At 36.2% G+C, this 144,179-nt stretch overlaps 1 long non-coding RNA gene across 6 annotated transcripts; it reads left to right on the top strand.

The window, feature by feature from the left end:
* Positions 1-77,532: 77,532 nt before the first annotated feature.
* On the top strand, positions 77,533-143,688 carry LOC148125438 (uncharacterized). Of its 6 annotated transcripts, XR_015744207.1 has the most exons (6): positions 77,533-77,597; positions 77,688-77,789; positions 90,682-90,849; positions 139,968-140,131; positions 141,542-141,728; positions 143,613-143,688. It is a non-coding gene; the product is annotated as an uncharacterized LOC148125438 (long non-coding RNA). The 6 variants fall into 6 exon arrangements; XR_015744205.1 differs by lacking the exon at positions 143,613-143,688 and having other exon boundaries at positions 141,542-142,922; XR_015744210.1 differs by lacking the exons at positions 139,968-140,131; positions 141,542-141,728; positions 143,613-143,688 and adding exons at positions 115,143-115,174; positions 117,309-117,879.
* The last annotated feature ends 491 nt before the right edge of the window (positions 143,689-144,179 follow it).

The raw sequence follows: 144,179 nt of genomic DNA, 5'->3' as shown, positions 1-144,179 counted from the left end.
AGGAAGGAAGGAAGGGAGGGAGGGAGGGAGGGAGGGAGGGAGGGAGAGAGGGGAAGGAAAACTCAGGCAGAATAGTAAGGAATTTTGTAAGGAGGAACTGTGTATGGATAAGAAAGTGTACCAAATATAAACACTGTCATTGCGGTATACTGAAACCTATTAATAGGTTACACTGATATTTCAACAGACAACTGAAAGTTTTTTACCACCCTCATCCTAATGTAAAACATTAGCAAGAATGTTTGATGTCTTTCAAATACAGGTAATGTAGAATCATTCATTCACAAACCATCTCCAGCTGAAGGACTGTTTGCTTTTCTATCTTGCCAAATAAACTTTATTTTGCTTATTTATAATAAATGATGCATAATTAAATGAGCAAGTTTGCACAGTTGCTTAGATCCATTTCAATATCTAAGGTTTCCAACAACATTTGTATCATTACATTGAATACATTACATTATTTATTCAGATAAGATATATGGCATACATACATTTTTAATTTTCCAGATCCAGAATGCTCAAAATTACAAGTGGAGAACAAACCAAACAAATATAGAATAATTATTAGACAACTGGTGCCCTCTGTGTCATCAGTTCATATATATTTCTTATCTAAACAGAGAAATAGACTATGGGTGAGCAAAAAAGCAGTGGGAATGGGAGCAATTTCTGTCTTTCTATTAGCTCTCCTCTCCGTTTGAGTTGTCTTGTGGGAAGCTGGTCAGGACCATCACAGTTCTCACCTGTTATTTCCTCTCTCTTTTCTCTGGTCTTTCTTCCTCCATGTTTATTCCTGCATTCATTTGTTCCTTCCTTCTGCCTTTCCCTCCCTCCCTCCCTCCCTCCCTCCCTCCTTTTTCCTCCTCTTCCTCCTCCATCCCTTTATTTCTTGTTTCTCTTCCTTCCCTCCTCCCTTTCTCCTTTGTTCCATCCGTCCATCTTCCTCCCTCCCTCCCTCGCTTTGTCCCTCCCTCATTTCCACCCCATTGTTTGCTTGCTTCCTTTCTTCCTTAGGAAACAGCTAAACTGTGGTGCTCCTACTGCTGTTATCACTAGGACATTATACTAAATGTTTGCCAAATATTACATTTGGCATTCTACCAAATACTATCCAGGTAACCACCTAACAAGCAGAAGACAAGTTTATTGAACAATTACACATAGCAGCAGAAGTCAGTGTAATGCTTTTTATTTTTTTGTAAATAGAGTGATTTGTATCCTAAGTGCAGTAGGAGCCATCATAAGTATTTGATTCATTTGAACGGCTACCCTGATATCAAACTGTGGATGGACACGACTAAAAGTGAACTGTACATGGCCTGCAGTTTTGTCATTTCCATTTAAAATAACCTCACAAACCCAAATTCCAAGAGAACAAACCAATGTCTCTGTAGTTGCCAGAGATTCTGACCCTGATAATGAGGAAAGGGAATTGATGGTAGGGAAGAGATAGAGAGTTGAAGTTATGGCTTGGGGGGGGAGGGGTCATTATATGAGTGGAGTCCCTGGTGTGTTTTTGTGTGTGTGTATTGATTATGATGGCTGTTCTTGTCCATGCTGTCAATCTATATGGTTGTTTTTAATCATCTTAAATTCATATTGTATACTGTAAACCACCCAAAATCTTTTGCAATGGAAGAACTATAACTTCCTTCCTCCCGCGATCCCTCCCTCCCTCCCTTTCTTCCTTCCTTTCTTCTTTCCTTCCTTCCTTCTTCTTTTTCCTTCAAATTTCTTGCAGCAGCCAAACAGATAATCTGGCCTAATCCTTCTAATGGACTCTTGGTAATTTTGAAAAGAACTAGTGTTATAACCAAAATATGCAAATGTAAGAAAAATAGTGAAACAGCCATTTTACCACTCTAATTATCATGGCCGGTCCCAAACATTAGCTCTTAACTTGATTTGGTTGGATTAACTCTTTGATTTTCTCCAACAAAGTTTAGTTATTTCTTAGTTTGTTTCATCTTCCAGAGCTGTTCATTATCAGGAGTATCCCTGGAGTAGCACTGGAAAAGGTTGCTCAAGCATATTCCTGTCCAAAGCCTTTCCAACCCAGCAACCAATTACAGTCAATCTGTGCCAGCATCTACCATATCGGAAAATGAGCTTAGAATATTGCTTACTTATACAACTATTTGGGCTACAGAAAAACCAACTGATTCTGTTTATAAATTTGTGAAAGGCATTTTAATTAAGACATCAAATCAAAGCATGTTTTCAAAGCTTTCTATAAATAGTTCAAAGGCTTCTGGAGCTTTATGTATGTAGAAAGAGAAGCTTGTTGGATCTATGTCTGGTCCATCAGTTCAGATGGATTTTTTAGCACCATATCTCCCACCTAGCCCAGTCCCCAGGAAATTTTTGTACTTATATATTCTGGTCTGGCAACCCTGTTCCCAGAGTTATATATATTGTTCTAATTTATATTATCTAATTGTTTATAATGTATGTTAATTACAATTAACTCCACAATTTTTATTATTCATTTTAGTTATGACAAAATGCAATGTTCGGGGGGCGGGGGGTAGAATGGTTACAAGAACTGGGCATGGCTAGTCTAGTGAAGAGAAGGACCAGTAGTGTTCCAATGTTTGAGGGGCTGCCACAGAGAGGAAGGGGTCAAGCTATTTTCTAAAGCACCTGTAGATCAAACAAGGAATAATGGATGGAAACTGAACAAGGAGAGATTTAACCTGGAAATAAGGAGAAACTTTCTGACAGTGAGAACAATCAACCAGTGGGACAGCTTGTCCTTGGAAGTTGTGGGAGCACCGTCACTTGAGACTTTCAAGAAGAAGTTGGACTGCCATTTGTCAGAAATGGTGTATGGTCTCCTGCTTGGGCAGAAGGTTGGACTAGATGACCTATAAAGTCCCTTCCAACTCTGATTATCTGTTATCTGTTATCTGACGCTATTTGTGGAATTAGATTCTACTCTACTGTGTTTAGAGATGGATCTCTGAAATTTTAGTAGCTACTAATTTCACTTTACTCATGATTGAAATATCTTAAAATGTGAGATGAAATTAGGTTCTTTAATTGCAAATTATGTAGTGTTTTTAATGTTATCCTAAACTTCATTCCTTATCTCTGTCATAATCCAATCAATTCTACTCAGTCTCACTGACACTTAGAAATCACTTTGGTTTATATGATTTTCATTAACAGTAGATTGCCCATTTGTTATTATAGGAAATGTCCACTTTGTTAACATAAATGCTGTGTTGCCATCCTAGCATAACATTTGTAAGATTAAGTGTTAAGAACTTGAGATCCTAAAATTCCTGTAAATGACATCTTCCTCTGCATGTATTTATTTAGTTAGTGAGATTAATTTTAAGATCACTCACTTGTCTGGGCTCTGAACTAAGGCTTTGTATGCCAAACCATTGCAGTTTTGTATTTCTTCAGTAATTGCCTCTTTGTAAGAAACCTTTCTAGTTAAATAGGTGATGACTTTACATAGGAAGGATTCATATTTTGCAGTAGGAGTCTTTCAGGAGATTTCTAGAAATATTGTATGCCTAGTTTTACAAACATACTGTTTGTATTTAGCAAGAATAATATGATCAAAGGGAGGCTGTAATGTCATAATATTCATAATAATCTAATTAGTTTAGGGCTGTGGAGACCAAGAATTTCAGCCAAGTCAAAATTGGAGCATGCCCAGCACATATTACTATGTATTCTTAACAGAGTTTCAGTACCCCTTTTGCATTATATAACATTATAAATAGCATCTAAGATGTTGAGGTGTTCCCCGTGAAGAGAATGAGTGCGCTCAGGTGCAACGTAGTGCAACGTAGTGAGAGTAGTGTTGAATAACACATAACCAGCATACAGATACACTGAATAGTAAAATGTAGGTTTTATTTGCAGTAAACAGGTAAACAAAGTCCAACAAACAGTCCAAATCATACACGGTTAAATCAGGTAGTATTCAATACAATCAGTCCAGGGATAATCCAAAAACGTATCATAAACAAAGTTCAGTAAATGGAGTTTGCTAATAGTTTGCAAGACTTGCAGCAATTTCAGCAGAACGACGATCAGGCAAAAGGCAATAGGGAAATGTAAGAAGAGAAGAAACCAGGTTTCTGGCTCCATCTTATGGCCATCGGAGGAACCTCAGCCAATCACAATTACAGCACTCTCTTAAAGATACAATAGTATTAAATAACTATCCTGGTTTATATATTGCCAACCCAACTGTTAGGTGACTATCATTCCTAACATAAGGCATACCTATCATGTTTGCAACTAAAAGAAAAATCTATGAATATATATATTCATTACTTTGTACTAAATAGTGGGATATAAACACTGCTCAAAAATATAAAGGGAACACTTAAACAACACAATGTAACTCCAAGTCAATCACACTTCTGTGAAATCAAACTGTCAACTTAGGTAGTAACACTGATTGACAATCAATTTCACATGCTGTTGTGCAAATGGAATAGACAAGAGGTGGAAAGCAGAGGCAGTTAGCAAGATATCCCCAATAAAGGAGTGGTTCTGCAGGTGGTGACCACAGACCACTTCTCAGTTCCTATGCTTTCTGGCTGATGGTTTGGTCACTTTTGAATGCTGGCAGTGCTTTCACTCTAGTGGTAGCATGAGATGGAGTCTACAACCCACACAAGTGGCTCAGGTAGTGCAGCTCATCCAGGATGGCACATCAATGAGACCTGTGGCAAGAAGGTTTGCTGTGTTTGTCAGAGTAGTGTCCAGAGCATGGAGGCACTACCAGGAGACAGGCCAGTACACCAGGAGCTGTGGAGGAGGCCGTAGGAGGGCAACAACCCAGCATCAGGACTGCTACCTCTGCCTTTGTGCAAGGAGGGACAGGAGGAGCACTGCCAGAATCCTACAAAATGACCTCCAGTGGGCCACAAATGTGCAAGTGGCTGCACAAACAGTCAGAAACAGACTCTATGAGGGTGGTATGAGGGCCAATGTACACAGGTGGGGGTTGTGCTTACAGCCCAATACCGTCCAGGATGTTTGGCATTTTCCAGAGAACACCAAGATTGGCAAATTCGCCACTGGTGCCATGTGCTCTTCATAGATGAAAGCAGGTTCACACTGAGCACATGTGACAGATGTGACAGAGTCTGGAGATGCTGTGGAGAACGTTCCTCTGCCTGCAACATCCTTCAGCATGACTGGTTTGGCAGTGGATCAGTAATGGTGTGAGGTGGCATTTCTTTAGGGGGCCGCACAGCCCTCTACGTGCTCGCCAGAGGTAGCCTGGCTGCCATTAGGTACTGAGATGAGATCCTCAGACCCCTTGTGAGACAATATGCTGGTGCGGTTGGCCCTGGGTTCCTCCTAATGCACGACAATACCTGATCTCATGCGGATGGAGTGTGTCAGCAGTTCCTGCAAGACAAAAGCATTGATGCTATGGACTGGCCCGCCCATTTCCCAGACCTGAATCCAATTGAGCACATCTGGGACATCATGTCTTGCTCCATTCACCAATGCCACATTGCACCACAGACTGTCCAGGAGTTTGGGGGTGCTTTAGTCCAGGTGTGGGAGGAGATCCCTCAAGAGACCATCTGCCATCTCATCAGGAGCATGCCCAGGCATTGTAGGTAGGTCATACAGGCACGTGGGGGCCACACACACACTACTGAGCCTCATTTTGACTTGTTTTAGTTGGATCAGCCTGTAGTGTTTTTTTCCACTTTAATTTTGAGTGTAACTCCAAATCCAGAATGGGGTGCTAAATTTGATTTCCATTGATAATTTTTGTGTGATTTTATTTTCTTAAGTTTTCGCGGATACTTACATGTATGGTATTCAGCTTTGTTCGGGTATTTTCCCACATCATTATAGTTGTGCTTTTAAAGTTGTAGCAACGTTTCGGCAGAATCTCATCTGCCATCATCAGGCTTCTGCATTGTGTTCATCTGTGAGTCAGGCTTTCACAGCCATTTCTGTTTTAAATTTGGAGCTAGCCTACTGCTGTGCCAGAATAGTTTTTTCTTCATCCTGATTGGTTGGGAGTCTTGGTCTGTGTTTATTGGTCTTGGAGTTTGCTGTGTCCTGCTTGATTGGTGTTTCTAATATCTTCTGTCTTTTTTGTGGCTTATTTTGTCTTGATTGGCTGGTAACATTGTGTTTCCTATATTGGAGGCTTTTAGTGCAGCTTGGCTCCGAGTAAATGGATGGCTATCATTTATTAGGAAGCTAGGTTTCATCTGGGTCCCTGGTTGGGGTGTGTTTGAGCTGGTGGTATCAGGGGGAGTCTGTTTGTGCCCAGGTGTTTGCCTGGCTTGTGGTGTGGAGATTTTTTTGTTTGTGAGTGCAGGCTTCCAAATAATTGACAGTCTGGTGGAATCAACTCTTCTATTCATGCTTTCAGGTCTTTTCATGCTTTCAGGCCATAGAGATTGAAAAAAAGAAAGTTAAAGCCAAAAGGTAAAGACACAACTTTTTTGCTTAAATCTTTTCATTCCTGGTTGATTAAGGTGGTCAAGTGCAGACTGGCTTCATTGTTAAGGGCGTTGGTCTTTCTTGAGCAAAGGCTATTTCCTTATATGGATGAAGGAGGAGGTCGAGGTTTTGTAAGATTTTAAGTATAAAGCTCTCCCAGCAGAGATGGTATTCAGTAGGTTCATACTAGTTCTGGAAAACCAGTAGCAGAATTTTTGCGTAGTTCAGAGAAACGGAAAATACCACCTCTGACTGGAGATTTTACAGTATCCTTCCCCTACCACACTCACCAAGCCATGCCCACAGAACCAGTAGTAACCACTGTCTCAATAAAGAACATGAATTTAATTGTAGGCCTGTGTACTAGAATATTCCATTCTAGATAAGATAATAAAATTTATATTTATTTATTCATTCATTCTTCTTGTATAGCAAGCCACCTTATATGTCATAATCTTGGATACTTATAAACAGTAATCCAAAGCATAAAAACAATCACAAAAGCTCCTGGCTCTTCAAAAAACACATTCTTAAATGACTTTCATGAGCTCCAGCTTCACTCTATTGCAATACATTTAGAGAAAGCCTGGTCTTTTCAGAAAATGGTGTTGTCTCAAAATTCTAGATTCTTCTGTTTAGAACTGATTTTATGATTTCCATCTGAGATACAGGATTAAGTGTATTTGTCTGCCTTGACCCTTATCAAACACTAGATGGGAAGAGAATGGCACTATTATGTCTATGGAGAGTTTTCAAGAAAAAACAAAGGAAGTCCAGTTGCCTTTTGAAAAAGCACCTTTGAGAAAAGGGCACTGTTAGTTTTCAACTTTTGATACCATCAATCTGGAACCAAACTGGCAAGAATAAGCCTAGCACTGAGTAAGTATCTAGCATTTTTAAGTGGAAAAGATTGATGAAATAAATGGATATTCTATGGAGAGCTCACAAAACCACTAATATTTAACATCTCTGTCCAACTTGGAATTGTCACTCTCTATTAGGATGAATTTTCCTTAATTCTATATTTTACCTTTATACCCATGTATCACTTACCCACTTCCTGACTAATAGCTCCTTCAACCCAACACTAATTGACCCTACAGGTTTATTTTATTTAAATTTATTTGCATCTAAAATTGTTTTTGTTTTTTTTGCTTTAAAAACTCTTTGAAGAAAATAGCTTTATCCTGACCCACATGAAATTCTCAGAGATTCTTTTTCATGAGCTGTTCCAGTGGATCAGCCATTTTGCCAATATGTCAGAGAGGGTATTAAATTAGGCACTGTAGACAGAATTTCCTTAGCAGTATCACTTTTTCTATCAAAAAGCAAAAAGTCAGAAAATATGGCATTGAAACACTGAACTGCAGAAAAAGTGTTCAGGGTAAAAGTGCTTGTTCATACTTCATAAAAAAAATACATCTAAAAAAATAAAAAAAAGAACTCTCCTCCCAGATGAATATCCAGAGTAAGATTGCACGTTCATGTAATTGTCTCAATTGAATATAAAGTAATTCATATTTTACAAAGATATACACACTAAAATTAACTAGTCTTGGTGTTATATTAAGATACTTAGCAACCCAAGTCCTAAAAGTACTGATCACAAATAATATAGTTCCTTAATAGTCAACGTAAGAATCTAACTGCCCCCTTATATGTATTAATTGTTAATGAAGATTATAAATGAAATTAAAACACCATCCTGCCCTATGTCCTCAGATTAATCTTAAATTTAAGTAAGATCTTATTATGATAATAGTCTATAACCATGATGGCAAACCTATGGCATGCGTGCCACAGGTGGCACGTAGAGCCATTTGTTCCGGCACATGAGCCGCAGGCAAACTTACCTCACTGCACATGCGCACGCCTCACTGCTGATTTTTGGGCTGGTTTTTCAGCCTCCCAGAGGCTTGAAAAAAGCCTCTGCAGGCTTTGAGGGCTGAATAATAGGCCTGTTTCATCACTTCCTGTAATACTGGGATGGGGGAGATTGCGTGTGCATGCACAGGAGATGGGAGTACACAAATTGCCTTCTGGGTACTGGCACACTGGCATGAGCACACAATTTTTGGCACAGGAGCCCAAAAAGGTTAGCCACCACTGGTCTATAAAATGTGATATAAAAAGCAAGCATCTTTTTTCATTGTATTCAAATTCCACAATAACATTATTTATTTATTTATTTACTTATCGGATTTATACTGCTGCCTATTCGCTCATGGTGACTCAAGGCTGCTTACAGAATATAAAACCACATTTAAAACAATAAAAATAACAAAAAGAATCAAATAAATTAATATAGTACAATATAACAAAATCACCTCCCCGCAACTCCCATCTCCCATCCCACCCTGGGGACAACCAATCATACAAGTCATTTAATGGGTTTCATCCAGGGGTGGATGCTACCGGTTCTGCACGGCTCTATAGAACCGGTAACTCTGAACAGCAGCAGACACAGAACTGGGTAATCACAAAACATAATCACTGAACTGGTAGGAATACCAGTTGAATCTCACCCCTGGCTTCATCCCACTCTGGGTTCCCCAGGCCCGTTGGCAGAACCAGGTCTTCAGTGCTTTCTGGTAGAATATTAGATTGAGGGCCATTCTAATCTGTGGAGGAATGATGTTCCAGAGAGAAGGAGCCACCACGGAAATATCTCCCTCAGGAATGAGACCCACAACATTCCCTACCTCCCCAATCTGATGGGTCAGGCAGATGTGATTGGCAAGAGATGGTCTCTTAGATAACCTGGTCCCAAGCCATGAAGGGCTTTAAAGATGACAACCAGCACCTTGAATTGCACCCAGAAGCAGATCGGCAACCAATGTATCTCCTGCAGGAGAGGTGATACATGTGCACATTGAGGTCTGCACAAAAGGTTGGCTATAGAGAGAAAAACTTTTGAACATTTATTTTAGAGTGCACCAATTTATAAAAAATTACAAAAAAGTTATTTCAAACTAATTAGCAATATGAAGATGATACAGAAATACTTTGAAAGGGATGACACAGAGACAAATACATATACATCAGATAGATTCAGAAGTTGAGACGAGCAACCTCTCTAAATTTGAACCTCAGCATCACTGGAGCTAAATATAGTTGGTTTTTTTTTTCTTATTCCATTTTTCATTTCTTTCTTTAAAATAAACTAGTTTTATATATTACCTTCTTTTAAAGGCTATTAATGATGTTTGTTTGTAGCAGTGAGGATGGACATTTTTGCTTGGCATGTACATTTATAATTTTGAAAGCAGGCTTCAGGCAGTTTTCAGAAACAGATGCCTTGCTGGAGGATATTGTCTATTCAAACATAAATGCTATAATATGTGTGGCATTTATAAAATAACTATTTATCAGACTGCAAACAAATGAGATTACAGTTTGCCAGCTCTCTAAATCCAGAAAATAGTCCCTAACATTCCAATTTACTATTATCATGAGTGCCAGGACAGATGTAGCCCTTGGCATTAGGATTCTAAGCGTTCCTTCGTATTTGGCAAATGTCAAGGAACCTAGCACACAGAGTTTGTTATGTTTTCTGCTCTCTACTTGTCAGAATTCTTCACTGTGGTGTTACAGTGAAACCAGAATAAGTTCTGGATCTTCTCTCTATGCTGATTTTGCCACAGTGACCTACAGTACTAGCTTGTGGTTGACTTCAAATGAAGTCAAAATGCAATCTGTGGTTTTGTATGTTATACAAACAAGTCAGTGTTATTTTTAAACCATGGTTTATAGTTCAATGTGTGGTATGAACTAAACCAAATATTCTTTATTCCATAATCATAATTAAACTAATTTTGGTCTAACAACATCGATGTTCACTTAAAGTGGGAAGTTTGAAAACATAGGCAGTTGCATAATCTTCATTGATACTTCTGAGTAATGAATTTGGAGAATACAATAAGTTTGAAAACAATCAGTGTATAGAGAGGTGGAATTGTAATGTATGTTAAAAGAATATGTTCTGTTCAGAATTTTGAGTGAATAAACTTTCCATGCTGTAGACAGCATTTTAAAATAAGTGAAAAAGAAAGTTGTTTGAATGTACTGTTCCTTATTCATCCAAGAAGACATGGATCATTTTCCTAAAAGCAAAAGGCATAGAGTAGTAGCAGTGATGAACTCTTATCATAGTTGTGGAAAACGAATTCTTAATCATTTTTGTTCAGCATTTTTAATGATGGAAGAATGTGCAATGGATAGCTAACTGGTGGTTCTAGTGAACAGAAAGACTTTTTTGTGATGAACTGAAAACAAACAAAATAACCCATATAGAGATAAATGTGTACATACATACATGTATGCATACATACATACATACATACATACATACATACATACATACATAATGATTGAGGCATTTTTGTTGTAAGTAAAAGGTAAAAATTACTTATTTTGGCTCTATTTATCTAAGAACATTTGTGTTCTCTCAACCCTTGTGAACAGTAACATTTTACATTTGTGCTAATAGAAACTTGATAAGACGGCTGCTATTTACTTTATATGAAAGGAACTATCTAGGATAGTCTTTACCATCCAATTTGATCTAGTAGATTGTGCATGCTACAAATCTCATCAACCAAAGAGTGTCAGCCAGCAAAGACCAGAAGATGGACCTTTTCTACAGTGGTCTCTGGTCTGTAGAATAGAGTCCCCTCAAGGATTAGAATGGTGTCAACCCTGCTGGCCTTTCGTAAGGCTTTAAATACTTGTCTGTGTACTCAGGTCTATAAATGTGTTGGGGGCTATATTGACATTTGCATACTCGTAATACTTCGTTCCGATTGGACAATCACTACCGCCTAGCGATTGGTGGTTAACAACATATTACGATTGGCCGCCTAAACGGCGGGAGGTTTAAAATGATGCCATTGGTTGCGAGCCGCGAGCAGCTGCTATAAAAGAGGCTGCCGTGGCTAGAGTTTAGTTGAAGTTACTGACAGTTAAATAAAGAACTGAACTCAACTCCGGTCTCGAGTCTATCTTGTTCTGGCGATAGAACATTGTGGTTTTACTGTTAATTGATTAATTATCTTGGCTGCTATATACATTTATTTTGGATTTCTAATTTTTTAAATATTTTAAATGTATACATTTTAAAATATATTTTTAGAACTGAAAGTCATCCAGAATTACTGGTTGAGATGATTGGTTATGGAAATTGAATGAATAGCAATAGCACTTAGATTTATATACTGCTTTATAGTGCTTTACAGCACTTTCTAAGCTGTTTACAGCATCAGCATATTGCCCCCAACAATCTGGGTCCTCATTTTACTGACCTTGGAAAGATGGAAGGCTGAATCAACCTTGAGATGTGATACTTGAATTGTTGAACTCATGGTTGGGATTCTACCATTTAGGACCGGTTCTATAGAAAAAGCAGCAACTCCCAGTTGCTAAAGTAAACTTTTCTGTGCTGTACAAAATGGCTTCCAAAGGCCCCGAGGGCTGTCCTCCCAGAGCACCACCGCTGCTACCACTCTGAAGCTCCCCTTTGGGATAGATCAGTAAGTTCTTGCTTTGTTCCCCAGGAAGGGCTCCGTCATGGAGGGCTGTGTCTTTGGGCCAGGCGCTTTCTGATGCATTGGGCAGTGGGAGGAGGAAGTGTGTGGTGGAGAAGGCTGTCTGCAGTTCTTGCAGCCAAAGCCTGGAATCCTGGGGTGTCTGCAAACTTGCATTTGTATGAGGTCAGAGTCCCATGGCTGCGCTGGCTGGGAGGACACTTGCCCTACATGACACTGTTCACCCGCCTGTCCAATGTGTGTCAGAAGAGAGGGAGGAAGAAAAACTTGCCAAGTCTCCTCCTCCTTCCCATTCTTCCCTTTAGGTACTTCGATGTGGGGATGGGTGGGTGAGGGGCGACCAGAAAGGGGCATCCAGGCCACAGGAGCTACTTCCGAGCAGCTCTGATGTGAAGGAAAGGGAAGAAGAAAAGTTTGGCAACTCTTCTCCTCTTCCTTGGGTCGAGAGTGCACACATGGCACTGGATCTTCTGCAAGAAGTCAGCATGTGGGTGTGTTCCACCAGCACTGTGAGATATGTGAGTGTTTGCTCTGTATGTATGAGGCCGAGAAGGAGGAAGGAAGCAACCAGCTTGAATTCTGTTAGCGTGGCTGCAGAGAAGCAGGAAGCAGTAATGGCCTCATGTGAAGATGTTGGAAGCAGGGAGGGTGGACACTTTCAGGAGCCATGAAGTGCTGTGACACCCACACAAGTCTCCTCCCAATGCACTTCTCTTCCTCCTCACTAGAAGCATTACTTTTGGGGAGACTGCGGGATTGCCCCACTCCCTGCCAGCCATCTGGTCTTCAGTATTGGTTTGTCAGATTCCCACCACCCAGCACTAGTTCAGATGTTCCTTTCCCCAGGGACAAGGAGAGGGAGAGGGAGGGAGGGAAAGAGAAAGAAAGAAGAGAAAGAGGGAGAAAGAGAGAGGGAGGGAGAGATGAGAGAGAGAAAGAGATGAGAAACAGAGAAATGAGAAAGAGGGAGAAAAAGAGAGATGAGAGAGAAAGATGAGAGGGAGGGAGAAAGAAAGACAAGGAGAGAGAGTGAGAGAGAGAGAGAGAGAGATCTGTTTAAAAGAAAATAGAAAAATGGATCTTTTGTGGTTACGGTTGCAGACCCTGGGTTAGGCAAACACCATGGTCATTAAGTGAACTTTGTGATCATTAAGTGAACACTGTTCGTTAAAAAAGTCCCTTTTCCCCAGTGGGCATTTTTAACCGGAAACCAGAAGGAATTGTTGGAAACTGGCAAAAAACATAGAAAACCTCAGTCACATTACTGTGTGGAACATTGTAACTGGTCATAAGTGTGTGTGTGTGTGTGTGTGTGTGTGTGTGTGTGTGCATGGCTGTCAAAACTCCCAAAACAAGTCAAGTAGTTCTGGGGAAGTCAGTCATAAATTAAAATACTTGCTAAGCAACTGGCCATTAAGCGAGGACCAGTTATATTTGGTTTGCCAGTCACATGACTGCCTAGCCACGCCCGGCCAGTCATGTGACCACCAAGCTACACCCACAAATTAGGCCACGCCCACATAAACGGTTGTTAAGAAATTTGAATCCCACCCCTAGCTGAACAGCTAGCAGTCAGCAAAAGTGGGCTGTAGTCATTCGGTCTAATGAACAAACGAATGAATGAATGAATGAACGAATGAATGAATGAATGAATGAATGAATGAAATTTTAGACTGTATCAAATACAAATTCCAAATCCAAAAAATCAGCACTTCCACTTCATGTGACACTTGTCAAATTCCACTTTATATAACGTGTCCTATTCAGAAAAGAGCAATGGGAATAACTAAGAGACTGCAAAATATATCCTATGAAGAAAGATTTAAATATATGACATCTTAGTCTGGACAAGAAAAATGAGTAGGATCTAACACTCTTCAAAAACTTGAAAGGATATTGCAGAAAAGAATACTGAGATCTGTTTTTTGTTATTAGACTTCTGGAAAGAGAAAACTGGGTTTAAACTACAGGAAGCCAGATATATATATATCTGGCTTCCTGTAGTTTAAACCCAGTTTCTCTTTCCAGAAGTCTAATAACAAAAACAGATCTCAGTATATATGTATATATTACATGAGTATATATATATATATATTACATGAGGGAAAATGTACAATGCAGCAAAAGCAGAGGAACTAATTATTCAGAAAAGTGCTTAAGTTTCCTGTACTGTGCATGTTATAGTAAATATTAGGCAGCAATTTCTTCAGGATTGAATTAAATGGTCCCTTAGAAACAGTATTTCTCAACCATGGAAACTTTAAGATGTGTGAACTTCAAATCAGAATGCAATTCAGAATGCTGAATGGGGAAATTTGGAAGTTGAAGGCCGCAAAACTTAAAGCTAGCAAAATTTAGAAACATTGCCTTAGAAATCTTTGAAATCAGAAGGTGTGCATCTGGCTTCTGAGCATGTTAATTTTATTTTCAGATGAAAACTGGCAATGGGCAGATTTTTAACTATGGCTATAAAAACAAGATTTTTAGGAACAAATCAATGAGTTGAGCTTTTAAGTCTATTACGTAATATTTATTAAATATCTTATTTGTTAAACTGTTTTATCTAATGTCATATTAGATAAGATTTATAACTTGATTTTGAACATATTGACCATAAATAAAATTGAAGCTTTATCTTGATACGTTTATCTTATTGCAGCTTTATCTTATTGCAGTTTTTAAAATAACATTTTAAAACTTTTGGAAAAACAAAAAGTAGCATAGATTTTACAAATTGAGCATACGCGTGTATTCTTAATTTTTAAACTGGGGTCCTCACTCAAAAAAATGTTTAATCTACACACAAATGTTAAAGCTAAACCTCTTACACCAGAATCTCTATGCTTTTTTACAACAGCTACATTCAGTGGGGCTAAAATAATTACAGGGCTCCAGGAGATTCCCAGAAGTTTTCTTCAGAGTTTTTGTTTGTTTGTCCAATGTAAGGCAGCTCTGCAAGCAACAATCAAGATCAAGCAATAGTAAAAGGCTTAGCATGAGAAGGAAATGAGCAGATTTTGTAATGAGAACAACCTGTAAGGAAAGAGATTTTTTTTTAAAAAAAAATCTTTGTCTTTACCCTCCTTCATATAAATATTTGATTGGCTTCTTGCCCTGGGTACCTAAAGGTTTTATTTTTAAGCCTAAAGTAGGAATATATGCTTCTTTAAGAAAAGGAAACTGTTCAAGCAACTGTCAGATCTGTGGATTTTCCATTTATAACTACATAGAAATTTTCATAAATCTGGATCTCATAAAGAAAATTAGCTTAGCTACCAAATGCTGAAACCACTGAATTTTTTCCCCTGCAGAATCAAGGATATATGGCAAGAACTGTAGCATAATTCAACCCGTAAGCCCAACAATTCCTAAGGAGACAAGTACAGTATATTAAAAGTTGCCATCTCCTACTACCTAGACACATGCAACCTTGTCTGGTAACTTGGAAGGCTTCCAACTAAGACTATGAAAGCACAGCATTGCACAATTGCTCTTCCTTATTTATGGAATTTTACAGAATACCAGATGACCGCTGTAAAAGGTCTTCCACCCACACCAACATACATTACTGATTTTGTGTGTTTTTCATTCTGAATCTACCTAAAGCAGATAACAGGTCATCTAGTCCAACCCCCCGCCCAAGCGGGAGACCCTACACGAGTGGTTCCCAAACTTTTTCAGTCCACCGTCCTCTTGGTGCTACAAACTCATCCTCAATGCCACCCACCCAGGGGTGGGATTCAAATTTTGGTGGGTGTGGCCTAATTTGAGGGTGGGGTTTGCTGGTAACGTGACTGGGTGGTGTGGTTTGGTGACTGGCAAACCAAATACAAGTGGTCCTCACTTAATGGCCGGTTGCTTAGCAAGTGTTTATGACTGGCCTCCCAGAACTACTTGACCTGTTTTTAGAATTTTGACAGCCATGCACACACATATACACATACTCCCTTCCAACCCTGCTGGAGCAGGTCATTGGACTAGAATCAGCAAAGCATCTCTGATTAGATTCTAGTAGTAAATAAAATCTAATCAGAGATGCTTTGCCGATTCTTGTTGATTTGTTTTATTTGCATTTATTTTATGTTGCTGAATTGCATTGATATGTGTGTCCCTTCTTGTGCACAACCCAGAAGCTTTTGTGATTCTTTGCAGCAAAAATTACTGACCTCTGGCTTTGCTCTACTTTTCAAATGTTCCAGCACTGCTGCGTTCTAGGTGCCAGCCCTGCAGGTCCACCCCTTTGAGCCCGCTGCACTGGAGGCACCTGCCCAAGCAAGTCCAAGAAGAGCGGTGCACCAAATCAATGGGGTGAGCCTGGGAGAGGGAAAGAGAAAGAGAGAAAAGAAAGAGAGAAAGAGAGAAGGAAGAAAAGAAAAAGGAAAGGGAAAAAAGCAGTAAAAAAGCTTCCTCACTAGTCCAACACATAAAAGCCACAGGCATATATGAAGTCCCCTGTGCATCATGGCCTGCCACATACATTGGACAGACCAATAGAAGAATAAGTACCTGCCTGGATGAACACAAAAATGCAGTTAAAAAAGCTGGAACACACTTTCTCACTAATCCAACACATGAAAGCAACAGGTCATAGCATCAACTTCAATGGCACCAAAACCCTAGCCACTATAGAAAACCCCAGCTACAGAATTATCAGAGAAGCCATAGAGATTGAAAAAAAGACCTGAAAGCCTGAATAGAAGAGATGACTCCACCAGACTGTCAATTATCTGGAAGCCTGCCCTCTCAAACAAAAAAATCTCCACACCACAAGCCAGGCAAACACCTGCGCACAAATAGACTCCCCCTGATACCTCCAGCTCAAATACACCCCAACCAGGCACCCAGATGAAACCTAGCTTCCTAATAAATGATAGCCATCTGTTTACTCGGAGCTAAGCCTCACTAAAAGCCTCCAATATAGGAAACACAATGTTGCCAGCCAATCAAGACAAAAAAAAGCTACAAAACAGACAGAAGATATTAGAAACACCAATCAAGCAGAACACAGCAAACTCCAAGACCAATAAACACAGACCAAGATTCCCAACCAATCAGGATGAAGAAAAAAACCATTCTGGCACAGCAGTAGGCTAGCATCAAATTTAAAACAGAAATGGCTGTGAAAGTCTGACTCACAGACGAACACTATACAGAGGCTGATGATGGCAGATGAGATTCTGCCAAAACATTGCTACAACTTTAAAAGCACAACTATAATGACGTGGGAAAATCCCTGAACAAAGCTGAATACCATACATGTAAGTACCCGCGGAAACTTAAGAAAACAAATATATATATATATATATATATATATATATATATATATATGTGTGTGTGTGTGTGTGTGTGTGTGTGTGTGTGTGTGTGTGTGTGTATGTATGTATGTATGTATGTATGTATGTATGTATATGTATATATATGTATATATATATACTTTTGCACCTCTAATCTGGTAGATACAAATTATCTAGTACAGTGGCAGTGATAAAGGAGACTTCCATGTAGAAATATATTTCATATTAAATTACTCTCAGTCAAATAAATTGCATTGTTCCAGTTTATTTGTTGTATTTCATTTCTCCAGTAGTCTCTATTACTCTATTTTATCAGACAAAAGAGGTCTTCGGGTCTTATTTATTAGGGAATGTCATCTGGTGGAATTTAGGAAGCCAATTTTCTGTATGGGTGAATTGTCTATATGAATATGATTTCATCCTTGTTTGAAATAAACTTGGTCTAAGTTGTGTTGGTTTTCTACCAAATAAACCAATTCCAGAATAAGGAAATAAAATTTACAACTGAGCCTGGTGTGAAATCTGACAGCTAGATTTGTCACTCTTCAATGCCTTACGATGCCAGTAGACCCTTTTTAAAAAGGAGCTTTTGAACCATAAAGGAAATTTTTGCACAGGTACCATTTATTAAATCTGACCAACCAAAATTGCAAATTAGAAAGAAATTGAGAACAAGTTTCAGGACAGGTGAGTATAATATTTGTTCTCTGTGAAACTTTCACATTTTTTAAATATTCCTTCATTGTAGAAAAAGCAGATCACTTTATAGGAGTTAAGACTATTTCTTGCCTATAATCCTCCTATTTTCAGCAATTGAAAATTACAGCTGTCCTACCTGTAAGCTCTTGGAACTCTCTAATTAATTGAATTAGAATTATGTTATGAATTATAAGATGATGCTTTATCTCGGCACCCCTGTGAGTAAAAAAAAAACACCCACTTTGTAAATAGATTTTAAAATCAGTTGACTGGAGTGTCTGAATGGTTATAGGAACTGGGCTTGGCTAGTCTAGTAAAAAGAAGGACCAGGGGAGACATGATAGCAGTCTTCCAATATTTGGGGGGCTGCCACAGAGGGGAAGGGGTCAAGCTATTTTCTAAAGTACCCGAAGGCCAGACAAGGAATAATGGATGGAAACTGAACAAGGAGAGATTTAACCTGGAAATAAGGAGAAACTTTCTGACAGTGAGAACAATCAACCAATGGAATACCTTGCCCTTGGAAGTTGTGGGAGCACCATCACTTGAGACTTTCAAGAAGAGATTGGACTGCCATTTGTCAGAAATGGTATAGGGTCTCCCGCTTGGGCGGGGGTTGGACTAGATGATCTACAAGCTTCCCTTCCAACTCTGATTATCTGTTATCTGTCTTATTCCACCTCCATCATCACTCCATTATACTGTTCACGTTGTTTCTAATATAGCATATTTTGTAAGCCATAATGATATGCACATGCATGAGAATAATGTACAAATATGTGAAGTAATGGCACAAGAGTTACACTTTACAGTGAAATTACAGTGATTATTATCTATAAATTTGTAACATTGATATTTCTTTGATGGTTCATATTCTGTTCTTAAACATCTGGCAACACTCCTTTTTATCTCATTGTAGGTCCCTACCTGAAAAACATTTTAGAGTGATTCTGAGATCACCAACTGATGTCAGAGAAATATAGCCATTATGGCTTTGAAAAATGGGACAGTATTGGCTTAAATACTGCCTACAATTCTTCAGCTATCACAGTTCTAAAAATATTAACTAGAAAGATTAAACAGGCTCAGTATCAAGTGATATTCCCTTGTACCTGGTTTGTTGAATCAATCACATGGGCATCTTAGTCCTTTAATCTATTTGAAGAAAGCTGTAAGCTACATTGAATTGCCCAATTCAATAATAATGCTTGTAAATGATCATTCCTCATATGCTTTACTTTACTTACAGCCTACTTTTAGGTTGCATTTCTAAAAAAGAAAATGAAATGTATTGCTTTCCAACATGCAACAATTAAAATTTATTGTGAAAAGATAAAAGTATAAAATCATATTTTACAACCGCACCTTTCCAGATGATGAGACAACGGGGTTATGGCAAGCACAGCAAGAAAGATTTCCCAATAGCATAAAACTGGACAAGGATGAGCAAAAGCTGCTTTGCAGAGTCTTCCAGATAAATTGTTTGCTCTTTAAAACAGCATGAGCATAAGAGCTTTTTCCCCCTAGTGCTTTGCTTTCTGTAAGAAATCTCCATTGTTGAATAATAATTGATCCCAGCATTCCATCTGAAGAAAGCAAAATTCCTGGGCCTTCCTTGTTTGAAATTAATTGCAGACCAAGCAGAGCTGGAAGTCCAATTGTCCAGGCTATTTTATTACAAAAACATGCTGCAATGGTTTCATATTCCAGTTTTTGACAGGCTGGCTAAGCAAATGGAAATCTATCATCGTGTTTATCTGTTTTTTAATCCTTGTTGTAAATCCCTGCAAAAATAAATGCCAGAATCTTAGCACTGATCACCAAAAACTCTATCCGTATTGTAGAAAAAGCAGGGGGGAAGAGGCGGGGAAAGTACTGTGACTGAAAACCCCAAGGGTATTTCTATAATTATTTGCTTATAACGAATTGTTTAATTGAATATCCAGGGTAAAAAACAAACATCAATTTAGGTTGAGTTGCTAAGGTTTACTTTTTGCTGCTCTTGCAGCTTGAGAAAATCTTGCAAGAGTTTATGCATGCTCTGAATTATCTGAACACATGCTTTGCCATTTCTGTCAGGAAGTGTCTAAAGGGCATCTGGAAAGCCAATGTAAATGAAGGCACCAAAAGCAAACTTTAGAAAAAAAGAGTCAGAGGAAGCATGCAAGAAAAGGACAATTCCCCTGAATATTATATCATACAGAATAAGGGGTTCTGCCCAGTGCTGGAAGCTATGATCTTGTTCCAGGAAAGCACTTAAGGACATAATCAACTTTAATCAAATGCCTAGTCCCATTTGGTACACTTTTCAAAAACCATATGGCTCTGATCTTTAAAAGCATTCTTACAGCTTCCTTTCAATAGGATCTCAACTGGAGCACTTTGAGGACACTAGTTTGTTTGTGATGTAAGAGTCCATGTGTGACTAATTTTTGGCTGGATTTAGAACTGTGTTAAAACTATGTTTTGATGGAGAGGGCAAAGCCTGATTACCCAACTTCTTTAGTCCTTATGCTTGAAAGGAATGTGCCAGTAAGAAAATAAAAATAGTACTAACAATGTCCAAATTTAAGGTCAAAGATTCTGAACTACCCAACCTTTCACAATCACAATGAAGTACAGTCTTATAGCTGAACTTAGTGCCCCTTTGCAAAAGGAAAACAGCACTAGACTTGCCAAGGTTGAAAAACACTTGTTTAGGGAACAGTGCACATATGGCATACATTTGAAAATTTCAATGCCATGACTGTTGGGAGATACTAAATATTATCACCAAATATTTTGAATCTATGCAGCCTTCAACCTTATATCTCTTGCAGCCTACAGGCATATATCTTCTCTTTATATTCCCTGCTTCTTAGCATATTATCTGTTATGCCTTTTCTTCTTAAGAAGACCTATCTCTGAATTATATATTCTTTTTGACTTTTTCTATCCTGAATATTCTATACCACTTCCTCTTTCTATGAATAATAAATATAACAATCTTGAAATCCAGAGTGGAATTTTTCCATCACTAACTTACTTCACAGTTTCAAAACCTAACAGCTTCCTGTTATATAGCTGATTGTTTTCCCTTGGTCCTGGATATTACAAGATAACACAGTTACCAGCTATTTATTCTATAGGTTATAATTCCCAGGTCAATTCACTTTGAGTGGTTTGAAGAAAAGCTTGTTTTTTCACCAACCTAGTTCTTCCTTGATTCTTATTTCTTTCAACAAGTAGTTTTTTTAGTGTTTCATATGCCATGTATCCTCTATTGTTTACATTAAAGGATGCTCAGGTATATTTGCTTAGTTTGAGGAGTTTATTAAAAACAGAGAAAGGAAAATCACAAATCATCCCCATAAGCTACAATTTAGGGGGATTTGTAGATCATGGAGACAGTGTTTTCAATTAATGTTTTATGGAAAAAATGTCACAGTAACCACATTGCTTATTCAGTTGCATACTATTCTAGCTGTAAATGTCTACTGCAAAACAGCATGTGACACCAATATCCAGATGTGAAATTTAACCACCACAGGAACTATTTCAAATAAGTGTGGTATCAACATCTTTAAAATTCCAAAGCTATATCCAAGATACTGATTGCTTCTGACACATGATATGAAAGCCATTGAAACCATTTCACAGAATGTTAGCTATTTATTATCATTATTTTTCTGGCTTTTTTTTTTAGGTGAAGACATATTATTTGCTTCTGTTTTTTAAATCCCTTGGCTGTGCTGGAGTATGTTGAAAAATATATAAAGTATTCAGTTTAAGAGAATGACACTTTTACATGATTAAACACAAGGAGATTGCCACTGGAACCTGTCCAAAAAATCATTCCTATGGTACACCTATCAATTAACTTAGAAAGTCAACAAGGAGAAATAAAATTAAGTGTCATATTATGGTGGCATTTATCATCTTAAGTAACCTTTCAGGCAGTGGTAGGATTTAAAAAAATTGCTACTGGTTCTCTGGGCATGGCTTGGTGGGTGTGGCATGGCTTGGTAGGCCTGGCAGGAGGATACTGTAAAATCTCCATTCCCACCCACTCCAGGGGAAGGATACTGTAAAATCTCCATTCCTTACCCACTCCAGGGGAAGGATACTGTAAAATTTCCATTCCCACCCACTCCATGGGAAGGATACTGTAAAATCTCCATTCCCTCCCCACTCCTGGGGGATAGTTACTGCAAAATCCCCATTCCCTCCCCACTCCTGGGGAAAGGTTACTGCAAAATGCCATTCCCTCCCAGGCCCACTAACCTGCTTTCCAGCTCTATTCTCCGCAGGACAACAAAAGAAGACCCAGCCAATCAGCTGAGACTCAGGAGGCAGATAGATGGGGGTGGGGCCAGTCAGAGGTGGTATTTGACGGTTCTCAGAACTACTCAAAATTCCCGCTACTAGTTGTCCAGAACTGGTCAGAACCTGCTGAATACTACCTCCGCTTTCAGTTCTGATGAAATCAAGTAGACTGCAAGCAGTAAAAGCAAAAGAAAAATCAAAATCAAAAATTAATTCTCATAAAGAATCAGGGGTGTAGTGTATTTAAATAAGAGACTTCTAGGGCGATGTTCCTATTGGTTGACAAAAGCAACGATACGATTGGTTAGTAACGTTAGTACCTGATTGGCTGCAAATAGCGGCAGGAAGTTTAACTAAATGTCATTGGTTGCGAGCCATGGAGCAGCCACTATAAAAAGGGCTGCTGTGACTGCAGTTGAAGTTACTGTTATTATTAAAGAGCTGAATTCAACTCTGGTCTGCGAGTCTCTTTACTGGTGACAGAACACTGGCGACGAGGATGGGATTAAAGAGACAAAAACCGTAAGCACGTGGCAATGACAGCCGGAAGACTGACAAGATGGCCGGCAACAATTCGCCACCCGCACCATTCAACCCAGCCAAAGAAGATTGGGAGTCGTACATTGACAGATTCCTGATGTTTTTAGAAAGCAACGAGCTGCAAGGAACTACCGACCTAAGGAAGATAGCCATTTTCCTAACGCATTGCAGTCCGACTCTTTTTAAAATGGCCAAAGCGTTAGCAAGACCAAATGATGTCAAACAGATGGCATGGCCAAACCTGAATCGGATGTTGAGGAACCATTACGCACCGGCTGTATCCAACCTAATTAAAAGACATGAGTTTTATAAGCGCAACCAACTAGAAAGCAAAAGTATTGAAGACTTCGTGGCAGCATTAAGAGACATTGGGTGGGGGCATGCGAATTCCTCAACATGGACGAAGCCATGAGGGATCGCATAGTCCTTGGGCTAAGAGACGAACTTTACAGACCAAACTACTAAACCGACCAAACATCACCGTCAACGAAGCCATCGCTGAAGCAACTGCCGCTGAAGCCGCAAAGAAATCTGCAGCAAAAATGAAGCAGATGAATATGGCAAGCAGCCCGAGCATAATCAAAGAGAATAAGACAGAGGGAACCCAAAAGCACGCTGCCACGTCCTCTCACCATGAGGACATCGAATCATCAACCGATTCAGATGATGAAGACGAGGAAGTGAGCAGACTCTATTCAAAAAGGAACCAGAGAGAGAGAGACAAAGCAGAAGATCCAAATTCCAGTGTGCGGGTTGTGGCGGAAACCACCCGAGATCTGAATGTCAATTCCTGGATGCCACCTGCTGGCATTGTGAGAAATGGGGACACATCGCAAGGGTATGCCAAAACAAAAAGAGCTATAATTCAAGGGGATAGGGCAGTACCCCGCCAGAAATAAAGGAAGGACAACCGGAAGCCATTGGAACCGTGACAGAAAGGGTCAACAGAAAGATGAAAAGGAAGAAACGCACCAAACTATCACAATTGGGATGGGCAGAACAACAAACACTAAGAAGGTTAAAATCAACGTCCTGATTGAAGCCAAGCTGTGCAAGATGGAAGTAGACTCCGGTTTGTATTTGTCAATGGTATCATGGAACACAATAAAAAGCTTAATTCCTGATATACAATGCAGAGAACTTGAGAAGCAAAGCTTAATCTTCAAGAACTACCAGGGTAACAGAATACCGGTAGTAGGGCTAGGACAATTCAAAGTAAGTTTTAAAAGGCACACCAAGATCCTGCCATTAACCATCGTTGACAGAGATCAGCCCAGCCTGCTCCGTTTAGAATGGTTTGAACCGCTGAGGGGTTGAGGTGACAGGAATAAATAACACTACCATGACTGACTGGGAAAAAGACCTGATGGAAGAATTCCATGACGTATTTGACAGGACTTTAGGCAAGTACCATGGGACCCCTATATCTTCTAATTTAAGCCCGAATGTAGCTCCCATTAGGCTTAAAGCCAGATGGGTACCATTTGCACTAAGACCTAAAATTGACAAACAACTAAACAAACTAATTGCTCAGGGGGTTCTAGAGCCGACTGACCAAGCCAGATGGGAGACCCCAATTGTGACCCCTATAAAACCTGACGGGTCCGTGCACATCTGTGGTGACTATAAGGCCACCCTTAACCATGCATTGCAACAGAGCACATACCCCGTTCCAGTAGTCCAACACCTATTGCATTCATTGGGAAGAGGCAAAATTTTTGCAAAACTCGACCTCACGCAGGCATATCAACAATTACCTGTTGATCCTGAAACAGCCAAGGCACAAACCATCGTAATGCACAGAGGAGCATTTAAATGCAATAGATTACAATTCGGTGTAAGCGTGGCCCCTGGTATTTTTCAGAGCCTAATGGAATGCATTCTACAAGGTCTAAAAGGGGTGGTGCCCTATTTCAATGATGTATTAATATCTGCTGAAAACAAAAAACAACTAAAAGACCGTTTAAGGGCAGTTCTGACAAAATTTAGAAAAGCAGGACTCAAGGTAAAAAAAGAAAAATGCCAACTTGCCACAAACCAGGTTGAGTTCCTGGGATACCTTATTGATGAAGCAGGAATCTACCTCACACAAAAAAAATACAAGCGATTAAGGAAGCCCCCAGACCCAAAAACAAAACGGACTTACAGGCTAATTCTAACGTTACTTGGTTGTTTGGTTATTAATTAATCTCACCGTTCCTGCAGAAGCAAACTGCAAGTGTATTCTCCTTTCTTCTATTTTTACACAAACAATCTTAAAGAGTAGATTGAGCTGAGACAATGGCTTGCCAAAGTTGTACATGTTAGAGGACGCATTATCTTTCCAATTTTAACCTAATCACTGTGCCTCACAGGTATACATGTAAACTATATCTGTCTAAAAAGAGTAGAAGTTATCCCAAATGTCAGAATGTATTTTAAACAATATGGTAATTTTTTGTTAAAATATTATGCCATTAATTCTTTATTTAATCAAATATGTCCCATCTTCTTGTCCTATTTTTCTAATTATGGACGTATGATTTTTGTGGAACAAATCAGGACTCAAGGGCAATGAAAGATTTTAATTTTTTATATATAAATTAAATATTTAATGTGCTGCAGCTCTGGAGTATGACTGGGTCATGTGTAACTTATTAGATTTGTTCTGCATATCATTTATTTAAATTCTTAAACACTTGGATGCAAGTAATTGGCAGAAGCAAAAGCATGTAGATATGGAACATTCAAAAAAATTATTTTTCTTATGTGTGCATGTATTGCATATGTGCCATATTATAAACTTTGATGGTACAATTTGTTTTATATTTCATTCGTTTGTAAAATCGGCAATTTAGACATTACATTGTCTATCTAAGCAAAATGGCTCTGATGATTTGTCTGGGACTTTGGCTATAATCAATAATTGATCACAGTCATAGACTTTAAAATTATAACAGTTTGATAAAAAATGTTACTATCATCCAGATCATGGAGTTAGAAAATGCCATATACCTTGTGTAGGGAGTAAACTTAAAGTTTTAGGCTCTAATCAATTCAATTATACAAGACGGAACTGGGAGGGCTCTGATTCAAGTCCACCTTCAGTTTGGCCAACCCAATTATCTCACATAGTAGTTGTAATGAAAGACAACTAGACAGATAATATTATGTGTCTAGGCAGAAGTAGATTTCTGCTGTTTTCACAATTCTTGTGTTGCCTGAATCCCTATAATAAAATATGTTTCAGAGCCATTGAATAAGACTTTATAGGAATATAAAAAGTTGCAGATCTAGTTTAGTCCCCACATTACAAAAAAGAGTTGAGTCTTTGGGTAAAAAAAGGCAGAGAAGAGCAACTAAAAGGCCTGGAGACTAAAATATATGAAGAATGCTTGCAGGATTTGGATTTGGCTAGTCTAGAGAAAAGAATGACTAGGGGTGACATGATAGCAGTATTCCAGTATTTGAGAGGATGCACAAAGATGAGAGAGTCAACTTATTTACCAGTATCTACCTTCTATAAAAGACATCCCAAAATAAATTATAACCTTGCTTAATCTCAGAAATTAAGCAAAGTTACCTGTAGTTGGATGAGACACAACCTGGAAATATAAAGATTATTGGCTAGATTGAAAAATCAACAACTATCTTGGAGGAGCCTATAATAAATTATTCAATTAATATAGTCACATTGAAATTACAGACCTTCATCTTTCAACAACATACAAGTCATTTATTCTCTGAGCTTGTGGGTTGTTTTCCAAATGTTTTGTTACCAGGCTAGGGGAAAACTCCACTGAAAATGTTACCTAGCTTGGTAACAAAACATTTGGAAAACAACCTACAAGCTCAGAGAACGAACCTTCATCCTATACCCGACCTACAGATATTTACCAATACATTCACCAGTACATATGTATTTATGTATTACTGTATGTGTGTGTGTGTGTGTGTGTGTGTGTGTGTGTATGCAAGTGTCTGTGTATATTCAGCTCCACAAAGTTTTTATAATATCACATTATGAATATCTGAGGATTGAGGTTTCAAGTTAAATTGAAAATAAAAGCAAGATTATAGAAAAGGGACAAAAAGGGACAGAAATGAGCAAACAAAATAATTGTACTTAATATTTACTAGATTAAATTATTGTTTCAAAAGTTGTGTTGCGTGAAGGATTGATAACACATACTGAAAATAAAAATTGTAGCCTTAGTGAGTAGCAATTCATTTTACATCATGAAAAGTTATAAAGGAGAACAGCATTTCTATTTTAGTCTACAGCAATGTATCAGCAAGCAATCAATCAACCCAGAACCTTCTATAGGAGCCAAGTAGACAGAGACCAAATTTAATATAGCTACATGCAAGGAAATTGAGAAACAATACTACAGTGGATCACTTCCAAAAATGATCAGTATCTGGGATTAGAAGACAAACATCAGTTTTAATTTCCAGACATCATTTTAATAAAAATGGCCTAAACTTTTCTGCTTTCCATGTGCCCTTTTAAACTTTGCCTCCTCCCTGCAGTGCTTTGGAAATGGCTTGCTTATAGCACAAATAAACATCAACTTTCTCTGAAGTTATTGCCATGAAAACCTCCAAATGGCTGGGATACCTTCTTTGCAGATCACAAAGCTGCATGTATCTCTCTTGGCGCTTGTTTACAAATAGCTTTGAGTGCTTTTTGTTTGTCACTTGTTCTTGAAACATGAACAAGAAATGAATACTTTAATTTATTTAGTATACTAGGAAAGAGTAGATGGCAGTGTTTTCATGTTATTGATGCCATGTGTGATAGGCTAAATGAACCCTGTATGTTTTCAGAAACTAGATATTTTCACATTTTACTACTCTGCATGACCATGTGGGTAGCCACATACATTGTTTTCAACAGGATTTCACCCAGTGTTTTGCTCTGGAACTGAAACTGGAGAAACTGGTTTAATTTTCTTTGAAGAAAAGGATGACACCTATTCCCCTTGCTAAATGTATTATTCAGTGGCACCATAGTAAAATATTAAAATTGTTTCTTAAACATCAAGATGTCATCTAACTTTTAAAAATATTTAAAAGTTATTGCTATTAATTAATTTTTAGAATGCTGCCTTTTAAATTCAATAATCATAAATCAATAATCAGTAAAAAAAATGCATGTAAAAGAAAATGGTGACTTAATCAATTGTTAGATTTCAAAATAACCAGAAATATATTCCTAATTCATGCATTTCAAAAAAAAAAAAAACCCTACAAGGCCATGCAATTTTCCTTACCTACAAAATTAAACAAATACCTATAACACATTATTTAGAATAGAATAGAATAGAATAGAATAGAATAGAATAGAATACTTTATTGGCCAAGTGTGTCTCAGTGTAAATACTCTCAGTATATATAAAAGAAAAGATACATTCGTTAAGGCTCAAGAACCATAACATACAACACTTAATGATAGTCATAGGATACAATCAGCAATCGAATCATACTAGGAAACAGTCAATATAAATCGTAAGGATACAAGCGACAAAGTTACAGTCCTACAATCATAAGTTGGAGGGGATGGGTGATAAGGAGTGATGACAAGATTAACAGTAATAGTAATGTAGACTTTGTAATAATTGGACAATGTTGAGGGAATTATTTGTTTAATAGAATGATGGTTTTCAGGAGAAAAAAACTGTTCTTGTCTAGTTGTTCTGGTGTGCGGGGCTCTATAGCTCTAGTTGTTCTGGTGTTCAGGGTTTTGAGGGAAGGAGCTGAAACAGTTTATTTCCGGGATGTGAGGGGTCTGTATTTTCAAACAAGGTATTCATAAAACCTACTAGGAATAAATTTGCTTCTAAATAGGTTTCAATTATTGAGTCACATATAACTTATGTGGAAATAATTTATAAATCATGAGGAAATAAATTATATTAATCCCTGTATTGGTCATTGAATAGAAATATTTCTGATAGAACCAAACCAGGACACATAGACTACTTGAGGTAGAACAGCCTGAGTCACTCTTCCTCATTCACTTATACATTAAGTCAAGAAGCATAATATCCACATGTAGTAATGCTCTCTCTTTCTCTCCCTCCCTCCTTCCTTCTCTCTCTCTCTCTCTCTCTCTCTCTCTCTCACACACACACACACACACACACACACACATCAGTTACATATCAGTGGACATTTTATTTGTGTATAATCCTTGATATATTAACTAGCTTTTGTCTGAAAAGAGTACATCCTGAGATGTATGCATAAAATTTAAAATGATAAAATAACTGTGCAAAAAATAGTGAAGAAAGGGTTTTTTTTAAAAGAACCTTTTCTTGCAAGAAAATTTTCAGTTCAAGATGTCTAGAAAAACTTGGCAGATTGCATTATATGCCTTCAGCTAAACTGCCCTGTAGTGCATGATGGGTATGTTACTATCAATAAATAAATATTTCCTTGCTTAGTAAAATGAACCTCATAATGTAACTGGTTTCATACATTACTCTATGCAATTATTTGGAGAAGATGAGGGGTTGCTTTAATTAGTGATGTATAAACCCAATCAAGATGCTCTTTTGCTGGTTCAAATTGATATTAGTTCTTTTTTAAAAAAAATTAGAAAACTTGTATTGTTAAGAAAGGGCTCACCTTTATGGAAATGAATATTCTCTTATAAGAAAGAATATTTAGTATTATTTAATTAGTATCTGTTCTGTCCTCACTGCACATTGGTCTGTGTGCAGCTTGACATGCAGCTAAACCCACCTATCTTCCAATAAAACAGACCGTGGGTATAGATCTGAATGCTTTTCTGGGAGAACAGGGTGTGGTGAAACTGAGGAAAATAGGGAATACATACACTGAGAATCAAATATAGATAGACAATACTGTGTTTCCCTGAAAATAAGATCGGGTCTTATATTTTGGGGGCTACCAAAAGGCACCAGGACTTATTTTCAGGGAGGTCTTATATTTCCCCCCCATTTTTTTACCATGTCAGGAATGGGGCAGGCACCAATCCCACCTAGCACCACTATAGCCTCCACAAAACAGCTGATCTTCCAGAGCCGGCATGTCTTTTCTAAAAGCAGATCCCAAGCCATATATTGATAGGGTGTCATATGGCCCAACATGAGAATCTGAGCAACTGATCCATATCTTTTGCTTGACAAGCAAAGTCAATGGGAAACTTGCCAATGGGGAGTTACCAGCTGGTTCACTTAAAACTGGGTAGAAAGGTTGTAAAATAAAGCAAAACTCACAATTGCAAATCCCAGGAACCACCCCAGGGAATTAAGGCTCCAAAAGTAAGAGGCAGTTCTGTTTAGCAAAGACATGCCAGTTCTCAAAGCAGCAGATCAGCTGTTTGGCAGTGGCAATTTAAGGCAGTTCTTTCCACCGTCCCTCGCCTCCTCACTGCATGTAACTAAATGCGGGCACCAGCTGCAGGCACTTATTTTGGTCTTATTTTGGGGGTAGGGCTTATATTTAACACAGGTGATAAATAAGGTGATAGGGCATACTTTGGGGGAGATCCTATTTTGGGAAAACATGATATTAAGTGACTGCTGAACATAACGATTAATAAATGCAAGCAGTTTGAATTTCATCAGCGATGCTCTGTGTGGGGTGTGGGTTTGTTCTTGGATGACAATGTGCCACAGATTAAAATGGCTGCATCTTTTGCTTCTGCCTTCTCCAAATACTAAAGGAAATGGAGTCTGGCTTTCCAGGGTGCACTTGGTTTGAGAATGCGGGCTGATGGGTAAATAGGTGGAGTCAGCTTCAAACAATAGAGTTGGGTTATATTTAGCTCTCCCACCACTACATGGAGCTAGATTTAAGATATTTAAATGTGAGACAATGTGTGCAAAATAAAATGATTAAACTGGAATATTGCATATCAGAAAATAACATTGCACATCATTTTACAAAAGCCCAAGGCTCTGTAAAGCATAAGGCTTGCTGTGAAGATTTTTGACTTAGAATGTAAGGTTGTATATATTGTCCTACCCAAAGGGGAGAATGTTAGGAATGTAAGTCACCTAACAGTTGGGTTGGAAATATATAAACCAGGATAGACATTTTAATACTATCTCTTTAAGGGAATGCTAAAATTGTAATTGGGTATGGTTCCTCAAAGGGGCATAAGATGGAGCCAGAAACCTGGTTTCCCAGACAGTGTTGCTAGTTGCTAGATGGTCAATGTTCTGATGTTCGCTGTTTTGGGTTCCTGCATTTCCCTATTGACTGTTGCTGATCATCATTATTCTTGATTTGATATGAGTCTATTTACTGAACTGTTTATGGTACTGGACTTTGTTATTTGGATTATCCCTGGACTGAAAACTTACTGCTTTAACTGTGAATGACTTGGACTGTTTGTTGGACTTTGCTTAACCATTTACTAGAAGTAAAACCTACATTTTACTATTCAGTGTATCTATGTGCTGGTCGTGTGTTATTCAACATCACTTTCACTACGTCTTTCTGTGTGCATTCATTCTCCTAACGGGGAATTACCTCAACACTAATGTATGCTTATCTGGGGGTTGATTGCTGGTGGGGAAGTGTTTGGATCCTTTTCTTCCCTTTTTATCTTCTTTTGTTATGAAACCAAAGAGTTTTGCCACAGAAGGATTCTTATAATTAATTCCAAATTTTTATTTCAAAACAATTACTACATTTGTAACTTTCCAAAATCAAACTTCTAATTACCATTTTGTTCTTTATTTTTTAAAAATCTTAAACTTGTCTTAAAGCTTTTTTTTTTTTTTTGCCAAAGATTGATGGGAATCAACCCAGGGCTATAACACTTGTCAGACCAAAGGCTCCTAATAGCTGAAAAGTAGTTAAAAAGGAATTTCTGAAAGTGATTATAAAGGAAGTATCTATGCTTAGGCTCCTTTAGAAGGTGTTATCTGTGGTTTGAAAAGATGCCTATTATCTCCTCTAAACCTGCCAGAGATCACTGTCTTGCAGTCCTCTAATGAGGAGCAATAATTTGGAAAAGTTGTGAGTGATCTCAAGTCTTTTCTTTGTCCAGGGATAAATTACAAAGAGCCAGTGTACTAACTGCCTATTCACTCTGCCATGATCATCAACTTTGCTTTTAGTGGAGCCATCTTTTGCTCACCATTTCTTCACTGGAAGTCAATAGAGTAGAGTAGAGTAGAGTAGAGCAGAGCAGAGCAGGACAGAACAGAACAGAACAGAACAGAACAGAACAGAACAGAACAGAATAGAATAGAATAGAATAGAATAGAATAGAATAGAATAGAATAGCAGAGTTGGAAAGGACCTTAGAGATCTTCTAGTCCAACCTCTGCTTAGGCAGGAAACTCTACACCACTATAGAAATTGTTGTCTAATCTCTTAAAAAGTTCCAGTGTTGGACAATTTACAGCTTCTGGAATTTACAACTTCCACTGACAAATTGTTCTAACTGTCAGGAAATTTCTCATTAGTTCTAGGTTGCTCGCTTCTCCCCTTGATTAGTTTCCACCATTGCTTCTTGTTCTTCCCTCGGAGCTTTGCCGAATAATTTGACTCCCTCTTCTTTGTGGATCTTGATTTAATTCACTAAAATAGTTTAGTAGAATTAGTTCGAAGATAATAAGAACTAGTGTTCTGTATAATACATCGCTGTTCTTATCATTTTAAGCATGTGCTTTTTATATTAATGTTACTGAATATATATGTTTGTGTTTTATGGCTTCTACACCACATAAATGCTGATGTTCAGTGCTTCCTATATGCAGTTATACCCCCATCAATTTCAATTCAGTTGAAGGCCATTATCTTAAAAATAATTTGTCTTGCTGAATCTTTATTTAGCAAAGTTATACTACTGTTTATTTGCATCATCTTGGTTCATCTGAAACTAGCAAAGCTATTTAAATACTGCATATATACCCACATTTAATTCAGTATCATTTTCTATATTTCCAATAATCAGTTATACCTACATTTAATTCAGTATCATTTTCTATATTTTCAATAATCTGTTATACATATATATATAATGTGTAATGATAAAGTCCTATATGAAGAATAGAAGAAAGTACTTGGGTCATAAGAAAAATCACTTGAAGAATTAATGTACACTGAATAATTATCTTAACCATGAAATGCGTAGTGGCCATGGATATCCTCTTGCTTTTTGAGAAAACCAGTCTTTATACAAAAATCCCTACCATAAATATTCTTTTATAATGTAAGTGGAATCTGAAGATGTATTTAAAAGCTACCATGTGCAATAAGCTGTGTCAGATGCTTTAGTATTAAAATAAAACTAGTATTTTCTGACAAGCCAACATTTTACTTCAAAATTATACTCCTGCTCCTGATAAATGTCTGTGGAAACAAGACAAACATAACATGCCAAGTATCATTGTTTTGCCAAATGATGTGAAATGAAAGAAGATCAAGGAACATCATCTCCCCAGTATGGTTAACCTAGATAACATCTTCCAGACATTTGCATGAAATTAAAAGGGAGTTAACCTAAACAGAGAGGAGCTGTTTCTTTCCAGCCTGCTGATGTTTCTTCTGAAATGTCATGTGTGATCTAGAGACTTTGGGAAGCACTTAACCATAAACTTTAAAGTGCAGAGGCTGTCTTTGACATATAATGAACGATGCCTTGAAACAATGCAAGGACAACTCATAGAACATAGTTTTAGTTCAAATAAATTCACATGAACAAAATAAAGAAAGGAGAGAAGGTTTGGGATTATGGGTACTTACATGTATGGTATTCAGCTTTGTTCGGGTATTTTGCCATGTCATAGTTGTGCTTTTAAAGTTGTAGCAACGTTTCGGCAGAATCTCATCTGGCATCATCAGGCTTCTGTATTGTGTCCGTCTGTGAGTCAGACTTTCATAGCCGTTTCTGTTTTAAATTTGGGGCTAGCCAACTGCTATGCCAGAATGGTTTTTTCTTCATCTTGATTGGTTGGGAGTCTTGGTCTGTGTTTATTGGTCTTGGAGTTTGCTGTGTTCTGTTTGATTGGTATTTCTAATATCTTCTGTCTGTTTTGTAGCTTGTTTTTTTTTTTTTTGTCTTGATTGGCTGGAAACATTGTGTTTCCTGTATTGGAGACTTTTAGTGCAGGTTAGCTCCAAGTAAATGGACAGCTATCATTTATTAGGAAGCTAGGTTTCATCTGGGTGCCTGGTTGGGGTGTGTTTGAGCTGGAGGTATCAGGGGGGATTTGTTTGTGCCCAGGTGTTTGCCTGGCTTGTGGTGTGGAGAATTTTTTGTTTGTGAGTGCAGGCTTCCAAATAATTGACAGTCTGGTGGAATCATCTCTTCTATTCATGCTTTCAGGTCTTCAATCTCTATGGCTTCTCTGATAATTCTGTAGCTGGGATTTTCTATAGTGGCTAGGGTTTTGGTGCCATTGAAGTCGATGCTATGACCTGTTGCTTTCATGTGTTGGATTAGTGAGAAAGTGTGTTCCAGCTTTTTTAACTGCATTTTTGTGTTCATCCAGGCAGGTACTTATTCTTCTATTGGTCTGTCCAATGTATGTGGCAGGCCATGATGCACAGGGGACTTCATATATGCCTTGATTTTCCAGGTCAATTTTATCTTTGGTGTTTCTTAGGATGGCTGCGATTTTTCTGTCTGTTTTGAAGGCAGTCTTGATGTGATGCCTGTGTAGTATCTTACTGATTTTGTCTGTAGTACCTCTTACGTAGGGCAGGATAGATGTTCCATAGGTCTGTTCATCTTCTAGGTCTCCATTATGTCTCAGAGTGTTTTTGTGGATCAAGCCAGTGATTTTGCTTTTGTGGAAGCTGTTGAGGTAATTCCCTGTTAGGAGAATGAGCGCATACAGGGAGACGTATTTGAGAGTAGTGTTTGAATAATACACATACAGCACACAGATACACTGTACAGTAAATGTAGGTTTTTACTTCCAGAAACGTTAAGCAAAGTCCAAACAATTAGTCCAAAGTCATTTACAGGTAAAATCAGTCAGTTTTCATCCAGGGATAATCCAAATATCAAATTCCAGTGTCAAAAACAGTTCAGTATCAGACTTACATTAAATCCAGAAATATCAGTCAATTAGGAAAAATGGAGGAACGGCAATACTTTCCAACAGAAGATAACAGAGACTTACTCACACTCTCTTCTGAGACTACTGCTAAACAACCCAGGTTTCTGGCTCCATCTTATGGCTGTTTGAGAAACTACACCTAATTACTGTTTTGCATTTTCTTAAAGATACAGTTTTAAAATGTTTATCCTGGTTTATATATTTCTAACCCAAATAGCTGTTAGGTGACTCATATTCCTTACAGAAGCCGTTAGCTGTCAGTACTTTAGTCAGGGTGCATAGTTCAGTCTTTATGTGTGTCTTGTCTGCCAGGTGTTTGGTTCTGGCGATTAGTGTTTTGGCCATGGAGTTTATCTGTGCTAGGTGGTGGTGGGATTGAATGTTGAGGTAGCGGTTGGTGTGTGTTTTATTCTGGTATATGGTGTGTCCTAGTGTGCCATCTGTTTTCTTGTAGATTAGTACATCTAGGAATGGTAGTTGTTTGTTTGTTTACATTTCCATGGTGAACTTGATTCTGGGGTGTGTGCTGTTTAGGTGTGTTAGGAAATTGTCTAGGTTTTCTTTTCCATGGAGCCAAATCACAAAAGTGTCATCGATGTATCTTAACCATAGTTTGGGTTGTGGGTGGCATTAGCTAGGGCTCTGGATTTGAATTCTTCCATGTATAGGTTTGCTTTGATGGGTGACAGTGGTGATCCTATAGGGGCTCCTTCAATTTACTTGTATCTTTGTCCTTTGTATATGAAATATGTGCTGGTTAAGCAGTGTTCTGCTAGTTCCATGAGGTGTTTAGCTGGAGTTTCAAGAGTTTCTTTCAAGAGTTTCTTTTATCAGGACTATATATATTTGCCTGTGTAATTACAGTAATTACACACATTATGTTCCACTGTAATCACGTAGCCATGTGATCACATGCTCAGAAACCACAGTGTTCTTCAGGTGGGCACAATTTTAATCTGTATTAAAAAGAGATGGTCATTCTTTATTGATCACATGCAGTTATTAAATTTTTAGCAATAAACTGTCCCTTTTTTATAACTGGATTACTATGCTTGTTATCATAAAGAGAAGGATATGAAATGTGACAAGGGATTTATACTGAAAATAGCCAAATTGACAAAGCTGTTTGTAAACTAAGAATTTTAATGTAGGCCTAGGTTTCCACTATTTTGAGCCACTATTCAGCAACAACACTTTTTGAAGTTTTTACCATATTCATACACAAAGACACTTTTTTAGAGGTATGGATATAAACCATCAATTTCTATGGGAAAAGTAAACTGGGTTAAATGTGACATGATTTAGTGGAGACCGATCTACTTCTGTGTTGTTTAATGAAGTCCAAACATTGATCAGAAATTTCCATCCGGTTTCAAAGACTCTAATCCAGAAATTCAACATCAGCCTTATAAAGGAAAAGGGGGAGAAAAACTTTTGTCATTTGAAAGCAAGGCCATATGGAGTAAATTGAGATTCTTGTCAAAATAACAAAACAACATTGTAATCCCACAACATAACTTTTTACCTCTTTTGTATTTTGGAGTTCAGGATTATTAGAAGACTGTGCTTATGAGTATTTCTCGTTCTCTTAGTTCTCTCCAAACATACAAGTTTGACTTTTTGCTCAGGGATTTTGCAATTACATTTTACAAGAGGGTTGGACTTCTTTCATGGGAAGATGGAAGAAATAGATATACTTCTGAAAGAATAATTGGACTACATATCTCATCAGTGCTGATCTTTTTGAATCTAAAAGAAAAGAAAAATATTGCAGATTTGTAATATAATTTCATCTGGAAAGGCTTTTGTGGATTTTCTGCTGGGTAAGGGGAAAGTAATGCAAACTAAATAACATACAATCAAGAAAACATAATATTAAAAACCCTGATTTTCAGGTAGTCAGAAAACTAAAATATGTTACTCATTTTGAGCTCTATCTCTAGGTGAAATCGTTCAATGGGAATCTGCAGAAATTGGCCACCTGATTTTTGTTCCAGAGAATTTTATAGTCATCTGAAGTCTCCTTAATAGACTGGACTTGAGCCTGGTGAGTGTGATGATAAAGTGAACAAGGGAGAATTCTGAACTGTGGTGGACTTGCAATTATAGTTTTAAGGAGATTACTGAAGCTTCCTAGAGTCTACAAGGAGACATTTTAATAGCTGTCTCATAGGAACATCCTCTGACATATCGCCTAGATTTAGCTTTCTGGTCTTAAAACATGAAGTCAAAAACCGGTCATCTATGTTGACTATAGTTACACACTCCTTAAGTTTATTGCTTTGAGTTTGGTTGATCTGCATAGTGAATAGGTTGATAAACACTCTGGAAAGAGAAAAGATTTAAAGAAAATATTGGCAACACATAGGTGTATACTTGACAATATATAATGGAGGAAAAATAGCCAATGATAGACTGCAGCACTATGATTTCTGGAATATTTGTGGTTAGCTTTCTGGCAAAAATATATTATTTTCAAATTCATATTTAAATGTTCTACCATTATTTACAAAGTCAATATATAGTCAGCTGCTAATCAGCAAGATGACAAAGTAATGTTGATTTAGGGGTCAAAAGAAAAATTCAATTATTCCCTTCCCATAATTTTTAGTTTCAAATATCACATCCTTTCAGGAAATAACAACAATCCTTCTCTATTTTCTATTCAGACAATCTGTATAGTCATATACATATTAAAATTCACATGTAACTATTGCATGGTGAAAATAATCCACAACAGTTCCTGAAACAATTTATTCAGTCTCTTAGTTTATTACAAAAAATATCCCTATTTTTAAAGAAGTATTATAACTGTGAAAACCTAAACAGTGGAATAGATTTAACATATTATTAGAATACTATCTACATATTACTTAAAATTATCCTATAAATTTATAATCCATAGATCACCATATTTTTTAGAAAGCTTTACCTTTCAAGGTTTTTCTACTAAGTCCTAGCAATTGCTTTTAGTTAAGTATATATAATACACAAATATACATACTGTAAACACACACAAATATACATGTAAACACATAGATAATAGAAGATAGTAGATAATAGAAGACATACAAAGATAGATGTAGATTAGATATAAATGAGGATTAGTTATAGATATAGACTAGGTATAGATATAGATTAGATTGTGTTGTTTCTCCATGTCATATAATACATGTGGGCATACGCATAATTTTGTATTTATTTATTTAGTCATATTTATGTAGTATATATGAGAGGTGGTGTCAGTCTGTGCTCCATTCAAAATCCAAGAAAGAAACACTCAGACTCCAATGGTTAGAGCAAAGGTCTTCTTTTACTAAATTTCAAAGTGTACAGAGAAGATTCTGAATCTAAAGATTTTGGTGCGCAGATCACATATACAAAGGGATGGAATTGTTCCCATCCCCCAGAGTTCAAAAGACTCTTCCAATTAAAAGTTCTGCATATGATCATGTGGGCATCTTCAGGTGGTGATGAGGCCTCTGTCCGTTGACCTTGACATATTTTGATAAAACTTCGCAGCTGCGCAGAGGATAGAAAAACTAGGCAAGGAAATAGAAACTTAAAAAGAGGAATTTATACTCCCCCTCCTCCTTCCCATTTACAGGAATGTAACACCTCCAGCTTTCTTCCCTTCCAATTCCCCCCTCCCCCTGTTGCTAATGACAGCCGAAAGATGGAGCAGTAAGAAAGATGCAAAGTAAGGAAAGATGCAAAGTAAGGAAGAAATAAGGCAGCACATAAGTTGCAGAAGGGATCGTCTTGAAGGCTGACAGGTGGAGACCTTTTTAGAACTGTGTGCAATGTAATTTTATTTTAATGTAAGCAGATTAGTGTACATTCAAAGTGACAATAAAGTTATTCTAAGTCTATATTGATAAGTGGGGCCACTTGCAAAGAAATAATTTATAAATTATTAAGGCTTTTGTTTTTTATTTTTATGTATTCACTTTTGATAATTTACATGATAAAAAAACAATTGAAAAAACCCAAGGTAGGTATAAAAAGCATAAATAAAATTTCAATAATGATAAAATAAACCAAATATATGTTTAATGGCCTACTATCATTAAAATGGAATAGTTCAACTTTATTTTCTTCCTGAATACAGTCAGATATTGTTCAAGTTGATGTCATTTGGAGAGTGTCCCAGAGTTGTAACTGAGAAACAAACCCTACTGATTTTGTTTTTTTACTTCCTAAAAGTGGAGTATTAAGAGAAGATTTCCCTAGATAACCTAATATGCCAGACTATTTCTATTGGAACAGATCGGCCTGTAGGAATGAGGAGGTGGGGAGGGTGTTTCAGTCTGGAAAATAGTGGGAAAGACATACAAGAACAGCTAGTTAATATATCAAAGTAGCATCATTCACAGATACTTTTAATTTGTAAGGATGTACAAAAGATATACTAAGTTCAATATTTTACTAAAATAGAAATGTCTTATTAATGTGACCTTAATTCTCATTCCAAAACACACTATTCAAACATCATTAGCACTTCTGAATTTTGCTGCAGTATATTATCTTCTACCAATTTAAAAGCTATTGATGATTTAAAAATGTAACTGGAAAGTATGATTGTCCCACAGATATAGTCCAGCAGTAACAGTTGTCAGAGATTCAATTCTCTCTCTCTCTCCTTCCCCACTTCTTTTTCTGTGTATTGTTGTTCTGAGTGTGTGTAATATAATCCAGTTACAAAACACCAATTTTACTTTTAAACATTGATAATTTTAAATGTACATTTTTAAAAATATAATGTAATTAAAAACATAAACATTAAATCATTTCAAATTTGTTCTGCTCCCTAAAATACCAACATGAATTAATCTTGTTATTTAACTTGCTTATATATTGTATTACTTGTTTTTATATACACCCAGAAAAAATGTTTTAGTATATGTTATTTTGCTTTTATTTTTTATTTAACTTTCTTTGTCTGACATGTTTTTTTTTCCTATAAAGTATCTTAATGAACCCAGCAAGATGGAATGTATCTTAAATATCTAGTGATAATTCTACTGTTATACATACATGTGTTAATGATTCCACACTTACTTTCAACTGAAGAAGAATTGTATTTGTAGGACATATACAAATTCAAAGCTAAGGAAAATTAAATACAAAAAATCCATACTTGTGTGTCAATGTTACAAACAGTAACATAAAATGTTACATTTATGTTCAAAAATGAAATATATTTAGAAGAAATTCACTAAGAGTTCAACTGAGTAAAAATTATGCTTGTCAGAATTATATTAAAACATTTCACTACTAGGATTTAATTATCTCAACATTGCACAGCTGGTTCAATCAGAAAGAAAACTGAATAGAAGAAAAATTTCATTTCACCAAAAATGATTCTCACCTGACAATAATTAATTAATAAAAATAAAATAAAAGCAACCAAATAAATGCTGATCTTAGCTTACTTAATTCATATCTTATCTTTTAACTTAATCTAGAAAATCTCTAGCAAGAATCTGTTATTCCTGTTATGAATCAGAGGAGGATCCAAAGTATATTTCTAATAAAAAATTTGATGTTCATACCTGACTCATTAGACACAGTTTCGTGTGTGGGTAAGGGTTGCAGAAGGATGAATTCATAAATAACAGAAAAAATCTGCTTCTTCACTCTCCATTGTTGTACAACAAGGAAAATCAGAAACATTACCATTTAGCATCCTGAACTTGAAATTAAAGGAATTTCCTGTGAGAAGAAATATACAGTATTTTAAAATTGTAAGTGATATTTCAATGCAATATATGTAGCAGACCAAGTAGTAATGTGTATAGCTGAAAGAAAGGCTCAATTGGTTTCTGGGTACAATTCAAGATATTGATCATCACCTTTAATGCTCTTCATGGTACAGGACCTGGAAATCTGAAGGACTGCCTTCTACCATAGATATTGGCCCTCCCAATAGTGCCTTCTCTTGGATAATGCAATCCTCAGTGATGTTCCCATTTAGATGTAGCTCTCTCTCCTGTTCAATAACTAGTTTTTAAACATGAGAATAGTCCCTACTTGCTGGTCTTCATAATTATATTAAAACATGGCTATTCCATCATGCCATACGACAAAGAATGTTTTGATGCAAGGATTTTAATTGTAATCCATTGGCTGAAGTATTCCCAGTTTTTCCTTTTCTTTCTTTTTGTTATTGATCTGAACAATGATTTGGCTAAAATTAAACATAACAATATTGTTATGCTTAATTTTATTCATTCAAATTTATGATGATGTGAAATTGTACACCACTCATGTCAGTTTTGATAGCAGCGTATTATAAGAAATGCCTACATACTTATATACAATGGACTTAGCATCGCTTCTTAACTTATCAAGATAGAAAGTCAGATTGTTACTTTCAGTTCAGGTGACCCTGGGAATTTCATGAGAGCAGAACTTCAGAATTTACCTAATTTTCCACAATTTCCTTTCATTTTGATTTTCAAATTATACTAATGAATTAAATTTGACTTTAAGACATACTTTTTCATCTAGAAGATAACTGAAGAATTAAAATATTTGGCAAAGGTTGCAAAATATGTACAAATGGATAACCAAAACCTAAATCTCTAGAATTTCTTTCAGGCCACATTTTCAATGCCAAAATTTAGATCTGGAAAAATGATAGGTAAGTTTATCTTTTCTTCCACAGCTCTCAATAAAGTCATAATAAAACTATACCTGCACAGTATTATTGACCAAGAATATCAATAATATTATTAACTAGTGTGAAGATACCTGCTATCAACACAGTGGTGGGATTCCAATTTTTTTACTACCAGTTCTGAGGGCATGGCTTAGTGGGCATGGCAGGGGAAGGATACTGTAAAATCTCCAGTCAGAGGTGGTATTTGCCGGTTCTCCAAACTACTCAAAATATTCACTACCAGTTCTCCAGAACTGGTCAGAACCTGCTGAATACCACCTCTGTATCAAGGTGACAATTAAGAAAGAGCATTGCTTATTTTACTTGTTTATTTAGCAATTAACTACTACATCAGCAGAACTCTGGATATATAAATTGTGCTTTATAATTCATTCCCACAAAACTTTTAATACTTTTTTTGAGAGATAGAATGTCCATTCTTGCAATTCTTGACATTTAATTCTGTTGTTGACACTATTATTTATCAGACTAACATGGGAATTCTTCCTAGAAATCATAATGGCATTGTTCATAATGAAAAATCTTCTTCAGAAATTATATAAAGTATTTTACTGATGTCATCTATATTAGACTTATGATTGACAAATAAGATTGTCTACAATTAGAATTGTTAGAAAACAATAAAATTGTTCTTCATATTCTAACATAACAGCTCTTGGCAAAGTAAATATGTTTTTCATTTTCTTTTCCTGCTTTAAATTAATTGCAATTGCTTTCTTTTTTTTTCATGCATGTAACAATTTCAATTCAAACAAATGTATGCTTGAAGGAATTTTTCAGGCCGGTTGCTGGCAGACAATCAAATCCTAAAATACTACATGCCAATTTGTTATTTTTTTAAAATTGGGTATATTTGGTAGACTACACATCCCTGAAAGAATGGGGAACAACATTACAGCTAGGTATGACTGCCAGAGGGAAAAAGCTGGATGGTGTAATCTTTCCAGATAAAGGAGAAATCATGACATAGTCCACTTGTACTCCTGACAGCTGCTTCTTTTAAGTTATCTGAAGGAATGAAAGTTTTTGCAGTCAGTTCATGAATTTATCAGCTGGAGTTGCAGTATTTCATCTAAACTCGCAGCCAGAAAGTAGCCTATATGGACAGTTCGTTCAGACATCTTTATTTATTAATCATAGTTTGATTTAATTAATCTACAGATAAGGATATATTTTTCTTGTTGCAATAAAAGATTCATCTTGGTGAAAATAAATGTTAGTTAAACTAAAATGGAACAGGAAGGAAACCAACCAAGTAGTTTGGTGTCAGAAGTTCTCTAAAAGCTACCTACTAAACCACAGTAAATGGGCACACAATTTTTCTCTGTCTTCTAAAAAATTAAATTACAATGTTTTGGGGTTATTACCTGATTCTAAAGCAACTAAAGTATGTGAGAATATTAAAGCCTCATGCAATAATACTTCTCACTTTGAAATATACAAATGGAAGACACAAGTTATCTATGTGAAATCACATAACTTGGACACAGTTTATAATAAGATCAGAAGAAGAGTTTTGAATTAATCCAAGAGTCAATTTGGCCTAATAGTCTATTTCTACCAGGGGTCAGCTGCATTTTCCGAAATGCTCACAGCCAGCTGTGGATTCTAGTTGCCTACCACATTCTGTAACTGTTCATGGAAAAATTAAAAATCTTTACATTAGAATTATTTATTTAGTCTTTATATTAGAATTCTAGAAGCTGGTATCACAGTCCATCCAGACATAACATCTGACAAAAAGTAATGCAATTCTATCATGCCTAACAGTTGTGAAAAAACATATCCTTAATACGTAACTTTAATTCCCTTTTTTTGTAACTAAAGACCATATTTATCGCTACATCCTCTGATAATGAATTCCATAATTTAATTATACTTTAGAAGATGAAGTAATTTTTTATTAACAGTTTAAAAAGTTTTCTATAAACTTTTGTATGAAATAGAATAGAAATTACATGGATGAAAGAGAAAAAGGTTTTCTAAAAGTTTAGAAAATAGATGGTGGATGAAAATGAATTTAGGTCAAGTTAATATTAATAGTTAAATTTCTTTAAATTTGAACACGTGAACATATATAAAATGGTTTATATACCTACATCTCTAACTTAATTAACAGCTTTAAATTAAATCAAAGATTAAAACTATTATTTCACACAGATGCTTCCTTTTCCTGTACACATATGAACAATTTATCATATACAGTGTAAGGGATAATATAGAGAAGATAACATCAGGGTGAAGATTTACTGCTGAATAATAAAATCATTTTGGACAAACATATGATAGATCTAATCCTTTGGTGAGCTCCATGCACCCCCTGGAATATAGGATGTGGTCCTGTAGTTTGTAATATGTCTCACGGGTATTTCTTTTATTACAAGAGAAGGAATGTGAATAAATGTTATTCTGATAGAACCTCAGTTTCTGAAGTATATTTTCATGTTCCTGGCTGAAGTTATTTTCCAGGTTATGAGCATAGAATTTCCACCCACAAATTGTAATAAGTCAGGGCTGGAACAGAAAGCAGGACAGATCAAGTTCCAAAAGCAATCTAGGATTGAGGTTTAACAGTGAGTATTAAGTTGCTTTTATCAATATGCATCCTACAAAGTTTACCACAATATACTTGTTGTATGCATTTTGTATTTTTCTTTCAGGCCTCAGTGCTTTTTGAGAGAAATTTTACTTTGATGATAAAACAGCTAGATTATTGCATTTGGCAAGAGGAAGCTGTTTACTCAGATTTAGCTTGGAAGACACCATAGCTGTTTTCACTTTTAGCGTCTAGCTCAGGGCATACTAGAAACTGCTGTAGCACACACTGTAGACTTTGCAGTTTCAGCATCATTTCACACCCTTCATTTTGATATACTTGCTCCAAAATATATTTGTGGTGCTTATTGTTATGCTGAACACTTATAACGTTAGTCAGCCTTGTCCAAATTGGCATACTGATGTGTTAAGACTGCAGCTCTGGGAATTTCTGGTTGGGTTTGATTTTGAGAGACTTGATTAGACATATCAGGTCATTTCACACAATGTAACATCATTAACCAAAACTCCATACTGAAACAGTAAGATTTCATACTGCACTTTCTACCTAATTATCAAACTCCATGATCAAAGCATCAATGAATCTTTATTGCAATTTTTGAGAAATAGACATATGAGCCTGATAAAACCAAATGATTGATACCTGTCTTCTCCAACCATACAAAAAAACAAGGTAGGAGAAAAACAGTTTTCTTCTTTCTCTAACAATTCCAGCCAAAATTACTTTATGAATCATGCCTAAATAAAGTTTTATTTCTTTCTTTTCTCTTGACACATGGTGTGTTTTTTGTGATACATTATGAAAATAGATTTGGTAACTTAATTAGAGAAAGTCAGCCTAGATAGTCTTTGACTTTTCTCCAAACTATGAATGATGTTCAAGATATAAAAGTTATACTTCTATAGTTACTTAGAGTACCATCCTTAGGGATGTATAACATCCCTAGGGATATATAACATTTAAACCTTAGAACCAGGGAATCCCTCCTATTATGATTTTTGTAATCAAATACTTTTTTAAATGTGCAAATCCATTATATTTTTGCCTATTTTTTGATAAAGATAATGGGATCTCCTCGATTTTGAACATATTATATACTTAACAAAAAGAGGAAGGATGAAATTTTACACTTGCATTTTTCTGAATAACAACAAACACTGTCCTTTCATTTTCATAAGTGTTCAGTGGATCAAAGAGTTTCCTGTAAATAAAGGGGAAGTATTTAGCATAATGCAGGTAATTCTCAAATTATGACAGTAATAGAGCCTGCCAATTACTATGGTAAGTCAGGATAAGCATTAAATGAATAACTTCATTACAACTTTCCCATCTCTGATTGTTAAACAAATGTGCAGGTTGTTAAGTGTGCATGGGGTGGGGATGGCCCTGGAGAGCCTATTATTAGCTTCCTGTGGCTTTCCCCATCCCCTGACATACCCCATGTTCTGCTTCCCAGTCCCACCCTTTGGAGTACCCACAGCCACTTGGGCCTCCTTGACTCCTCACAATTGCTCACTTACCTTGTGAAAATCTCCCATGATTCAAAAGATGGGGGAAGGGAAATAGATCAAGCCTCACTTGCTGAGCCATGTGGGATAATTCCACAAGCAGCATTTTTTTTTCAATCCAAACACTTGTGAAGCCTAGCAATGAACCTATTTAGCTCAGCTGCAGAAGTATACCAACAGTAAGGCAAAATGGCTGTTTTGCCCAGAGTTAGCTCAGATTTTAAAGAGCAGAGATTTCCCTCCACAGAGGGAAAAGGGTTATTTGCAGCTGAATTAAATGTTTCTTTGCAAAGGCAGGTCCTCCCCTTATCATGCTACTCAATCACTTCATTCCTAGGCTGCATGAGTGGCTGCAACAAAAAAGATGCCATTTGTCAATCATAAGAGTGAATGAGCAGGTGAGCTCTGAGAATTCATAATTTTGAAATAGAGTTGTATATAACTTTGGGGTGTCTACTGTAATAAAAAATGGTTGTTAAATGACCTTTCATACCTCAAGAACTAATTGTTCTTAAATATTATTACGGCCTATGATTTTTAAGAAATGTCATATGCAAGTATCTCAGGCTCCCTATTCTGGAATAATGAAACCCATGATACCATAAGGGTCCAGTCATTTAAATTTTCATAAATGTATTAAGATCTGTCTGTTTCAATAGCTTTTGTAGACCAAGAGCTTGTTTTGTCTCTCCGGGAAAGTACATGGCTGATCTTCAGAGTTTGAGTGATTATATTGTAATTTTGTTTATTGTTTTACTTAGTTTAATAATCTTATTACTGTTTGGGAAGTCTGCAGATTGTTCAGACGTTGGGTGCTTTCTGACTGTAACTCTGTCTCTCCACACATTTTTCAAGAATTTTCTAGTTTTTATTTTCGTCCTTGGTTAGGAATTATCTCTAAGAATGACTTGCAATATTGTTAAAAAAAATTCCTATGTACCTATGTTGCAAGTCCCAATGTAAAATCAAGGGTCCTTATTTTTTTTCTAATTACATTAGTTATAAGAAGAATACTTCTGAGCTGTTAAATTATTTTTAATTTTGTCTTTTAGCTGAATATAGTTCACTTTCACCACTATTGTAGCTGATAAAAAAAGTTTCATTGTATTTTTCTTTTCAGCAATTTTTCCTTAAAATTCAGGCACCTCTCTTCAGTTTTTATGATATAGGAAGTAGTTCTCTGGGGTTTTACATATTTTATTTATTTAGCATTGACTCATTTTGATCACTTCCACATATTTCTTTGGGGGACCAAATTACATTTTCACATTTTCAAAAGGCAAATTTAGTTACAACATATTTTTGAAAAAGTCAAGTTGTTTATGTTAGAAACAATGTTCTTTTTAAATTCTGTAGTATGTTGCGGCAAGAAGAAGTCTGATTCTATGGATCTGCTATTGTATTTGTATAAATTGTAATAAGCAAAGTCTGTATATTGCCAATGTCGTTTTATACATGAGGTTTCCATTCTGTTGCCTTCAGTGTTTTTGGGATCAAATGAAGTTGAAAGATCTTGGAAGAAAAATTCAGTTTTGTTTTTTTTTGCACTCCCTGGTTTCAATTAACTCTAAAAATGACGCACAAACTCTGTTTTTAAAGATATGTGACTGAAGCGCCATATAAGGATTTTTGCTTTTTTTGAAATACATGTGGTTGAAATCTGAGTTCAGATGACTGCCAAGTTCTAATATTTGAAATAGAATATTGGCACAAGAAAATAAGCCATTGTTCAGAATATAATTTTGAGAAGGACTATCATACTTAAGGAAGTATTTTTACTCTAGCTCATAGCTGTTGAACAATCCAATAATCCTTCATTAAAATTGTAAAACTTGAGGCAAAAATTCTAATATTATTTCTACATTAACTTTAAGGTCATCTTTTAATATAACTCCATCCATTAATCTGCCTATCTTTTGAAAAATAAAAATCTGGAAATATAACCCTTGACGAGAGACATTTCGTAAGTGCATTTATGTAACAAAACTAAAGAATATTTAAACTGAATGTTGATAAGGGGGTGGTGGAAAACCTACTAATAGTAAGAGTAGTTCAACAACACCATCAATTATTCAGAAAGATGCCAGGCAACTTTCCATTGAATATATTCAAACAGATATAATTATTATTGGGATGATTGGATATGAATTGCTGGTTGGACAACAGTGAGCATTGATTACCTAAATATACCTATCAATTTTATTTATCTATTATCTATTTATATATTATTATCTATTTATCTATTCATGAGATGGGCAGTTATAGAAATCTGATCAATAAAACCTCAAGCAAACCAGATATAAAGTGCTACAAAAAATAGAAATTGAAATATAAGTTCTGTCAAGTCAATGAAAGTTGTGAAAATGTAGGTGAATAATCAAAGGGATGGAAAAACCTGATACAAGAAGAACAAGTTATAAATATATTTATAAAATTGTTGTGATTGGAAGGATTGGTACTGTTAAGAAACTTTGAATCTGATGACTGTTAGATCGTGGATTGACGTCAGAACCAGGAAACGTTAATCTGTAGGGCAAGCCAGTTAATTAGCACATTGCCTTAATGGGTATAAAAGGACACAGCTGAGCTGGTGCCTTTTGCCAGAAACAAAATGACTATTTTGAATGAGGACGTTACTGCAAAGAGATCTCTGTTTGTTTGAATTTTGAAGGGAAGTCCTAACAGTTTTTGCCAGCCATTATCTTGTTATTTTCTACAGTTTGATTTGATTGTGAAATGGCTGCTTTGTGTTTGTTCATTTGAATCTCCAAGAGGAGACATAACATTATTGTTTCTGGCCTAAACAAACCATCTTTCAAGCAAGATGGATTTAAATCAACTGCAGCGTTTGGTAGATGTGCAGCAACAGCAAATAAATCAGCTCCTGCAAAGCAATGTGACGCTTCAGAATCAGGTAACACAATTGCTGAATTATGTTTCCAGCTTACCAAGCCCTGCTGCTGTTCCCCCTGCCCCTCCTGTGAGGAAAAGCCCAGTATCCATGCCGGAGAAATTTTCTGGGCAAACGGACATGTTTCCGGCATTTCTGGGGCAGTGTCAATTATTTATGTCCTTGAGGCCTGAAAACTTTCCAAATGATCGGGCCAAGACAGGATTCATTCTTAGCCTCTTATCTGGGCAGGCTGCTAATTGGGCTACTCCTTTGTTAGTTCAAGATAGCCCATTGTTGAATGATTTCCAGGGTTTTCTTCAACAAATGAGAGTGATGTTTGAGAACCCAATTAAGATACAAATCGGTGGACAGACGCTTATGGGACATAAATCAGGGGAAACGTTCCCTGCAGGATTACGTTGCAGAATTTCGCTTGTTATGTTTGGAATCCAACTGGAACGAACTGCTCATATGGCTGCATTCCAGGAAGGCTTGTCTGATGCCATCAAAGATGAGCTGGTCCATGCAGAGAGGGCTTTAACTTTGGATGCATTGATAGTTCAGTGCTTACGAATTGAAGCTCGTTTACAGCAACGTGGATGCAAACGGCTCGGTATGGAACCATCTTCGTTTTCTCGTGCACAACCCATGCCACCGAGAGTTTTCCAACCCATGGTTAAGACAGAGGAGCTGATGGAGTTGGGAGCACTCTGCCCTCGCTTAACAGCGTGGGAACGTTCGAGACGGTTCCAGGAAGGCTTGTGCCTTTATTGCGGGGGTCTGGGACATTTTGTTAATTACTGCAATCGGAGAGGAACCGCAGACCCGTACCTGAAACCACTCTTGGCTCGTCAGGAAAAAGGGTAGACCTGACCTCAAGGAAACCCTAGGTCGGACACATTTCACATCCCCACCTCAAATTGCTGAAGTAAAACCTGGCCCTCCTCGGCATTTACTTTTGGACACTCGAATTTTTCTACAGTCACAGAAGGAGGGAATTTCTGCTGTTGCGTTGGTGGACTCAGGGGCTACAACCAGCTTTATGGACCGAGCTTTGCTACGCACTATGGGATCCCATTGGTTGCTGTACATCCACCCATTAAGGTGGAAACCGTGGATGGGCGTGTGCTCAAGTCTGGGCCCATTCGGCTTCGCCACCCAGCCAGTGCGTATGATCATTGGGGATCATGAGGAGGCAATAAGTTTTATATCACCTCGAACCTTCATCTCCCCTTTGGTGCTCGGAATGTCCTGGTTGCGTTTGCACAATCCGTTGGTGGCTTGGTTGCAGAACGGTATTTCTTTTCCAAGTCTCCAATGTGTAGATCACCTGAGACAATTGGAACGAGCGACGCCTCCATTGGCTGTGGGAGACAGAGTGGGGTTGTCAACGAAACATCGTCAAGTTAAACATCAGACTCGGGGGAAGGGCCCTGCGGTGGGGGATAGTGTTGTGATTGGAAGGATTGGTACTGTTAAGAAACTTTGAATCTGATGACTGTTAGATCGTGGATTGACGTCAGAACCAGGAAATGTTAATCTGTAGGGCAAGCCAGTTAATTAGCACGTTGCCTTAATGGGTATAAAAGGACAGAGCTGAGCTGGTGCCTTTTGCCAGAAACAAAATGACTATTTTGAATGAGGATGTTACTGCAAAGAGATCTCTGTTTGTTTGAATTTTGAAGGGAAGTCCTAACAGTTTTTGCCAGCCATTATCTTGTTATTTTCTACAGTTTGATTTGATTGTGAAACGGCTGCTTTGTGTTTGTTCGTTTGAATCTCCAAGAGGAGACATAACATAAAATAATTTGAAACTCTTCCATGAGGTTATAATTTGTCAAATGATTAATTTTGTGGAATTATAGTAATCAAAGAAGAATTGCCAAGTAAATGGGAGTAAGAACAGAATTACATAACTTCTATAAAGGCTAATCTCAAATTAGCAAGTAATAACCTGATATCTAGTGCCACCAGAAGCTGCACTAACTCCTTACATGACCAATAGGTTTGTCATATCATAAACTAACAAATTGATAGTTTTATTCCTTTGAATTGTGTCTCTGTATCTTCCTCCTGTTAGATGAGAAACATTTTGCAAATAAAGTATATATTGCACTCATTAGATTTTGAAAACAAGTGAACTTTTAATAAATAAACTTTCAAAAGTTTTATCTAAGGTTTGATCAGTTTTGTTATTGATCTGAACAATGATTTGCTAAAATTAAATATAACAATATTGTTATGCTTAATTTTATTCATTCAAATTTATGATGATGTGAAATTGTACACCACTCATGTCAGTTTTGATAGCAGCGTATTATAAGAAATGCCTACATACTTATATACAATGGACTTAGCATCGTTTCTTGTCTTATCAAGATAGAAAGTCAGATTGTTACTTTCAGTTCAGGGTGACCCTGGGAATTTTACATGAGAGCAGAACTTCAGAATTTACCTAATTTTCCACAATTTCCTTTCATTTTGATTTTCAAATTATACTAATGAATTAAATTTGACTTTAAGACATACTTTTTCATCTAGAAGATAACTGAAGAATTAAAATATTTGGTGACTTCCGCTTGTGGTTCTTCAGTGCAGACAGAATTCCGTGGCTCTGCACGGTTTCTGCCTGTGTTCACTGCCTGAGTGCCTCGAGCCATTTGGCTTCGGGGCTAAGCCACCTTTGTAGAAGGTGGTGAAGACTGGGGGTTCTGGCAGGGATGAGAGACATCGCATCTCTCTTCCCTAGCCGGCTAATCTCCTCTCCGACGGCAACTGAACGGTTCTATCTTTTATGGCCGCCTATTTAGAAGAGCCCAGCCGGGGAAAGAAATGTGCTGGAGGGGTTTGTGAAGAAATGAAACTGATTTTGCTGACCGGGACAAAGGAACAGTGAAAGTGTTGTAGTTGAGCAATGAGAGGCTAGACCAGGGCTAGGATGCAACAAGACTCTTTATTGTAACAATAAAGGACTGAATGTGTTAGCCTGCCTGAGCAGGCTCACAGCGATCAGCGGCTGGCCGGACCCTGCAGCTGGCTTTTATAGCCGGCCGCCGAGGGAGGCTAGCCAATGAGGGGCAGCAAACGCCCCGCAGCATGAACGGACTCTGGGTGGGGACTTTGGCAAGTTCCAGGGACATAACACCCTTCCCCCAGATGCGAACACGCATAGTCACTTAAATAAGCAGGTGGTCTGTGCTGGCGCCGAGCCGCACGTAACTCCAGTGAGTTACCAAGTGTCTCAGAGTTCAAGGCACCCGTGGGGTTGGTGATGGGGTGCAGCCTTGCCCTGAGGCTGCACAGGCACCGGTGTAGTACTTCTGGTTGGTGATGTCATGGCCCGTCTACTGAGTCCTTGGCGGCGGACCCATCGGGCAGTCCCGGGTCTACCGCCTGCTCCCTGGTCCGGGCGGTGGTGGTGAAGAGATTCTGGTATGGTCTTCGATGGGAGCTTGTGTGACACTCTGGGGTTTCACCTGAGCCCAACGATCCGACACTGGCGAAGGTACCCTGTCGTGCCTCCTTAGCTGGTCCAGGTGTCTCCTCCAGATGCGGCCGCCTTCCAGCTGGACTCGGTACGAGCTGGGACCGGTGATGGCTATCATCACTCCTGGAATCCACAGTGGGTCTCCCATAGTTCCTTGCAAATACATGTTCCTGCAAGACAAAATCTCTGACCCCCATTATTGAAGCGAGAGGGGTGTCAGGGCAATAGTGAGGGTGGAGCCTCATCCAACACAGTTCTTAGGCGTCACCCATCAGAAGTTCAGCAGGGGATTTGTTGGTGACCACTGCAAGGGGTCGAGTGTTGGCTTAGCAAGAAATGGAGAGTCTGTGATGCCAATCTTCTTTGCTGAATCTGGCTAGCGCTTCTTTTTGTGGATCTAACGGCTCTTCCGCCAGTCCGCTGGCAGGATGAAAGGGGCCGTGAAGATATGTCGGATGCCAAGATTTGTGGTAAAATGGCTAAATTCTGTTGAGGCAAACTGGGGGGCCGTTATCCAAACTATGGTATCTGTAGCCCGTGGTGTTACGTAATAGGCGAAGTTAGAGCCTTGGTAATGCTAGCGTGGTGGTCGTGGATAGTTGGGCCACATCGATCCATTTAGAGTATGAGTCTACGACCACCAAGAAGGTTTGCCGTATTGGACCCGCTAAGTCAATGTGTAGCCTTGACCAAGGCGCGTTGGCGCTCTCCCACTTTGTGGGGTGGTGACTGGAGGGGATGGTCTGGATTCCTGGCAGGGTTGGCATGAGCTTACCCACTTGACGATGTCGCCGCCCGCTTTCAGGCCACCAGATCGTAGCTCCGCGCCAACGCCCTTCATCCGGACGATGCCCGGGTGGCCCTCGTAGTGCCTCTAAGACTGGTGTGCAAAGTGAGGCCGAATAACAACCCGGTGCCCCACAACAGGCAGCCCTGTATGCTAGACAGTTCCTGTTGACGGTCTTAAAAGGTGTGAATTCGGCCGCGAGAAGTTAGAGCCCTATGGCCAATTTCCTCCTCACCCAGTCCAGTACCCAAGCGATGGTTTTGTCCGCCTTGGATTTGGTGGCGATGTCGAGGGCGGTGACAGGAAGGTCGAGCTCGGTGACATCGAAGATGGCATGGACCGGTGCCGGGTCTTCCGCTGGAGCTGGTAGGGGGCAGCGGAGATTTGTGGTAAAACGGCTAAATTCTGTTGAGGCAAACTGGGGGCCGTTATCCGAAACTATGGTATCTGGTAGCCCGTGTGTTACGAACAGGCGAGTTAGAGCCTTGGTAACTGCTAGCGTGGTGGTCGTGGATAGTTGGGCCACATCGATCCATTTAGAGTATGAGTCTCACGACCACCAAGAAGGTTTTGCGCATGTATTGGACCCGCTAAGTCAATGTGTAGCCTTGACCAAGGCGCGTTGGCGCTCTCCCACTTTGTGGGGGTGGTGACTGGAGGGGATGGTCTGGATTCTGGCAGGGTTGGCATGAGCTTACCCACTTGACGATGTCGTCGTCCAAGCCAGGCCACCAGACGTAGCTCCGTGCCAACGCCTTCATCCGGACGATGCCCGGGTGGCTCCTCGTGTAGTGCCTCTAAGACTGGTGTAAGTGAGGCCGGAATAACAACCCGGTGCCCACAACAGGCAGCCCTGTATGCTAGACAGTTCCTGTTGACGGGTCTTAAAAGGCGTGTGAATTCGCTGCGAGGTTAGAGCCCGGCCACCCCCTCTTCACCCAGTCCAGTACCTGGGCAATGGTTTTGTCCGTCTTGGATTTGGTGGCGATGTCGAGGGCGGTGACAGGAAGGTCGGCCCCGGTGACATCCCGAAGATGGCATGGACCGGTGCCGGTCTTCCGCTGGGAGCTGGTAGGGGCAGCGGCTGAGGGCGTCTGCGTGGCTTAACGCTTTTCCTGGGCGGTGGATGAGCTTGTCACGAATAAGCCGCCAGGAACAAGGTCCACCTCACATCATTCTGGGGGACAACACTTGGGGAGTCTGCTTGTCTCCGGAAAGAAGACCCAGGAGAGGCTTGTGGTCCGTGATTAGCTCAAAGTTGTGGCCAAACAGGAATTCATGAAATTTCTTAACCGTGGCCACTGCGGCTAAAGCCTCCTTGTCGATCTGACTATAGTTACGCTCTGTGGCTGAGAGCGTTCTGGAAAAGAAGGCGATTGGTGCCTCGGAGCCGTTGGGTAGTCTATGGCTTAATATGGCGCCAATCCCAAAGGGGGACGCATCCGCGGCTAGTACCAGTGGAAGGTGTGGGTCAAATTGAATAAGGACCGCGTCAGATGTGAGCAGTGATTTGACTGCGCAAAGCGGTGTCTTCCTTGTGTCCCCAGTGCCAAGGTGCTTTTTATCTAAGAGCCTGTGTAAAGGCTCTGGCTACTGATGCTTTGTGAGGTAGAAATGATGCATAAAAGTTCAATAATCCCAAAAGGCTTGTGGCTCGGCTTTAGTGGTTGGCGTGGGTGCCTCATGAATTGCCTTGACCTTGGACTCTAGGGGGTGAATGCCTGAGGCGTCAATTCTATAGCCCAGAAAGTCCACCTGTTTAGTGGCAATGGCACATTTCTCCTTTTTTAACTTGAGGCCATGCTGTCTGAACCTGTCTAACACTGCTCTGACTCTCTGGAAGAGTTGGGGTCTGTCCCTGGCCGAGACCAATATGTCATCGAAGTAGGGTACTACGCCAGGGAGGCCCTGTAGTATGCGCTCCATGAGGGGATTGGAAGATGCCTGGGCAACACTTATGCCAAATTGGAGCGCTTGCACGGAAGGCACCCCCTGTGGGTCACAATGGTCTGCAGTTCGGCTGTTTGGTTGTCAACAGGGAACTGTTGATACGCTTGTGACATGTCCAATTTGGCAAAATGTTGCCAGGCTCAAAGGTATGCAATAAATGTTGAATGACCGGGACTGGGTAGTGCGCGCTAACTTGTAGAAAGCGGTTAATTGTTGTTTTGTAATCTGAACAAATTCTCAGGCTGCCATCCTTTTTAAGGGGTGTGACAATTGGCGTCTCCCATTTGGCGAAGTCTGTCGGCTCAATGACCCCTTGCTTTAATAATTTATCGAGCTCTGCGTCCAGTTTAGGCGAATGGCGAATGGGACTCTGGCGGTTTCAGCCGGACTGGAACCGCTTGGGAGTCAACTGCAAATGAGATGGGGTACCATTATAACACCCTAACTCATTGCTGAATACGTCTGAGTAGTCAGTGAATAAGGAGTCAGTGTCAGAAGCTGAGACAGCATGGACTCCTGTTAACCCTAGGCCGAGGTAGGGGAACCAATCAAGCCCCAGAAGACTGGGGAGGTTGCCGTTGACTACCACTAGAGGCAGGTGGCCTTTGAAAGCTTTAAAATTAACAAGGAACTTGCCTTTGCAGAGTACTGGAATGTCTTTTCCCTGATAATCCCTCAAGGAGACCTGGCACTTCTGGAGCTGGTTTCTGGATAGTCTGGGCTGGATTTTCTTGAGGGTGCTCCAAGAGATGATTGAGAGCGCTGACCCGTGTCAACCTCCATACGACAAGGTTTACCTTCTAATAAAATGGAGAGTATTATTTTACTAATAGAGTGACAGGTGTGGTTAGCATGGTAGCAAGTGTGACAATTTAGTACTTGCCTTTGGGGCCCAGAATGGGAAAAGGAAGGAACCTTTTGTGCTGAGTTGTGCGCGGCCTGGCAGACTCTAGTGATGTGGCCTTTTTTGTGGCAATGGTTACAGATGGCACCCTTGAACTTGCACGTAGCTCTCGAGTGAGGTCCGCCACAGGATAGGCACAGGATGATGTGTTTGGGTGCGCTGCTGGGTTCTTGCCTGGCTCCTGCCTGTGATTGTTTGGCATGGGTGAGGCGGTGGATGTCTGTTTGATCGTTAGGGTCGTCTTCGTTGACTACCTCTTCTGAATGAACGGTGGCGCAGCTTTGTTTGGGAACGGGACCTTGAATTTCAGTGGCTGACTGGGTTGCCAGCTCTGCTGCCAAGGCTTCCTCGACGGCCTGGGATAGGTTGAGGTCCTTCCTGGTGAGTAGTCACCTTTGGAGGTGAAGGTCTTTGACCCCGCAGACGAGCTGGTCAAGGAGCATGTCATCAAGATAGTTCCCGAACCCGCAGTGGAGGGCTGCAGTCCTCAAGGCGGCCATATATTGGTTGACGGTTTCTTTTTCCGCTTGCTTCCTCATCCGGAAGGTGAAACGCCTCGCGATTTGTGATGGTCTGGGGGAGTAATGATTGGTGAGAATCTCTAGCAACTCTGCCCAGGGGACATTCTTTAACTCACGTGGAGCGACGAGTGCTGTGGCGGTATCAAAAACGATGGCTCCGCAATAACTAAGGAAGAATGACCTTTTTCTGTGCTCCCCAGCATCAGCCAGACCGATAGCGTCGATGTGGTTAAAACGATTCTTGTATGACTCCACTTCTCTTCTTCCGGCTTGAATGGTGGGAAGGCTGGGTTGGAGTTCATGATGAGGACTCCTGCAGCGTTATGCTGTTGAGAAATCTCTCTGGGACAACAATGGCACTTTGTGCTCTTGTCAGGCTAGTGACTACAGCTCTGGAGAGGCTCCACAGAACCTCTCTGCTCTCTCTCTAGGCTACAATTGTGGCTAAGCTGCAACGGCTGTTGGCAGCGTTTGAATTTCAGCGCTCCCGGAGAGCGTAGGCGGTGTTGGCTTGCGCCTCTGATAGCGCTTTTAATTTCGCACCTGCGTAAGTGTCAGTGATTCGGAATAACAGCACTGCTTTGCGCTGTTTCGGCAAGAAATCAAGCGACAGCCGCTTGAATTTCACGCTCTTTTGTGTTGAGCGGCTGCGCTCGCATGGCGCTTCACTTTCCCCTGTAGCTTGCTAACAAGCGGCTACAGACACTTATTACTTTCGCTCTTGCTGACCGAGCTCTCCGGCGGCGCAGCAGCGGCTCAGCGGTTTTAGTGATTTCAGCTGTTGTGAATTGCCTCTGGTAGCCATCCCATCCTCGTCGCCAGTGTTGTAGTTGAGCAATGAGAGGCTAAACCAGGGCTAGGATGCAACAAGACTTTATTGTAACAATAAAGGACTGAACGTGTTAGCCCTGCCTGGAGCAGGCTCACAGCGATCAGCGGCTGGCCGGACCCTGCAGCTGGCTTTTATAGCCGGCCGTCGAGGGAGGCTAGCCAATGAGGGGCAGCAAACGCCCCCGCAGCATGAACGGACCTGGGTGGGGACTTTGGCAAGTTCCAGGGACATAACAGAAAGTATCCTGGTATTTAACACCTACTAAAGACACATTGTTCCCAGACTGAGTAAGCAGCGAATGGATATCAAAGGGAAAACTTTTTTTCTTTTCACTCTCCTTCCAAACGGAACAGCTTTGAGAGAAATCGGAAACCCGCATTGAAGGTATTCTAAATGCTAAAGACTGTGCTAATGCCAAAGGGATATGGATTTCTAAATATTTAAAAGAAAATTTTTTCTTCTGCTGTGAGTGGGAAGGGAGAGGAAAAAAAATTGAAATTGAAAATAAGGAGCAGACTGCCTAGAATTTTAAAGAGCCATTTGAACATTAATAAGACTTCAAAAGACATATTATAATTGGAATTTTGTGATTTAATAGCAACCCCAGAAAAAGAAATGGAAGAAGGGAAAAAGTGCTAAATGAAATAGTTTATCTGGATTGTTTGGTGACTTTGCATCTTTTGGGAAACTTTTTTTCTTTGTTTAAAAACACTCGGGTGGTTGTTTTGGGGAAAAAAATTTCCTCTTCATAATGGCACCACTTTTGGATGAATTTAAAACTGAATATCTAAAATATAAAAAGGAAGAACAAGACTGGAAAGATACCTTGGACATTCTTTTTCAATCTCTAGAAATGGCGGTGCATTCCTATGGAGAATTGATTCCGCAGCAGGATAATTGGGACAAAGAAGGAACCATTTTTGATGAACATGTGACCCTATTGGGGAGAAGGAGGAGGAAGGAGGAAAAGGAAAAAGGATTTTAAAACTTAAAAAAACAACCAAAAAGATAAAAATGAGTTGAAGGGTGGATATAAGATTAGGAAACAACAGGAAGGGGGAAAGCACAAGAAGGAAAGGGAGGTGGAAAGACAAAGGGGTGAACAGGGTAAGGAAAAGAAGAAGCAAGGGAAAAAGGAGGGGGTGAGAAGTCTCAATGATGGGAAGCAAGATTTGAAGAAACAAAATTTATTTAGAGACAATGGGTAAATTTAATTGAAAAAGGGATTCTGTAAGGTACATAAGATTGTGTTATTATAGGCATTTATAGAATAAAATGTTCAAGATATAAAGATATAAATAAGTATTAATAGGTACGATTAAAATTTTTCTTTTTCTCTTTATATAATATATGGTGTGACTTTAGGATGTGCTAAACAGAATCCCAATACAAGTTATGTGTGATATTAAGTATTATCAGGTTAGGGGAAAGAGTTAAAGGCGTCATACTCTAATTAGTGTACAGGAGAGGTTTTGTTTAAAGAGAAAAAATGAATGGATAGTTGAGAACAGACAAAGAATGTTAAGTATTATGACTTGAACTGAGATGAGTAGAATAAAATTAAGAGAGTTAAAAAAAGGAAGAAGCTATATAAAAAATGGAAAACGGTAATAAGATATGGAATGATATATAAAAGGAACATGATTTTTGAAGAGGTGTCTGTATGATGAGTTTTAACCCGGGATCAAGCAACTTTCAGAAAAGATGTTTATGTTTTTATGTTTTATGTCTTGTTTTTTTTTTATTGGAAGAGAATAATGAAAATGTATAAGACAGATGGATATAAAAAATGTATACAATCGAAAGTTAAAGAGATATAATTTGAATAAATAGAAGGAAAAGAAGTAATAAAGAGAAGTTTGGGATAAGATACGAAGATGAACAGATAAGGTAAATATATATATCAAATTGTGCTTGTTTGGAAATGTGATAACTTGGAATAATTCTGCCTTTAAATAAGTTGTTGTACTGGCTTTTTAAGAAAAAAAAAATCCTATGTCATTATATTTTATGTTTTGTTTGTCTGTGTATTGTTTTGGAAAATCAATAAAATTTGTTCAAAAAAAAAAAGAATTAAAATATTTGGCAAAGGTTGCAAAATATGTACAAATGGATAACCAAAACCTAAATCTCTAGAATTTCTTTCAGGCCACATTTTCAATGCCAAAATTTAGATCTGGAAAAATGACAGGTAAGTTTATCTTTTCTTCCACAGCTCTCAATAAAGTCATAATAAAACTATACCTGCACAGTATTATTGACCAAGAATATCAATAATATTATTAACTAGTGTGAAGATACCTGCTATCAACACAGTGGTGGGATTCCAATTTTTTTACTACCAGTTCTGAAGGCATGGCTTAGTGGGCATGGCAGGGGAAGGATACTGTAAAATCTCCAGTCAGAGGTGGTATTTGCCGGTTCTCCAAACTACTCAAAATATTCACTACCAGTTCTCTTCTGCTGAATACCACCTCTGTATCAAGGTGACAATTAAGAAAGAGCATTGCTTATTTTACTTGTTTATTTAGCAATTAACTACTACATCAGCAGAACTCTGGATATATAAATGGGGCTTTATAATTCATTCCCACGAAACTTTTAATACTTTTTTTGAGAGATAGAATGTCCATTCTTGCAATTCTTGACATTTAATTCTGTTGTTGACACTATTATTTATCAGACTAACATGGGAATTCTTCCTAGAAATCATAATGGCATTGTTCATAATGAAAAAATCTTCTTCAGAAATTATATAAAGTATTTTACTGATGTCATCTATATTAGACTTATGATTGACAAAATAAGATTGTCTACAATTAGAATTGTTAGAAAACAATAAAATTGTTCTTCATATTCTAACATAACAGCTCTTAGCAAAGTAAATATGTTTTTCATTTTCTTTTCCTGCTTTAAATTAATTGCAATTGCTTTCTTTTTTTTCATGCATGTAACAATTTCAATTCTAAAACAAATGTATGCTTGAAGGAATTTTTCAGGCCAGTTGCTGGCAGACAATCAAATCCTAAAATACTACATGCCAATTTGTTATTTTTAAAATTGGGTATATTTGGTAGACTACACATCCCTGAAAGAATGGGAACAACATTACAGCTAGGTATGACTGCCAGAGGGAAAAAGCTGGATGGTGTAATCTTTCCAGATAAAGGAGAAATCATGACATAGTCCACTTGTACTCCTGACAGCTGCTTCTTTTAAGTTATCTGAAGGAATGAAAGTTTTTGCAGTCAGTTCATGAATTTATCAGCTGGAGTTGCAGTATTTCATCTAAACTCGCAGCCAGAAAGTAGCCTATATGGACAGTTCATTCAGACATCTTTATTTATTAATCATAGTTTGATTTTAATTAATCTACAGATAAGGATATATTTTTCTTGTTGCAATAAAAGATTCATCTTGGTGAAAATAAATGTTAGTTAAACTAAAATGGAACAGGAAGGAAACCAACCAAGTAGTTTGGTGTCAGAAGTTCTCTAAAAGCTACCTACTAAACCACGGTAAATGGGCATTACAATTTTTCTCTGTCTTCTAAAAAATTAAATTACAATGTTTTGGGGTTATTGCCTGATTCTAAAGCAACTAAAGTATGTGAGAATATTAAAGCCTCATGCAATAATACTTCTCACTTTGAAATATACAAATGGAAGACACAAGTTATCTATGTGAAATCACGTAACTTGGACACAGTTTATAATAAGATCAGAAGAAGAGTTTTGAATTAATCCAAGAGTCAATTTGGCCTAATAGTCTATTTCTACCAGGGGTCAGCTGCATTTTCCGAAATGCTCACAGCCAGCTGTGGATTTTAGTTGCCTACCACATTCTGTAACTGTTCATGGAAAAATTAAAAATCTTTACATTAGAATTATTTATTTAGTCTTTATATTAGAATTCTAGAAACTGGTATCACAGTCCATCCAGACATAACATCTGACAAAAAGTAATGCAATTCTATCATGCCAATAACAGTTGTGAAAAAACATATCCTTAATACGTAACTTTAATTCCCTTTTTTTGTAACTAAAGACCATATTTATCGCTACATCCTCTGATAATGAATTCCATAATTTAATTATACTTAGAAGATGAAGTAATTTTTTATTAACAGTTTAAAAAGTTTTCTATAAATTTTTGTATGAAATAGAATAGAAATTACATGGATGAAAGAGAATAATTCCATATAATAACAAAATGGAAAACTTACAGTACATAAGAACATAATTAAAATTAAAATATAAATGTACAAAGAAGCCAGCATTAAAAGGTCTTCTAAAAGTTTAGAAAATAGATGGTGGATGAAAATGAATTTAGGTCAAGTTAATATTAATAGTTAAATTTCTTTAAATTTGAACACGTGAACATATATAAAAATGGTTTATATACCTACAACTCTAACTTAATTAGCAGCTTTAAATTAAATCAAAGATTAAAACTATTATTTCACACAGATGCTTCCTTTTCCTGTACACATATGAACAATTTATCATATACACTGTAAGAGATAATATAGAGAAGATAACATCAGGGTGAAGATTTACTGCTGAATAATAAAATCATTTTGGACAAACATATGATAGATCTAATCCTTTGGTGAGCTCCATGCACCCCCTGAATATAGGATGTGGCCCTGTAGTTTGTAATATGTCTCACGGGTATTTCTTTTATTACAAGAGAAAGAATGTGAATAAGTGTTATTCTGATAGAACCTCAGTTTTCTGAAGTATATTTTCATGTTCCTGGCTGAAGTTATTTTCCAGGTTATGAGCATAGAATTTCCACCCACAAATTGTAATAAGTCAGGGCTGGAACAGAAAGCAGGACAGATCAAGTTCCAAAAGCAATCTAGGAATGAGGGTTTAACAGTGAGTATTAAGTTGCTTTTATCAATATGCATCCTACAAAGTTTACCACAATATACTTGTTGTATGCATTTTGTATTTTTCTTTCAGGCCTCAGTGCTTTTTGGAGAGAAATTTTACTTTGATGATAAAACAGCTAGATTATTGCATTTGGCAAGAGGAAGCTGTTTACTCAGATTTAGCTTGGAAGACACCATAGCTGTTTTCACTTTTAGCGTCTAGCTCAGGGCATACTAGAAACTGCTGTAGCACACACTGTAGACTTTGCAGTTTCAGCATCATTTCACACCCTTCATTTTGATATACTTGCTCCAAAATATATTTGTGGTGCTTATTGTTATGCTGAACACTTATAACGTAAGTCAGCCTTGTCCAAATTGGCATACTGATGTGTTAAGACTGCAGCTCTGGGAATTTCTGGATTTGGGTTTGATTTTGAGAGACTTGATTAGACATATCAGGTCATTTCACACAATGTAACATCATTAACCAAAACTCCATACTGAAACAGTAAGATTTCATACTGCACTTTCTACCTAATTATCCAACTCCATGATCAAAGCATCAATAAATCTTTATTGCAATTTTTGAGAAATAGACATATGAGCCTGATAAAACCAAATGATTGATACCTGTCTTCCAACCATACAAAAAAACAAGGTAGGAGAAAAACAGTTTTCTTCTTTCTCTAACAATTCCAGCCAAAATTGCTTTATGAATCATGCCTAAATAAAGTTTTATTTCTTTTCTCTTCTCTTGACATGGTGTGTTTTTGTGATACATTATGAAAATAGATTTGGTAACTTAATTAGAGAAAGTCAGCCTAGATAGTCTTTGACTTTTCTCCAAACTATGAATGATGTTCAAGATATAAAAAGTTATACTTCTATAGTTACTTAGAGTACCATCCTTAGGGATGATAACATCCCTAGGGATGTATAACATTTAAACTCTTAGAACCAGGAATCCCTCCTATTATGATTTTTGTAATCAAATACTTTTTTAAATGTGCAAATCCATTATATTTTTGCCTATTTTTTGATAAAGATAATGGGATCTCCTCGATTTTGAACATATTATATACTTAACAAAAAGAGGAAGGATGAAATTTTACACTTGCATTTTTCTGAATAACAACAAACGTTGTCATTTCATTTTCATAAGTGTTCAGTGGATCAAAGAGTTTCCTGTAAATAAAGGGGAAGTATTTAGCATAATGTAGGTAATTCTCAAATTATGACAGTAATAGAGCCTGCCAATTACTATGGTAAGTCAGGATAAGCATTAAATGAATAACTTCATTACAACTTTCCCATCTCTGATTGTTAAACAAATGTGCAGGTTGTTAAGTGTGCATGGGGTGGGGATGGCCCTGGAGAGCCTATTATGAGCTTCCTGTGGCTTTCCCCATCCCCCGAGATACCCCATGTTCTGCTTCCCAGTCCCACCCTTTGGAGTACCCACAGCCACTTGGGCCTCCTTGACTCCTCACAATTGCTCACTTACCTTGTGAAAATCTCCCATGATTCAAAAGATGGGGGAAGGGAAATAGATCAAGCCTCACTTGCTGAGCCATGTGGGATAACTCCACAAGCAGCATTTTTTTTTTTTCAATCCAAACACTTGTGAAGCCTAGCAATGAACCTATTTAGCTCAGCTGCAGAAGTATACCAACAGTAAGGCAAAATGGCTGTTTTTCCCAGAGTTAGCTCAGATTTTGAAGAGCAGAGATTTCCCTCCACAGAGGGAAAAGGGTTATTTGCAGCTGAATTAAATGTTTCTTTGCAAAGGCAGGTCCTCTCCTTATCATGCTACTCAATCACTTCATTCCTAGGCTGCATGAGTGGCTGCAACAAAAAAGATGCCATTTGTCAATCATAAGAGTGAATGAGCAGGTGAGCTCTGAGAATTCATAATTTTGAAATAGAGTTGTATATAACTTTGGGGTGTCTACTGTAATATAAAATGGTTGTTAAATGACCTTTCATACCTCAAGAACTAATTGTTCTTAAATCTTATTATTACGGCCTATGATTTTTAAGAAATGTCATATGCAAGTATCTCAGGCTCCCTATTCTGGAATAATGAAACCCATGATACCATAAGGGTCCAGTCATTTAAATTTTCATAAATGTATTAAGATCTGTCTGTTTCAATAGCTTTTGTAGACCAAGAGCTTGTTTTGTCTCTCTGGGAAAGTACATGGCTGATCTTCAGAGTTTGAGTGATTATATTGTAATTTTGTTTATTGTTTTACTTAGTTTAATAATCTTATTACTGTTTGGGAAGTCTGCAGATTGTTCAGACGTTTGGTGCTTTCTGACTGTAACTCTGTCTCTCCACACATTTTACAAGAATTTTCTAGTTTTTATTTTCCTCCTTGGTTAGGAATTATCTCTAAGAATGACTTGCAATATTGTTAAAAAAAATTCCTATGTACCTATGTTGCAAGTCCCAATGTAAAATCAAGGGTCCTTATTTTTTTTCTAATTACATTAGCTATAAGAAGAATACTTCTGAGCTGTTAAATTATTTTTAATTTTGTCTTTTAGTTGAATATAGTTCACTTTCACCACTATTGTAGCTGATAAAAAAAGTTTCATTGTATTTTTCTTTTCAGCAATTTTTCCTTAAAATTCAGGCATCTCTCTTCAGTTTTTATGATATAGGAAGTAGTTCTCTGGGGTTTTACATATTTTATTTATTTAGCATTGACTCATTTTGATCACTTCCACATATTTCTTTGGGGGACCAAATTACATTTTCACATTTTCAAAAGGCAAATTTAGTTACAACATATTTTTGAAAAAGTCAAGTTGTTTATGTTAGAAACAATGTTCTTTTTAAATTCTGTAGTATGTTGCAGCAAGAAGAAGTCTGATTCTATGGATCTGCTATTGTATTTGTATAAATTGTAATAAGCAAAGTCTGTATATTGCCAATGTCGTTTTATACATGAGGTTTCCATTCTGTTGCCTTCAGTGTTTTTGGGATCAAATGAAGTTGAAAGATCTTGGAAGAAAAATTCAGTTTTTTGTTTTTTTTTTTGCACTCCCTGGTTTCAATTAACTCTAAAAATGACGCACAAACTCTGTTTTTAAAGATATGTGACTGAAGCGCCATATAAGGATTTTTGCTTTTTTTGAAATACATGTGGTTGAAATCTGAGTTCAGATGACTGCCAAGTTCTAATATTTGAAATAGAATATTGGCACAAGAAAATAAGCCATTGTTCAGAATATAATTTTGAGAAGGACTATCATACTTAAGGAAGTATTTTTACTCTAGCTCATAGCTGTTGAACAATCCAATAATCCTTCATTAAAATTGTAAAACTTGAGGCAAAAATTCTAATATTATTTCTACATTAACTTTAAGGTCATCTTTTAATATAACTCCATCCATTAATCTGCCTATCTTTTGAAAAATAAAAATCTGGAAATATAACCCTTGACGAGAGACACTGTAAGTGCATTTATGTAACAAAACTAAAGAATATTTAAACTGAATGTTGATAAGGGGGTGGTGGAAAACCTACTAATAGTAAGAGTAGTTCAACAACACCATCAATTATTCAGAAAGATGCCAGGCAACTTTCCATTGAATATATTCAAACAGATATAATTATTATTGGGAGGATTGGATATGAATTGCTGGTTGGACAACAGTGAGCATTGATTACCTAAATATACCTATCAATTTTATTTATCTATTATTTTAAAATATTCATGAGATGGGCAGTTATAGAAATCTGATCAATAAAACCTCAAGCAAACCAGATATAAAGTGCTACAAAAAATAGAAATTGAAATATAAGTTCTGTCAAGTCAATGAAAGTTGTGAAAATGTAGGTGAATAATCAAAGGGATGGAAAAACCTGATAGAAGAAGAACAAGTTATAAATATATTTATAAAATAATTTGAAACTCTTCCATGAGGTTATAATTTGTCAAATGATTAATTTTGTGGCATTATAGTAATCAAAGAAGAATTGCCAAGTAAATGGGAGTAAGAACAGAATTACATAACTTCTATAAAGGCTAATCTCAAATTAGCAAGTAATAACCTGATATCTAGTGCCACCAGAAGCTGCACTAACTTCTTACATGACCAATAGGTTTGTCATATCATAAACTAACAAATTGATATTTTTATTCCTTTGAATTGTGTCTCTGTGTTTTCCTCCTGTTAGATGAGAAACAGTTTGCAAATAAAGTATATATTGCACTCATTAGATTTTGAAAACAAGTGAACTTTTAATAAATAAACTTTCAAAAGTTTTATCTAAAGTTTGATCAGTTAAATGCTATAATCTATTTGTAGAGATATTCTTAAAATGTATAACTACATAAAGCAATAGGTAGAAACCAAGTCATATGTAATTCCAGCATTCAGCTCTTCTCCTTTTTCTATTATCTATCCCACAAACTGGATCTCCCAAATTCTGGACAGTCCCAAATCTGTGCAATAAATTTTAAATGAACACATAAGACTGTAGGATCAGGAAAATGGACCATTCCCCTTTCTGCTTCCATTGATAGAAATTCTAACAATCAAAAATGTAAATTTGATTCCCCTATATAGTTTGTTTTTATATATTAAAGTGTGATAAAAGTTTGCTTCCAAAAGACAGCCAAGAATCTTGTCTGCCACAATAATTTTGACCATGTTAGATAACAGCAGTTACTGGGAATGATGAGCATTTCTAGGGATGTGATTGCTCATGGTGAAAGTCGCTGGACTTGTCAGCCAGAAAGTCAGTAGCCCAGATTCAAGATCTGGATGCTGTGCAATTGATGAGCTCCCACTACTTGACTTAGCTCCTGCCCACCTAGCAGTTCAAAAGTATGTGAATATGAGTAGATAAATAGTTACCACTTTCGTGGGAAGGTACCCACCAAATATATTATTCACTAGTATACACCAGTATATTATAGAATATAACTTCCATTTATTATAGAAATCTCTAAGGTACCAATGTTTTCAAGGCTTTTCCTTCTTTAAAAAAATTCATTCCATGAATTTTCTCCAAATAGTTCCCTTTTTTGTCTGGAAAGGCAGAAATATATATAAAAGTAAACTTACTATGAAAACAAATTTTTGGCAAAATTTGGTCTGATGTTAAAGCTTTAACCTTAAGATTTCCCAATGACTGTGTCAGATACTTCCAACATCTCAGAAGTTGTCTTCTAATCTCTACTATCATTTGTAAAATTCTACACAAGATATTTCTACTAGGAGAAAATATCTAATGACAAAACTATTACCATATATATACTTTATTAAGAATAAATATGCCTGGACTAAATGATGGTGATTGGTTTAGCCATTAGTCATTCAGTAATAAAACCTACCACTGGCATAAAACCTTTTTACCAGGAGATTTTTTTTCACATATTCAATTCCTTTAAAATTTTCCTAGAAAAATATACATTTCTACACATCCCTGATCCCATTATTTCATTGTACAAGTTTCCCTTCCCTAGAATTGTTTTCTCATGTATGTGAAATGTATCAAATAGCAAAATCCACAATTAGGAAACTAAATTTAAATGATTCATCAAACAGCTGGCAGTAAATGTAATAAATAATAATCAATAACAATGATGATATCACAATTGTCCGCAACATCATCAGTGACTATCAAGCATCAACCATCTCACCTGATGAAATACTTGACATTTCCTGCATTGGCCCGGAGCTCAAAAACAGAGACAGCTCTGTGGCCCCACACTTCTGCAAGGTCATTTGCAAAAATGAATTAAGCATACATAAATTCATTTATACTATAAATTCACTCACCAAAAACAACACCAACCATAAAAACCTCTGATCTCGTCCTGACCTAACCTTACAGCAATGTGCCCACTCCTGTATACTCCGTACTGAACTCAAAAATCATCTAGACAATGGAGAGAAAGACCTGTACATTGATTACTGTGCAGACTGTATCAAAAGAAAGTCACACAACCCACAACTCAGCATCCAACCCTACTTCAACCAATCCACCATCACCCAAGACTAGGCACGTACACCCCCAACTACCTCAATTCAAACTACAACTGGCCTTAAATGCAAGCTACTCAATGCAAGAAGCCTTGTGAATAAAATACCTGAATTTCTCCTCTTACTAAATACGGCTAAATTCGACATCATATTTGTCTGTGAAACATGGCTCAACACATCTCTCCCTGACTCCATTACCTCAGTAAGAGACTATCATGTTTACTGATCTGATCGTGAAATCTGTAGAGGAGGTGGTGTTGCTATCTTCTATAAAAAGTCCTTGCATCTAAAAAACAAGTTACCCAAGAGCTTGCTCTTCCTGAGACCATTATCTGTGAACTGACCTTAAATATCACATTTTGGTTCTTACTATGTTACAGAGCCCCTGATTATGACATCGAACATGTAAACAAGCTAAATACACTGCTAACATGGGCAGCATCCTGCCCACATGCTTTTATCTTTCTTGGTGACTTCAATCTACCTCATATTAACTGGACCCTAAACGAATGTACAGCTGAACCCATACATGCAGTCTTCTACAATGCTGTAACAAATCTGGGACTGGAACAACTAGTAACCAACAATACTAGGCTTAACAACTGCCTTGATCTCATCTTCTGCAATAGTTTGAATTCAATTTACAGAATACAAATTACAGAACCCTTTTCCAACAGTGACCACAACATGATTGACTTTTGTCTCAACATACGTCCACACAAAAATCATCATAATGACAAAATCCCCAATTATAACCTCAAAAAAGGCAACTATGATCTCTCTTATGATCAATGATCTCTCTTCCCTTGATTGGCAATTTCTATTCACTGGATGCAATACCATTGAAGACTGTTACAACATATTCTTACTAGAAATCAAAAGAGCCATCAAACTATATGTACCAATAATAACTCCCAAAACCAGGAAAAACAGATTACCCATAACAATAAGGAAGCTTCAATCCAAAAAGAGATCACTTTGATGAAAAAACAAATCTGGTCATGTTGCCAACTTCAAAAGCCAACACAAAAATCTATACCACCAGATAAAAACTGAATGCATTAATGATCACATTAAACAAGAGGAAAACCTTCTATGCACAAATTCCACCTGTGCTTTCCACAATTTTGTAAACAACAAACTAAAAGACTCAAAGTCTATCCCACCCCTGAAAGGACCTAATGGTAAAGACTGCAACAACGACACCATCAAAGCAAACCTCTTTAACACATTCTTTGGCTCAGTATTTGTAAACAGTAATGGATCAAGCCCAATACTTCATAGTTGAACCACAGACATCTACAGTGATCTAATACATATCAATTTTACAGAAGACATTGTTGAAAAAGCACTACGCAATCTAAAACCATCTCTATTATTGGACCAGATGGAATATGTCCTATTTCTTAAAAAAGCTATCCACTGCCATAGCCGAACCTCTAAGCATAATCTTTGAAAAATCTTTCAGGACCAGCTCTTTGCCAAAACTATGTTCACAAGCCACGGTTATCCCCATCTTCAAAAAGGGAGACCCTATCCTAGTTGAAAATTACAGACCAATCTCTCTATGCGGCATCACCTGTAAAGTCATGGAATCAATTATTAACCAATCCATTATCCTCCACTTAGAGACAAACAACCTACTCTCTAATAAACAATTTGGTTTCAAAAAAACCCTATCCTGTAATCTGCAACTCTTACACTGCAAAAACTCTTACACTATACAACTTGATCAGGGCAAAGCAGTAGACACAATCTACATAGACTTCTGTAAAGCCTTTGATTCAGTGGTACATGACAAACTACTCCTAAAACTAAAATCTTATGGTATCTCTGGACAACTGCATAACTGGATAGAAGCATTCCTGTCAAACAGACAACAAATGGTCAAAATTGGGAGTATCCTATCAAATTCTGTACCTGTCAACAGTGGTGTCATCCAAGGCAGTGTTCTAGGACCAACTCTCTTCATACTCTACATAAATGACCCCTGTGATCATATTAAGAGCAACTGCGTTCTCTTCACTGATGATGTAAAGCTATTCAACACCACAGACAATACAGCTACCCTCAACAAAGACCTTGACTATGTATCAGAATGGTCAATCAAATGACAATTTCAAATCTCAACAAATAAATGTTCTGTCTTACATATTGGCAAAAAAAAATCAGAAAATAAAATACAAGCTGAATAGTCAAGACCTTGTTGAGGATCCAAACTCTGTCAAGGACCTTGGATTACTCATCTCTAATGATCTAAGTGCTAGAGCCCACCATAACTACATAGCCAAAAAGGCATTAAGAGTTGTTAACCTAATCCTCCGTAACTTTTTCTCTGGTAATATCACACTATTAACTAGAGCATACAAAACATTTGCTAGACCAATACTTGAATACAGCTCAATCAGCCTGGAACCCACATTACGTATTTGATATTAACACAGTTGAGAAAGTCCAGAAATATTTCACAAGAGTTCTACACTCCTCTACTCATTGCAGAATATCTTATGCCACCAGACTTGAAATTCTAGACCTAGAAAACCTAGAACTATGCCGTCTTCCGTCCAATCTAAGTATAGTATATAAAATCGTACATTGCAATGTCCTACCTGTCAACGAATACTTCAGCACCAACCATAACAATACGAGAGCACACAATAGATACAAACTCAAGGTTAACCACACCAAACTTGATTGCAGAAAATACGACTTCAGCAACAGAGTGGTCAATGTTTGGAATACTCTACCTGATTCTGTGGTTTCTTCCCCATTCCCCAAAAACTTTCGTAGACTGTCTGCTATTGACCTCACTTCCTTCCTAAGAGGCCTGTAGGGGGTATGCATAAGCACACCAATCTTGCCTACCATACCTGTCCTATTGTTTCTTTTTATTTTTTCTTGTAAGTATCCATCTGATGCATTCAAAACTATGTTTATTCTTATACCTGTATCTTGTAAGCTATTGACAAATCAAATAAATAAATAAAATAAAATAAATAAATAAATTTCACATTTCTATTCCAAAAAGCAACTGGTACCTATGGGTCTTTAACAATGGGCTAATTTGTGAATAAAACACATTTTGATAAATGGCCAGTTTAATTTAGTGTGACAACAACAACTAGTTTATTGTTATATATTAGATGTAAATGTAAGTATTTTCCATTTAGACAGTTGTGTAACTTACTGAAATGCACACCATGCGTACCCAAATCAATGTCTAAACATTACTGGTAAGAGAAATGCACTGCACCATTTTTAGTGTCTTCTGACACTGATTGGTTTTGTAGGGCGTTCATTTTCTGTTCATGTGGTTTTGAAATTTTGGCTCATCTTTCTTATTAGAAACATAAAACTAGATAAATATGAGTTTCGTGAAATACTTCTGTTTACTTTAAATGGAAAAAGAAGCAATCAACAAAACATATCAATCTATGAACACATATTTCACAATCACATCCAGACATTTTATGTTTTGCCGGAGTTTAGATAAAACATGAAATGTAAAGTATATCTCCTAAACATGAATGTAATGTTAAGTATGGGTCTTGTTTTCACCATTTGAAGAATGGATAACATTTAGAATGGCAACAAGAGTTCCTAATTTCCTTCACAATATAAATGCCATATAAATTTTAAAAATAGAATTCTTCCCAATAGCTCTATCAGCATCTTTGGGTGAAACATCTTTCCCATCAAATAGGAATAATAAATACAGGAAGAATTATGTATTTTGAAGGAATTTTCCTATACCCTTTTTTGAGGAATTTGCCAAGCTACAATCCAAAGTTTATAGGTTCTTGGTATTTGGGTAATATTTCAATTGTCTAATTTAAATATATTTCATATTTATTTTATAATTCCAATATTTTGGTATATTGTTGTAATGGGAGCAACTTAGTTTAAAACCTTAACAAATGTAAAAATAAAGTAAGTCCAGAGGAGAACATATTAAGGAGTCATGAAAAGGCATTTTGTTCAATTGTTTAATAACAGTAAAGTTAACTAAATAGATTTATGATCGGAGGTAAAGTTTTCTGAGTCATCCAAAGACTTGATAATACTAATACAGAAAATAAAAAATTACAAGGTAGACAAATAGCTTGATTGCATACAACAAAGCATAAAGACTCTTAAGAGCATACAACAATAGAGTGATAATCCAAATTTTCACTAGTCTTAAATCATCAGCATAACACTGAATATCAGTTACACCTTTTATCAGACATTCAAATATTTGGATGTTCTAAGCTTTTCCTATTACGTTCATAAATGCATGTGTTTTCCATCTCCCTATTCTCAAATGCTTTCCAGCTGCTGTTGTCCTATGTGGAAAGATTTTCAAATCAGGCATGAGGAAGAAGTAATAAAGAATAGAGGATGAGACTCAGTAATGGATAGATAAAGAATAAGCGATCACTGGTGCATATGAAGTTTGGGCTTTGAACATAATGAACACAAATCAGATTAAAAGAGACAAATGCTTGATAAACATATCCATATTTTAACATTTTCTCTATATAGAGCTCAGGAAAAAATATTATCTATTTACTGCTTTCTGGAAGCTAGATTCCTCTTAATTATGTAAACTACGCAGAGTTTTAGAGCAATGGAGCAAAAGAAAAGATTTGCTAGACATTAAGAATGAAGCAAAAGACTTAAGAGAAAATACAATTAAGATGAAAATACTATACTTACTGTGTGCCTGTTATAGAGGATACTTTTTATTTCTACTATTGAATTCAAAGTGAACTGCCAGTAGGTCACTGGAAATTTGTCCTGTTGGTATGTAAGATCAGTTAGACCGAAGCTCAAAGAACCAATTCAATGAGTTTGCAATTTGCTCTATGATAAAAATTGCTGAAATGTGTCAAAATTTATACAGATTTAAGGAAGGTGGTTGCATACTGTCGAATAAGTTATTGTGCACCTGAACATCACAAATGTAGAGATTAGAAATAGAGCTTGGAATCTTCTGTATGTAGCCACAATCATCTCTTCGATGTAGTTCAGGTCTATCAAATCTGTGGGCTGGATGTGTCATGCATTGGCCATGCCCACATACAGTTTAGCAAAGGGGAAAAAGTCCTGATATGTTATGTGATGCCACCGTGATGGTGCGAGTTTGACATCCCTGAAGTAGTACAATTGAACAGATAACAGATAATCAGAGTTGGAAGGGACCTTATAAGTTGGAAGGGACCCGCACAAAGCGGGAGACCCTATACAATTTCTGACAAATGGCAGTCTAATCGTTTCTTGAAAGTCTCAAGTGATGGCACTCCCACAACTTCCAAAGGCAAGCTGTTCCATTGGTTGATTGTTCTCACTGTCAGAAAGTTTCTCCTTATTTCCAGGTTAAATCTCTCCTTGTTCAGTTTCCACCCATTATTCCTTATCTGGCCTACAGGTGCTTTAAAAATAGCTTGACCCCTTCCCCTCTGTGGCAGCCATCAAATATTGGAAGGCTGCTATCATGTCTCCCCTGGTCCTTCTCTTCACTAGACGAGCCGTGCCCAGTTCCTGTAAACTTTCTTCATAGGTTTTAGTCTCCAGTCACCTGATCATACTGGTTTTTCTTTTTCTAGAGTCTCAACATCTTTTTTTATAATGTGGTGAACAAAACTGGTTTCAGTACTCTAGGTGTGGTCTTACTAGGGCTTTATAGAGTGGTATTAGTATGTCACTTGATCTCGATTGTATTAATGCAATTAATTAATTTAGGATTGCATTAGCTTTTTTTGGATGCTGCTGCACACTGCTGGCTCATATTTAGCTGGTTGTCCACTAAGACTCCAAGATCCCTCTCACAGTTTCTGCTATTAAGCCTGTTTAAATCAGTCTATATGTGTACTTTTGGTTTGTCTTGCCTAAGTGTAGGTCTTTACTTTCTCTACATTGAATTTCATTTTGTTAGATACAGCCCAGTGTTCTAGTCTATCAAGATCCATCTGGATCTTGAGCCTATCTTCTTGGGTGTTAACTATTCCTGCTAGCTTAGTATCATCTGCAAATTTAGTAAGTTCCCCTTCTATTCCCTCATCTAAGTCATTAGTGAAGGTTTTGAAGAGTACTGAGACTAAGACAGAACCTTGTGGTAGCTCACTGCTTACTTCCCTCCATGTAGACTTTGACCCATTAAGGATTACTCATTGAGTATGGTTTATCAGAAGAGGTGGGATTCTAACAGTTCACACCTATTGTCTAGAACTGGTTGTTAACTTTCTAAGCAATTCAGAGAACAGCTTGTTAGAAGAAATCACCTTTTTTTTCATTTACCAGCCCAATCCTTTAAGCAAGGCAGGAAGGAAACATTCTGGTGTTGCTTACAGAAACTGCCTCTCTGTTCACCCTTACTACATTTTTGACAGGACTAGACTTTCTGTCTCCAGAGCTTCTCTGGAGTTTTTCTTCTTCTTTGCTGGTACTTTGCTTGTGTGGAGCCCCAGCTTGACTTTCTTAAAAGGGAAGGGTTGTTTTAAACTTTTTACACTGGTGTTGGGAGGAAATTCTCCCCAGCTGGAATTAGCACTCTGAATAAATAATTGAATAACGAATGAATAATTGAATAATTGAATAACGAGCTTCTGGAAAGAAGCTTTTAATGACAAGGAAACAAGATGAGTGACATTCAGCAAAACTTCTTGGTGAGCTAGAAAGATTGACATTCAAATGTGAGTTTATATAACCTTTCTGATTTTTGTTCTAAAACTGGGTTTTTCTGAAGTTTAATTATGTGTTTGGTGATGTTTAATCCTGTGTTTATTGATGGGATAATTTTCCCTATTCAGCTTTGTTTGGAAGGGAAAATGTTAATCTCTGTTCCTGAAAAGAAACTGGGTTGAGAAATCTGGCTAGTTCCTGTGTCTATTTGTTCTGATAATTGGTTTAACAAGCAACAGCTACTGTTGTGATTTAATTATTTGTATTGTGTTTTATTTTTTTTCCTGCCTCATGGTTTCTTTTTCTATCTGGGGACAGAGTCTTCCTTCACTGCTTTAGTGGTATTTGGCACTTTCCTTTTGGGGTGTACTTCCAAGAGGCAGGATGCAAGCTTGGCACTGATTTTCTAATTGCTTTTCTGGTGGGCATGTGATCTTTCCTTAAATCTGGATGATTTCCTTAGGGTATCTTATTAGGTGAATAAGACTAGCTGGTGCAAATGGATCTAAGGATTGCTTCTTCTGGGTGTACTCTTTTTGGAGAGCTTAAATGACATCTCTGCTAAATCCTTGACTTACAACAGTTCATTTAATGACCATTCAAAGTTACAATAGCACTGAAAAAGTAACTTATTACCGTTTTTTACACTTACGACCATTGCAGCATCCCCACAGTCACAAGAGGCCGGGCAAGGAGAAGTGCCCCTTGATGTGAGTGATGTTGAGTTGGCCAGTCACATGATTACCAAGCAACATCCACCCAGTCACATGACCACCAAGCCCCACCCACCAACTAAGCCATGGCCACAGAACTGGTTGTTAAAAAATTTGAATCCCACCCCTGTTTGTCAGCCAGTTGCAAGTTCATCTAGTGGTGGTGCTAGCTATTCCATTTTTTTCTAGCTTACTAATAAGTAAGTTGTGGTCTACTTTGTCAAATGCCTTGCTGTAATCTAAATATATTATGTCCCCAGTATTTCACTGGTCTACTAATTTAATCACTATGTTGAAGAATGAAATAAGATTGCTTTGGCATGATCTGTTTTTAACAAACCCATGCTGACTGCTAGTTATTACTTTACTTGTTTTTAGATGTTGGCAGATCTGTTTTTTTATTATCTTTTCCAGTATCTTCCCGGGTATTGATGTTAGGCTGATTGGTTTATAGTTTCCTGGGTCTGTTTTTTTTCCCCTTTTTTGAAGATGGGAACCACATCAGTTCTTTTCCAGTCATCTGGTAGTTCCCCAGTATTCCAGGATTTTTGAAAGATATGGTACAGTGGTTCTGAAATGACCTCTGCCAATTCCTTTAAAACTCTGGGATGTCATCCCTCAGGTCCCAGTGATTTGTGTTCATCAAGATCAGAGAGGTGTTCTCTTACTATTTTTTTTTTTTGCTTATTTTAAGTTTTATTTCTGGTCTGTCTTTTACAGTTATGTTTTTGGTGGGTAACTGTAAAAGACAGACCAGAAATAAAACTTAAATAAGCAAAAAAATGAACAGAAATCACTGGGCCTGACGGACAATCTGTTTCTAGAATTGAAGAGTTGAAACCTGTCATCTGTATATGGAGCGAAGGGAGGGTATCTTATATAACATGACATCATATTCATCTTCAGCTTAATTAAATAGCTATCTGATCTAGTGAAGTGAGCTACAAGTCACAAAACTTTTTTTCATAAGGTACTACCAGACATCTGATAAAATAACTGTCTGGATATTATGTACTTCTTTAAGAAGAACATGTGGCAATGAAGTATATGTCTATAAGTCCCACTGAATTCAGAAGCACTCTTATGAACAAATAAATATGCATTTTCAATCTAGGTTTTTCAAAAAATGCCATTGGAGTTAGACCTTTAAATCATACATGTCAGCATGCAACCACAGTCATGCTCTGCACAGTCAGTACAGATGGAATTAATTGTCAACGAACAAATGTAAATTATTATTGAATGGGAATGGCTTTTTCCTTTGCTAAGCAAGACTTGGCCTTCCTAGTTAGGCTTTTAGAATCTGGATTCCTTTCTGGTCATGGCAAGTGCTTCCAACTATTCTGTGCACATTGGCATTAGCCAGAGACAATTCCAGGAAAAAGAAACCTCAAACAAGTAAATGGCACAATGTTCCTTAGTTTCAGCAAAAAACCTTCTGAATGTTCTCTCATTTAGCAGTTGTAGAAGCCCAAAACAGAAGAGAAGGAAGTCTGAAAATGATGTTACTTATTGACTATATTGAAATGTTCCAAGTTCTTCATTTTACTTCTAACTAGCAATTCCTTTTGGTAGAGGTCTTCTGGGGATCTTGTTATTTTATGATAACTGTCCAGGGGTGGGATCTGACAGGGTTAACTACTAGTTTGATGATTTACGAGGTTTGGTGATTTATGCTGCCAGCGCACGCCTGTAAATCGTCATCAGCACGCTGCATGCAGAGAAGCAGCCTTTGAAAAAGCCCCTTTTTTCCTACTTTTTAAACTGTAGCTGTGCCTCACAGGGCAGCTGAAGTTGAAAAAAATCAGGAAATAAAGGTTAGGTAAGAGCCCGGGTGGGTGGGTGAGTAAAAATATCAGCAGAGAACAGGTTCTATGTCCGCTGCTCTTCAGAGCTACCAGTCCTACTGTCCAGAGGTGGACAGAACTGGTAGAAACCCACCCCTGTAACTGTCCAATAGCTAAGAAGCAGAACAAAGAAAAAATACTCATTTGACCCAGAGAGCATAAGGGTCTGAATGTTGTACGAAGTACCCACAAAAAATAGAGAACATTTACTCAACCCTCAGAAACCTTTCAAAGATAACCCACATAATTTTCATTGCCAATCTTGAAATGCTCTCTCCAGCTGACAAAGACCACAAAAACTGTCTTGCAATCTCATTTCACATTCTTGTATGCTATGTTCATGGTGATTTATAATAAATTGGACTGGCCACTGTAAATGGAGCTGCAAAACCACATGGCACTTTTCCTTTTGGCAGTTTGAAATGACTGGTGAAGTTGTAGCTTGGCAGTTGATTTTCTGTGGATAGGAACAGCACCCTGGAGTTGGGAGAAAGGGTAAGGCAAGAATTCCTACCTGTGGAGGGAAAGGTTCACCCACAAACCCTATAGAGATTCAACATTCCTACTATGAATCTGCTTTTCTAGGAATTTCTTCTCTACTGCAGCTGATTCCAGTGATAAGTGAAGGTCTGTGAACAAACAACTGATCCAGGAACAATACAAATTACTATATCCCTGTGAGAAAAGGTGAATATGACTTACTTCTGCCAAATACCAAGTTTTTGATATAATTTCTTATTTGTAGTGGAAGGATTTATAATAAACAATGCACATGAATACTATTCAGGTTAGGGAGAAGAAAATAGCATAGACAGGTCAGCCTTAGGGCTAATTCAGACTTCATTTTCAGCAAGCAAGTTTCTCACAGAGTGAGTAGAATCCTGAGACAACTCAAGAATCATGTTTAAAGAATATGCCTTATTTTTTATCTCTATTAATATTATTAGTTTCACTCTAGCACTGGTTCACCTTTGAGAATGTGTCAAATCTTTTAATGACAAGGATGTTGATATATAAGTATTTTGCCAGATTGTATCAGGCAGAGATTGTATTAAGTTCCCAATAGATTTCATAGCAATATAGTAATTTGTTTACAGGATTTATTGCTTCATAGCCAAAATTTACCAAAATAATGCATATAATAATTGCATATAAAAAAGGAAGCAAATTCTTTTAAAAGAACTTTCATTTATAAAATATAATATTTACTTTCTAATGTGATTTTTATATAGTTGCCTTTATATGGATTAGTCCATACAAAGGACATCACCTAAAGTCACTTTATATAAATTTGATTCATAAATAAATCAATAAATGTTGAACAAAAGTAAGGGGTTTTTTAATTTTCAAAAGTTTTTTCAGATAACCAATGTTAAAGCAATGTAATTTAAAATAGAATGAATGCATTAAAGGGTTTTGTATTTTAGGAGATGTGAATACACTACTTTGTTTAATGTTTGAAAAGAAAAAACTCAATGAAATATATTTATAGAATACTACGATAGATAGAAAATTGGACTTTTTTCTGGATGTAAACTTCTGAAATATCATGTACGTATACAAGATTATTTTTAATGGTTTTATAGTGAAGGTTGAATTGTGTGTTAAAGAAGAAAAGAAGTTAAGGATAAAAGAAAAATGCACAGGATATAAAAACAGTCATAAATCACTTTTTCAGTGCCCTTGTAATTTCGAATGGTCACTAAATGAACTATTGTGAGTCAAGGACTGCCAATAGTTGAAAGTTCATGCAGGCTATGTCAGTCATTTATATTACATTTTCATATTTTTACATTGCTTAATCCTTCACGAAAAACAAGTTTAGTTTAATATAATATCTATTCTAATGTTATATCTGTTCCCTTGTTATGGGACTGATTACCTTTCCCAGTTTCTTGAGATTATATCTGTGCTTTGTCAGAATTTATTTAAAGTTTGGAAACATAATACCCTAAATTATATGCTAAGGTCATAAAGTGCATATGTTATGAATACATTAAAAAGTAATGTGGTGGTTTTAAGTAGATTTAACTTTTTAGTAGGCTTTTGTTTTGTCAGGACTGTACAAACGACTTCAAAGTAAAGTAATAAATTTAACATCAATTTTTCTGGACACTCCTTTTCCATAAACCATACTGATCATAATAATATTCTTCTAGTTTAAATTTCAAATAGGAAAAATTTTAATGAGTCACAGCCAATTTGCTTAACCAAGCAGCTAAAAATATTTCTTGGAAATGTAATTAATTGCATTATGTTTAAATTAAAAATAATTTAATGGTCATCTAAAAATATTTCTTGGAAATGTAATTAATTGCATTATGTTTAAATTAAAAATAATTTAATGGTCATCTTAATGTTGTCAGGAAAAACACAATAAAAAGTTTTTTAAAATGATACTACAATAACAGGATCTTGAAAAAGCTGGCATAAGCAACTGTCTCTGGATAGTATATCCATTATTGCTCCAATACTGGTATTCTGATTTATACACATATAACTTACCACGATTGTATGTCCTGGTAGACTTATATTTCTTATTCCAATAATACCCATAATATTTAACCATAAACTTTATTGTGTACTCACAGAAACTTTGTACAAGCTCTATGTGATCATATATACAGTAGATAAAGTATTATTTTTTTCATTACAGTTTGCATTCCATGTTAAAGAATTTGAAAATAATAGAATGCACAAAATTATTCTTTTTGTTTTATGGAATGGTAATTAGAACATGTTTAAATAAATGGGACAGCAACATGTGAATCAAGTGAAACCAGACAATTCTTTTTACTGCATACTTGATTCAAGGGAATCAAATATTTTTCAAGCTATGAACCATTTTTATAAACAGACATCTTTAATTGTGCACAATCCTTTTTATTCTCTTTGAGACAAGCTATAACACATCCATTTTTCTATGAGTACTTCCTAATCATAAAGTGTATGGACCAGAAAGAATATCATTTGCTAAGAGATGCTACATTGTCCTGTGGAAGGGCCATGGAAGGTCAGTAACAAAACATTTACTTTGCTTGAAGTCCTACAAAAATTTGCAAAAATCTTGATCTGAAAGATCCAGGAAATAGCTCTGCCTGAAATATTGACCAATTGCTGTCTGACAATGATAATATAAGTTGCTTTTTTTTTTTTTACATTCAGGAACATCCTATGATGAAATTATTCAGTTTATGATAAACTAATCTCTGGATGGACCACTGATGCATAGAAAAACTATGCGCCTGTAGAATTAAATATATTCATTTATGTTAAATAAAATCACATCATTACCTCTGTTTCAAATACGTCATAGCTTCCTAAAAGGGGAGTGTCATGCCCCTGGTGGAGACTGACTCTTTGCGTACTGGCAAACGCTGGAAACAAAGTGTGAAAATATCTCTAGTTTATAGTTCATTTCTGAGTTTGGCATCCTTCCCAGTGTGTGTTATCTGTGGACATCCTCCAGCCCTTATCTTGCCTGGTTTGTGTTGCTTTTTTCCTTCTTTGTGTAGCTGTGTGGGACGTTTTTTTTGTCTTCCATCAAAGATATTCAGAGCTTGGAAGCAAACTGAAGGAATAAAAGGGCCTTCACCTGTTTTCTGTGACTTTCTGTTTGTTTTGTATCCCACCATGGGTCATCTCAGGGAGATCCATATGTGTGAAACAGAATAGGAATATATACTATCATTTATCATTTCTTTTCTGTGTTTTGCTTATTGTTTCTTAGCTCAAAAGGAAACAACATGAAGATTGTGTGTGTGTGTGTGTATTCACACAATTATTACAGTTAAGGTGTAGGTAAGAAAACTGTCCTGAAGGATCTTGCATACGAACTTGCTTCTGTATTAAAAGCTTAGGATCTTCCATTTTGGCCTCCACTACACAAAGCATTCTCTTGTATGATTATTTAATCTGACTCCCATAACCAAAGCTGCTAAGTGTTGGGGAAGGGTGGAATTGGTATTGTTCCAGTCTCTTGTAGTTCTCATCTATATTTTTCAAGTCTAGCCAAGAACCTTTTATTTTCCAAGTTAAAATAATATTATTTTCCATTTGATAGGATAGAGAAGTTATTTAAAACAATTACGTCTGTATGTGACTTATGAATTAAGATTTTCCCAGTTGCTTAGATATTGCCATTTCCTTGTGATGACAACACATGTAGACGCATTTGGATCTTTTTAGCCCAAAAACTGGGGATATTAACATTATTATACTTTTATGACTTTGATTTCTGCCGACACTATTGATTTGAGAAACAACACATAGTTAAAGTTTCAAGGGAGGCCTTATTTTAGTAGAAACAGCTCAGAGCAACTAGTCTTTTTCTGTGCTTTTCTTTTCTATCAGCAGTTATATGTTGGCCAACTTTTTATATTGAATTATTGAGTGAAGAAAATGGGAGGGAAGCAATGTTTTGGTTTATCTTCAACAGTAGTCCAGGCAAGAAAATAATTGGATAATTCTGATTTCTGTGGTACAAAACAAAGTAGAAATGTGCTCATGGCACTACCGGAGTCTCTCACAATCAGCTAAGTGACCAAAGAAAAGTTATGTAGACACTCTAAAGAACTGCTATCATTTAGTAGCTTTGCATTGTACAATTTATTAAATCTTATTTTTATTCCTAATATTCACCATGAACTGTGAACCAGATTGGCTGAGGCTGGGGAATCTAACCTGGAATTCTGAGATAGTTTTAGGTTTTGGTATGTTGTTACTAAATATTTGATAAGCAGAATACTTTTTGATGCATATAAATACTAGAAATTACTCTCTATCCTTTGTTTAGTTAATGGAACTTGTACTTCAAACCTTGATTTCCTTTTTTTTTTGTATAAAACCTATATAATTCTCAACTAGAAAATGCATTGTCCAAATCCAGTAAACCTAGCTAAATATTCCCACTCTGATGACCGTTCACAGAGGGAAATTCAACCCAATTCTTACTAATTATTATACAGCCTGGAAATTTTTCAGGTTTAAATCCACACATCTCAAGATCATCTAAACTAGAAATGTTGATCTAGATACATTAAAACTCCACATACCACCTGACCTGGTATTGTACTACAGTTAAAGAAAATTTAACTTATTTAAGTAATCTAATCTTCTGGATTCACATAGCACACTATATCATGAAGTAGGAATGGGGTTCCTACAGTAGTCATATAATACAATAACCTAAAATGCTCTAGAATATTAGTAGCTTGATATGCCATGCAATCACAGGCCATGACTTTTGAAAAAGGTTGCGCATCATTTCTACAAATATTTTCTTAGAGTCATCCAAGATAGGGAAAAATAAATATAGAAGAAATGTTTAAAAGTTCCCCAGAATCACTGGGAATTGGGTGGCATACAAATTTTAGTAATAGTAATAATAAACTATAATCATTTTGCAAAGTCATAAAATGGGCTACCTTTTAAGAAGCACAGGCTATTTATGACCTCTACAGGTCTCAAGCTAATGACTTATAACAGAGTTGAAAGGGACCATGGAAGTCTTATAGTTCAATCCCTCGCAAAAGCAGGGGACCTATTTGTCCTATTTCTGGACAAATGGCTGTCCAACATGTTCCACTGGTTTTGTTCTCACTGTCATTAAATTTCTCCTTAATTCTAGGTTGCTTTTCTCCTTGATGAGTTTCTATCCATTGTTATTTTTCATGCCATCCAGTGCTTCAGAAGGCTGTTGCCAGCTCCCTTGAGTAAAATTAGATGGAGCGAGTTGAGCAGGACATGTCAATCTGGCTGTATTTGGAAATAAGACTAGCTGATCAGAATCAAGATCAGAATTAAGATAAGCCCTTAGATAAAAAATAGGCAGAAATCAACCTTATCCATTTGCATTATGATAAACAATATTATGGCTACAATATTATGTAGCCATAATAACAATTAGTTTGTAAACAGGCAACTTTCCTAATAGCTATTTGTAGCCTATCAGTATTCCAAATATATTATATCAAAGTAAATTGGGTAACATAAAATAATAGGCATGGTGTAAAGAAGTGAATATGGCAAAAGAAAACAAAAATTAAAAAATGAGCAGGTGTTGAATTGTGTGGACTGAATACAACAGTGAAAGACCAGTACAAAAAATATTAAGATGGTTTGGTCTCATAGACAGAATGAATGAAGGTCAAATTGCAAAGCAAATATATGAATTGATTGGAAGCAATTAGAAGATGATAATGAAGTGACTTTTTGAAATTGATGAGAGATTTGAAGAACAAACTACATATATGAAGTGAATATTGATATGATGGATGCAAATGGCTTTTAAGAATAGAAAAATGAACTAGTATAGTGAATGATTCTGCTGTAAGCAAAATTTAATTAAACTTTTTCTCACCTCAAATCTTTGGCTCGTTATTTTTTTTTCCTTTCCTGCATTTGCAAATCATCACTAATAGTAAAGTAATAGAATAAAGTAATAGAATAAAATGACAGGTAGAAATGTAGATTTTTGACAGTTTGCTCTGGTTTACTGTTATTTTGCCATATATTTTATCATAAATAATATACAGGTGTAAGTTCCATGCAGTTACAAAGGAATTAATTAATATAATGGCTCTAATACAGGTTTGGTTATATAAAAACAAAAAGTCACTGTCTTCTAAAACAACCAAATTAACAAGCCCTAATTTTAATTTGCAAATGTATAAAACCATCTATAAACTATAATCCATTTTCTATATCTTTTCCATTGATTCAAATGTTTTATTTCAAAGTACTTGTTACTGTTCAAGAATCACTGCTAATATTTAGTTTCAAACTTAACCATTGTGTAAGTTGTGCCTACTATGAAAAGAGAGAGAGAAATGAAATGCATTCAAATAATGAAAATATTCCTTGCCTTTTAAAAATTTGCTTATATTCAGGTAGGTGGAATTAAAATTTGTCCACAAATTCATTGTTCTGGCATTTAATCATAAGGAAAATGTGGTAATTTAATTAAAATAAATAACATCAGTTGGATATCCCTTAAGATTGAAACTGAGGGAAAATAATCTAATCCATCAGGTTTCCATTTTGAAAATGTATTAATATTAGACCACAAGTTTGTTTACAATAATGTAATCTAATGCTGAAACAATTTAAATCGAGGAAGCCAAAATGTATACTGTTCTGTTTCAGTTTCTTCATCAAGCATTTGTCAAAGTATAATATATCTTAGCAAACTTTTTTTTAAAAATAATTTGAAAAAGGCAAACGTGGTAGTACATTTTATTAGGCATGTTCTTAACAAAATGCTTTAACATTTTTTTAAAAATCCAGTATAATATTAAATGACAGAATGATTGTAATGATGGAAGAAAAGATCATATACACATTTTATTAGGAATCTTAAGAAATAAGATTTCTTCTGAAGTTAGAATAATGATCTAAAAATCATTCTCTATGTGAATGGCTGAATTTCTGTGATCTCAAAAACTACTCACAAACTACTCAAAAACTACCGCTAGACAAGTTCAGCTCAATTCCTTTCATATACTTGTTGGGAAAAAAGCCTTGGTGTCAAAAACCTACATTCATATAATTGGATTATATCCATTTGTGACTTGGTCTTAGCAAAACTCAGTGTTGGTCATCTTCTCCAGTTATTGTAGCATCCCAAACTCTGGGATTCCCAAAGGTTAGGAATGGAATAAGGTAAGTTTTGTTTCTCTTATTAGCTTGTAAAAAATACTGAGCTCATGAATCTAGTGGATTCAAGGATTTGTCTAACAAAGTAAGGAGGTTCTACATTTAGGCAAGAAAAACCAGACGCACAGGTATAGAATAGATGGTACATGGATCAATAGTAATAACTGTGAAAAGGATCTTGGAGTCCTAGTGGACAATCACTTAAATATGAGCCAGAAGTGTGCTGCAGCTACCAAAAAGTCCTAGGCTGCCTTAACAGAGGGATAGAATCAAACTCACATGAAGTGTTACTACTACTTTATAATGGCCTGGTAAGACCACAGCTAGGATATTGTATCCACACAGTCACCACACAGGTGGGATTCAGCTGGTTCGCATGGTTCACCCGAGCCATTAGTTAATTGCTCATGTAGTTCCGAGAACCAGCTAAAAATAAAGTGCAAAAGAGGGTTTTTTTTCCCTCTCTCCCTTCAGTTAATAGTTCTGGGCAGACAGCCAAGAACCACTTAACAGTTGCAGCTGGAATCCAGCCAATGCACACTGAATCAAGTCAATAAACAACAGAAATTGACAGGATTAGGGCAGGGAAACCCATCAATCATCCATCTAAGAGATAGGATTAACCTCTTCCCTTTAGGAAGAAAAACAAGATTACAAACATTTTCATTATAAATAGTGTTAAGTAACATTTCTGTGATCAGCTGATACTCCCTGGAATTCCCCAAGACCTTTTATAGCTGCTGCAGTGTTGGCTACTTCTTGTTTCTTCCTGGAGGAAAAGATACAGGAGAGGACAACGATGCAACTTGATCATACAGGCCATGAATTTAATGCATATGTGGTTCAGCCAGATGTAATTATTTTGCTGTGAAGCACCCAATTTAGAACATAGAGAACATAGAATAGTAGAATTGGGAGGGTTAATGGCTTTTGGCAGCATGCCCAGGCTTTCAATTAGCTTGAGCAGCTGCTCTTAGCTTTCCTCTCAGCTACTGTTTTTTTTTTTTTAAAGGGAGGAATGGCTGTTTTAAATTTTCTGTATTGTTTTAGTGGTTCCTGGCCCTGTCCTTTTGGTGTGTACTTCCCTTACTCTTTTTGAAAGCTTCTAGTGATGGAACACCCACAACTTCTGAAGACAAGATATTCCATTGGTTGATTGGTCTCACTCTTAGGAAATTTCTCCTTCGTCCTAGGTTGCTTCTCTTTTGGTTAGTTTCCATCCATTGTTTCTTGTGCCTTTCGGTGCTTTGAAAAAGAGATTGATTCCCTCATTTTTGTAGGAGCCCTTCAAATTTCCTGTCAGATAATTAATCAATGGAACAACTTGCCTCCAGAAGTAAATGGTCCAACACTGGAAATTTTTAAGAAGAGATTGGATAACCATTTGTCTTGAAGTAATGTAGGGTTTCATGCCTAAGCAGGGGGTTGGACCAGAAGACTTCCAAGATCCTTTCCAACTCTGTTATTCTAATCTATTCTAAATATTGGAACAGTGCTATTTTATTGTGAGTTGGACTAATCAAGTTGGCCATGCCCACCCAGTCACGTGACCACCCAGCCATGCCCACCAAGTCATTAGGAAGTCATTAAGAGAAGAGCAACAAATTAGGGGACTAGAGGCTAAAATATTCCTGCAAAAGAACAGTTTCAGGAATTGGGAATTGGGTACTTTAAGAAAAGAAGTACTAAGGGTGATTTGTATTCCATTATTTAAGAGAGTGCTACAAAGAGGAAGTCAACCTATTGGCAGTACCTGAAGGCAGAACAAGAACAAATGAATGGAAACTAATCAAGGAGAGAACCAATTGGAAAATAAGGAGAAATTTCCTGTCAGAACAATTAATCAGTGGAACGACTTTCTCCAGAAGTTTTGGAGCAAGTAAAAGTAAAAACACTGCAGGTTTTTAAGAAAAGTTTGGAGAACCATTTGTAAAAATGATATAGGGCCGTGATGGCGAAACTTTGGCACACATGCTGGAAGTGGCACATCAGCTGTCACCTGTTGCTCTTCTGGGTTCCAGCACGCACATGCCCGCTGGCCAGGTGGTCTTCACACACACAAGAGCACCGGAACTGGAAGAGCAGCTCCCAGCGGCTGAGCTTCTGGTTTTCAACAGACGCATGCATGCCGGCCAGCTGGTCTTCGCACGTGCATGTGTGCCAGAAACAGGAAGACCAGGTGGCCAGCACACATTCACTCATCAGAAACCAGAAGCTCACCTTCCTAGTGCATGCATGTATGCTGGGGAGCTGCTCTTTCGGTTTCCAGCGCTCCCATGCACACAAAGACCAACTCTTCTGGTTTCTGGCACTCCCTCATGCGCTTCTGGTTTTCAGTGCTCCGTCACATGCATGTGCTCCCATTTCAGCACTTGGTGCCAAAAAGGTTCACCAACACTGGTATAGGGTGTCCTTTTTGAGCAAGGGGTTGGACTAGAAGATCTTCAAGATCCCTTCAAACTCTGTTATTCTGTTATATTTATTTAGCATCTTTTACTATTAAATCATCCAGTCAACTTTCAAGTCTAAAGGGGACCTAGAAATCATAATTTCTAATGAGGCAAAGTTATATTTTTCAGAAGATAGTTTCCTGATATTTTCTTTTACTTTTTAATCAACATAAAAAAATAAGAATACAGAAGATTTTTGAGTATGTATTCATAATTCTATGATTTTGGCATGATTTTCTTCAATCTATATGCAAGTTAATATAAAGGACACAAAATTGTTGGTAACTTGTTACAGAAGTAGAGGAAAGTGTATCATTAAGAGGCTCTCTGTCTTCTACAAATGGTCCAGAAATATCCCAGTTTCTTAGAGAGTTTTGAAAAGAGGTTTTCTCACACTGGCTATGTCGTGCTTTTATTTATTTGTAAAGCAATCATTTCTTTTTTCAAATGGTCTGTTCTGTATTTATTCTTTCCCAAATTCAGGAATCAGGAGTTTCATTTTTTTAATATAAAGTTATATAGGTAAAGACAAGTAAAGAATGCTCCTCACTCAAACGCTGTGATAATTCTTGAAAAGAAACAAAGATGAAGAAGTATGCATGTACAGGAATAAAAAAAGACAGGATTGTACTGACTAAAGAATGCAAAATATGCAATCAAAAATAAACATATTTCTTTACCACAAGACAGATGTAATTCAGTACATACCTTCTTAACAGAAGGAAGAATCACAGTTTTTCTAAATTCAGTGTGAGTTTATATATATATTTTAATTGGCCACTGGAGAGATAAAACCCCTCAACAATAGCTCCTCCTCTGAATAGAGAAAGAAAACCAACAGCTTAGCAAGTCCCTGGCAAAGCAAAACAGAATCTGTTTTAAAGTCTGGTATAGCAGATGGTAAACAATAAAAAGAAAACATGATGAAACTTGAAACAAATCCATATTCATAAGGGATGAGATGTGAGTTCAGAGTCTGCATGCTAAAAAATCCCCTTTTAGTGAGGTATGTCTTTATGTCAAAAGTTTAGGTAGTAAATGCAAAAAAAAAACACGTTTTGCAGATATTTTCCAGTTCAATCCTTAGCGTGCAGCCTTTGAAATTTACAAGTGACATGACAGAGGAACTAAAGGACTTATTCAATAATAAACACAGCATAGAATATTACCATTCACTTCCAAGTATAACAGGTTAGCAAGACCAATTGTACAATCCAAATTAGTCAATATGCTAGCCTCATATTGGTCTTGATTGCTGCATATCAATTTAAAGATCAACAATTATTAGTATAGAAATGAAGAATTTGACTCAAAATGTTCAGAAGCTACAAATAACCTCAGATGTCTCTGAGCTAATCACAAGGATTAACTTGGGGGACACCCATTGAATCTTGCTACCAATTTCTTTAATACATTTTCTTTAAATCATTTTTCTTGTCAGGTAATATTCAATAGCTTCACACCTGTATTTGGCTCCACTTACATTTCAAAAGGAAATAGAGATAATAGCATTATATCTATAGTGAAAAATATGATAATTATACTTTGTTTTTGAAATTATATTCTAAAACATCAACAAAAAGCTATTTTGATGGCCAATACAACAAATTCAGAAGTATAGTTGTCAGCAGAGTCACTATGCCTGTATAGTCAAGAAAAATAAATCATTGTCAGAAAATTTTCAAAAATTAATTAATTTTATTTAATTAATTGACTTAATTATTATATACTTATAATATAATTAATTAATTTTAATTAATTAATTGACTTAATTATTATATACTTATAATATAATTAATTAATTTTAATTAATTAATTGACTTAATTACTATATACCATTACAAATAGATTTGGCTCTCTCCTTGGAAGTTCTATTAAGATAAATGTTGAAAAACTTTTCTTAAACTGCTCATGTCACAGGATTCTTTATTCTGAAAGGTGCCATTGCTGAGAATCAATGCAATCTATGAAGCTCTAATGAAGATATCAGGATTGAATTGTTTATTCAATGATAGCTGACAATAATATGTTTTCCTAACCAGCCACTTTAAAAAAAATCTATTTTTTCCTCATGGATTTCTAAATTTGAGTTCCACTGAGATACATTGTTTTTATTTTTGTCAATACTTCAGCTATTATATCCTTTGATGTGTTTCTTTTTAAATTCACCAGAATTACCCTTATAAAGCTCCTTAAAAAGTGAAATTCATGAACTGTTCATCTGTCTCATATACCATTAAAATTATATAGATTCCCATCCCTAGAGTAGCTTCTATGTTTTTAAAACAAATATTTATAGACAAATGTAAGAAAAGATAATTATAAATTATAAAGTAACAAATCAATTTTAACTCTATATTAAATGCCACTTATGTCTTAACTAGTTTCAGTTGAGTTCAACTATCATCAAGAACTTTGTAGTTCCACTTTCTGTCAATCAGAACAGACACCTGCAGTCCTAAGAATGCAGACAGAGTCCTGTGGGAACCTCAAAGCGTATTGTGTCTACCAAATCAGGAATTGCTTCTGTCTGATAGCTGCAGTTAAAAATAAATATATGGAGAAATGAACTCTACTCAATTGCAGTCAGTGTAGTAAGTGACTTCCTTTGTTTTAATTTAATTAGACTAAGGAAATAAGTGATCATGAGAATTTTTACATTATTAATTCACTCAGATTTCTGACTGCTTGTCTTGGATGAAGTTTAATGTTTAGAATTAAAGCTTGCAAATACTACTTCATTAAGCCATATGCTTCTATTCTTATCTACCAATTGAATGTTTCAAATGTTAAGAAAGAGTTCCATCCTGTTCATAAAATTATTAGAACATTTTGTTACACAGTCTATTATACACAGCAACCTCTGTCCCAATCAGTTACTTCTCTAAGCAAAATGTTACAATAATAGTACTCATGGACCATTGTTGTTTTCAGTCACTAATGATTAGTGTTATTCTTGCACTGAAATTGAAAGTTATACTTAAAATGGAAAGCTTTAAAAACTTATATTATCACTTTACATCTATATTGTGCTGGGTAGTATAAATATTTCTTTTATTGCTTGTTGTTGACAGGGAAATGGGGTTATTGTATATTGGGTTTTATTTTTTGTAAGCCAGCTAGAGTCACTGAAAGTGAGTGTGTGGCCTTATCAATTCTCTAAATAAATAAGTAAAAATAAAATGCATTTATAACTAAATGTTCCTATTTTCCTATATTTCTGTTTTGTTTTGTATTGTCGATTTTTTAAATTAGAAGCCTAAGTAAAGGGAGGTATGTAATCTGTTCTGAAAATCTTTCCAGTTGAAGAGTGATTATAAACAGTACCTTCAGTAAAGCCATCATGATTCATCACTTATACAAGCACTTATTTTCTATAAATCCATCTTCTTCTAAATGAAATTCCTCATAATCTAAACTCTGTTTTTAATGTTTTATTGTAAAGTTTACTTCTCAATCCATTCTACATCCAGGCCAGAGTTCTGGGGAAAGAAAACACTATACTGGAAGAAGGATGCAATCATTGGATTTTATATGAAAAAAGGCACAGAAGGTTACAGAAACTCTTTTCTGTGAGGATATACCCCCGCATTTCTGACTCCAAATATGATGAAGGTTGTAAAGAATGCTGCTCAGAAGCTGTATGTATATTCAAAATCTACTTAATGTACACATAGTAATTCCTCATAACATTGTGTACCTTTTTCCCCAAAACCTCAGTACAAACATACAGTATCAGTCTAGAGTATATTCTAAATATTTTTGCTTGTCTTGTTTATTGTTATTTATTTCTATTATTTATTCTTCCACAAGCAAATGAATGTGCACTTTGACCTCCTCCAACTTTCTCCATAGTATTTTTCTATCTCGTGCCGTGAGTTGAGTTGGGTTGAGAAAAAGTGACCAAATCAAAGTCATTCAATCAGCTTCCAGGGCTACAAATGGACTTGAACCTTGGTTTCCTTTTTCTAAACCAGCATCTTAATCACTATTACACATCTATATTTAATTACAGAAAAATTACCCTAATGCCACCAACAGTTTCCTAATTTTCTGTAAATGAGAATAATTTTATCTTGATTATGACAATAAGCTCTGCAGAATTGAGAACTTTAATCCAGTTTGATATCAGAGGATTATTTTTATACAGACATAAACATACAGAAATACCTATACAACAGAGAGAGAGAGAGAGAGAGAGAGAAAGAATAATCTCCTCCTTTTCTTTGGAAAGTAATTTATATATTAATGGAATATGGCAAGAAGTTATGTTACATAATGTTATATTATGAACAAATTGTCCATAGTACAAATAAGAGAAATAAACACAATAATAAAAGTAGCAGTCATTATTAATTTAAAATCAAAATAATACATAAATAAGATCTATCCTAGATGTATTTTAAAAGTCTTCCTCAGTAACTCTATTTTAATCTGCTCCAGATTAATCTTCTCCAGCAGGGTCGGGGAAAGTCTAGCCTCCAATGGAAAATTATTCCATGGGATGGGGAAGAAGCACTTTCTCATAACTTCAATCTCCTTGATTAATTTAAATATATATGTACTTCCAATGCTTTTCTTTTGAAAATAAAATCTAACATTGTATCAATACCAGACAATGAGCCAATGCTTTGGAAACTGTTATTTAATTTTTAAAATAGCTGGTCATGTTCATAAGGGGCCGTTGTTTCAGAAAACCACATGCTCTTAGGCTCATCAACCTAGTTGCACAATTCTTTGGATCCAATAAAAGTTTTGGAAGGTAACCAGAGTATACTCACAAAAACAATGCTGAAAAATGAATGAAATTTGCTTTTATGTCAAATGCCTTAATTGTCAACATAATGTATATGTAAATTAGAAGAAAGTTAATCATATAAGGAAAAGTCTGGGAACGTTTTTATCAGCCCAAAGAGCGGATATCTAAATCCATATTTACTAAAGAGTACTATAATCATTCAAGAGTTGAAGGAAAGTAGGAAAAGTGAACACAAGGACATTTTGTTCTATTTCAGTAACAGGGACACATAAACAACTTTCCAAATGATAAAAATGGAAATTATATAATTATGGTTCAGATGTCAGAACTAAAATTGGGAAAAAAGATTTAATTTTCAGGTCAGTTACCATTGAGGAAATCTCTTGAAGAATAAAAGACTACTTTCACGAAGTGGGTTGCCTAACTGATCATCAGTTCCTCTTTTCTCACTTTCATCTCTGTGAGCCTGCAGAGAAAAACCAACAACTTTGTCAATCACTGGCTTGAAGGTTTGCCCTGAAAGGACAGCAGTCAGTTAACCTCCAGATAAGTGGTAAAAGACTGCAGCCAGCTCTGCAGAGACAAAGCAGCTGGCAAGACAGAGTAAACAGGAAAAAACTTGTGCCCATCTACCGGGAAGAACATTGACAGGATAACCATAACTCTAAAAAGACCTTCCCAATATAGGATGCCTGTGAAGAAAAGAACAACAGCAAAATCTACCTCCAATTACTGCTTGAGACAGTTTATTAATCTAGAGACAAATTCCTGACAGAATGTCTATTTAGTCTTTATCCAATGCATTCTCCCTAATGGGAACCTTATTATGTTTGACACTGCAAGCCATTAGCCTATGAGAATTTTTGCATATAAGAGAAACAAATGCTTCAATTTTCTGCAGGTGTCTTGGATACATTCAATGTGCCAAAGAATGAGGTGTGCATTCTTGTTTTCCTGCAGTGATTTCAAATTAGAGTGGTTCATGCTTGAGGAAAACGTGTCCATCAGGCAGAGCATAACATATTATTTATCTGACAAAGCCACAAAAACTCAGTAAGGAAAAAAAAACCAAAATTGAGAATAGTATTAGTTTACAGATAATTTTCATGTACTTTTTTTTTTAAAGGTACTGTTTCAGAATGCTCCTTATTTCATAAGTATCTGTTTCTTGATTATACAGTTCAGTTATTTTCAGGCAAATCATCCCCTGTTCAGCTAATTATTGATGTTCATTCTATTAAATATCTATCTGGCAAAAAGTATATTAGTTCTTAGTTCCAGAAGTGAAGTATTCATTGGAAGGAAAAATAATAGTGATTCCAAATCCACTATCTTTTGTATTTTTTATTTAAAATATATTTGTTATGAGGAAAAACAAAGCAGAAGAAAGTATGTGTATTCCATAGTGAAGTAAGTCGACTGCAGCTCAAATGTCTGAAACAGATGGTGGAACAGTTTAAGCCTGGCATCTGATAGCAACTAGATTTTACAAGGCTTTCTTGTTCTGTTATTAAAACAAGATGTAAAATAAAGCAAATCATGTTACTTGAAAAAGGTGCTGTTTCTTGTTTTAGTAATTAGGTTATTTAAATTGCCAAGAATATATATCACATTCAAAATTATAACAATGGATACTCTTTAGACTGAATTGGGCTATTTCAATGATTAGAGATGATCAAATTGTTGGTTGGGCAAACTTATTAGGGTTATTTGTATTTCAAAAATTATTCAGAAGGCTTTGAACTCCTGCCATACTCTTTGTAAATGGTGGCTAGAACTGAAGAAAGTGATAGGCAAGGCCAGAGTCATATATGATAAAATCACAATTTTCTTTTTAAAATGTCACTACCTTAGTTTCCTTTTATGAACTGTACTTTATTTGGTGTCTCTAACATTCTAGTAGGCTTATAGTACACTAAGCAACATAAAAACAATTAGAAATAATAAAAAAACAAACTGGAACACAAGAAAAAACAACAAAGGAATAAAATAAATCTAAAAGCATGAATGGTTCAATTGTTTATGAGAAGACATGAGACTATTAGTAAAGATTAGTATAGCCTGATAAATGGTTCTGAATGTGGGACAGTGGTGTGTGTGTGTGTGTGTGTGTGTGTGTGTGTGTGTGTGCGTTGGCAATGTCAAGAGGGTCTTGGAGAAAAATGCACATAAAAGAAAAGAAAAAAGAGTGAAAGAAGCAAAAGTTAAAGTAAAAAAACTGCATAAAAAGAAAGCTAAAGACCAATATAAACATTTAGAATACAAGTGAGTCTTCCAAAGTAAGGAACTGAAACAGTGGTGAAATTCAATTTTTTTTTACTACCGGTTCTGTGGGCCTGGCTTGATGGGCGTACAGGGGAAGGATACTGCAAAATCCTCATTCCCACCCCACTCCTGCGGGAAGGTTACTGCCGGCTCTCTGAACTACTCAAAATTTCCACTACCGGTTCTCCAGAACTGGTCAGAACCTGCTGAATACCACCTCTGAATTGAAAGTACAGGAAAGCAAACAGGATGTGAATTTGCCTGGAACAGAAGAATCATGTTATAGAAATCCACAGAAATATGATAGCAAAGATGTATTGCAATATGTGTAAAAAGAAAATGATATTTCTAAAAAAAATGTAGTTGACAATATCATGGAAAATTTAAGAATACAGGATTATTTATAAGAATAAAAGTGTAAAAATGTGGAAATATTAGAGATATTTGTGGATTGTATGTACTTTTGTAAACAGACAAAGTCATATTTTGGGGTGAGAACATGAACAATTAAAGTGATCAATTGGTATAGCTCTGGAAATCAACAGATCAAACTGCAAGCTTATGTTTCAGAAGGAGACTGGAGTGAATGATTGCAAGTTATATAATCAAACTGAACAACTGCAATTAAACAAATAGGAAAATGAAAGGGGTCAGAGGAAGCAGAAAGTGTGAAGCTATGGTTGCTTGGGGTTGATATAAGCATTTAAAAGAGAGTGGTGAGAAGTTTAAAGAACAGAAGCAATGGATAATGTAATGGTCCAAGGACCAAGCAAAGATAATTTTCAAGGCTAGAAATGTACTTGAGAAGACTTGCAAATGGTTTGGAGAGAAACTACTTTTAGTTTTGTACTATTACTGAGTTTTGTGTTGGTCTTATAACCATTTTTGATTCTGCAGAATATTGCTTATTCCAGAAAGAAATAACATAGTTTGTGTGTGTGTATCTGGCACAGGCATTCTCAGACACAACCAAGTATATAACACAAACTTAAAGCCATTTCCAAAATTTATTTTAGTTGGACATGTATTGCCCAAATCAAATCCAGCAAAACAGAACCAGACTGATTGAAACCAAAATGTGAAGCCCCCACCCCTGTGAAGCTAAAAAAAAAAACCAACCAATGGCATTCCCTTTTTGAACAGCTTGTTAAAATGACATTATAAGAGTTGGGGCTATTTAGGAATACTTACGTCATGAGCAAAAACATGTTTAGACAAAGAGGGAAAAGAATATGTTTAAACCTGCTTGGAAGCTTTAAAATAAGCCTAATTAACATTTTGGACAAACTAAGTGATGTTAATTTGTAATTCTGGCAAGATGCCTCATAGCTTTTTTTTTTTTAAGTGCATCATTATTTCTTAAAAGTCTTTTCTATGTGAAATGAAAATAGAATGCCTTACTGTTGGGACAGTTTTTTAAAAAGGAATTAACAAATAAGCTATAGAAACCAACCCCGAGTTGTTTAGAACTTTGAAGGACAGGCATCAAGGGCATTGTAAAGCATTAAATAAAAGGATAACAGCAATTAACCTCTTTAGATGGGTTTATGCAGTAAGTTGTTTTGTCAAAAAATGGATGCACCCTAGACAGCCTGGCTCTGCAGTAGGATCAAGACCAGATGGAGTTTATAAAAAGTGCATAAAACCCTACATGATATGGATAATGTCTGTTCAAGAGCTATTTTCAGTTTAACAAAGATGATGGAACAAGAGGGGATACATAAAAATTAAAGAAAATCTGATTGGAAACAGATGTTAGGAAACCCCATTTTAATACAAAGAAACATAGCTGTTTTGAATAGTCAAGAAAGCAAAATTGTTCAGGTAGAAACACGAGTCTCATTCATAAACAACCAAAAGGCAACCTGGGATGTAATGGAGTATGAATGACTAATGGATTTCATTTAGGCAAGGATTCTAAATTTGCAATTGCCATGTAATACGTTCAAAAGTAGATTGTAGAGGAATTCATAGGTTGAGATGATTGAATTTTTTTCCAGTCATCATTTGCTCAGTCAGATTTAGATTGTTTTCTACTCATCAATAGCTCTTTTATTCCTGAGTTTTCAAAACTACAGAAATTAAATTAACTGTGTGTCATTGCTCTTTGCGTTTTGTATCTTTTTCTTTGTTTATTCTCAAGCTGAAGAAAATAGTATATATCAACTGATTTCCTTAGATGGACAACTCCACAAGCTGATTATATATTAATAGTTAGGTTTTTTTTCTGGTTTTTTTTCCTTTCTGCCAAATTTTGCATGCCAATTTAAATTGCAAAACTGCAAGCAAGCCTGGTTTTCTCAGAAGTTTAAGTTCACAGATAACTAGGTACAAAGTTCAGACTAAAGGAAAGCTACAATTTATGGATATATGCAGACTTTTAAATATGCTTGCACAATCATAACAAGACAAAATCACAATAACCTCCATATCTATATTTGTTCAGCACAGAACACTGAAGCAAAATGGTTCTCATAACTCATGAATCAAAAAAAAAAAAAAAAATCAGGACAGGATACCAAATCTCAATGGAAAGCAGAATAAATAGCTTTATTGTCAATGGTTATTGTTATAATGGTGATTGTAAGTAGCTTAGATTTCCAAGTTCCTTACCCTTTTACCAGCAATGGCCATAGTAAGCATCTGCATTTTCTTCTCTGTAATGAAGTATTGTGTCTGTCTGCCTGAATGTTTCTGCTTGTCCTATTGCATTCCATGTATAAAATGAAATGCATTATATGCACTGGAAAGCACAAAGCAGTTTTCTCTATCTGTTGCTAGAGTCAAAGATGACTTGATGATATCCAATCAATCAATTTGAAGCTGGCTACATCATCTCACACCCCAGAAAACAGTGTGCAATACTCTAGCATTTAAAACAAAAAAGGAAGGAAGTTGCCATGACTCATCTTCCATGGATCCCATAAAACTAGTAATCCTGCTATAAATGTTCTTCTTTCTTTTCAACCTTGATCCTCCCAATTCCAGCCAAGTTTTTTAAGGACACTTTAACAAATAGCTTTCAGATTATTCAGTAGCTCTTATCAATAGCTGTAACTATTAGATTTTCACATTTATCCAGAGTGATACAATGATAGCATGTATTCTAATACAGACTGAAAAAGAAAAACGGAATAATAGTTTCTTAAATTATCCAACAGAGTTAATATAGAAAAAATTATACCTATAACTACTAAAGCTATAAACTCGTAACAGAAAATAAAATTCATTCTTATTGCCTTAAAGTTGAGACTGGTGACATATAGATTTAATAAATACATTCTAAAAATCTGTTTTAATAATACCTATATTTCATATACTGCAAAAGAGTAATAACACAAATTGAGACTAAAGTCTACTATATAATATTGATTAGCAAGATGACACTCAAGCCATCGATTTAAAAGAGAAAATAAAAACCTTATTTATGTGTGCACAAAAAAGAATGTTCTTAATTCTACTCTCGTAAGGCAATAGTCAACTAGTTTGCACCCTTGATTATTCAAAGAAAATTTGACATATAGGACAGAGACATGTATTTTAAAATGCCTCCAAAAAAGCACCATTAATACAAATCTTTTATAATTTCCATTTTAATATATAACATTTGTAATGTCAAATATAAAATATGCAAAGTTGGGTTGGCATCAACCTTATTTATATATAGCCAGGAAAAGCACTAATTTTGGCCAAGAAAACTGAAAAAAATAAAATCATAAGTACTCTGGCTCATCCTACCATGACTGCAAAATTGTGGTACTTTTTCACTAAAAAACGTTTCATAATGACTTTGTTTTGTGTATGTAATACCATATGCAGCATATTTAAGATGATCAATGTAATTAAACTCTGGGGAATATTAAGACCGTTGATTCATTTATTATATTACTATGGCTGCTATATTGTTCATCAATATGCATGATGCAAATTTGAAACTATAATGTAGTCTAAGTTGAAATCATTCATGCAGAACCAATATTTTATTCAATCACAGTTTGGTCTTGGGTAATCTGAGACTACATGTATATGTATATGTATATGTATATGTATATGTATATGTATATGTATATGTATATGTATGCATGGTTGGAAACATGTGAAAGAGACCTTTATACTGCAGTGGATATATAATCATCATTTTAGCTATTGTCTATCTACTACAAACTACAAATATAAAAAGCATAATATATATCCTAAAAACCTAGATAACAAACCCTAAGTGAAGGAAGAATAAAATATCCCCCCCAGCTATGTAGCCATCTAGACCAGGGGTCGCCAACTTTTTGGACCACAGGACCACCAAATTCATAATTTTAAATCCCAGGGACCACTAACCAGTTCTGTGGGCATGGCCTAATTTGTGGCTTGGTGGTCATGTGACTGGCTTGGCATGACTTGTATGTAAATATCAATATTTATATAAATATTGGATTTTTTTTTTTTAATAAATTTTTATTATTTTTTTAACATAAAAAACACAACAACAAAACATAAAAGTATCAGCTCCCCCATATTTTTGTACACACAGTAAGTCGGTTGGTCCATCGGTTTTGTGCATTCACCTCATAGTCACAATTACAGTTACTTTATATAATACTCTTATCAGTACAAATTTATAAATCCTAGTATCGCTATTAAAGAAGAAAAAAAAAAATTTGACTAAACTTTTATTCGGTCATGCCTTTATGAGATAACTATATTTTAAATATTTTATTCTAAAACAAATCTTATAATCATACCAATTCTATCCCAAATATGAAAAAGAAAGAAACAAAGAAAACTATTATATAGATATAGTATCAAAAACCAATAAAAGGAAAGGGAAAATAAAGTCATTATTATTCCTTATTATCTAACTTTTATGTTTTAATATTTCATCATTCAACCATTGATAGAAAAGATCCCAAACTAAATAAAATTGTTTATCTTCTTGCTCTCTAATTTCAAAAGTCAATCTACTCATCTCAGCACATTCCAAAATTTTCTTTACAACTTCTTCTTGCAATGGAATTTTCTCATTTTTCCAATTTTTGCAAATACAATCCTAGCAGCAGTCAATACATTTACAATCAAATATTTCAACTCTTTACTATAAGTATCTGGTAGTATTCCCAATAGAAAAACTCCGGTTTCAAGTCTATATGCTTCTTTGTCATTTTTTCCAGCCACATGTGGATTTTAGTCCAATATTTTCTAGCATCCTCACAAGTCCACCACATGTGATAGTATGAACCAGGTTTCTGATGACATTTCCAGCATTTTTCGGATTTGTTCTTGAACATTCTTGCTATCCTTGTCGGGGGAAATGCCACCTGTAAAACATCTTATACAAGTTTTCTTTATAGGCTGTAGACATTGTCATTTTATAATTTTGCGACCATAATTTCTGCCATTTCTCTAAATCAATCCCATATCCAAAATTCCTCCCCACGCAATCATAGTTTCTTTAACTTGTTCTTCCTCAAGCTTAATTTGCAATAAATAACCATACAATTTTTTAATCACCTTTTCATCAGTACCCATCAAAATCTTATCCAAGTCAGTTTGCTTATCATAAAATCCTCTGCTTTGGAATCCTCATAGTACTTTGAATGTATTTGCAAATATGAAAACCAATTCATCTGTATACCTTGTTCTTCCAATTTTTGCATCGATTTAAGTTCACCCTTTTCATCTAATAATTCCCCATAGTTAACTGTTTGTTCCTTTTTATAAATTATAGGATAAGAGAACGCTTCTATCGTCGATAACCAAACTGGAATTTTCAAATAACACTGTTTTTTTATCTTCTCCCAATTCAACCACAGAGACTCCGTATATAATGTCTTCTAAAATACCCCTGTGTTTTAGTTCCCTTGTACCATAAAAAAGCATGCCAGCCCAACAACAAATCATGACCTTCTAATGTCAACAATCTGGTTTTCCTTAATGTTATCCATTCTTTAACCCACGTCAAGTTTGCAGCTTGGTAGTACAACTCCCAATTAGGCAGACCAAACCCTCCTCTAAATCTAGCATCCTGTAAAAGCTTTAACTTTATTCTTGCTTTCTTGCCTTGCCATATATACTTCAAAACAATTTTATTTAAATCCTCAAAATATTCTTTTCCAAGCCTAATTGGTATTGTTTGAAACAAAAATAAGACTCTGGGTAAAATGTTCATCTTGATTGTTGAAATCCTTCCTATTAATGACAATTGTAAGTTCTCCCATTTTTTCAAATCTTGAGCTATCTGTTGTTTAAGTTTAATATAATTATTCTCCTTCAATGTACTACATCTTGATGTCAAATATATCCCCAGATACTTAACCTTGTTTGTAACTTGAATTTTTAACAGTTCTGCCAACTCTTCCCTTTGTTTCAGCAACATATTCTTTGACAAAATCTTTGTTTTATCTCTATTTATTTTCAGACCAGCCACCTCCCCATAGACCTCTATCTTTTCCAACAGTTTCGAGGCTGTTTCTATAGGGTCTTCCAAGATAAAGACTAGGTCATCTGCAAAGGCTTGTAGTTTAAATTCTTCCTTTTTAATTTTCATTCCTTTTATAGTTTTATCTTCTCTGATATTTCTATTCAACACTTCCAAAGTCAATACAAATATCAAGGGAGAAAGAGGACAACCTTGTCTTGTGCCTTTTCTTATATTAATAGGATCTGTAAATTCTCCCTCCATCATTACCTTAGCTGTTTGTTCATTATAAATTGCTTCTATTGCCTGAATAAATCTTCTAGCAAAGCCCATCTGTTCCATTAAAAGTAACATAAATCTCCAATTCACGTTATCAAATGCCTTTTGAGCATCTAAAAATATCAAAGCCATTTGCTTTTCAGGATGCGCCTCATAGTATTCCAGGGTGTCCAGAATTACTCTCATATTGTCTCTGATTTGTCGCTTTGGCAAAAACCCATTTTGGTCTGGGTGGATAAAGTTATTCAAGTACTTTTTAAGTCTTTCTGCTAAAATTGAAGCAAAAATTTTATAATCTGCATTCAGTAAAGAAATCGGTCTATAATTCTTGATTTGCAGTAGGTCCGCCTCCTCTTTTGGAATAAGTGTAATGTAAGCCTCTGACCATGTTTTAGGTATCATCTTTTTTAACATAACTTCATTCATAACTTCTAACAGTGGAATACACAGTGATTCTTGAAAGATTTTATAAAATTCTACAGGAAACCCGTCTGGACCTGGTGCCTTTCCATTATTTTGTTTCTTAAGTGCTTGGCTTAACTCCATCATTGTTATATTACTTTCTAGCATTTCTTCAATCTCTTTAGGTATCTTAGGTAGATTTGCATTCTGCAAGTATTGTTTAACTTTCTCCTCATCAATGTCTTCTTTCTTATACAAATGCTTATAAAAATCATAAATAATCTCTTTTTTTTCTTTGCTGCCATAACAAATTTTACCTTGGTCGTCTATTAACTGCGGTATTTTCCTCGACTCTTTCTCCTTTCTCAATTTGTATGCTAGCCATCTACCTGGCTTATTTGCATCCTCAAAATAATTCTGTTTAGCATTCCTAATTTTCTGTGCCAATTCTTCTTTCTCTATTAAGTCCATTTTATGTTTAGTTATATCCAGTTTCATTTTAACATCTTTTCTGTGTGGCATTTTCTGTAATTCTTTTTCAAGTCCCTTATATTCATCATCCAAGGCTTTAAGAGTTCGCCTTTTTCTGTTATTCTTTTTTCTTGTATAGTCTATTATCAAGCCTCTAACATAGGCCTTCATTGTGTCCCAAACATTCTGTATTGAGGTGTCTTCTTTTCTATTCTCTTTAAAGAAGAAGGCCAATTCTTTCTCCATCCATTGTATAAATTCCTTATCCTTTAAAATAGAATTATTTAATGTCCATCTCGATCTTTTCCTTTGTCCCTTCCATTCAATTGTCAATGGGTTATGGTCAGCCCAAGTACTTGTTTCAATATTTACTTCTTGAATACTAGACATTAAATCTGTTGAGATCCAAATCATATCCAGTCTGGACCATGATAGATGCCTATTTGAATAGAACGTAAATTGCTTAGATTTATCATTTCTTTCTCTCCATATGTCTTTTAAAGTTAATTCATCTATCATTTTAAAAAAGGATTTAGGAAGAGTTTTCCTGTTATGCTTTACTGCTGTTGCAATATAGTCAAGTCTATTATCCACAATTCCATTAAAGTCTCCCATCATAATTACATTAGCATAGTCAAGTTCGGCAGTCTTAGTATGTAATTTTCTATAGAATTCTTCCTGTTTATCATTCGGTGCATAAATTGCAATCAAAGGTATCTTTCTATTATTGTCCATTATTTCTACCATTAATATTCTCCCATCATCATCTGTATAAATCATTTTTGCTGGAATGGCCTCTTTAATATATAAAACCACCCCTCTTTTCTTGGATTGTGTCAAAGAGGTAAACAATTTCCCTAATTTTGGTTGTAATAACAATTGTTCATGTTGCTTTTTAATATGAACTTCTTGTAAACAAATTATGTCGAACCTTAATTTCATTAATTTATGGAAAGTCTTCCTTCTCTTAGCAGCTGAATTCAGTCCATTTATATTCATTGTAATCAATTTTTTCTCTTCCATAATTATGTTTTATATTTAGATTTAACCACTCTCGTGGGTCTTGCCTCACGTTGATCTTTAATATCCACTTGTCCACCTACTGCACCTTCTTCTTTTCCAACCTCCATTTGTTCCTCTTGGGATTCAATTGATGGGACCTCCTTTCCTGCTCCTCCTTCTCTGCCTCCAAAAACCTCTGCACAAAACAGTTCTGCTTTCTCGATTGAATCAATTCTATGTCTCTGTTCCTGCCACGTAAACATCAATCCTTCTGGAATCAACCACCTGTAAGACACCTCTTTTTCCAATAACCTTTTAGTCAGGAATCGGTATTCTCTTCTCATCTCTCTCACTCTTCTAGGTATTTGTTTTAAAACCAAAATTTCTTTACCTTTATATTTCAGTGGCTTCTCTCTTGCTGCTTGCAATATTTGTGTCTTCAAAGATTTTTTAATAAATCTAATATGAACTTCTCTGGGTAGGTTATTTCTCATTCGCATATCTTGTAAAAACTCGATATATCTCATCAATTCCATCCATCATCTTCTCTTCTATTATCTCGAGCGCCTCCGCCAGAATTCCTACCATTATCGCAGCCAAATCTTGTCCTTTTTCTTCTTCTATATTTTGAAATCTAAGATAAAATTCTGATCTATCCAACTCCCACTTCAACATCTCACTTTTTTTCTTGTTCAATCGCTGTTAATCTATTGTCGATATTTCCAATTTTCTCCTCTCTTTGTTTGCCTCCCTCTTCAACATTTTGGAGTCTCTCTTCATATTTTTCCATCATCTGTTCCATCCTACCTGTTCTTTGTTCAATAGTATCCATTTTTACCTTAAGATCTTGAATTCCTTGCATAATCATCTGGAAGGATACTCTTTCTTGTTCTTTTTCTTTCTCTTTATCTTGCTTTAACAATGTCTGAATTGAGCGCTGTCCAGATGGTGGGGAGGCAGAAGCAGACATAGAGGCACCCGAAGATATAAATTTCTTACTCATTTTAAGTGGTTCCAACTCTTCAAGTTTTTTCAAATTTTAATCCACAAAAAAAAAGAGAAAAAAATATGAAATTATAATCCAAGGTAAAAAGGCCAACAATAAAAAAAGCCAAAAGTGAGAGAAAAAAAGAAAAAAAGAAAAAAAAAATTCTTCAAATTCTTCCTGACCTTAGTCCAATAAAAAGAGGAAAAAAAAAACCATAAAAAAAGTAACAGTAAAAATAAAAATCCAATAATAATAATAAACAAGACAAAGCCAAAAAAGAAGAAGGGAAGAAGAAAAAGAGAAAAAACAAAAAACAAAACAAAAACCAAGAAAAATAAGTTTCTTCAGATTCCACACCTTAGTCCAGCCAGAAAAAAAAAAAAAAAAAACCTCAATTGAAAAATAAATATTGGATTTTTTATTTTGTTAAAAAACAACTTTTACCCAAAATTAGGCAAAGCAGGCAGGCAGATTGAATTGCTCACAAAATCACAGATTCGTTCAGAGATCTATCTATCTGCCATCAGCTAGCTCAGTCTGTCACATAAAATTTGCTTGCCATGAGTCTGCACTGAATAATAGAGCCTTCAGTCCTAAGGGAGGTTTGGCTGTGCTTAAAAGCACAGCTGAAGATCTAAATACTAGCTAGAAAGCAAGAAATCCAACCATTTCCTGCTTTCTAGCTAATTTAAATCTCCCAGCACAGCAGAACAGCTGATGGTTGGCGGGGGGCGGGGGAAGGAAAAATAGCAATTTAGCAGTAACTTTGCTGGATAAGGAGTGAGTGGGCGGGGAGGGTTGCCACGGGCCATGTGGGCAGCGTCTTGTGCAGCCTTGATTTATTGCTTTGGGGGTGCTTTGGGGGTGACATTTCTCTGCAGCCCACCAAAATTTTCTCCAGTTGGCGACCGCTGATCTAGACAAGTCTCCTTTAGTTATTTCTGCAAAATGAATGAACGTATCATGCTTTAATCCCAGAAGGATCAGCCCTGTTACTATTTGGAAAGGAGAATACCAGAGGACTGATGCCTGGTCTGGGAAGTTAAAAATATTTAAGAAAGGAGGAGGGAACCCTTTCATATTTATACCGTCTGAAAAAAAGTCAAAGGAAATGGAAAAGCACTTCCATAATGGAACTATGAAAACTGTATAGATGCTATCTCCAGCTAAAAGATGCTTTCATCTTTATCAAACTCTGAAATAGAAATAGGAATCATAAATTAAAGAGGCACTCTTGACCAAAAGATTCCTCTATCCTTTGACTAATATATGCCAAGCTGGTTTTGGCTAATGGTATTCAAAGTATAAAAGATCTGAAAGGCAGCAAGATCTTTTTTTTCTGTGTTAAGCAAAAGAAGAAGCTCTATCAAGAAAATAAAAACAGGAAGCCAATGGCAGAGCTGAGTATAGGGAAAGAAATGGGGAGGAAGTATTCTTGTTTCTTTCCTTCACTCCAGCCATCATCAATAGGATTATTCTCAAGTGGCAGATAAAAATAAAAACCAGGAAGGAGAAAAAGTACTCCTTCGTTTCCTCCTTCCCCTCCAGCATGTAAGAAAACACACTTGCCACCTGTTTTTTGCCTTTGATGAAAAAAAAATAGGGCAAGGCTCATGCATAATACTTGACAGATGTATCCATATGTTTGCATTATCAGCAATGATGTATGTTGCTATTAGAATTAAAATGACAACATAGTGAGAAAAACTGAGAAGAGAAAGTGACTGAGAATAAACCCAGAGAGAGTTGAATAAACCCAGAGAGAGTGCACAGGAGCAAACAAATTGATACCAGCTGAAAGCAGACAATACAAAATGACAGCCAACAGGAATGAAAGTAACTAAAGTAACTACCCAACAGCATTAACTGAGTCAATGATCATGAAAAGAAATGGAAGATGAGGTAACATTTAATGAACAGCTGTTGGCATCAAATGAAAGTTCATACTAAAAACTTATCAGAAGACACCACCCATGTACATCACCATATAGAAAGCCTGTCTTTTCCAACTTTCTTTGTGTTCTTTGACTAGTAGTAGTGAAGCTTAATTGTATGAATGTGAAAACTTGGGTAATTTAAACAAATGTAATCAATAAAGTGAATACCAGAATGCTTCAAAGAGGAATGGATTATAGTATTGTAGCTTAATTCTGCTCACAGTTAGCAGTGCAAGAACTTGTACAACTGCCTTAGGTACAATTTCATTGGACATTTTAGTAATGCATGAATAAATACAACCTTACTTAGTATCATAAAGTGTCTGGAATTCCTCTTGGAAATTTTCCTGACATAGTATTCCATGGAACATCTTTTGTTGATTCAGACTGTGAAATATCAAACCAGATGTTTAAAAAAAAAATCACTTGAAGGTGTTAAGAGAAGGAAGGAGACAGTTTTCATTAACAAAGACTACAACAATGAAAGTGCAGTTTTGTATTCATTGAACAAATTATGCTTCCATATATTTTCTATTTTAGAACTTGAATTATTCCATTCTTTCTTTTCTACTGTAGCTATTTTCTGAAATTTAGAAAGTTGAAATATTAGTCCACAACAAATAATAAAAGTGAATTTGCTGCATTGTGCAAAATGCTAAGCAGCTAATATATTAAGTTGTGTACATAAAGGTATCTCTCTAAGAGATTCTAGAACAGGCATTTTAATTGTTTCATTCCTTTAAATTTCATTGTAATACAAGACAGAATTCTGGATTAGTATTTGAATTACAGTCATTTCCTATATCAAGGAAGATAATGTGGGCTTGTGGAGTAAGCGGGGTTAAAGAGGAAGTAAGGAAGAGAGAGAGATCCATAGAAATCCAGTATATTCTACTGTCTGTGCAAGACAGTACAGGAAGTTTCCATTGTTGTACTATGATATTTCTTTAGGCCCCTTGTCCTTTGTGCTTAACTCACCCAAAGGAATCAATTACGAGTTTTTGTTTGAGACACAAATGATGAGGATCCAATTATCAGATTTAAGATGCATTATGCAAAGATCAAACTCTCTAGAGAATTCTATATTGCTGGGAATTTGGAAGGAAAAATAAGACAACTAGCAGGAGGGAAATGGTCTTTAATTTCAGTGATGATTGATACATTGTCAGAATACCTGAAGTACAAAGATCATTATGCAAAGATCTATCTACATGGTCACTAAAAGTCAATTATTACTTGAGGCCATCTAATTAATTAAATCAACAATAAAGCCTGTGTTGTGAATGTCAATGAAAAATCATTTTGTCGGTTTCTAAGTAGACAGCTAGGGAAAAGGACATGAACAAGCAGGGTTCTAAGGTAAACAAAAAAAAAAAAGACATGATTGATCCTTTGTAATAAGTAAATAGTGTTCAGATCACGTCCCAAGTGAAATAAGTTTTAGTAGGCTACCACTCGGAACATACAGATTTGAACGTAGTTTGTATTTTATTTTATTTTTCAAATAAAATATTTAAATTGAGAATGTTTTGTCTATTGACACCTTTGTTCTCTAAAATATTCTAAGGAAGCAAATATAATACATGCATGTTTCTAATTAACTGTATGTGCCCAGGCCTGCTCCCTAATTTCTATCATAGTTCTACTCCTAATGTTTTTAAGGTCAAGGAAATGACTTAATTAATTAATTTCCATTACATTATCTACTCTCATGAAATTCTGGAAACTGCTTGTGCAATGTTTGGTATGTAATCCTTTGATTTTGTCTTCATCATGTTCAACCTTAAAGTTCTGGCTGTATGATTTCATGATGCTTTCCCCGTTCAGCATTCTTCTTCCAGAATTGTGCTCTCCAATGCTTTTGTGCTTTTTTTCTCTCGTTTTACCCACCATTCTATAAATCCTTGTAAACAATTGCATCCATTTTATTTTTATCAACATCATTACTTACTCTATTTATTAAAAATGTTGAGGTCATGTTAGCCTTTTTAGGACATGTAGCTCCAGCCAGCTGCTCTAAGATTTATTTCTTCTCCCCAGAATCCTTTTAGATTTTAATGTGTCAAGATTTCCCTATAGTTGATCCTAATTTTGTATCTTTTCTCCTTTTTTATAAAGGCTATATCCCCATGAGAAGCTAAATTCTTGTCTATTTCCAGCAAAGTAAAACATGGTGTTAAGAAAGCTTATTTGGGTTAGTTGCTCTTTTCCCAATTCCCATTCCAGGATCCACAAAGATGTGAGGAAAGACAAGTATATTGCACCAAAGCATGTCTGTCTGCTGGCTTGTCACACTGCCAGTCCAGTCCCTTGAAGATGAATATAGTTAGTTTCTTCTATATATGTATTTCCAGCATAACTAGAAATGGTAACATAAAGTGCTTACCAATGTAATTCCTCTGTTTTTATCTTTATTGGAAAAGCATAATGTTCCTTAGAATCAAAGCAATTGGCTTGAAAATAAACAGGTTGACTTCTGTACTGGTTGAGTTAATTGCTATTTTCAAATTACTACAATGATCCTGAATGAGAATCTAAATGTTGAAACTGTGGCCCTCTTCATTTTCTTTGCCTACCTAATGATATATGCTGTATGCATGTGGTTGAAAAACAATTGGCATCCTGGCTTCCTGTTGAGATTCCCTACCAATGTCAAATTGAAGCAATAAAAATGACCTTTACAAGTACAGGATTACTAAGGCATTCTTTCCCACTGTAGCTCTGAATAAGAAACATACATATACACAAAAAAGCGAAATACTCATTACCAAACCACAATTATTGCTACATCTAAAACCCAGATGTTATCTTGAGTCATAAGTAATCCAAGGAACTTTTTAAAAATCTCAGTTTGTCTGATGGTATATACATAAAAATTTGACCTGCTTATACTATAAATTTGACCTGCTTTATAGCTATAAAACCAAAGATTAAAGAAAGAAAACCTGTGATTATCAAAAACAATTATTTAAATCTAAAATTCTTATTCTTAATTTCTTTACCACACAAAAAGAATCTTGGAATGGTGAGTGTAATTTGCTGTTTTATAGATCACTTATTCATTTCTTCAATGAAACAGAACTCATCTTCATTGTATCAACCATAATATATCTTGATCATTATGTGACCACTAATTTATATAATCAGAATAGAAACTATATTATAATAAAACAGTAAAACTAAATCATATAGTTTAATACAATTTAAACATAATAATTGTAACTCAGAATACATGGTTAAAATGATAAAAATTTCTTTCATTTTCTCATTATTTGGAGATGTCCCTGAAATAATTGAAAATTTTCTAGATAAGTGGCATAAATGGAATACTGTGCCTTTATTTGGGGCAGTAACAGAAACAAATTGCCATGATTATAGAGAAAAGCTTCAACATTTCTAGCACTTCCTTTGGAAAATACAAAGAGATATTTTATATTCTAAATATAAATTTAAATTCAGTTATCTTCTATATGTGATCAGATTTTTTAAAACCCTCTTTTTAAAATATTGTATGTTCTCCATTCTGGTTTTGCCATGTTCTATTTATTTAATGGTTTTTTCCCCGTTATCTCCAATGTAATAAGTGATGTAATTCCAATTTTGTTTTTGTCCACCTAGCCAAGTGCTTCCTATTGTCCTCTGATTAGTTGTGTCTATCAAAGCAGATATCTTTCATATCACCTATTGGTTACTTATTTCATTAATTATAAAAGTGCTGAATTTGATATTACCTTCATTTGAAGCATATACTTTTGAAGTTCTAAAGTGTCTTTCGTTTATTAAAATTTCAGTCAGCAGTAATGAAACAGTGCAATAATATGTGTGGGGCAAAGCCCAAAATTATTTTGACACATAAGTGCCTTGTTCAAAGGCCCATAGGAAAAAATGGGTGCTGTTGAAAAAGTATAAAAGACTATAAAGGAGGTAGCATGATATTGTTAATTACCACAATGTGATTATTAGTTACTAGTTTGATTTGGCACTTTTGTAGTTCTTTTATGGTTTGTGTTATGTTGTTATCATTGTCTTTAAATATTGCAAGCCTCCCAGAGTTGCTACTGTGATATGGGCAGCAATCAATCAATCAATCAATCAATGTTGGACTGAAGAATTAAAGGATCTGGGGTTAGTTGAAGATATGGTAAGCACAGTTTGGAAAAGCAAAGAGTTGTATGGGATTGATGTACAGTTGCAGATTTGGAAAAGTAAATGGAGTCAAGGAAACAGAAAAGGCTAGCAACTCCTGACTAGGATCATATATGTTGAACTTTATTTCAACATAGCTTAGAAGACTTATTTTAGGACCTTAGAAAGAGAATCTGTTCCTTTTTTGAAGTCTGATAGTGTGGAAGGAGGAAAAATGTGTGGGGAAAAAATGAAAGTAAAATTATTTAGACAAAGGAAAGAATGATATCAAAAGACTAGGGAAAATATCACTATGATACAGTAGCAAACCAAAAAAAATAATTGAAAAACAAATATACTGTTAGAGAGAAAGAAATGGTTCATTTATAAGTTAATTGGATTCATTGAAAAGTGATACACGCTGAATTTAGTTCATAGTGAAAGAATTTGAAACTTATGTAGCTCTTTTAAAGATTAAAATTACACTAATCATCAGTTGATATTTGATACAAAAATGCAGATGTTACGTAATGCTGAAAATTATATGGAAACTCCAGTCAGTGAAGCAATAACTGTTCTGACTGCTTTAGGTTTTAAAATCAATTGTGATTTACATTAATATCTTCACTAAGAATGTCTGTTATCTATTTCTGAAAAAAAAAAAGCCTGGTAGAGTCCTTGGAAATACTTGATAAACACAATCTTCCCTTTTATTAAAAACTGAACATAAATCAAGACTGAAAATCCATCTTGCCTGCATTATGAATTCTGCCTTCCTTGCACAGTTCTATCAGCTGTTCCATAAATCCCAAACTTTTAAGTAACCTTTTTATGTATTAGGATCAGCCAAATTTTATCTTCTTGGCTGCTTCAAAAAAAGGAGGAAAAAAAAGAGTTTTGCCTGTTTGCAGTTTATCATGTTGGCTGAACCCAGCCTTTGTGATTTATAAACATTTTGCATTTGGAAAGCTAAATACATGTTGCAGATGTTAACAAAAAGATCAATACTTAAGTTCAAGCAGACATTAGCTACCTTGGGAAGTTAGATTTGTAAATACCCATTATGTTACCTGAAAAACGACTTCAGCTGAAGCCATTCTTTCTCATGCTTACTTCTTTTTTGTTTCTTGGTTGCCTTTGGGGGTGGGGAGGATTGGGAGAGCTTAGGAATGTGGTGCCTCAGCTGCTAGTCAAAACATTTAACAGCTGACGTGTTAACCAAGGCCATGTCAATGGACACCTGTCGGAGCAGAGCAGGAACCTATGGCTAACGTGATTGGCCCATGTGACCTAAAAGACACAGGGGAGGGGATAATCCTATTCTTTTAATTATCCTTAAGCACGGGAACTATTTAGAACTAGCTTCACCTTTCTACACAATGTACTCAAAAAAGGACTTTCTGAATCTAACCTAAGTGTCAGAGTCCTGACTTCCCTGAGTTCATTGATCGGAACGATGGCACATTATATCTCTCCTAATGGTATGATAGAAATATAGTATAGTTCTCCCCTAGTACTCAGTGGATATAGAATTTTCAGAATGAAAAGATCATAATCTTCTTATTCTGTTCTGATCATCAATTGCAGTCTACATTCACCTCATCTAACTGGCAGAGGGCACCACACAAGAAGCACAGGGGAGAAAAATTGCAGATAAGGGCCACGCAGTTTAAAAAATTATTCAAAAGAAATGCTTCATAACTCACACAAATGTAAATGCGACACTGTTGTACATTCAGTAAAGTATCCAGACTCCCTGTGAGGGATTATATTCATTTTAATGGAAACAGCATTATTTAGGCTTTTGTGAAAGCCTCTCAAAAACAAGTAGCTATTTAGATGAGTAGCAGAAAGGTGCTGTCCTCACACAGGATCCAAAGCTCTTATGCAAAGATATTTTCAAAGAACATGCAAGCCTGTTGCAGATTTTAATTGCCTATAGATTCCGATGGCATTTTGCACAGTTTTCAGAAGCAAGCATCTTCTGGATTGGAAAGACAAAAAAAATTGTTGTTGTTAGTCACAAAGTTGTGTCCAACCCACCACACGCCCATGGACAACATTCCTCCAGGCCTTCCTGTCTTCTACCATCCCCCAAAATCAATTTAAATTCACATTGACTGCTTCAGTGACTCCATCCAGCCACCTCATTCTCTGCCATCCCTTCTTCTTTTGCTCTCAATCATTCCCAGCATTAGGCTCTTCTTCAAAGAGTCCTTCCTCATTAGGTGGCCAAAGTATTTGAGTTTAATCTTCAGGATCTGGCCTTCTAAAGAGCAGTCAGGGTTGATCTCCCCCATGACTGATCATTTTAATTGCCTTGCACTCCAAGGGACTCTCAGGACTCTTCTCCAGCACTATGGTTCAAAGGCCTCAATTCTTTGGCTCTCAACCTTACTTATGGTCCAACTTTCACAGCCATACATTGCAACTGGGAAAACCATAGCCTTGACCATATGCACTTTTGTTGGCAGGTCTTTGATTTTTAGTATGTTGTCTAGATTTGCCATAGCTTTCCTCCCCAGGAGCAAATGTCTTTTAATTTCTTGGCTGTAGACCCCATCTGCGTTGATCTTGGAGCCCAGGAAAATGAAATCTGTCACTACCTCCATTTCTTCCCCATCTATTTGCCAGGAAATGAGATCTTAGTTTTCTTAATATTGAGTTTCAAGCCAACTTTTGCACTCTCCTCCTTCACCTACATGAAGAAGCTCTGTAGTTCCTCTTCACTTTCTGCCATTAGAGTGATATCATCTGCATATCTGAGGTTGTTGGTATTTCTCCCGGCAATCTTAATTCCAACTTGTAATTCATCTCATCTAGCCCCACCTTTCTCATGATGTGCTCTGCATATAAGGTAGCAAAGTCAGAAGCCAATCCATGAAGGAAAAGAAACTCGCTATTGTAAAATATTCTTAGGTCAAAACATTTACCATTTTTTTATTACAGACTTTTATTTCAGTCTACACAGGTTTTTGTTTTCTTCTTTTTAATGTGACATAGATACACATTTCATTCATAGAATCCAGTGCAGCATAATAGAATGGTTTAGGTTCTGGGATGAGGTAGGAACAGGGAGATTTAAGTTCTCATTCTCCCCTGGGCACAAAAGCAGGATGGGTAACCTGGAGCCAATCACCTTTTCTTTTATTAGAGTGCAGCCCTATAACAAGTTGGCTGATAAACAAATCTAGTCACATCATACATTGCTATGGTATACTTTGGTAACTTCACTAAAAGAACTATGGAAGTGAAATGCAAAAACAATGAGACCTTGTAACCATGTGGGAACAATGCTAAAAAACAATGTTTTATTGATATTGAGCAGATGGAATGTATTTTATTAATAATTAAATACTAATCCTTTGGTATTCTTTATTTTCTATTTACTTTTCTTTATTGTTATTTTAATCTACTATTTGGGATGGTGAATTTTTGACCCTCCAGGCAAATAGCAAACATGTAATAATAAAAATAGTTCCATTAATAATTATCTATTAGCTCATTAAATATAATTAGAATCATTAGGAATAATACATGTATTCTTTTTCTTGAATGTAGCAAAAAAGACAAGAACAAATTGATTTGTGTTTAACGATTATCAAATCTATGAAATGAAATCTAGTTCATTAAAATCAATCCAAAATTAACATTACTGGATGGTGTTAACACAAAACTTGGGGAACAAAGTAAAGTTAGAAACGCTTGACAAATGCATTCCAGGGTAATTTCGGGAATAATTACTACAGTTGCCTTCACTCCAAAGAATCATTGCTGCTGCTACAGATTTACTAAATATGGTATGAGCTGGAAAAAAAATATCTGAAATGTTAAGAAAAAGAATTTCTAACAAGCAAATTTCATTGGTCCATTGTTGAGACCTAGCTGTGAAATATAAATACATTTTGAAACCATCCCAGTTTCACCCTCCCAACTTCAAAGTATTACATCTGTCCCACGTGTAGTATGTGAGACATATGGAGAAAAAATTATAGATCTCATACATGCTTTTAGAAGATGTGGGTGGAGGTTTTTTTACAGATACATATATCTGAACTATATATATCCCCTTTTTAAAAAATTGCTAATATTAAAACATTTTTATAGTTTATTGTTTTTATATAAAAATAATGTGTTCAGTTTTAGGGATGTTTAGCTTTTAGCTTTTTATATTTTAATCATTTATAAGCTTAGTCTTATTATTGAAATCACTGCACTTGATTATATCTTATGCTGGTATATGACCCCAATAATGATTTGATTTAACTTAACTTGACCATGTGAATTGATATCACTCCTTACTAATTCCTGTCGGATTCCTTGTAAACTATAACACTGTCTTTTTTCTCACCATTTTAATAAGCAAATAACTGAATTTAACAAGGAACAGTAATAATAGCATTCCATTGAAAAGTGACACTCTTTTTAAGGAAACTTTCATAAATATATTTTTCTAATAGTCCAGTCTTATGGTTAAATAATCCTTGGTTTTGTTGATCCAACAAAGCATTTGGAAATCATCCCTAAAAAGAATTGTTAAGCAACTTTCACTCCATTATTCCAGAAACTACAGAGTTGGAAAAAATTGATAAACTGGACACTTGCTCTGGGTGTGGTAGCCTATTAGTTATAAGATTAAGCCATATTTGGTGCTGGGTGGGTTACTCTACCTGTAGTTTGGAGATCCTACTGGACTCACACATGCTATCAAAGATGACAGTCAGGGCCTTTGCACAGCTTCGTATTGTGTACCACTTTCCAGTACACTCTCATAAACACACTGATTTCGCCTCTTTTACTCTTACACATTAAAATATTTTTTAAGAAGTCCAGGAACTTAAAAGTTGCTTACATTGTTTGAAATAATAATTAAAGTATCCTAAACCCAGGATAAAAATGAATGAGAATAATGACCAAAAACATGGACTGATCTAGGAGCTCATATGTTTGATAAGGTGGGCTAGTGTATTCAGTCAGCATGCAATCTTAGTTTTAAATTTCCCCCCTAATCATAGAAAGTGTCTCAACTGGCTTTATTAGCTATGTGTGAATAACAACTAAACGAACTTATTGATGAAGAGCCAGTTTGATGTTGTGGTCAAGACATCAGGTGTCAGGCTCCAAACGCATAGAAAGATGTGTAGAATTATTTCTATATAGATTCTCGCCGATAGATAGAAATCTTTCCAAACAAACTATTTGTGTTATAAATGATATATTCTGAGAACTTCTGCATAGGAGCTGTGTTTATCCTAAAGAAACTATCTAAACTTCACTGTCTCTTTATCCTCTAGAATGCAGTTGCTCCTGGAATGCGGCAATCCAGGTAACATTTTACCACCTCAGGCCAGAGGATGTGAGTTCTAGTTCCACCTTAGCCACAAACCCTGCTGGGTGACTTTGGGCCAATCATTTTCCCAGCCCTGGAAAGGAGATAATGGCAAATCAGTTCTGAAAGCTTGTCAAGAAAATTGCAGGCAATCACCAGGAGTCAACAGTGACTCTGTGTGTGTGTGTGTGTGTGTGTGTGTGTGTGTGTGTATTTCTGCCTTGGTCCCTGCCCTCTGGACCATCTTACTGCCAGAGGTGAGATCTGCCACCACTTTTTGGCCTTCAGAAGGGGTTTAAAACCTGACTCTGTTGGTTGGATTGGGGCTCCAGTGGGGATATACTATGTTGGAGTTGCATGTTCTTGGTTTTTAGTCTTTGTTTAATCATGGTTAATTTTAATGCATTTATATTTATGATTTTATTGCATTGTAAGGATAGTACACACTATCGAAAGCAGAGTCACTTTGGATAGTGAGATGGGCAGCATACTAAAATAAATAATAAAATAAAATAAAATAAAATATACAGCAATAGACTGCATTTTTTCAGAGTGGATTTTTTTCAGGGTGGGTTTGAGAGGTGCAGATTATGAAAACCTGTACACTGTTTACTTTTGATTTTGGCTCTCCAAAACTTACAGAAATTCACCATGTCTTTGCTAGCTAAATATTCCATTTGTAATGTTGGGAAGAAAAACAGAAGAGAAAATACTATAATATAAATAGGTTGCTTATATCCAGTTTTTATGATGGTAAGCTGTAATAATATAGTTTTAAAAGTCAATGAATTTATCTCTCACATATACATAGTTCCTTTGGCCTAATGATTGCAATGCCACTTGGATGAGACATTAAGTATACCCTTAAGGAAACAACTTGGCCTTCTCTTTGCAGAACTGAATAAACTAACAGTTTTTTTTCTGAACAAGCTACATAATATATTTTCATTAATCTCAAAGAGGAAAGGAGCGCTTGAGAGTCCTTTGCTACATTGCATTATGCAGATAGAAGCTACACAGCAGAGCAGATATTTCTAAACCCAGAATTCCTATGTCATGATAGTGGAAGTCTGTTTCCTTAGCATGTGGAGTCTATTTGTTTAAATTAATATCTCAGCCAGAATGTATGACACTGTAGCAAGAATATTTGCAGCTGATGGGAGTTGGATAAACACAAATTAATCCTATTGGCTCTGTGCTGATGTTCCTGGAAAGCAACAATGCAAAAAAAACATTTGTTATACTATTTTGGAAACATCAAGGATTGTAGGGGGAAATCATATGGATCATTTGACATTTGTAGTTTAGTTTTTAATTGTACACATATGTGCACACATCCATGCACACAGTACACAGACAGCCTAATTAATAAGATCTTGCCAGATCAGTGGCTTGTTATCACTGTTTATGAATACAACCATCAAAACAGTGTTTAATTTATCTAGTTTATTTCCTTCAAATCTAAGTCTTTTCAAGATGGTTTACTGTATGAAATTTATGCCAATATCAGTATAATTTCATAAAACTATAAATCATTTCCAACATATTCAAGAGTATCTTCTATAAGAGTAGCAAGTCAAATCAAAAACTTGAAAGAAAAGAACATTTTTTTAAAATGTTCATTTACATGATTTTTTAAAAAAAGAATTGAAATACTGCATGTGACTTCATCTAAGGAAAGTATATCCTGTACTGCAATGGTGACATCAGACTGTTTCTTTATTGAATAATGAGATATTTCAGTTCATGGAAGGCACAGCTGCTCAAGTCACTGTTAGAACTAAATGTATCAGTAATACTGTATAAGTTCTATACTATCAGTACTGGGGTTTTCAGTGCTCACATTCATAGCATTTATACACACACCCAGCCACACATTTATACATGTTTATACAGACATCCAGCCAAATATTTAACTCTGGGATAAGTAGTTGAGCATGGGTGGCCAATATATGGCCATCCAGCTAAGGCCTCCATGGGTGGTGAGTACTCAACAGCATCAAAGTGACAAGCATAATCAGATAATTAGAACCAATTGATTCTTCCTGTGGATCCCTCTGATCCAGACATCATGCTTTTACATACTTAATTCCATAATGTTTTTCCATTATCTCGTGCATCCTATTTGCAGGTATTAAATAATTAAACTGCAACATTCACTGTTGAATTTCAATGATGAAATTTGGAAAAGGATTCTGAAGGCCATAGTGGTGATAGTCCATTCCTCCTCATCGTGCCACTGGATACAACCAATCATTTCCGATCATATACCTCAATGCCAGGCCCAAGCAACAGCTGGTCGAAAATTGTGATGCAACAAATAGATCAAAGCCACTAGGGCATCCCACCCAACCAACATGACGAGGGCTACCAGTCCAGGAGCAGGACCGGTGAAAGAAGCTAGCTCAAAAAAAAGCCAAAATCACTGATCATTGCGACTCTCAACATAGGAACACTGATTGGATGAAGCCACAAATAGCAGCACCTTCCACCATTGCCAAAACAGCCTACCAACTAGAAGTCAATGGCCGGCAACCTTGTGGGCACCCATGACAGAGATGGCAAGACACCAGAGATGGTATTCAGCTGGTTCTGACCAATCCTGGAGAACCGGTAGTGGAAATTTTGAGTAGTTTGGAAAACCAGCAAATACCACCTCTGACTGGAGATTTTACAGTATCCTTTGCCTGCCATGCCCACCAAACCACACCCACAGAATCAGTAGTAAAAAAAAAAAGAATCCCACCACTGCAAAACATCATCAACAAAGACATGCAAGCCATGGGCTGTGTCCCAGAGACACAGCTGGCCGCACAAAGTGGCTTTCAATGATCTGAAAAATGGACCCTGCATCTGCAGGAATACACTAGGAAGAAGAAGAAGAAGATTCTGAAGGCCATAAAAATAGGGCTTTGTATAGCATGCAATATTCATTCTTCTTTTTGTTTCAATCTTCTTTGTTGCTTTGCTTTCCTAAGTTTGCTTCATTCTTAAATATAAACATGTCTAAATTCCTCTTTCAGACCTAGGGTGGCCATTTGTGAGTCAGCAGTTAGTGAAGGAAACATTCTATGACATTACAACAATTTGTATTTTTACTGACAAAGAGTCTGATTATATTTTTCAGTAAGCTGCAATGTAATTTACGTGTTATAAAACATTTAAATTGGATTATTCAGTCTAAGAAAATTCTTATTGAAGACTAGGGCTCATTTTCCCGCTCTCTTATCAGACATCCATTGGCAAATGTCTGATAAGTAAAATAGTGAAGAAAAAGCTTAAGAATATATTGAAAGTCACTATTCTAAAACTCCCTGGAAAATCTATTCGTTTGATCAGAACAAGTTAATCAGAAGTTGTTATGAGAAAATAGTTGAATGGTTCTATGTATGGGAACTCTCATGCCCAATAATTTTTTTTCTTTCCATCAATGGATAACTAATAAAAGGAACACCATATTGTTTTTTTAATGCACCCTAATTTATATAATATGTCTTTTAAACTGAAACTTTGGAGGAATATTCCTTAAACACTCTGGCAAATTATTTAGTAGAAACAAACAGACATTCCCTACAGTCTACTGCTCTGCTAAACCTGTTGCCAAATATGACACATATTTACGTGCACATTTTCTCTCCCATTCCTTATGGAGAACACTAACAACCACCACAGAAATGCAGGAAAGAGATGCAGCTGTGGCAAACTTAGCACATTTCCGACAGGTTCAGCCAGAGGGAGAATCTTTCCTGGCTTTTTTGGTAAAAGTTATGCCTTTGAACCATGAGGGTTTCCTCTTGAATCTTGGCTGAAGAGGTGTGGGGCTAAAGTCCAGCCACACCCTCCAGACAGGGAACTCTGCTAATTGGTTAAGACCTCTTTAATGTCTGGCCACCATTTGGCAGGCTCAAGAGGCAACTGCAGCACTCATCTCCATTTATAAGACACTCTTGATTAACACCATATTTTAATACAAGGCCAAATGAAGTTTCAGCAGAGCCAAACATCTGTATTTTTACATTCCTTTGGAGAAATCCTCTTTTCAATTACAGAAGTTGGCTCTCATGCTTTTTGGGGAGCACATGCTGTAACCTGGCTTTTGTTCTTTTCCACAAAAATACTCAACCATGAATGTTATGATTCATAGCTCCAAATTTTCATCGTTACCTTCCAGCTGTCAGCTCTCCTCCAGCAAACCACTTTCTATAAAGAAACCAGTCCAGCAATCTTAGTGGGATTCTCTTTCAACTTTGTCCACAGCCATAAATGCTTCATGAAGCAAAATAAAGCATTGTAACTCTATGACATTATCCTTCTCTACTCTGTTCTAGCAGACTTTATCTATATCTTTTCTAGCACAGATCTGCCTGGTATTAACAATCAGTTTATTGATTAGTATGAACACTATTAATCCCTAACAAGACAGTAAAGAAGCCAGATTTAAAAAAAATCAGCAAAACAGTTCAACAACACTTAACATAAAAGCATTTGCTGCAATAGTACATATCAAAAAGAGTAGAATATTTTTGTAAGAAAAGCAGCAAAAGTACCAATAAAGAAATACAGCTACTTAGTGTTAAAAGTTCAAATGAATAAGAATGATTCAGTTTAAGCTGCAGTCTTATGCAAAACCTCTTGGCAGTAAGACCTACTGTGAACTCAAGAGGATTTACTTCAAGCACACATTTCCAAAGTCAGAGGCTATGGGTTCATCCAGATAGTCACTTCAAGGTGCTTTCTTCCTATGCTTGTGTTGGCAGAAAAAATATGCTGATATAAATTATTCTGCCCGTGCCTGAGCTTTACTGTGCTTCAGCAGTGAAACTGGATGTTATGTCTCACTGAAATGTGAGACAGTTTCAGAGCAGCAGTTGGTGGATTCCCTGCCACTCTTTTCCCTCATACTCAGTGGCCTGTCAATGAGGAAAATAATTCCTAATTGCTCCCAGAATGTGTGGCAGACTGGAGTTTGGGGAACTCACAGAGAAGTCAATCAAACTGGGGTGTGTGTGTGTGTGTGTGTGTGTGTGTGTGTGTGTGTGTGTGTAGTTGCATTGGAATTAGCTCTTTTGATATTAAGATTCCTTGACAGGGCATAGGCAGATGGAAGCAAAAACACAACTACAACCTTAAAGAAAAGCGTAGGATAAAGAAACAATAGTGGAAAAATGTGCAAGGTCTTAATTTCTTTAGGATAATTTCTCTGGCCTCCTTTCCTATTATCTCCACCGCTATATTTTCTTTCTGTTTACCCTGAGAGAGTTTCAAAACATTTGCTGCTTCCCCTGGTTTTATTCAAGGCACTTATTTTTACCTCCAAAGAAGCTTTCCCCCCTCCCTTATTTTTTTTAACCAAACCTCCACTGGAAAAACAGTAAACATACCCACCTTCCCCCCCAAAAAAAAGGAAAAGGAAAAAGAAAAGTTAGGTCCTGTAGGAATTGAGTTAATTAGTGAGGATAAGAGCTTGGGATTTTTTTTTTTTCTGCATTCCATTTCTCTTCTTTCTTTACCATAAACCGTTCTCGTTATCTAGGTAGGCCAGTGACATCCTTTCCCGGGCCAATTAATTTGTTTATTGATCCATCACTCTGCATGCCACTGTACCACATTTGAAAGAACTATCAATTTCCTTTGAGATTGATAGTGCTGAGGGGAGGGACAGGCAGGTTTTGGAGAGAGAAAAATTGTGTTTCCTGCTTTTTCACTTTTCTCTCACCATCTTTCCGCATGTGTCTTACTACCACAGTAGTTAGCAAGGTTTCTGACTGCCAATACTTCAACCATAGCAACAAAGCAATCCTTCTTCCCCATTCCAGGTTAGATTGCTGAACACTTTGGCCAGCCGGGAGCAATCTCACTTACACTATTTTCTGATTTTCAAAAGAAATCCTGGCGCTTGGAAGCAACATCTTTTTCATTCTAAGCGTGCATGTCAGGCTTCTCATAAAGGTCTGGGCAGAACTTGCTGGTTTGTCATCTGCCATTTCAAATAGGGAATCACACTAAATGACTGATGGGGAAACAAAGGAGGAGGGGAGAGCATGCAGTGCTACAGTTAGTAGGACCAAACCTCCTTTAAATTGTGTTGCCTCTTTAGCCACCAAGACGATAAAATGGCAGTAGAATTAAAGTGCCCAGAAAGCATATGAAGGAAAGGAAACTCACTTAGGCAGCCAATCTGAGTTGGATGGATTGCTGCCCCTGACCATGTCATAACTAAGCATATCATGAAGGTGAGTTGGACTGCAAATTTTGTATGGAAATAATGAAACCACTGCTTTCTACAACAGAATAACTGAACATGTCTTTGGTTTACATCTGAAGAGAGCTGAGGGTGAAGCAGAAAGACTTCAAGAGGACATATCCCTTAAAAAGGACTGCTGAGGCCTTCCTGGGCTATAGTAAATACAAACACTGTAGTATTTTTTTTTTTAGAATAGAATAGAATTCTTTATTGGCCAAGTGTGATTGGACACATAAGGAATTTGTCTTGGGGCAAATGCTCTCAGTATATATAAAAGAAAAGATACATTCGTCAAGAGTCAAGAATCATAAGGTACAACACTTAATAATACTCATAGGGTACAATAAGCAATCAAATCATACTAGGAAGTAATCATAATAAGCCCTTGCAGTAATCATAATAAGCCCTTAATAATAATGTCAGCACTAGGCACAGAATCAGCATCAGAATTATCCTCATAAAATGTTACTTGCTGACACCTATGCATATTTCCTTACAATGAGATTCATACTGGTGGACAGAAATCATGCAATTTTAATCTGTCCACAATACTGTAGCATAATGTAGTGTTCAGAGCTTTGACAGAGTCATTTTATTTCTATATGCAGTTCTTGGTATTTTTTATCTTCTCCAGTTCCTTCCCCTCTATTCTGCTGTTTCCAGATTGTGCCCTATCCACTAGCCAGACTTTTTTGTCTTTCTTGTTAATTGTTAAATCTGAGGTGTTACACAATAGATGCCTGTCTGTCTGAATTCTAAAGTCCCAGAGCAAGTTAGCTTCTTCATTATCTATGATTTTGTCTACTTTATGGTCCAAACAGTTCTTGCTTGCAGACAATTGATACTTCTTGCATCTTCTAGTGCACTATGTTGCTACTTTGTCATGCCATTGCTTGTAGACAGTCTGGGAGATCTTCTTGCAGTAGCTAACCAGGTGGTCTACTGTTTCTTCAGCTTCTTTGCAAAGGCAGAACTTGTTATCTCTTGATGTCTTCTCGATTCTGGATTTGTATGCTTGGTTTTGTACAGCCACAATTAGCCACTCTTTCTTCAACTTTCCTCCTCTAAGCATTGCTGGGTCCTGTTATTATCTGCTTACTCTGCTATTTTTTTAATGTACTTGCCGTATAATGCTTTGTCATCCCATGCCTCCTTTTTCTTCATTTGATCTTTATTGTAGGCCAGTTTGGTCCCTCCAGTATTCATTTTGCCTTCCTGCAGGGGTGGGATTCTACCAGTTCTCACCTATTTGCTAGAACCTGTTAACATTCTAAGCAGTTCAGAGAACCGGTTGTTAGAAGAAATTACTGGCCTAATCCTGTAAGGAAGGCAGGAAGGAAACATTCTGGTGTTGCTTACAGAAACTGCCTCTCCTTTAACCCTTATTACATTCGTGGCAGGACTAGACTTCCTGTCTCTGGAACTTCTCTGGAGGTTTTTTTTCCTCCTTTGCTGGTTCTTTGCTTGTGTGGAGTGACCATTCAAAGTTACAATGGCACTGAAAAAAGTGACTTATGACCATTTTTCACACTTATGACTGTTGCAGCATCCTCACAGTCATGAGAGGCCAAGCAAAGAGATGTGTACCTCAATGTGAGTGATATTGAGTTGGCCACGCCCAGTCAATAACATGACCACCAAGCCACATCCACCCAGTCACATGACCACCAAGCCATGCCCACCAACTAAACCACACCCACAGAACCAGTTGTTAAAAAATTTGAATCCCACCCCTGCCTTCCTGGTACAGGTAGTCCTTGACTTAAAACCATAATTTATGTTGCTAAGCAACACATCTATTAAGTGAGTTTTGCAACCTTTCTTGCCACATTTAAGTGAATCATGGCAGTTACTAAGTTAGATACATTATTGTTAAATGATCTTGTTTACCCATTGACTTTGCTTGTCAGAAGGTCACAAAAGGTGGTCATATGATCCCAAAATGCGGTAATCATCATAAATGTGAGCCAGTTGCCAACTGTCTGAATTTTAATTACATGACCATGAGGATGCTGCAACATGAAAAATTGTCATAAGTCACTTTTTCAATGATGTGGAACTTTGAATCATCTGTAAATGAACTGTTGTAAGTTAAGGACTACCTGTATCTTTTCACTGTCTTTCAAATATTCTTCCAAAGCTCTTTTTTCTTCTTCAACCTTCTGATGTACTTGCAACATTCTACATCCACCCATTTCCTTGGTAGATAAAATCTGTCAACATTAATGCATGGATGAAGGGCATGATTCATCGCCAGTATTTTTTGGTCTTCCTATCCACTTCTGCCTGAGCCCAATCCATTATTCCAGCAGGGCATCTAACAGCTAGAATTGCCCAGCTGTTAATGGCATTGATTGTATTTCCTCCACTGAATTTGTATTTTAAAATCTTCTTCACTCTCTTAATGTATTCATTTCTAATCTTTTCCTTGACTTCATTGTGTTTGATGTTGTCAGTTTGAAGGATGACCAGGTATTTATAGTGATCATCTTCAACCAGACTCTTGATATTATTTCCACAGGGCATCTTGATTCCATCAGTTTTCATTCTTTTTCCCATTTCATGGCAAGCATTACACATTTGTTCAATCCAAACACCATTGCATTATCTTGGCTGTATGGACAGTATTGAGCAGCAATTTCAGATGGTGTTTTTCTATATAGCTTCAAATCATTCATATAAAGGAGATGGGATAGCATGGCATATGATTTTGATGTTTGATATCTATGGCCTGAGTTATTAATAACAAACAGTGAAGGTAATAGTGAGTCTCCTTGGAAGATTCCTCTCCTGATGTTACCCTTTTTCAGTCTATCACCACTGACCAGCAACCATGTCTTCCATTGTTCCAGTGATCTTTGCCCTAAGCTTCTGGTGTTTTTTACTGACTCCTGTTATTTCTAGGCACTTGATTATTCATTTATATGGCAGGGAATTGAATGCCTTCCTATAATCAATCAATGCTATATTCAAATTGGTCTTCCTTCTCTTGCAGTTTTCCAGAATCATCTTGTTAATCAGAAGTTGATCTTTTTTTGTTCTGCTGTTTGGGTGGTTTCCTTTCTGCCTAGCTGGAAATTATTTTCAACTACATGCTGTTGGACTACAACAGCTATCATACCAGTTAGTAATTTGAAAATTGTTGGTAAGCAGGTAATTGGCCTATAGTTGCCTGGTGCTGCACTTTTTTCTGATCTTTCAATATCAGGTAGGTTTTTACTAGATGTTAGCCATTCTTCAATTTCACATCCTTGCAGTATATTGTTAAACTGCTTGGCAGCAAGTGGGTATAGATTAGTCAAATGTTTCAATCAAAAACATGCAATTCATCTTCACTGATGCTGACTAATTCTTAATCTTTCTTTCCATTTTCTCCACCATTTCTGCTGTTATTAGGAATTCTTTCATTTTATCTTCTTTTATTCTCATCCACCTCCTTTAACCAAGCTACATTCATATTGTATTTATTTAAGTTATCCTGTATCTGCACCCAGAACTGTACTGTTTCTTCCTTGTCAGGTACAGACTGATTCATTTCAGGTGAAGTAAGTGTAGTGCCCCCCCAATTTGGGGAACTCTGATCTAGCACATTAAATAACCATGTCACTAAGAAAGAATGATATGAAATGTATTATTTATGTTGGAAGGCTGGGGGTTGCTATTTTCATGTTCTTTATTGTAATATACACCATTACAATAATCAAAATTACAGAATAGTTGAATTTCTTTGTTGGACATTTGTTTAATATAAAAGATAGCTAGATAGCTAGATAGCTAGATAGCTAGATAGCTAGATAGCTAGATAGATAGATAGATAGATAGATAGATAGATAGATAGATAGATAGATAGATAGATAGACAGATAATCATTCAATGAATCAGAACCAGATGTGGTGCCTTTTAGGAAAGTGACATCATCTGTTTTCTGAAAGGACTCCTGGTGGGGAAGGCTAGAGATAACGAAGAAATAATTAATTATAAGAGAAAAAATAAAATTAGAATCTGCACATAATTAGCTGCATTTAAGATGCCAAAACATAGTTTGAGAAACATAATTAATGAATTAGTAAGAATTCTTGGCAATCCCTTATAATGCAGCCATAAGGAGGTATTACCATCTGTTTGGAACGCCTGGTGTGTAACGTCTGTAATGTGATACTTGCCAAGAGTAAAATTGTATTTTTTCAGTTGAAGAAAATGGGTCAGGTTCTTTTTCATTTCCCTTTTGATTGTATGAGGCTAATTAAAAAAACAGCAAGTTACTTGCATAACTTCATTCATCTATGACTAAATTATTTTTGCCATAATGCTGCTGGGAGGATATATGCAGTTAGGTTCAGTGAGCTCTTTAGACTTATTCATGGAAAAGTAAGTCGTTTGTATCATTTGATAACACAATTATATCTTTTAAATTTCTTGAGTGCACTGAAGTCAGCTCTTAAAATGTCTACAAGAAATTAAATAGATGTATTAGCAATAATCATTCCTATTGCTGATATTCAGTGCTACATATCTTTTATAAAATCTAAACCAGAATTTCTCAACCTTAGTGACTTTAAGAGGTATGGATTTTAACTCCAGAATTCTGGCCAAAGTTGCCACAGTTGAGAAACATGGATCTAAATGCAGCTGTGCTACTGGGCTATATTTATTTTCAATAAGTATGCAGACCTGGACTGACTGCAAGTTGAGAAACATGAACAATATATTATTTTATGAATCTTGTTATATATTGGTAGACTTCCACAAGCTTACATGACAGCAGTGTAAAACAATTGGGATTACCACTGGAATTTCTCAAAAAGTTCCATTTTGCTACAAGGCTCTTTTGAAAAGGAAACATAATGATAGCTTCCTCTAGAGCCCCATCCTCCAAACAAATATGTTGTATATTCCTACCATGACTGATATACTTCTTTAGTTATGAACTAAAGCCTATTTTTGCTATTCTACTAGGACTTCAAAATTAGGAAAGACTATGAAGCACTGACAGGCTGTTCTACATGGTTGGCAAGCTATGTCTAGTTTGGCAGGCCAGTATTACTCAGTCTTAGAGCAGGAATCCAAGCTTCTGTCATTTTTACCCTGGCTGTTTCCAGATCTGAACTGTATTTCACTATTGCTTTATTGTTATTTTATATTATCCTCATATAAATCTTGCATGCTGGCAATCTAGAAACCCTTTTTATTTTCTCTTTTTCTTATAAGATCTTCATGGAGATATGAGCACTAGAAATTCAAATAAGACCTGGCAAGCATAACTGACTTTTCAAGAGGTAGCATAGCAAAAGCAAAGTTGTTAAAATTAGCTGAAGTCAAAGAAAGAAACATTCAAGCAATTCTACTCATTGTTTCTCCCATTCAGTCCTTAAGTATTGAAGATTTGTCTTTAAATGAATCCAAACTGCAGCTCCTCTTTATGACAATGATGGTTTATTCAGCAAACAACAAATACTCTAATCAGGCAAAAATGGCTAAAAGCCAGGCAAGGTTAGCATTGGGTTTGAGTTTTCTCTCTTTCCTTTTATTGTCATTATCATGAGACATACACCCAGGCCTATATGTAGTTCTAGTTCTGGCCATGCCTAACCTATTATCTCTAAATGCTATTAACCCTATAACATGTCTACATCCCTAACCTATTCTGATCCTCACTAACTGATCCCCACCTGGTGCCACCTTCACCATGTCTTAACTGAATACTTAATTACCACCTATATGTGCCCCAACCCCCTCTAACAATATACACTATATCAATACCTGAAAAAAGCCATTTCCAGCTTCGTAGTTGTTTCAGGATCCATCCCTCAGCCCGCAGTTGTTTCAGAATCCATCCTGCAGCTCACAGCTCTGCTGAGTCATTCTAAAGCAACCTTCAACACAGCAGCAATACAGATCCAGTGTCAGCAGAGCTAAGGTGATATTCTCCATTGCCAGCTGACTTCTGTGAGCTGTGTTCAGAACTGACGGGCTCTATAGCGAACTCAGTGCCTGACAGGTAGCCCCCTCTCCCACAGACCCACCTGTGAAGCAAGGAATGATATAATTTATTATAGTCTCTGTTGTGGAGCGATGGTAAGGAAGAGGCATGAGACCAGAGCTTACAACTAACAGGCTTTATTGCAATGAATAAAGGGTTGTCGCGTCTGCTAGCTAACTCGCAGACCAGCAGGCGACAATGGGCTGGCTCTGCCCGACAGCCGGCTTATATAGCCGGCTGTCAAACGGAGCCAACCAATGGGAGCTGCTGGTGCTCCCACTCAAACAGCGGACCTGGTTGGGAACTCCAACCAGTTCCACAGACATAACAGTCTCATTTTATACAGCCCCCCTTGGCTTTCTAAGGGTATCATTTATGAAACCTTTGGTGGAGATGTGATGCATTTACATCTGTGTGGCTAACCCATGATGCCTCCCCCAAAGGATAGCCTTTCCATTTAACCAGATATTGTAGTATTCCTCTATGTAGTTGTGAATCAAGAATAGCCTCTATCTCATAGTGATCATCTGTCACTGGACCAGGAAATGTTCATCAAGGTTACTTCTGCCTGGTTTAATGAGACTAACATGGAATACTGGATGGACTCTCTTGAATCATGATTGTAACTTCAATTATACCATAACAGGATTAATCACCTGAGTTATGGTAAATGGTCCAATATATTTAGGGCCCAATTTCTTACATGGGACACCCAATTTCAGGTATTTGGTAGACATGTATTCCCTATCCCCGACATTAAAAGGTGGGTGATCACTTCATTTTCTATCAGCTTGGGCTTTATAAGCTTTAAATGCTTTATGTATAGCCTCATGTACATTCTTCCAAGTTTCCATAATCTTGGTAGACCAGGTAGTAGCAGTCTCAGGATTGCTTGTCTGCTCAAGTAATTCAGGTACAGCTACAAAGTCCATGCCATATACAACTTTAAAAGGAGTACAGATTACAGATAATCAGAGTTGGAAGGGACCTCGTAGGTCATCTAGTCCAAACCCCTACCCAAGCGGGAGACCCTACACCATTTCTGACAAATGGCAGTCCAATCTCTTCTTGAAAGTCTCAACTTATGGCACTCCCACAACATCTGAGGGCAAGCTGTTCCATTGGTTGATTGTTCTCACTGTCAGAAAGTTTCTCCTTGTTTCCAGGTTAAATCTCTCCTTGCTCAGTTTCCATCCATTATTCCTTCTCTGGCCTACTTCTGCTGTCATAGAGGGCTACCAAAATTGATGTTTTACTAGGTGTAACATTTTAAAAAAACCATAGTGTCCAGCTGGCTTAGTGTCATGACACTGTTTTAAGACTCTGCTCCATAGTATTTTTGGTATATATAGTTTTGTGCCCTTCCATGCCATGCCATTTTGAATTTTACACAATGTAGGATTCTCTTTGAGCCATTTATCATGCTGTATCGCTTTGCACAAATCCATTGTCAGTTGGGATCTCAAGGAATATATGGAACCTTGTGCTGGAAGGAGAGGTTGTACCACCTCTTTCATCCTACTGTTATATTGAGGTAGTCTTGAAAGTGCATCTGCCATAAAGTTTTTTCCCCATAGGTACATATCGCAATATAAAATTAAAATGATGGAAATATAACGCCCAACGTTTACGGGACAATTTCCACAGCAACTGTAGTGCCTCAAGATTTCTGTGGTCAGTCCACAACTCAAAAGGGACTTGAGTCCCCTCCAACAAACACCTCCAGGTGTTAAAGCCCAACAAACTGCAAATGCCTCCTTCTCCCAGATAGCCCAGTTTCTTTCAATAGAACTGAACTTTTAGATGTGTAAGCATATGGCTGTAGCACCCCCTGATCATTGTGTTGTAATAGTACAGGTCCCACTGCCATACCACTAGCATCCGCCTGAATCACAAAAGGAAGATCAGGATCAGGGGGGCTTCAATACCGGTCCTGGGAGAACAATTGTTTCAAATTTTCAAAAGCCTGTTGACATTTATCTGACCAGTCAATTGGACTTCCTGGTTTACACTTGATTTGTGGTAATTGCTTCATTTTTAGTAGCTCTATCAGTGGTAATGCGATTGTTGCAAATGATGAAATAAATTGGCGATAAAAATTTGCAAACCCCCAAAAACTCTGTAATTGCTTATGAGTGGCTGGAGTTTGCCATTCTACTACCAACTTCACTTTTGGAGGTCCATTTCTATACCATTTCTAGAAATCCTATACCCTAAATAATCTAACCGACTACAATGAAACTCACATTTAGACAATTTTACAAATAACTGTGCTTTTAACAGTTTTTCTAGCACCTGCCTCACAAATTGAATGTGAGCACCCATATCTTTAGAATAAATTAGGATATCATCTAAATATATTAAGACTCCCTTGTATAAATGGCCATGCAAAATCTCATAAATGAGCCCGACAGTTACATAGTCATTAATGAGCCCAACATTTACATAGTCTTAATAATCAACTTTATATCTGGAGGTAAGACTATATACTAGGATATAAGTACTGTGCTCCCAATCAGACTAAGGCTAATCCTCATCCAGGAATTTTCAAATAAGACGCTTCTATGTTGTTGACTGGCATGGAGACTCTTCCTCTTCCTCCTCCTCCTTCTCCTCCTCTTCCTTCTCCTCCATTGATTTCATTTAAACTACACTAAGAATTTGCATTCCTTTTGTTTTGATTAGCACATGTGTATTCATTTTATGAAAGAAGACTTCTTAATTATTAAAACTTCCAGGATACTATCAGAGACCCATACTGACCTCTTTCTAGACTTGACTGACCCTTTATATTGTGGAGTGTATTCCAACTGAACTCCAATTATTACAATTTTTAGCAATCTTCAAGCATTCATAGTTTTATCCCTCTTAACATTTAAATATAATTTGGGAACCATTGTGTCATCCACTGATCTCAGTGGTAGTGGTAAATTATCATGTGATAATTTACTATGCAGATAAAGTTCCAATTTTTTACTACTACAATAGTGCACTTTGCAGTCGTATATTTACTCTTAATCCAATAATAATGTAACCTAAATAATGTTCAATATTTCCTAACTGTCTAGTTTGGTAGTCAGGGAAAATGGTAAAAATAACAAATAAATTTCAGTGACATTCCATGTATATTTACCTTGAACAGGTTAACAGGTTCAGAAGAACATACGTTGAATAGAAATGCATAGACATCAACTAACATTCCAACATATAACTGGTGGAAGTATTTTAAAACAGAAGCAGGGTCAAGTTGAATATGGGCTAATGTGTGATATGAACATACCTATTCCAGTTTTAAAAGAATAACAAAATACAAACAGAATGGAATCTTTCCTTTCAAGATGTTAAACATAGGTGCTTCTGTTGACTCCATTATATACTTTTTTTCATCCCTTTAAATGAGTTCAATTAATAGTATATGCCTAGCAACAGGGAAAAAAGCATTGATTTACTATTTCTATAAAATGTCCATTTACCTGGAATATGGACATTGACTAAGTGAAATGAAATACATCTAGCCATTTCTAAAAATAGCCCAAAGACAGCCATGGAAAACAGAGCTATTTCACACATAATTGCCTTGAATGTCTCAAATCATGAAAAACAGAAATGAAAGAAAAATCTACTCTCCGAATTCTATTTACCATAAACCACAAGCACTAAAAAAAAATTGGCATGCCTCCAAATATCTTATCTCCTCAATCAGCATCAAATAATTCAAACTATATTGTTTGTTTTGTTTGTTTTTTGGCAAGGTCTTGAAAACTGCCCCATTATACTCACATTCTTGGTGCATATATGTATGAAATAGAATGGACCCCTGCCCCTTCCATCCCTGACACTGCAATGCTATCATAACCCTTTATCAATGAATGAAATGATCTAGAGGTCACTTGCGTTACCCCCCACTCCAATCTTGTAGGAAATTTGAACACTGTTTTTATTTTTCAACTTTTTGTCAGCTTCTTTGGTTGAACTGGAACTTTCTGACACTGGAAAGAATAACAGGGGACACTGAAGGAGTCAGAGACAGGCTCAAAGTGATTAAACAGCCAAAGGATTTTATGTGTTCCTTTTCTTCCACACCTCATAACTGCCAAAAATTTAGGCCAGCACTTGATTTGGACTAAATTTATTCCGTCTTATTGCTAGCACCAGAAGAAAAAAATTTGTTTTAAAGAGCAGTAACAGGAGAAGAAAGAAAGATCACCAATGTCTTTGTCCTTCGTTTTGCCATTATGCAACAAGCAGAACCTTGGAAGCACTAATGCTGTCAAAGAGCAGTGGAATTGCTGTACACATAAGCAATATTCCACCGGATAGCGATGTTTATGTGTTAAAATAAAAAACCTTGATTCACTCTCTGTATTTGTTGAACTTAAGCTTTTATTTTTTAAAGAGAAATCATTTGTTCAAAAAACAAAGATACTTTTTTTCAGACCAACCTCCAAAAATGTAGACTGCTTGGCTACAGCTCTACTTATAGTATATGAATTAAACATAGAGTCAGAGGATTAATTGATCATATTGTTTGCAAACCAAACTAGTTAAAATTGACTTCGGTTTTCAGCAGTTGGGTTTTTTTTTTTTAATTAATTGCTTTGACTGTAAATCATTTTCAAAGCAAGGGAATATTAGAATACAGCTTCAGGTATAACACTCTGTCTTAAGTTTCATTTAAGAGGCAGCAATGGAAAATAGCTCTCAGTGGAGTTGCCCTTTATTCAGGGTTACCTTTCCTAATGTTAACTTAAGAAAATTCTTTTGCTTGTTGTTTTCCTGAGTCTCACAATGAATTTCATGTTTTTAGGTTTAATACCATGCAAGGAATTAAATTACAGCACCAAGTCAACATCTATTTCTTGGCTCAGTAAAAAGAGTCCCCTCATCCTTCATTTAAATTCATTGTTTTCTATACTGTTTACATTTTTCCAAATAACAGAACTCCACCCTGTTTACTTTGTTTCCATACAACTTTGCTTAGCCAACAACATCGTGCTTAAATGAAAATCCTAGTGGGAGGCAGCAGTTGGAACACAAGATCAATTTATGGAAAACAGATACTTTTTAAAGATGTATTAGTCTTAAAGCAAAAAATAGAAAAATAACAAGCACCTTTGCTAAATCTTTTTTTAGTCTTTTTCATTTGTTCAGTAGGCATTATGAATGTGCCTAGGTATACTAGCAGATTGCCTACAGTTCCTTATATGGATGGATAAATCTGGTTTTACCTTAATATCTATCACTCAAATATGTAGAAGTACTTGTCATAAAATGTTGATTTCTCCAACTGAAAAATATAGAGGAACCATATTTTAAATCCAGGGGAGTAAGAAACTTGTAATGTTATCATGTTTTTATGTTGAAATTTCTAGTTCACAATTTGGAAAAACAATGGAATAGCATTTTTGCCTACATGCATGTCATGTATTCGAATATATAACTTCAACTGAGAAGTGCTTTTCTTCATTATCTTAGAAAGATTAGATTCAAGTACTGTATAAAATGGAACATTTACATATCCTACCCTGATAACATCCAAAATGTCCACATTTCTGCAAGTAGGGTTATCGTGGCAACTGGATACTGTATTAACACTTAATTTTACTTTATTCATAAATATTACCAATTGTATTTATAGCACCATGGGTATATATAGATAATATAAGCATAGTATAAAAAAATCATCTCATTTTCTACTTGTGCAAATATAAAGGTATTACACTTGGCTCTGGAAGGATGCAGATTGTCAAGGGAAAAGGTCAAGTCAATCAAAAAAATTCACTCCAGAGGGTAGATAACAATCTTCTAAATTTGCTTATTTGTAATCTCAAATAGCTTAAAGGTGCATACACAGAAGTCCTTAACCTAGAATTTATTTTCTTATTCTCACTTTTCTGGTGCCACCTAGTGTCTTTAATTTACTACTAAAATGCTGAAGTTTATGTGTTATTTCATCTTTCTTCTAAAGAGGTGAGGCAGAGCAACATCATGCAACAATATTAACAGTAAAAAAAACATCCTCAAGAGGATTTAAATTCATAAAAATGTTATGATTTAAACTAAACCCTGTGGATTAGTATTAAAGAAGGCTGTATTTTGGCTATATAGCCAAAATTGGCTATAAGGAAAGTGACATGTTCACAACGCAAACCTATCCTCTCTGTTTGAATGAGCATTAGGATGCAGTATGGTGGTGCCTAGAAACTCATGTCTTTTATTTATTTATTTATTTTAGGAATTTTGCTAATACCAAAAAACATTTGCAGCAATTCAGCAAGGCAGCATCACTACAAAAATTGAATGAAATTAAAAAGACAATTGAAATACAAATCAAATAACAGAAGCATTTTTTAATATGTATGTATGTATGTATGTATGTATGTATGTATGTATGTATGGTATTCAGCTTTGTTCGGGTATTTTCCCATGTCATTATATTTGTGCTTTTAAAGTTGTAGCAACGTTTCGGCAGAATCTCATCTGCCATCATCAGGTTTCTGTATTGTGTTCGTCTGTGAGTCAGACTTTCACAGCCATTTCTATTTTAAATTTGGGGCTAGCCAACTGCTGTGCCAGAAGGGTTTTTTCTTCATCCTGATTGGTTGGGAGTCTTGGTCTGTGTTTATTGGTCTTGGAGTTTTCTCTGTTCTGCTTGATTGGTGTTTCTAATATCTTCTGTCTGTTTTGTAGCTTGTTTTTTTTTTTTTTGTCTTGATTGGCTGGAAACATTGTGTTCCTGTATTGGAGGCTTTTAGTGCAGCTTGGCTCTGAGTAAATGGACAGCTATCATTTGTTAGGAAGCTAGGTTTCATCTTGGTGCCTGGTTGGGGTGTGTTTGAGCTGGAGGTATCAGGGGGGATCTGTTTGTGCCCAGGTGTTTGCCTGGCTTGTGGTGTGGAGATTTTTTTGTTTGTGAGTGCAGGCTTCCAAATAATTGACAGTCTGGTGGAATCATCTCTTCTATTCATGCTTTCAGGTCTTTTTTCAATCTCTATGGCTTCTCTGATAATTCTGTGGCTGGGGTTTTCTATAGTGGCTAGGGTTTTGGTGCCATTGAAGTTGATGCTATGACCTGTGGAGTTCATGTGTTGGACTAGTGAGGAAGTGTGTTCCAGCTTTTTTACTGCATTTTTGTGTTCCTCCAGGTGGGTATTTATTCTTCTACTGGTCTGTCCAATGTATGTGGCAGGCCATGATGCACAGGGGACTTCATATATGCCTTGGTTTTCAAGGTCAATTTTATCTTTGGGGTTTCTAAGGATGGCTGCTATTTTTCTGTCTGTTTTGAAGTCAGCCTTGATGTGATGCCTGTGTAGTATCTTACTGATTTTGTCTGTAGTACCTCTTATGTAGGGCAGGACAGCTGTTCCATAGGTCTATTCATCTTCTAGGTCTCCATTATGTCTCAGTGTGTTTTTGTGGATCAAGCCATTGATTTTGCTTTTGTGGAACCCGTTGGCTGTCAGTACTTTAGTCAGGGTGCATAGTCCGGTCTTTATGTGTGTCTTGTCTGCCAGGCATTTGGTTCTGGCGATTAGTGTTTTGGCCACGGAGTTTATCTGTGCTGGGTGGTGGTGGGATTGGGCATTGAGGTAGCGGTTGGTGTATGTTTTCTTCTGGTATATGGTGTGTCTTAGTGTGCCATCTGTTTTTTTGTAGATTAGTACATCTAGGAATGGTAGTTGTTTGTTTGTTTCCGTTTCCATGGTGAAACTTGATTTTGGGGTGTGTGCTGTCATCCTAGAAGATGAACAGACCTATGGAACAGCTGTCCCATATGATGATAGAGTGCCAATATAGTATAACTAGCTTGATACCCATTGTTCACTATGAAACTATCTGGCCACGTTTAGTTTTGGGGGAAGAAAACAAGGGGGTGATTCTGCCTCTGCCTACCAGCAACCATCAGTATTCATCTGGCTCGTGTCCTGTCGGTGTGTGAGAGAGTTCAGGGCTGTTTTGAAACTGAAACAGTATTTGCTGTGTGAGCAAGAAGGAGACAGCAAGAAGCCTGGGCATAGCTTAGTTCAACTCTTCTGTACTAAAGCTGGTTACAGCTGTGAAAGTAAAACTGAAACTCCTCTCCTCTGCTTGTGTTTTGCATTTGGAACAGATTTCTTTTCAGGTGGGGAGGGGGAATAGAATTCCTTAGCATTAGAGAGTGTTAATAATAATATACAAAATACTAATGCTCTGATGGTCATTTCAAAAAATCCTTTCTTAGTGAGCACTTAGAAGCCAAGAGGAATATACGTGCCAAATTTCAAGCTTACGGTTCTGGAGATTTTGTGATGTTGTGTGAGTGGTATTTCACTTTGATAGATAGATAGATAGATAGATAGATAGATAGATAGATAGATAGATAGATAGATAGATAGATAGAATGAATAATGGGTAATACCCAAGAAGAATGAATTTCCCCAGTTAAGGTTGGAGTTGTCTGGATGATTTTTGACCAGTTGTTATCTCTCGCCTTCTATAACAGTTTGCATTGCTACATTTTAGTTTGTTAATAGATTTAGAAAATCATACAAGGTCACTAAAATAAACAGAGAACATAATGTGATATATTGTGGTCCTAATACAATGCTGGTTATCAAAAGAGCAGATATGTAATATGTGATCAACTATTCTAAATAATTTAAGACCGGTTAGTCCCAAAAGTTCTTCATGCTGCATATTTAGACTAAAAAAAACCCATAATCACATATCACAATATTATCCATTATGATATGTGTCTCTTCAAGCAAAACATTAGGCTCCTTATATTCTCAATCCTAAAGCCAGAGTATTCATCATTTGAGGTTTACAAAAGTTATAATATAGGGTAGTATGGTTTTAATATAAACTTGTTCTAAAAATGGAACAAAACTGAAGGAAAAATATATTTGACAGAATTGCTTATTTCTAGCATCCCTCTAATGATATACAGAATGGTTGTATATTTTTTATAAAAGGGAGATTATAAAAGTTACAGTCAGAAATGATATTTAAGAAGAGCAAAGGTGGTTACCAGTATTTCACTGTTGTATAACATTGACATAATGCCATCTATTTATTAGTACAAATAACAAATAGAGAAATTATAATCCATAGACTACATGATAACTTGAATCCATTTTTATACTTTCTTCCATAAAAATTTAGTGCTTGTGATTTTCTATCAATTTTCAAAGTAAACTCAAGGAAAATTGGCAAGTTGAGAACCTAACAAGCTTAAAAGATGAAGTTTCTTTCAAGACATGTTTGACTTCTGGTGAATGCACCCTTACTATTTTCTTAGCAACATCATGGAACTCATTTGCTACTGTCTTCTTCCAAGGTAATTATTTTTTTTAATCTTGATGTTTCCTGCTGTTTGATTGATTATGTGCAATCATCGTCAATTCCTAGTGCTGATACAATTTTCTCCATGATGATCTATCCCAGGGATATCAAACTCACATCATCACATTGTTGTCCTGTGACATATCCCGACTTTTTCCCCTTCACTAAAATGGGGATGTGCATGGCCAGTGTGTGATGCATCTGGCCAATGGGCCACAAGTTTGACACCCTTGATCTAGCCCTAATCTGATCTTTCAGGTTTTCCAAAGCTGCATTCATCATCACTGTAAGTCCAAACACCTTGCTGCTAATCTTCTTTTTCCTTCTAGAGGGAACATCTGGAGAACATCCAGTGCTGCATACACATGTTTGTGTTTATGAATACATGAGCATCCATGAAGCACCTTACCTAGCATTAGTGTCTTCTCCATCCACAAACTAACCAGTTCTGACTCTGCTTGAGTTTTTTCATTTAGCCAAGATCAATTAGGTACTGCCACTGGACAGACAGGCTTACTTCCCCTGTGAATATTTAAAATTATCTTCATTCCTTCCTCATGCAATAAGATTCAGACCCACCTTCTCCAAAGACTATCCTGTTTTCTGTAGCTTTCAGTTAGGAAAGTAATATTTACAGGAAGAAGAAAGATATACAGTAACCGTTAGCCTGTTTCTGATCTAAATGTGTTATTTGTTTACTTTCAGATGTTTTGTAAAAGGCAAAATAGTCTCCATGTTTCGCATGTCATTTTCTCACAAACCTAAGTCATTTTCCTGAAGTGCTTTTTAATTCTTCTACAGAATTTTACAGATATACAGAGTGTGTATGAAAACTACCAAAGTAGGCTGTGCACTGACCTATATTTATTTACTCAATTTATTTATATAAGATACCCCACCATGTTCTCTCATTGGTTTGGATCCAGCTTTAGCTGCACATGACTAAGCTGATATAGATGGTTATTCTACCTGCTCACAGTAGCATGTCTGGCTCCCTGCTGAAAATATAACACCCATTTACTGAATGGATGGATTGTGATGTGAATGGAAAAAAAGCAGTGAGAGGACTTTTCCATTAGTTGGTTATTCCACACCAAATAATTACTCTGTGTTATGTCAGTAATCTTTATTTTCTGTATGTGAATGACATATTATGGCCTGAAATTGAAAGCACCTACCTCAAAACTTTGGATAAACTTTTAAGGTTTCCAGAAGCTTTGTTTTTATAGCTCCCTTTGCTGCCCTTTCAGACAGCCAATGTAAGCCATAGCCAAATTAAATTTTTATAAACTGGATTCTTTTTTGCTCAACTCAAACCACATACATTTGGACAATCTCAAATAAACAGACATGTGAGAAGTTTTGGTAAAGTTTCAGACAACTATTCTAATTTTCATTCTTTTGGAAAAAAATACAGAAAGATTTGTTTTCCTTGACATTATTTCTTCTTCCATTTCTTTTAATTTCCCCTTGAAAATATAGATACGATTCCCCCTATCTTAGCCAAAGAATGTGTTCATGTGTAACTTCCTTTGCTAAACACACTGTTGTGAAGAAGAAACAGATTAACTGTCTACAGAAGATAAAGTTAGTATTCTGAAACTATTCCAGGAACATTAAATTAACCTAGAATTAGATTTTTCTTTTGCCAAGGTTGAAATTAATTACAATGTGCTCAATTTATTTTTTCCATTCTTTCATCATTCTATCAGTTTTCAACATTATAGAGTTTTATATCCCTTTCCATTGTGTATGTTATATGCTGTTTTCTTACATTTCATTTACATCTTATTTATTAATTATAGTATCATCTGACAACTCATTTGGTAAAATTGCCACCTTCCAAACCTAAAATAATCTCTAGTACTCAAAAACATATGGAGAACATCCAGTGCTGCATACACATGGTTGTGTTTATGTTTGTATACATGAGCCTCCATGAAGCAATAAGTAACATTGTTTGCACAATGAGGTCATCATACAAATGACACAAATTACATATTTGCATGCACAAAGTAATCCAATTACATAGTTTGGATCATTTACATATTGGATCATTATAAACATTATATGTTTCTCTCTTGCGTGGCGTGGTGTGTGTGTGTGTGTGTGTGTTTGTGTATGTGTGTTACCTGATGATGTATTCTTCATTAATAGATCATACATTTTACAAATTTTAAATAGATTTCTTTAATATGGTAAATTTAGAGATTATACATAAAATAGGCAAATATATAATTTATATGTAGATTTTTTTTAATTAACAGACAGGTTTTAGATTGTATTTCCTCCTCTGACATTTAAAAACAACTTTACAAAGACTAGCATTTCAATGTTTAAATCTTTTTCTTTGTATTAAGAAAAATTATGTAGGGGGTTGTAAAAAACACTATATATAAGGTAATCATCAACATTTGGCAGCTTTAAGTATGAAAACTTTTGGAATACTTTGTTCAAGATTTTTTAAAAAATCTTATTCATTGTTGATCAAAGTTTTTTCTCCTTAAGAGCCTTCTTAGTGTCTTGATTCAGCAGTTTTTTTAAAAAAAGCGGCAACCTCAGATATATAGATCTAAAGCAGGAAGGTTTTTAACCTGCTTTGTTACATGATTATAGAAGTAGAACTTACAACAGACTACTGTAACAGAAAGATAGTTATCATCTGTCATGTTCAGTTGTATTCAGCATTATTCTCTGTATATAATGTATATTGTGTTTCAGCATTATTCTCTGTATATAACATATATTAAAACATGAATTGTTAAATGCTGACAGATTTCTAAGTGCCTCTAAAAAATTAGAGGCAAAAAATGTGATAATTGATGTTTCATGAGGTGATATGTGCTACCAATGCCAAATTGGACTTAGATTGCATACATTTTTCCAGTTTATACAGTTCCTAATTTACCAGTCTTACTTGTGACATGAGTGTCTAATGGAGATGTTGACAATAAAATAGCCTAGTTAACACTTCATGATTTATTGCTTACTCCCCACATCCTTGCAATTTAAAAATGTATCTTTTAGAATCTGAGTATATTTTTGTAGGCTTTTAACCAGCATAATTACTATAGACTTTATATATAATGAAATCACAGTTTTATATTATATAATGCTTGAATTAGATTGGCTTGAAATAATGCGCATTTATGAAAAGCATCTTACTGAAGCAGTTAGAAATCTATTCATAGCAAATTTGAATACTTTGATATACGTTTTTCATATGACATATTTTATAGGCAGAATTGTCTCTGAAGAAACTAGAGATACAAAAACATAAAGGAAGAAATGAAGAGAAGAACTCCAATGCCAAGTTTATCAACCACTATTTAAGACAGAATCCATATTTCAGCTGTTCTCAAACTTTAAGAAGCATTTTCTTTATCATCAAGAAAATTAACAAGTATGACAGTATAATTTGATCTTATCCAAATGAAATAATCACTCATAATATAAGAAGCTATTCTAATATTGTATATCTAGTAATACAAATCTATCTGAGTTCATCTTTTCAAATAAATAACAGAAATCTAGATATTTGAAAACTTGGTGTAGTTTTCTATAGAATTGCAAAAGCTTCCTGATAGCATTTTATAAATTTTAAAACGTTTGCAGAATAAAATAAGTATACTACTCACAAAAATTAGCCTACTTTATCAGTATTCTTAAATATCTTCTATTGAAAAGTATAACTGAACATTTTTACAGGAAAATAAAAAAATTTCTCTGTTATGGATGGATTCAAGAAACAACACAATATGCATAGCAGACACAACAGCCCAAACAAAATACAGAGGCTCTGTTCTAGACCTACACTGTACAAAATAGTTGTAGACAAGATGAGCAAGAGAAAGGAAAATGTGATTATCACATTTGTACATAACATAAAAATAAGGGAATATTATGTTTTGTGCCTACAGAGACAGAAATTGTGTGATGTACTATAGTGAAGAGGCAGTTTCCTAGAAAGGGGGATAACACAGCCCGGAGCAGGATCAGAGATAAAGGAACAGAGTTAGAATAGCCATTCCCTAGAATCTCCTTTGGGACTCAATGGCTCAACAGTTAAAGATGCTGATACGGAGTGTATACAGCCCGGGTTCTAGACCCAAGCTCCATGCAATGGACTGAGCTCCCATTACTTACCTTAGCTCCCCCTACCTAGCAGTTTGAAAGCATACAAATGCAAGTAGATTAATAGGTACCACTTTGGTATGAGGATAACAGCATTCTATGCACATTTGGTGTAAAGCAATGCTGGCCATGTTCAGACTACACTGGCTCCCTGGCCAAGAAATGGAGATAGTAGCATGCCCTAGAATTAAACACAACTGACAGGTAAACCTTTGCTTTAGAACAGTGGTGGGATTCAAATTTTTTTACTACCAGTTCTGTGGGCATGGTGGGCATGGAAAGGGAAGGATCTTGTAAAATCTCCAGTTAGAGATGGTATTTGCTGGTTCTCCGAACTACTTAAAATTTCTGCTACTGGTTCTCCAGAACTGGTCAGAACCTGCTGAATACCACCTCTAGTTTAGAATCTCCCAGGGTTTATCCATTAGGGAGAGACTAGTAAAGGTTTAGTCTGGCAAGATTCTATCTCTTTGGAGAGTGCAGATAAAGAACTGAACTGCCTGATTGTTCTATGCCATTCCTGAGACTTAAACATACTATTTCATCAATTTTCCTATGATACAAACTAGCTGAGAAAATGAATTTTCAATATGCAGTTGCTGAGATAAACAGTGATCATTTAACAATAAGATGGTAGGGTAGAGATAACACAGTTCTTCTCTGTGAATTCTATTTTTAGAGCCCTGGGAAAAAGCAGAGCAACATACAGAATTGGATTTATAATATGCAAGAAAGAAAGGAAAGAAAGAAAGAAAGAAAGAAAGAAAGAAAGAAAGAAAGAAAGAAAGAAAGAAAGAAAGAAAGAAAGAAAGAAAGAAAGAAAGAAAGTAAGTGAGTTTGGTATACCTAAGTAAATATATGAGGAGGTATGTTTTATGGGTTGTATTGTCCCTGTGCAGATGTATAGACTTCTGGCATTAGCCCACCATTGGTTTCAAATTTCACCAGCAAGATGGGGGAAATTCCCATCTCTGCTGTGGAATTCAGAGTTGGAAGAATCACTACTTCTTATTTGATGCTACATATAATAAAGCCAATGCCAGAATTAGTTCAAAACCAAAATACTCAACATGCATCCATGTGCTCCCACCCAGACATTATATATAGAGAGAGTTTACAAACTTTTAAAAACAACAATTGAATGTGCAATAACCCTGATTTATTTAGCGAACTACGTTATCAGTTTAACATAAGCAACTGTTTCATTACTTCGTCTTAAACTTGTCAAAGGAAAATCTTTTTGCATTGTAAGCAGCACATACTTTCCTAACAATAAGGTGAAAGTTTAACTGTAAAAATCTTATTCTTAGTAAGTGTGGTATTTTTGTTGTCATATATGAGCCCAAGAGAAAGCTAAAGTTGCTGTTGTCAGCAAATAACTTGGCTTTGCCACAAAAGTTCATAAGCCTCCCTGTGAAAGATACATAGATTTCCACCATTTTTTCAAAAAGATTGTAAGACATACAGTAAGATTTGTCTGCCTGTCTGACGGCCTGCAGGCAAGCTAGTGGAAGGTGTTTTCTTTTGTATCTGTGTAAGTGGGGGTAGTGTAGTGCATAAGGACAAAATGAGAAAAAAGAAAAAGTGTCAAAGCACAGAAAATTAAGAATGAGGATCCTGAGGGGCCTCAATCTAACTTATTAACTAACCACAATTGTTTTAATTTGAAATAAACTTATAAACAATAAAGGACAATATTTGCAGCTCATGGTTGAAATGAGAGATCCCTGGTGCTCTCTGAGCTTATAGATCAAGGGTCTTCAAACTTGGCAAGTTTAAGACTTGTGGACTGAGCTAACATGAGTGGAGGAGGAATTCTGGGAGTTGAAGTCCACAAGTCTTAAAGCTGTCAAGTTTGAAGACCCCTGTTGTAGATGTTTCATTACCCAGATTAGGTAACATCATCAGTGCTAGTAAGGAGCAACCAAGCTCAGAGACCAAGGACTTCACTTTATAAATGGGAATTTATGTTGGTGGACAGATGTGGGTCAGGTATGCAATGTTGCAGCCTTGTTTTCACTGGCTGCTCCCCGATTAATACTAAACCAAATACTAATAGGATGCACAATAGTTAATGATAGGGATCCTGAAAGGCAATGACACATTTCTGCCACTTAATAACTTTTGTGTTGAATAGCTTCAACTGTTTCTACAGATAAAGAACGAAAGATTATGAACCTGGTCATTATTTTCCACTTAAGAACATTCCCTACCTCCATTTCAAGACTTCCTCAAGTAAAGGCTGCCCTCCACACACAAAAAATTGTCCTCTAATTTCCAGTAACTCATATAAGTAACAAAATAAATAAATATCATAAATCCGATACATTCTTCCCATTCATTCTAATATGTTCTACAGTTGAGATGAATCTCCACCACTAACCCACTATTACTACCAGGGATTGCTTTTTGCCCACCCATTCTTTTACCATACTTTGCTGATGGTACCTGATTCCAGTGTTAACAGTATATATGTATTTCCTACTAATTGGTTCCAGTAGGCTTATGAGAACTTGTTTCTTTCTGTTCCTATTTAATATATAATTTCCCTTAAGTGGAAATATGCAGATCTGGTGAGATTGTTGATATCAGCTTCAAGAAATGAATATAAAACAGCATAATCACAAATTTCTCCATATTCTGACTGAATACTTGTAGGTATTAGGTATTCACATGCTCTTTGGAAGTCTATGTATATAGCTTTTAGAATAATAATAATATATTATTCTTTAATTTTAATATTACTCTAGAACAACTGAAAACATATTTCAGGAATCTGCACATGTGAAGTAATTGTTGAGCTCCAGCTCCAGAAGGCCTTCAAAGGTTAGAGATTATCTGGACTATTTTGTATTGTATTTGAGGATCTGGAGTCTGAAAAAAAGTCAAGTGTTTTCAATACTTCCTTGCATGACATCTTGTGTATAATAACACTATTAACAACCAAGAATAAGTATATTGCAAAGATTGCTGAAGTACAGAGTATGAACCAAACCCCCTGGATATCATATTTCTAGACTTTGGAAGCATAACCCTATGGGTCCCTGAAGAATTTCAGCCACATTTTGTTTCAAAGCCTGGAAGAACAAGCCAACCAAGTAGCTAGATTCCTAATCGGATTCTCACTCGCTCACTGATTTTTTTCAATTTATATGGCCAAAAACTCTCAACCTGCTATTCTGGTCAGCTAACTTAAAATTAAAACACAGAACAAAAATGAACATTGAAAAACCCACAATCAGAACATGATCACATTCCAAATTCCAGGCAGGTTGCTCTAACACTCAAGATTTTTTAAAAATCTTATAGAAGATTGA

The sequence above is a fragment of the Pseudonaja textilis genome, chromosome 6 (genome assembly GCF_049901715.1).
Source record: "Pseudonaja textilis isolate UNSWEBS1 chromosome 6, rPseTex1.2, whole genome shotgun sequence".
NCBI lineage: Eukaryota > Metazoa > Chordata > Lepidosauria > Squamata > Elapidae > Pseudonaja > Pseudonaja textilis.
This window is presented reverse-complemented; position numbering and strand designations above follow the sequence as displayed.